Source organism: Ascaphus truei, chromosome 7 (assembly GCF_040206685.1).
Source record: "Ascaphus truei isolate aAscTru1 chromosome 7, aAscTru1.hap1, whole genome shotgun sequence".
NCBI classification, from domain to species: Eukaryota; Metazoa; Chordata; class Amphibia; order Anura; family Ascaphidae; genus Ascaphus; species Ascaphus truei.
Genome location: NC_134489.1, coordinates 99,772,190 through 99,912,493, shown reverse-complemented (window position 1 = coordinate 99,912,493; position 140,304 = coordinate 99,772,190). Strand labels below are relative to the sequence as shown.

General features: G+C 46.6%; 1 protein-coding gene across 3 annotated transcripts; it reads left to right on the top strand.

Annotated features, from left to right (window-relative positions):
- The first annotated feature begins 48,609 nt into the window (after window positions 1–48,609).
- WNT6 (Wnt family member 6) lies at window positions 48,610–118,057 on the top strand. 3 transcript variants are annotated; one of them, XM_075609642.1, is made up of 4 exons: window positions 48,811–49,529; window positions 100,527–100,742; window positions 113,092–113,396; window positions 116,615–118,052. In XM_075609642.1, exons 1-4 carry the CDS (start codon window positions 49,238–49,240, stop codon window positions 117,074–117,076), a joined length of 1,275 nt encoding a protein of 424 aa, XP_075465757.1. In that variant the 5' UTR covers window positions 48,811–49,237; the 3' UTR covers window positions 117,077–118,052. The 3 variants fall into 3 exon arrangements, with proteins under 3 accessions (XP_075465759.1, XP_075465757.1, XP_075465758.1); XM_075609643.1 differs by having other exon boundaries at window positions 49,362–49,529; window positions 100,522–100,742; XM_075609644.1 differs by lacking the exon at window positions 100,527–100,742 and having other exon boundaries at window positions 48,610–49,529; window positions 116,615–118,057.
- The last annotated feature ends 22,247 nt before the right edge of the window (window positions 118,058–140,304 follow it).

Genomic DNA, 140,304 nt, shown 5'->3' with positions numbered 1-140,304 from the left:
CCTCTCCTTCCTCCATCTCCGCTCAGGACTTTGCTGACTATTTTAAGGAAAAGGTGGAATCCATACGTCAGAACATCCCCTCTGTTTCTTCTTCCCATCCTGCACCTCTTCCTAACTCTCCTCCTGCCTTCCTTGAATCTTTTTCCACTGTCTCAGAGGAGGATGTGTCGCTGTTGATCACCTCTTCTCCCTCTACCACTTGCCCTCTTGACCCCATTCCCTCCCATCTCCTAAAACCTCTTGCTCCTACTATAATCCCTACGCTCACACACATTTTTAACTCCTCCCTCTGCTCTGGAACCTTTCCATCCTCCTTCAAACATGCAACAGTCATACCATTACTCAAAAACAGCAAGCTTGACCCTACCTGTTTTTCTAACTATCGACCTGTCTCCCTCCTGCCTTTTGCCTCTAAACTCCTTGAACGTCTTGTATTCTTTCGCTTGCTCCATTTTCTCAACACCTATTCTCTCCTAGACCCTCTACAATCTGGCTTCCGCACTGCTCACTCCACGGAAACAGCCCTCACTAAAATAACTGACGACCTCCATGCTGCCAAAGACAGAGGTCATTACACTCTGCTCATATTACTCAACCTCTCTGCAGCATTTGATACTGTGGATCACCCTCTTCTCCTTCACATTCTCCATACTCTTGGTATTCGGAACAAAGCTCTATCCTGGATCTCATCCTACCTCTCCCATCGTACTTTCAGTGTCTCTTCTGCTAACACCTCCTCCTCCTCTATTGATCTCCCTGTGGGGGTACCCCAGGGCTCTGTCCTGGGACCTCTTCTCTTTTCTCTGTACACACTCTCTCTAGGTGACCTAACAACATCTTTTGGGTTTAAATATCACCTCTATGCTGACGACACACAAATATACTTTTCAACACCCGACCTTACACCTGCTATACAGACCAAAGTTTCTGAATGTCTCTCTGCTATATCATCCTGGATGGCCCTCCATCGCCTTAAACTCAACATGGCTAAAACAGAGCTCCTCATACTTCCTCCCAAACCTGGCCCTACTACCTCCTTCCACATTACTGTTGGAACTACGATTATTCACCCAGTAGCCCAAGCACGCTGCCTAGGGGTCACACTCGACTCCTCTCTCACATTCGCCCCTCACATTCAAAACATTTCTAAAACTTGTCGCTTTTTCCTCCGCAATATAACAAAGATACGCCCTTTCCTCTGGTGCTTGACTGCTAAAACTCTGACTCAGGCCCTCATTCTCTCCCGTCTTGATTACTGTAACCTCCTGCTGTCCGGCCTTCCTGCCTCTCACCTGTCTCCCCTACAATCTATCCTAAATGCTGCTGCCAGAATCACTCTACTCTTTCCTAGATCTGTCTCAGCATCTCCCCTCCTGAAATCCCTCTCCTGGCTTCCAATCAAATCCCACATCTCACACTCCATTCTTCTCCTCACTTTTAAAGCTTTACACTCTTCTGCCCCTCCTTACATCTCAGCCCTAATTTCTCGCTATGCACCATCGTGACTCTTGCGTTCTGCTCAAGGATGTCTTCTTTCTACCCCCTTTTTATCTAAAGCCCTCTCCCGCCTTAAACCTTTTTCACTGACTGCCCCACACCTCTGGAATGCCCTTCCCCTCAGTACCCGACTAGCACCCTCTCTATCCACCTTTAAGACCCACCTTAAGACACACTTGCTTAAAGAAGCATACGAATAGCACTGTGAACATTCTGAACACATGATACATAAAGCTTGGCCCCCTGCAGACGCACTTACCAGAACTCCCTCCTACTGTCTCTGTACGTTCTCCCTACCTACCAATTAGATTGTACGCTCCTCGGGGCAGGGACTCCTCTTCCTTAATGTTATGTTTATGTCTAAAGCACTTATTCCCATGATCTGTTATTTATATTATCTGTTATTTATTCGATTACCACATGTATTACTACTGTGAAGCGCTATGTACATTAATGGTGCTATATAAATAAAGACATACAATACAATACAATACAGCATGAAATAAGCAGATATAAGCAGTCTCTTAATTATGAAAGTCTTATCTGTTTCTTGCTGTAGAGTAAGCTTCTCTGCTCTCCTGGAACCGTACCCGTGCGTGCACAGAAAATATCAGCATCCAGGTATAGAAGTCTTATTTGGTGTCTTGCAATCAGCTATGCTGGGCAGAGCTCAAGACCGGTCAGCTCCAGAGATGTGTGTTCTCTTGGTCAGTCTCTCCTGGGAGTCTCAAGAACACTCCTCTGTCTCTCCAAAGGTCAGCTCTCATTCAGAGCTAAGGAGTCACTTCCTGTCTCAACAGAAAGGCTTTTGTAAGCAATCTAAATCAGGCAGGTGGTGTTTTATTAATTGACTACCAGCAGTTAACCACCACACTGCTAGATTAAAGGCACATTACTTGAACAGGGATTACTCCCCTGTTACAGATGGTATACCTTCTTTCATTACTCAATTTAGTGGGGCACATAATAATATCATAAAAAGTGTTACTTAAACACTGGAATGTACTCAAAATTGACCCCATATTGGGACCCCATTTGACATCACAACCTGGTGTTGTATTCAAGCGTGCACCCAATTTGAAAAGCCTATTGGCTCCAAGTCAGATTGTTAGAAAGAACAAATCTTTTGGTGATATGCGAACTAGCCTAGGAATTACAGGCACATACAAGTGCGTTAAATGTAAAGCGTGTAATCATGTTACAAAAGCCAAATCTGTAACTTCATGTGTCACTAATCATGTCTATGAAATGAAAAGCTTTATAAATGGTCTCACTACGCATGTGGTCTGTGTTTTACAATGCAGCTGTAATTTACAGTACATCGGTAAGACCAGGAGACCATTTAAAATGCGTATGTTAGAACATTTGCGTAATGTTAAAAATATACCAAAACCTTTAGAAAAAGGTATGCCCCTTACTCCCTTACGTAAACATTTCAAAGAGGTGCATAATAAGGATCCTTCTTGTATTAGATTTAAGGGATGGGAATGTGTACTATCCAACGTTAGAGAAGGTGATAGAGATCTTCACCTATTAAAGCGAGAACAATATTGGATTTACACATTCCAAACTAGGTATCTGTTAGGTCCAGTCTACCTGACCAGACCTTAGAGCAGGCAACTTCTTCTACTCGACCCGGGGAGATTCATCACGCAGCTGCTATATGCTTCTGGTCTCAGATATGATAGTCGAGCTCGGAGAAGCAAAGACTCAATGCACACAAGGTAGCCGAGTCATCACCTCTGTTTAATATGTCATCAAGGCAGTTCTTTTATACCCAAGACAAGGACAATACATCGTGTGTCAATTTCATACATCTGTTACAAATTCAGTTCCCATGTATAGATCATACATCTAAAATGACATATATCATCTGGCCTAAATTAGTAGAAATATGGATCAAAGGTCAATAACTACTAATGGGGTCAGAAACAAGACTAGTGATCTTGTTTCTTATGTAATAGATATCCTGGGACATCTGGTCCACAGCTAGAATACTTTTACCATTTGGTCTCTGAGAGAACAAAGCTTGACACATATTTATTTTAACCTGTTCAGTCCCTGAAAAGAACAGAGCTGGCAGATACAGTTTTTAACCTTACATTCCCTCCTTTTGTTCTGGAAGAACAATCCAATCGACCAGTCCCATTTATTCTTCTACACACCACTCAGGAGAGGAAAAACTCCAAGGGAGAAACCTCTAAGAGACCATGGGGATGCAGAAACCTATCTCTTTTAGGTACCTCGTTTGATAATCAGAGATGAACATATGGGTGGTTGACGAGTACCAAGACTATTGGTATTTCTCGCTCTCATTGTGGGAAACATATACATAACTGTAGAGCTAGAAGCAGAAGCAGCTTTCTTTTGGCAAAAATAGAGCTGATTACACTTTTAGCCATCTGAATTAACATATACACACAAAGTAATAAACTTGCGATTGCCATGATTCCATAAAGAATTTTCAATCCCAACGCACCTAGCCAATTTCCAAGACCAAATGTCCAATCGAACCCTTTTGGTTCCTCTCGCATTCTAGATTGAATTTCTGGTAGAGTGTCCATGTCATGATGTATACTTTTTGATTGGTCATCAATATAAACACAACATTCTTTACCTACTAACTTACAAACCCCTCCTTGTGCTGCCAACAGATAATCTAGTGCCATACAATTTTGCAATACTGTTGCTCTAATTTGTTGCTATTTGCTACTGAGTCTTAAAATAGCGTCTTTAGTATCGTTAAAAACGGCATCTATATTGACTACTAAAAAATCCCCTTTTGCATATAAATCATACATTCCTAAAAAGGTATTAGACCTCCCGCAACTCTCTTAACTGAGCTACTTTTAATAATTAATGCCTTTCAATTTCGTATCCTTTGCTTAGGTAGGGGGAACATTATTTAAATTCTATTTCTGAGCATAAGTGGGGGTTGGTGTGGGTTAATATTTCCTAGGAGCGACTGCCCAACACATACATCTTACATACTACATTTACTCAGAATATCGGAACAGACAAAATGGATGCCGTAGTCAAAATGGATGACTTGTGATCCTTTCCTTGTGGTTGACACACACCCTTCCCACCTTCCTCATATCCAATCTTCTCAGCCCCCTCGTATCCTTTAGAGACAGTCTTTTTAAAGAACGGTTAACCATATCATAGTCCTGCTGGACCAAAAAAATAGTCCCATAGTGCATAACTTGATTCCTATCTGGCCATTGTATCGGCCCAGTTGATTTCTTTTTTGGTCTCTTCTTCTGGGGGACTGCTGACATTTTCATCACCAAAAAGAGACATAGCATCGGTGGGGGGGTTGCAACACACTTCTGGACCAAAGTATTGCTGTTCATAACACAGAGAGTAATGAGTAGGACAAACATACATACAAAAACATCCACTAGCTTCGCTCCCAGCGAAATAATCTAACCACCAAGTCCCAACAAATCCCAACCCTCATCTCTACCTTTAAACACTAAAATCACTTTCCCAAATAACATAACCTGGTTTAGTTGCAGGATAATACTTTATCTATCCTTCTATCACAGAGTCAATAACTTCCCTAGGGCAAAGTCGTATTTCTACTCCCTTCGTAACCAGTTTCTTTTATATATATATAGTTCTACAAATATCTTATAGCATCTTGTCTTTTTCCAAGGGGTTAAATATAACTCTCGTGTTCCTGGGGTGCAACTTATTGGGTATGGATAGTACATTGGGTTACATTGCACATAAGATGTGGGCTTTGTTTACCAGGATTCCATTATATAACAAGAAGGTGTGCATATATGCTATACACAGGACAATAAAACAAAAGACATATTATTAAACAAAATATTCCTGTTACTACCCTATCATCTTAATGTGAACACCACTTATATAAACCTAACAGCATAAACATTGTAATTAAAATAATAAAACCTGTAAAAAAGGTTATTAAAAAGTTCAAAGTTCATATATTGAGGTCCGGATTTCTGGTACGAACTTTTCTCCTTCTTTGGTTAGTGCCGGGTTTTATTGTGACCCAAAACACCAACTGAAAATAACTGTGTCTTTAGGCCTTCCCTTCTGTATTGAGGTTTAATTTTGAAGCGACTGTGGGTGCACTTGTGTAACATGGATCCAGGAAAATACTCTGACGGGGTAGCATCTGGAATGGGCCTCTCCACTTTAGATGAAAAGCGCTTTTGCGTCACCTTTATCTTCATCTAATTAGAAGGACTGCACCTGAACATGAGACACTCAAACAATTGCATTAGTTTCACACAATAGACGCTGATTAAAATCGTCTGTTTAGAGCATAATCATACAACATTAAATCTAAAATGTACCTGGGGTGACCATTGGTCTTCCCATGAGAAAAATTCTTTCTGATTGTCACGGTAGGCCAGGCCAAATACACCTTTATATTTAAGGGATCAGTCACAAGGCAAAACAGGCAGAAAAATACATTGCGGTTTATTCGGATAGGACCTTGGAAACACACAGAAACACAAGAAACAGAGAATATACTTTGGGGGACCTTATACTTATTAGGGAAATAACTTGGGGGGATTTGGGCTCAAAATCAAGGAGTTTGGGGGACACAGGGAAGCCCTAGTGTAATTCACCCTGCGCACTGTCAAATCATGCCTGCTTGCTGGGGAAAATTAAGTGACTACCAGCACTTTGGACCCCTCACTCCTGCAACCATAATAATTATATTTCCACCCAAATATCCCCCTAAAACTGACACACAAGAAATTTCACAGTTCAAGGGCTAATGGAACATGACATAGGATATAACAGGGTCAGTTCACTTTCAAGCACTCCATATCTGAGCTGGGGCATTGGAATGCTTATTCACATGCTAATTCACCAACCTGGGTTTAAATCACAGGACAAACACAATGCATTGTAGGTTTAAAACACATACAACCAACATGTAGACACAAGAGCTTGCACTCCACCATTTGCACCTATCATGTGGGGTTCTAAAACCTTCTCTTCTCTAAGACACCTTGTTCATTTATGTAACTGTATTTGTAACCATGTATTATTTGTTTTACTCTGTGCCCAGGACATACTTGAAAACGAGAGGTAACTCTCAATGTATTACTTCCTGGTAAAATATTTTATAAATAAATAAATAAGAATACCTTGCTGACAGGCCAAAATATCCCCTCCGTTTTCTATCATGTGCCAGGAGACTGCTCTGCAGCTATTTCTCATAAGGGGCCACCCATACAAGGCAATCCACTTATAAAATCGCACAGACAGCTACAGTCCCATGAGGCAAAGGGAATACACAGAGAATGCATTAACTAGCCCACTGGTCTTACACAGTTAATCCCACATACACAGTTCCTAGCTTATACCCCTATGGGGGACAGTATCAAAGGGAAAAATTATAGGCAACACAGTAAGGTACAATATTAGACCCAAGAGCTGACAATCTCAGCCCTTGCCATTCGGTTTCAGGGGCAGCCAGCAATAATAACAGCAATAACACCCTCCTTTTGTTCACTTTTATTACATGTGAACAATATTACACAAAGGATAACAGCATTTAAAGCATAACCTTAATGGAATTGGCTGATGTATAGCAAAACTAACCTGAAACCTTTGGGTATAAAATTGACATTAAAAATCCTACTGAATATAAAAATAATCTGCTATAGTCTTCTGACAGAAACTTTTAGAACACCAAATAACATCTGGTTTGCTGAAAGAACAACCTGTAGCATAAAAACCTCATAGACACAGATTTAAAGGTGGGACACATTTGAGAGAAAAAGATGGTTAAAAAATGATAAAATATTAAATATTTGATCAACTTTGCAGAAAAATAATTCCACATAGAACCCTCTAGTATACTGGCAGACCTGGCTATGGTCAGTTTTCCTTGTCCATTGCTTTACTGCTATTTCAGGGTCTGCACACTTATAAGAACCTCAGCACTAGAGTATTTTTTGCTGATTACATTGGACTAGTGGTTACTTTATCCACTTCACTGTTCACACTGCAATACACTAGTTTAGTGATTCTATGCAGTTAATCAGTGATGCAGAACATTACATTGTGCTCATACTATAGGTTCTGAGCATTTAATATCTGTTTTAATTCCCATCATTTTACACGGATATTAAAGATTTAAGTTTTAACCACTTTATTACCCACCCACCAGGTGTTTAGAGTGCTCATTCTAGGTTACTGTCCTCTGTTCATTTGAACTCTATATTAATCAATTTACAACTGTTTCCATTTCAAGCCATATACCAAGCTCAAAATAACTCTCTGGGCTTCCTGCCAGAACCTTGTAACAAAAAAAAAAGGTTCATTACTGGTTACTGCAATACAATTTAGGACAGCTTGAAATATGCAGCTCGTCACAGAGCCCGATAATGTTACTGGTATTCAAAAATTAAAACTGGATCTTTGTTAAACAGAAAATTATAGGCTTAATATATACTTTAGACAGTTTTAGTTACTGGTTATACACAAAAAGAGCACAGAGTGCAGACACAAAACAAACAGAATTTTACGCTTCTTTCACACATTCAACCAGTTTTTACAAAAATAACAGACACATATTTTCTCACCTATTCTAATAAATAGGAAAACAAAACAATTTGATCCTGCAGACTAAATTTATAAAGATATCCTTTTTTTTTTAATATCATAATTAACTTTTTTAACTAATTTTAAAATGCTGAGCTTCTAGTTAGCTTTGTGTCTAGAATATATTTCGCCTGTTATTTCTATATAACATATTCACCTGATTTTATCTGTGGAGATTTAGAGGAAAAGAATTGTAATTCTGTTTAAGGAAATAAATCGCCTGGCCAGTACGATAAACATCCTTATTATTCCAGTGACAGAACTGTATACAAAAATAATTAATCCTTTCTTTATTCTTTTTTCTCCACAGATACCCAAAACTTTCCCCTTTCCAGTATTAATTAGTTTATATTATAATGGGGGTGTACTCCTTTTAAAAATTAAATTTCAACATGAGCAATTAATTATATTCTTATTTTAGAAGCACTTGCCCTGAATAGTAATTTTGTACATACAATAAACCGTTTTTCTTATTATTCAATGCAAATAACACTTTCATATGGATAGAATTCACTCAGATTCTTACAAGCACACACACAGGGATTACATACAATCAACCTTTTTATCATATTCATGCCTGAAAATGTAATAAAAACATTCTAATGGAAAAAGAAACCTATACCTGTTATACTCTTGTTTTCCACTTTTCAATTCAGACGGGAAAATATTATTAATTCAACTTAAAATACACTCATACTTGGTTAATGTGGCACAAATAATTTGGGTTTGCATGTCTTAAAATTAAATTGGAAAAATTATATTTTTCTGTCTTTCTCTCTCCTAAGAGCTCTGCTGACTTGCTAACAACATTTCAACAAAAAGAAAACCATCTCTGTAACTTGTCCTATAAAACAAAATTCTTATTATTTCAACTTTCTAATTCTTGTCTCTCTCTTTTTTTCTTTCTATCTGTCTACACATTCCTGTGCCTTTTCTGTGTAACAAATCATTGGGGGAAAAAAGGTGGGGGCTAGAGCAGCTTATACATGCAGGCAACTTGAGAGGGAGACAGACAAAAAAAAAAATCTTTTATCTTCCCAGCTTTGTTGCTGTGCTTGAGAGTTAATTGAGGCACCTATGCCACACTGCATTCATCCATAAGGGTTATTTTAACTCATCCTACAGTACATTTCTTCATACAGTATACCTATAATCCCATAAACAACTTATAAAGGAATTTTATCTTAACAAGCATACAATAAGGTTAGTCTTATCATTCTTAATATCTTAACCTAAACAATTATTAGCTTATCCTAAATTACCATCATATCTGAGACACCATATCAGTACAGCCCGTTTCAATTAAACAAATGGGACTCCAACCCTTTGTTATATAAATCGGAGACTCAAACTCTCGATTCTTCTGCCCTATAAAATTTAGGTTCTTTAGATTCGCAGAGAAACGGTGAGAAACAATAAAATATGTTTTTCTCACCTTTTTTCTGTGCAAATCCCACTTTTTTCTGACACCATTTGTTAGGTCCAGTCTACCTGACCAGACCTTAGAGCAGGCAACTTCTTCTACTCGACCCGGGGAGATTCATCACGCAGCTGCTATATGCTTCTGGTCTCAGATATGATAGTCGAGCTCGGAGAAGCAAAGACTCAATGCACACAAGGTAGCCGAGTCATCACCTCTGTTTAATATGTCATCAAGGCAGTTCTTTTATACCCAAGACAAGGACAATACATCGTGTGTCAATTTCATACATCTGTTACAAATTCAGTTCCCATGTATAGATCATACATCTAAAATGACATATATCATCTGGCCTAAATTAGTAGAAATATGGATCAAAGGTCAATAACTACTAATGGGGTCAGAAACAAGACTAGTGATCTTGTTTCTTATGTAATAGATATCCTGGGACATCTGGTCCACAGCTAGAATACTTTTACCATTTGGTCTCTGAGAGAACAAAGCTTGACACATATTTATTTTAACCTGTTCAGTCCCTGAAAAGAACAGAGCTGGCAGATACAGTTTTTAACCTTACAGTATCCTATTGGATTTAACGAGTTAATTGAACTTACACCGTTCCTTAAATAAAATATGTATGAAACGGTATGTAGTAACCTTAGTAAGTTTATTAAATACGTTATTCCATGTTTTGATTGCTAATACAATTAGATATACTGTGTAGCATGCTTTACATCTGCGTTTAACATTGCACCTATTAGTTTTGGATGTGATGTTGGGATGTACTGTGTATAAATGTGTTGTTTTTCACTTTTCATTCTTCTGTTCTATGGTCTAGTTTGGGTATATTTGTTGCCTTTATGAAATTATAGATAGCTTTCGGGAGGACACTTACGTCTGGTATCCTATCTGTTCAAATTCACAGTCTGACATTTGATTGGCTGTTGTTCTATGTAAATACACGTACGTGACCTTGTGCGTGACCTCCTGACGAAGCACGTAGTGCGAAACGCGTAGAGGTCACGACAGGTCACTCTGCGCGTGTTCTGACAGGCTGAGACGGCGTTTGCAGGAAGCTCCGGCGGTGTTCAGATCTCTGCGGCGACGTGATCCGGATCCCTATACGTTCGCCGCGGCACCCGTCCTGAGCTTTAGTGTAAGTCTCCGTCTCCCCCTGTCACTTATAGACAGTCGTTTAACCATACTATAGTCTATTCAGATTTAGTTAATATTAACACTGTCTTTTTATTATTTTTATTGCTTATTGTGTGTTATGCTTTTGACGAACTCAGTTTTACTAGGTAGTAGTAATTAACCATAGGGTTTGGGTTCTCTGCAATCGAACTTAGTTCTGCTATGCATATGTACTGAGGTGGGGTTGGATTCCCTTGGTTATTTTTTATTAATAAATAATTTACTATACTAATCCCTGGTGCGCACTGTGTGCATATTTTTATCTGGTCTGTAACTGTTACATACGCCTATAATATATATTATCTCTAACTGTGCATGCAATGTCTTTCATCTTTCATGTAATGTATAACCCTGCTCACTTATGTAACTGTATTTGTAACCATGTATTATTTGTCATCATAACTCTGTGCCCAGGACATACCTGAAAACGAGCGGTAACTCTCAATGTATTACTTCCTGGTAACACATTTTATAAATAAATAGAATTCCAGGGACACTCTGGGACATTCTGTGTTATAACCGCACACGTTGTGTTATCCAACTGAGCAATGTCAAATGCTACAGGGTTCTCAGGATTAGGACGCGTCCATGGTGTGAGTGCGCACTACCGTTCGCATGACGTGACTTGCGCCTTTACCTGCAGCCATCTGTGGCCTGGGTAGAAATGATGGGGGGGACGTGTCGGGGGGCGTGGCCGTGACGTCACAGAGCTGGTTCACCCTCATTGGGCGAACTGCTCACGTGACCTGGCCGTGGCGCGAGAAAACACATTTATTTGTTTCCTCGCGTATCGTGAGCGTCTGCGCTTCTGGTTGCGCGTGCGGCACCGCGCGCTCTAAAGACAACCTCATAGAGGCACATCAATTTGATCGTGCTGTGAGCGCGCTCGCACTTGCGATAACCATGGACTATCACACAGCTCCAAAGTCTGCTCCTTAAAGCAGCAATATGGTTAATTAAAATAATAATAATATATACAGTATATATTTACACTTTTAAAGCAGGGTGTCTCCGGAGCTGAACCCTATTGATCTCAGCTCTGGGGACCCCCTACTTGCAGAGATACTTACCCCTCTAGCGGTGTCGGTATCCCTGTAAGCAGAGAAACTAGGATCCTTCATCTATTGGTGGCGTTTAAATGTCCCGTGTCATTTGGGCCAATTGGAAGCTGTGATATCATTTGACGCGGCTTCATATTGGACCACATCACCTGGACCTTTCAACTCCATAGAGAAGTATCTCTACAAAAGCAGGGGGTCCTCTGAGCTGAAATGAATGGGGATCAGCTGCGGAGACCCCCTGCTTCAACCCTGTAGTAATTGTTTTGTGTATGTGTTTATTTGTAAAAGTTAACCCGTATTGCTGCTTTACCCACTTCACACGGGGACCAGCACACGCTGCAAATCAGAGGGGTTCATGGGACTGCACTAGTAAGTTACTCCTTAGCAATACGTTGTGTTGCCCTTCCACTGCCAAGTATCTGAGAGATGGAAATGTGGGTACCGGGGTTGCCACCTCTCCGGGTTTCACCCGGAGACTCCGGGTTTGGCATCCCCTTCTCCGGGCTCCGGGTTTGTCCCTGAAATCTCCGGGTAGGCGGGTTGTTGCAGACAGGGCAGCACAGTAAGTGAGTTCGCATTGCTACATCACTCACACATCCTCTGCATTTCTCACGGGACTATCTGTGTGCACTTCACTGACTACTACATCCGGGTCACAGCCCTATGCTCTACTGCACATGCTCACACGCAGGGGATCATGGGAGTTGTAGTTTTTATTAGACAAGATCGATTGGCACATAAGCAACACAGTAACATTCTTAGAAACCCTGCTAGAGAACACACACCACCCCCATGTATCTTATCTCCTCTCTCCCTTCTCCCCCCTCTCCCTTCTCCCCCCCTCTCTCCCCCTCTCCCTTCTCCCCCCCCCTCTCCCCCCCCTCTCCCTTCTCCCCCCCTCTCCCTTCCCCCCCCTCTCCCTTCCCCCCCCTCTCCCTTCTCCCCCCCCTCTCCCTTCTCCCCCCCCTCTCCCTTCTCCCCCCCTCTCCCTTCTCCCTCCCCCCCTCTCCCTTCTCCCTCCCCCTCTCCCTTCTCCCTCCCCTCTCCCTTCTCCCCCCTCTCCCTTCTCCCCCCTCTCCCTTCTCCCCCCCTCTCCCTTCTCCCCCCCTCTCCCTTCTCCCCCCCTCTCCCTTCTCCCCCCCTCTCCCTTCTCCCCCCCCCTCTCCCTTCTCCCCCCCCTCTCCCTTCTCCCCCCCCCTCTCCCTTCTCCCCTCCCCCCTCTCCCCTCTCCCTTCTCCCCCCTCTCCCTTCTCTCTCTCTTCTTCTCCCCCTCTCTCTCTCTTCTTCTCCCCCCTCTCTCTCTCTTCTCCTCCCCCCTCTCTCTCTCTTCTCCTCCCCCTCTCTCTTCTCCTCCCCCCTCTCTCTCTCTTCTCCCCTCTCTCTCTCTTCTCCTCCCCCCTCTCTCTCTCTTCTCCTCCCCCCCTCTCTCTTCTCCTCCCCCCTCTCTCTCTCTTCTCCTCCCCCCTCTCTCTCTCTTCTCCTCCCCCCCCTCTCTCTTCTCCTCCCCCCTCTCTCTCTCTTCTCCTCCCCCCTCTCTCTCTCTTCTCCTCCCCCCTCTCTCTCTCTTCTCCTCCCCCCTCTCTCTCTTCTCCTCCCCCCTCTCTCTCTTCTCCTCCCCCCTCTCTCTCTTCTCCTCCCCCCTCTCTCTCTTCTCCTCCCCCCTCTCTCTCTTCTCCTCCCCCCTCTCTCTCTCTTCTCCTCCCCCCTCTCTCTCTCTTCTCCTCCCCCCCTCTCTCTCTTCTCCTCCCCCTCTCTCTCTCTTCTCCTCCCCCCTCTCTCTCTCTTCTCCTCCCCCCCCTCTCTCTTCTCCTCCCCCCTCTCTCTCTTCTCCTCCCCCCTCTCTCTCTCTTCTCCTCCCCCCTCTCTCTCTCTTCTCCTCCCCCCTCTCTCTCTTCTCCTCCCCCCTCTCTCTCTTCTCCTCCCCCCCTCTCTCTCTTCTCCTCCCCCCTCTCTCTCTCTTCTCCTCCCCCCTCTCTCTCTCTTCTCCTCCCCCCCCTCTCTCTTCTCCTCCCCCCTCTCTCTCTTCTCCTCCCCCCTCTCTCTCTCTTCTCCTCCCCCCTCTCTCTCTCTTCTCCTCCCCCCTCTCTCTCTTCTCCTCCCCCTCTCTCTCTTCTCCTCCCCCCCTCTCTCTCTTCTCCTCCCCCCTCTCTCTCTTCTCCTCCCCCCCTCTCTCTCTTCTCCTCCCCCCTCTCTCTCTTCTCCTCCCCCCTCTCTCTCTCTCCTCCTCCCCCTCTCTCTCTCTCCTCCTCCCCCCCTCTCTCTCTTCTCCCCCTCTCTCTCTTTACAGTAAAGCTGCTTCAGTTCCTCCCTTTTGATAGCAATGAGGTAACCTTGTCTTTGTTAAATTAACTCAAGTAAAGTTAACTGAGGTAAACATTGTAATAAATTAATATTGATCAGTGACGACTCTGTTTGCAACAATTGTCATCAGCGTTAGTTATAAATAATAGAAATGATGTAAGGTATAATTCCATATACCATTAACGCAGCAATAGTGCCCGCAATAGCAGTCTCCCGCCATCTCCCCCTGCAACTACTCTCATTATGGCTCCGCGGCGTCAAATGGCGCTGCGTTGCCATGCCAACGGAATGTCACGTGACGTAACAGCATCACGTGATGCTCGTTGCCATGACAATGAGACGCCACATGATGTCACGACGTCATGCGGTGCCACGTTGTCATGGCGACTTGACGCCGCATGACGTTACATAGCATCCCGTTGTCATGGCAACACAGTGTCATTTTAAAAAAAAAAAATCTCCGGGTTGACCGTCAGTCGAAGGTGGCAACCCTGGCTCCACCCCAGTGACAGGTAGGGTGAAGAATGGGGAGGAGGGGGGAGAGAAAAGACACACACACACACACACACACACTCTCTCTATCGGAAGACAGACAGAATGGGGGGAGAGAGAGATACAGCATGGGGAGAAACACACAGCATGTGGAGAGACGCACAGCATGTGGAGAGACACACAGCATGGGGAGAGACGCACAGCATGGGGAGAGAGACACAGAATGGGGAGAGAGACACACAAAGAATGGGGAGAGAGACAGAGAATGGAGAGAGAGACACAGAGAATGGGAAGGGGGGGAAGAGAGAATGGAGGGATGGGGGGAGAGAATTGAGGGATGGGGGGAGAGAATGGAGGGATGGGGGAGAGAATGGAGAGATGGGGAGAGAGAATGGAGGGATTGGGGGGAAGAGAGAATGGAGGGATGGGGGAGAGAATTGAGGGATGGGGGGAGAGAATGGAGGGATGGGGGCGAGAATGGAGGGATGGGGGAGAGAGAATGGAGGGATTGGGGGAGAGAGAATGGAGGGATTGGGGGGGGAGAGAATGGAGGGATGGGGGGGGGGAGAAAATGGAGGGATGGGGGGGAGAGAGAGAATGGAGGGATGGGGGGTGGGGAGAATGGAGGGATGGGGGGAAGAGACAGAATGGAGGGATGGTGGGAAGAGAGAATGAAAGGGTGGGGAGAGAGAGAATGGAGGGATGGGGGGAAGAGACAGAATGGAGGGATGGGGGGAAGAGAGAATGAAGGGATGGGGGGGGGGAAGAGAGAATGGAGGGATGGGGAAAAAGAATGGAGGGATGGGGGAGAGAGAATGGAGGGATGGGGGGAGAGAAAATGGAGGGATGGGGGAGACAATGGAGGGATGGTGGGGAGAGAGAATGGAGGGATGGGGGAGAGAATGGAGGGATGGGGAGAGAGAATAGAGGGATGGGGGAGGGTGGGGTGATGGAGGGGGGGGGGTGAGATAGGGAGGGTGGGAGAGGGGGGGGGTGAGAAAAAGTTGGAGGGTGGGGAAGGAGGTCCGGCAGGCCAAACCTGCACGTCAGAACCTGACCTCTCCGGCCCCTTATGTCTTCTTGGCCCGAGACGTCCCCGGGGAATCTATTTGTGTAGATTATTGTGGGTTCTAATTGTGTTTGTGGTGAATTGTGTAGTTATAAAGTGTGTGTAGTTTTGCAGTGAGAACAGAGCCCCCGGGGCCCTGTTCTCTCCCCTTTTTTAGGCGAGCCTGTTGTGCAGGGTTTGGAGAAGCCAAAGATTTTTTTGTGAGAGGAAATAAAACCCCCTCCCGAGCGTCCGCTCCCCGCGTTTACAAACGGAATGAAAAAGATATTTTTAAAATACTTGTGGGCTTTTGACATGGTATAAAACAGGCACCGGTCCCGCTGCGCCCACCTCTTCACCCCTTGGATGAGTTACATCTCTATGTAGCCGGGATTCATGATCACCTAGATTGGATAACAATTCAGTTTATCTTCTGCTAGCAACACAAGCTCCGGGAGATTAGCCGCGGTTGAGTAATGGCTTTTCTCTTAATGAAACGGTTCCTTTTTGGCTCTGATTGAGGCCAGCGTTAACCTCTTTGTTGCTGGAACCGGCCAGCAGTGCACTGAAACGGGGTTAGGTTTCAGCAGCCCGAAGCCACCACCTCCTCAGAGGTCTTAGATGATTAAAGTAGGATTAGAACGATCCGCTAATCCTTTTACAAAGGTACAAATTGTAACCAGGTATTCGGCTGTCCAAGGCCTGTGTTACACTGACTCCTAAGAGGTACTGATAGCGGCGTTTCCTACAGTGACACGGTGAGCGGTCCATCAAGATCTTGTGTATCTTAGTGGCAAAAAGGCCATTAAATAAAAAGTAGAACAGGTAGTCCTCGTTATCGAACGTTTCACTTTACAACGAATGGCATATCCAACGCTTTACAATGCAACCCTAAGGGCCGTTTTTCGACGCCTGAATGCGTTATCCAACGCTCACCACCACTGATTAACATGGGACTCACTTTACAATGGTTTCACTATCCAACGCTACTTCCAGAACGGAAGTACTGCCTGTAGCACTGTTTTAAATGCAGCAACCACCCCCCTCTCACCCCAATTGAGCGGCAGTTATTGGGTATCCTGCCAGGTTAACAGAGGAGTCTCGATGCTCTGACTGTCTCAGCCAGTGAGTGCAATGCTGCGCTTCACAGTCACGTTCCCTTCACTGATTGGCTTGATGGTAAGATATCTGGCAGCCATTTTAATTTCCCGTAGGACCAGTAAATTGGCACCTGTGGATACCCGACTATTAGAATACAGCAGTTTCACTTCAAGGGGGGCCCTCATTCAGGTAAAGAAAATGTAGGGGCAGGGCCCTCTTTAAAAAATAGGCCTAAGCTCTTTACGCGCCGTGTTTTAATTTATGTTGTAACACTATAGTTATGCATTAAGGAGAGCCAAGAGAGAGCCCACCCCTACATGTGTTCCATGAACCTCCCGAACCTGCTTCCTTCATCCCATTACCACAGCATACAGTACTTAAGCAGAAGTCTGCGCTGCTGGGTGATACACATACACACCCTGAACAGGGGCCCCTTGGAGATGATCCATGGTTCCTACGACATCCTGGGGAATTCCGGTTCCTGAGATATAAGCGGTTTTATCCACTAGGCACAAAATGCTGGCGGCATCAGCCTAACTCCAGCTGCCAATAGAAACTAAAACATGATCGGGATTGACAAAAGTGCAACACTCTGTCGGTGACCCTGTGACCATATTGGTGTTTTTGGGGGGTCTCACGCCGGCAACAACAAGAAATTACATATCTGGTGAACCAGGGGGTCCCAACGAGGTCAGGAATCCCAGATTAACTCTGAGGGACCCCACAGATTAGGTACATGGGGAAAAAAAATTAGGGACTGTTGCTTAAAGATAGACAGGAGATCTGGGTAGTGACATGCAAATTAGCTCAATAGGCATGTCATTTTTAGCTTTACCGACTGTAGGAGATGTGCGCAGAGGGTAACAGCCCGGAGATGGTTTTAGGGGAAGATAAACGCTGGCTTTGTTAGCCAGCAGCTTTAAACAGAAACCAGCTTTATATCAGAAAAACCAAAACTAGACCAGAAAATAACAACCAGGCCAAACCCCATGAAGGGGACTTGCTAACAATCAGCAGTCCCTATCTGAGGGCTGGAAGGCTAGGTCTCTTACCAACCTATTGACACAGTCCAAAGAGAGGGACCTGTAGGCAGGGTGCTCTGCATGCCAGTCCAGGGTCGGTGTTCCCTCTGGCGGGTTCCAGGGACCGGTGTTCCTTGGAACAGAGTCTCTCTTCCCCTGGGATCTCTCTGGCAGCACAGACCCTCCATGTGCTAGAGATTCTCCCTGCCGCCAATGCTGCAGGCTTTGTAAAGGAGCCAACAAGCCAGCTGAGCAGGTTAATACGAACAGTGTCCTCTGAATTAACCTGCTCAGTGCTGGGTTCAAGCTCTCAGGGAAGTTACCCTGTTACCCCGACCATCATTTCATTGTGTCTGATTTGCATTAACAACAAAATAGGAAAGTAGTTTTTTTTTTAAATACTTCCCATTTCTTAAAAGAAAGGAAAGTTTAGGTTTGCCAACAGTTGAATGTAGTGTTGGGTGTGTTATAAGAGGTCGTTCACTTTATTGCACCGCTATCAAAATGCTGCTTAGTAAAACTGTGTCTGTAATATGCACGATGCCAACGTCGGAGGCGCCTCCTAGTGGTCGAGTATTCATCCTTCTTCGTTGCTGTCACTTGTTAATCGGACAAACCCACCCCCTGTCCGGTGTGATGACCTAATGCAGTGTATAAAACATTGATTACTTTTTGTACACCCCACTTTATTAAAAATAGACTATTTTCTTTATTCTGAAATTCTGTTTTCTCATCTCTAGATTGGTGAGAACTAGCGGGGGATGTGTGAGGCACACAGGCCAGGTTTTTTGGTTTACACTTTCCTTCACATCCTTTTTAACCTCTATTCTGCCGGAGGGAACAGCAACTGTTCTTACAAGCCTATATACTTGTGGCCTCTACCAGCCTCACATTGCATAGCCAGTATAACCAACTGGCCACTGATGTGACCCAAAAAGTCTAAAGCAGCTGCCTGAGTAGGTTTTCTGGCTATGCACTTCTTGAACCCAGGCAGTTCTGCAAAAGCTGTGAAATGCGTCAGGCATACTCTTAAATCCATGTATGTATGCATGTCTTTATTTATATAGCGCTATTAAAGTACATAGTGCTTCACAGGAGTAATACACGTGACAATCATATAAATAACCATATAAATAACACATAAAGGGGAGAAATGCTTCAGACATAAAAGTAACATTTAGGAAAAAGGAGTCCCTGCTCCGAAGAGCTTACAATCTAATTTGTTGGTGGTACAGAGACAGTAGGAGGGTGTTCTGGTAAGTGCGTCTGCAAGGGGCTAAGGTTAATGTATGAGGTGTTAATTATCAGCCACTGTGCTGCTCATGCTTCCTTAAGCAGGTGTGTTTTAAGGTGAATAGAGGGGGTGCTAGTCGGATATTGAGGGGAAGGGCATTCCAGAGGTGTGGGGCAGTCGGTGAGAACAGTGTAATGGCGGGAGAGGGCTTTAGACACAAAAGGGGGTAGAGAGAGGACATCCTTGAGCAGAACGCAAGGGTCGGGGTGGTGTATAGCGAGAATTTAGGGCTAAGAGGGGCAGAGTGTAAAGCTTTAAAAGTGAGGAGAATGGAGTGTATGATACGGGATTTGATAGGAAGCCAGGAGAGGGATTTTGAGCAGGGGAGACGCTGAGACAGATTTAGGAAAGAGTAGAGGAGGCCTGCACATCTTGTAAAGAGAGACGGGCCAAACTGCTGCAAGGAAAACAGATTCGGGCCGCACTTTAATTCAAATTATCTAATTTCCGGGGTTATAAAAAAAAACCTCCCCCCCTCCCCCCACGACTCTTACCTGCAGCAGGGTGCGGCAGGGTGGTGTGGCGATATCCATCTTCTCCCCTGCAAATTCTACTCTTTCCCCTACAGGTTCTGAAAAAATGGCCGCGCAGTGTAAAGCGACGCCGCGTTGCCATGGCGTCACGCAGCGTGCCGTATGTTGTGCAGGCCTGGGGTAGAGCGATTCTGGCAGCCGCATGTTAAAATAGATAAGAAGCAAAGAGTGACACATTGTGAGCGCTCATGTGCATGTCATTACCCAGAATCCCTGGCTGCAGTGGAAGCACAGTTTGCTAAGAGATAATGGGGAAAGGCAGGTTTTTGGACCCGTCTGAGACATGAACTGTATTTTCTGTACAGTGGAGGGTTTTGCCACTATTTACTCAGCACAATTTTCTTTGTGTCTGGTTAAAAGCATATATAGAACATTCCGTATGTGTCTTATATTGGGTTCTAGGTTTCTTCTTCAAAATGTTTCGAATGATCTGTGCACTATAATGTCATCTATAAAGGATCCTTAATGTTTGTCCCCAACCTACAATGAAGCTACATTTCTCCATGACCGATAGGGCCACCCAAACTTAGAACTACATTTCTAGGGGGTCCAAAGCCCATTTCCCCCGTGATAACTGAACCGGACTTTTCTGACCACAGATTCTTCCGATGCATATGACCACCCGGTGACTCCTCAGAGAACAGGGATTATTACTCAGTCTTTGTACAGTGCTGATGTTGTGCCAACGTCTCACAGGTAACACATACCAAGATGTCCCTTACTAATCTTCTCTCAGCTCTGCTTGGGAATTATTAGAAGATGCAATTATTTACAGTTATCAGATTTTTTTTTTTTAAAGATAGACATCCATGGCCAGGATTTAACCCATTATGCATGTCCCTGCCAGTAATCCCCTGTGATCCTATTTGGGACTGCAGCTTTTTTGGGCAGCTTCACTTTTGCTACCATAAACGAAAAGGGGCACGATACCATCTACACAAGTATCGCAGGGTAATAATGATTGGAACCCACCAAGGTTGGATATATGGTGGTCTGCAGGTGTCGCTTATTGATCACTGGCGGCCAACTCCAGTCCTCAAGGGCCACCAACAGGTCAGATGTTAAGGATATCCCTGCTTTGGCACAGGTGGGTCAATCAGTCGAAGACTGAGCCACTGATTGAACCACCTGTGCTGAAGCAGAAATATCCTTAACACCTGACCGGTAGGTGGCCCTTGAGGACTGGATTTGGCCACCCCTCCCATACACCCTCCCTAAACCAGTGACTAATGCGTTAAACATGTTTGGAAGTCCTGATCACAGCAAGGGAGGCCATGGGAAGACACAATCCTCACCCCCCCGCCGCCTTCCACCTAAGCCCGCTCCTTCTCTCCGTGTGCTCCAAGGTCATACAGATACGCCTCGGAATTGCACTGATGAGGAGGATCTGTATTCCAAAGGCCTCTCTGTTACACGGAACACTATGCCCGTGAAAACAAGTGCTCAGACTCCCAGCGTGATACCGGTTACCAAAACACAGCGCGTCAAAGAAAATCTTTTTGCTCACTCCTATTGTGTTCCCATGCTTTGCAGATTGTGGCGAGAGAAATATTTCCCCTTTGCAAGAACAGCTTTTGAGAGCCCAAACAGCCCTCTTATGGGAGGAATTCATGTTATTAAAACATGTCACAGTCATAGCCTAAAATCCCTCCCTATAAGATGCCCTTGGACAGAACATCACTTTTCAGCATTATTGTGTCTTTTATCGATCGGCTGAAGGAAAGTAGTGGTACTGTGCTAGATGTCTGCAGAGCTCAGTTCTATAACATAAATGTGTAAATAACCCATTTTCCCAATGGTTTCTGCTATAAGAAAAGAGAGGTGGTAACCCTTGTATGTATGTATGTATGTATGTATGACTGTATGTATACATGTATATATATATTTATTCATATAGCACCCACAGTGTTCTCAGAGCTTTACAACAGAGACAATACAGTACATGACATTATCATACATACAATAAGTGCAACAAACAAAATGAGAGAGTATGAAAGGAAATCCCTGCCCCGGAGAGCTTACAATCTAAGTGGTTTGCTGGGAGACAGCAGGTGAGGGATTAAGTGCAGGAGATGGCAGTGCTTGGTTAGTTGGAGTGAGCGTGGGTGTGGGACAGTAGCCACGAGCCTAGGCTATTGAAATGCTTCATTGAAGAGGTGAGTGTTAAGGTTTGACTTACAGGCAGGGAGAGAGGGTGCTTGGTCAAATGGCGCCACGTTGCCATGCCAACGTATCCACGTCACGTGACGCCCATTGGCATGACAACAAGACGCTACGTGACGTCCTGATGCAACGCGTCGTAAGGCGTCCCGTTGCCATGGCAACTTGATGCCGCGTGACGTCACATAGCGTCCTCGTTGTCACGGCAACGCAGCGCCATGTGACCCCGCGCAGCCATATTGAGAAGAGTTTCAGGGGGAAGATGCCGGGAGACGCCGCCGAAGGTAAGCGCGGCATTTAAAAACATTTTTCTCCGGGTTGGCCTTCAGTAGAAGGTGGCAACCCTGTGTATAGTGAGGGTGAGGGCGCGCCACAGGTACGGTCGGAAGAGCAGATTTGTAAAGCAGAAATCCGTGATACTGCATTGGTGTCATTACACTTATATCATGTTACTTTAAGGACTTTGTAATAAATAGCCATGGAACTGCTGAAGTAAATGGGATATATTTGCAGGTGTTGAGACATGTTATTGAGTTCTGTTTAATGTGGTGAGTGGAGTGGTCCATTAGTGGGTATCTCTACCACCAAATGAAGCCCTTTAAACCCCTTCAGAGTACTGTCTATACACAGAAGATATCGATGTGGTTATACAATGTCTGTACTGTATGCTCTCGGTCCCTGCATTTGTATGTATGTATTGTATGTCTTTATTTATATAGCGCCATTAATGTACACAGCGCTTCCCATTAGTAATACACGTGACAATCATATAAATGACAAATAATACAAATAACACAATGGGAATAAGTGCTTCAGACATAAAAGTAACATTTCGGAAGAGGAGTCCCTGCTCCGAGGAGCTTACAATCTAATTGATGGTGAAAACGTACAGAGACAGTTGGAGGGCATTCAGGTAAGTGCATCTGCAGGGGCCCAAGCTTTATGTATCGTGTATGGTATTATCCAAGGTGCTAATCCTATTACTTCCAGCAGCAGTTAACATTTGAGAGGAATACGGTATTTGCCTCACCCCTGCTAGACTGTTAAATGATAACGAGTATCTTTATACCCTTCATGCCCTTCTCCTTGAAGATACATAGTCAATATAGACCAGGAGTGGCCAACTCTAGTCCTCAAGGGCCACCAACAGGTCAGGTTTTCAGGATATCCCTGCTTCAGCACAGTTTGTGCAGTCGTTGACTGAGCCACTGAGCGACCTTTGCTGAAGCTGGGATAACCTGAAAGTTTGGACAGTTGGTGGCCCTTGAGGACTGGAGTTGGCCCTCCTGATATACACAGTGATAATGTGGCTGACTTTCATACAGTAAGATCCGCGGTTATTCAACATCAGGGCAACGCTTCTTGGACTGTATTTTAGAAAGATTTAAATCAGCAAAGCATGTGAAATCGTGTAAATATATATATAGTTATACAGGAGGGCCCCGGGCATGCGGCGGGTTCTGTTCTTGCCGGAAAGCGGAACCGACGATTTTTGGCTTGTGCGCATGTGCAGACCTGAAATTCCCCAGTGTCCGCTTGCGCAGCCTCCGTTGTGCGCATGCGCGACCTCCATTGTGCCCATGCGCGTCCTCTGACTTACTCGTTCTGCGCATGCGCGACCTCTGACTTACCCGTTCTGCGCATGCGTAGACAAGACGGCCCCCTTCTCGGTATCGGCTGATCGCTGAATAGCGGGACGCTGAGAAGCAGGGCCCTGCTGTAATTATAGTTATAGTTGTATTTAAAAATAAATCAGTTCTGTAGTACTGGATAATAGTTGCCAATGTTCCCCGCAGTTTGAGCTGTAAACTGTAAAAATAGATAATGTTACCTTAGTAATATCCGAATACATTGTAGCTGCTGAGTGACACTGACTGAAGGATTGATTGGAACTGAAAGGCAGCCATTTAGTTAGGCACACAATCAGGATTTTTACAGATTTATAACAGGAACACCAAACGATCGCCCGCTTAGGTGAGAATGTAGAATGATACATTGTCACATGTTTTACATATATATATAAAAAAAGGGGGGGGCATGTAAAGAAACATTTATGTTGTAAAAATAAGAAGGATTTCTAAAATATATACAATTTTCTTTGAAAAGGAAGTGGATTAGTAAGTTTGTAAATAAAAAAAAGTACTGCTGCTAGGCTCATAAATAAACCCCAGTGCTACTCTTTAACTCCTGATTCTATCGTATGTCGACTACGAGATATTGGAGTTTATTTATCCTGGTCTCCTGCCTGCAAAACAGGTGCTAAATCTGGTGCAGTTTCTTTGCTGTGTTTTGCATCTGGTTTTCGCCAACACACGTTCCCTTTGCCAGGTTCTCCAGAAGCCAGGAAAAATGTGTATGGTTTTCCAATGACACTTTTATTGAGGCCTGTTTAGGGCTACAAGACACGTGTGTGTGTGTGTGTGTGTGTGTGGTGTGTGTGTTCAGCTCTCAGGCTTCGATACATAACCTCCCTTGATACAAAGCCCCATGGAGTAACCTTAACCAGATATCACTCACAGACCTTTTCCAGGGAGTTTGTGAAGTAGCCACAGCCACTTGCCTTGAACCCATGTTGATAGCAAATAGGAATAGTCCATTGCTGCTTACGGGTGTTTAGAAGTGGTCATAGTGAATGCACAGTGGTGATCCCAAACTATAATAGCTGCTGCTATAAAAGGGGCCATAGAATTAAAGAACAATAACTGGTTCACCTTCAGAGGTCTTTTGATGCCAAATGGATTGTGATGGGATTTCATTAGCAGTCACATAACACCAGCAGACAATCCATGTTTCGAAGGTTAGCGCCACTTTAATAATGTAACCAATAAGTGCAAGCATTTAGCCATGTAACCTCTTCTCCACTACTTTTAACAACTACTCTATAATTCATATGTGTAACAGCTTTGGACATTTAGGATTTAAAGCCTAACTGAAAAACCCAGTAACTCATTTACCCCCTGGTATGAGCGAGCAGGTATTAGCAATCATAATAAGGATGGCATGGTAAGCATGCTCCTGCAAGGGGCGATAACTATGATACACAGAGGTGAGTGGGTTAAAGGGTTGCTTCCCGAGCAGCAGAGATTAGGGGCTAGGGGCAGATCAGGCCACACATGTTGCTGGCTGGTTCAGCAATGAGATGCTACTGATTCACTGGCATCAAGTGCTGATAAAGTTCCTCCGCGAATAACATCCGCGTTCAGACTCTGAAACACATTGAAGATCCGGACGGAGGGATTTCGCTTAGTGGCGAGAGGAGGGTCTGTGTCGGTTCCCACATTCACACCTCTCGTGATCCTTTCCGAAGAGACAAGCTGGTGACAGGCTAACAGGGGAATGTATCAAGGCACACGTGCAGCAATTAGGATCATTTGCATTCTGCATAAAGGTGTTCAGGTGCCGGGCTCCAATTTTATCCCGTGTGGGACAGTCTGCATGTTCTTGGTACTTTCTTTATGCTGATACATGACCCCATTAATGTGTCCACACTTATCATTTACTGAGAGTATAAATACTGTGTGTTTATGTATATAGGTTTGTGTGTGTGTGTGTGTGTATATATATATATATATATATATATATATATACACACACACACAAACCTATATACATAGGTTATACAATATATATATTGTTTTTCTCAAGAAAGTGGTCTGCATTTGTTCTGCCTGCGACATGCTGATTATTAGGAGTATTTGTACTGTTGTAGAATTTGGGCATTTTGCTTAAAAGAGGCTTACGCCATCTTTAAGGTCACAGATGAAACCGACGCACAGACCTCCGCCCTAACTCCTGCCACTTGTTGCAGACCGCCACGGATATACCTGAAAATGACAAAAATGATTACATAGATGCAGCTTACTGCAGCAATATTCCAGCGTGAGGGATGTGCAAACCTCTGACGGGCTGAATATTCGCACGCATTGTCTCTCATACGCAAACATGCTTTCTAGGACAGTACTGCAATGCAATGGGTAATATATATATGTAGCCAATCCCCCCAACCCTCTGGGCAGAGCCGTCTTAACAGCATTCTAGGCCCCCGGGCAAAGCAGTGCACTGGGCCCCGCCAACTCTCCGCTACAAGTCGTAATTTTTCTCCTACCGAGTTAGCGGGAGATTTGAATGTTGAGGCGGGTGATTGGAAAATTAGTGTTAAATTCTGGTCTGTGCATAGATTAGCATGGGGCCCCTAAGCTCGTGGGGCCCCCGGGCACCTGCCCAGTGTGCCCATGCGTTAAGACAGCACTGCCTCTGGGAGATTACACTGCTGCTACATGGTGTGTGGTGCATACCTGCTGGCTTACAGTTGTCCTGAGTCTCCCGCATGATGGTAGGGATATCAGAACAGGCTTCTGGGGTATAACTGATTCGTACTCACGGTGACAGCGCCTCCATCTCGTGCAGACCCCAGGTGATGATAGGGTGAAATCCCTGCAAGGTAACTTTTTGCTCTCCCCCCTGATAGATTTCAGTCTCAGGCAAGGAGGTATATTGAATAACTGGAACACTTTATTCTCACTGTACACTTCACAGCATACACAGGAACAGCACACAGAGCTTAGGCCTTCACCCTCAAGATGTCCCTGGACCTTCACTCCCAGCCTAGGGCACCAGGAGCAGTCCTAGCTCTTCCCTTCCCTGAGGAAGACATTTATGTGGAAACGCGCGTTGGGTGAATCATTTGACTACAGAGTGGCACTTTGTTGGTGACATCCAGAGTGGAGGACAACTACATCAGCCCAGTGTATGCTGTGACGGCCGCGGAGCAGATGCTGTTGCTGTGAGTAACAATTGTCTGTCCATATGACCCAGGGTGGTCTGAATGCTCACCACAAAGGCACTTATGTAAGTGGAATACTTTGTGTTTTTAATATTAAGAGCAGTATTATACTATTTTGCTTTTTCCTTTTTTGTATACGGATATCCCTTCCTTCTCTATGGATCTGGAGTACCTATCTGGAAACTAAAGTTGGTAACTTCTAATAACTACAACGCCTTACTATCACGTGGTACACGTGAGTGCAAATTTTATAGAGCCTTCAGCATTGATTTCATTGTTGGGGTTGACAATATTGCACTATTTGGTATTTTACTTCTCTTCCATGTCCTGATGTTATAGTACCAGAAATGCCTGTTACATTATAATACCTACAAAATGTCTTTAAAATTGTGTTTTTTAATTTTTTTTAAAATGCTACAAGGATTTTATCATAGTACAGAACTGATTTATTAAAACAATGCACATGTAGGATATTGCTTGAACTGCAGCTTTAAGGGGCTTTAACCTGTGAGGGCCCACGCAGAGTAACGCTCCTCTCCCATCACATGGTATAGAGTGATGTAGCAGGAAAGAAGCCCCTCCTCCCACTCTATGCATGACCAGTGATGTCACTATCAGGGTATAGATACTGAGACTGATGTTTCTTGAACTTAAGTTCCTGGGAGTGACAGTTGGAGGAGCCTCACAGTTGGTAATTTATACAGTATGTATAAGTTCCTGTGTATAGGTAATGTATATAGTGGTGATGTCCTGTCCCTGTTTGTTGTTTTATAGTTGGGGAAAGTGTCTTATCCATATCCATGGAAGTACAGAAGCGGACAGGTTCCTACAGAGGAAGCCTATGTCTTATAGGGGTTTTCAGAAAAGTAGCCCAGGGATCTAATCGGCGCGGCCCTGCTGGGAGTCCCCCCGTTGTCTCTGAATCAGAGAGCTTAAGAGAAGCACGAAGTACATTGCACCAGGATAGTGCTCCCACCATTCATGGTGGCGAGGGTAACCTAAGATGAGGTCCTATTGAGATAAAGAGTTACGGACGCTACGCAGAAGGTGGTCACTTAAGATGACAGTAACAGAAACAAGCCCAAGCACCTCCCTGGCATGGGAGAGTAAGGATTGCCCAGGGAAGAATTAAAGAGAACAAACATGGTTGCTCACCAGTTAAAGTGTATATAGTACCGAATGTCTTTATGTGAAGAGCATTATCAACGGCTTTTAATAAAGCGCAAGTTTGTACTATAAATATTCCTGGTACCCTCATTATTCCATCAGCATATCTACTCCAAGCCCGTACGGACCCATCACCCTGACCAGGTCTGAGAGATTGCGCCCAGCCTGCACGGACCCAGTACCCAAGGTATGAGAGACTGGGACAAGCCTGCACGGACCCAGCACCCTGACCAGGTCTGAGAGACTGAGCCCAGCCTGCACGGACCCAGCACCCTGACCAGGTCTGAGAGATTGAGCCCAGCCTGCATGGACCCAGCACCCTGACCAGGTCTGAGAGATTGAGCCCAGCCTGCACGGACCCAGCACCCGAGGTCTGAGAGACTGAGACAAGTCTGCACGGACCCAGCACCCTGACCAGGTCTGAGAGACTGAGCCCAGCCTGCACGGACCCAGCACCCTGACCAGGTCTGAGAGACTGAGCCCAGCCTGCACGGACCCAGCACCCTGACCAGGTCTGAGAGACTGAGCCCAGCCTGCACGGACCCAGCACCCGAGGTATGAGAGACTGAGCCCAGCCTGAACGGACCCAGCACCCGAGGTATGAGAGATTGAGCCCAGCCTGAACGGACCCAGCACCCGAGGTATGAGAGACTGAGCCCAGCCTGCACGGACCCAGCACCCAAGGTATGAGAGAGTGAGCCCAGCCTGCACGGACCCAGCACCCGAGGTATGAGAGACTGAGCCCAGCCTGCACGGACCCAGCACCCGAGGTATGAGAGACTGAGCCCAGCCTGCACGGACCCAGCACCCTGACCAGGTCTGAGAGACTGAGCCCAGCCTGCACGGACCCAGCACCCTGACCAGGTCTGAGAGACTGAGCCCAGCCTGCACGGACCCAGCACCCGAGGTATGAGAGACTGAGCCCAGCCATGTACATCACCTGATGCAAACTCCTTAAGAACCGCGTAGGGAGGATTACAGGTGCATTTATTAAGTGCAAATAAGAGCGGGCAAGGGCACCTGGAATCAGCAGTCACTGAATATTAGGAGGAAGAGTTCGGTGGGTGCGCAGAAATGAGCAAAGACGGTGTAAGATGTGAGAGGTCTGTACGGGTAGAATGTGCACCGAGGAGACGGTAATAAATCATGATTAAACAGGTGTTATGTGAACATAGCGCACCAAAGATTCATTGCAAAGGTAGAGGTTTCAGCTTAGCTAAAGCATGTGTGGGAACCATGCATTACCCATCCAGCTGTGAAGGGGTTAATATTCTCTCAGGCTAAGAGCCCCTGGCACAATGTGCTGGGGGTAGCTGGAGGTTATCAGGAGACCGGGGATCACACTCTGGGAGACGGTGTTAGGCGAGTGTCACACTGTGAGCAGGAAGAGCCAGTAACCCAGCACTCTTCACAAGAGACCCCAAATTATCAGACACACAGCTCAGTAAGTATGTAGATGTCTGGTGTCTGCCCAGCTGAGCGGATACAGTGTGTGTTACCTCTAAGGGTGCACAGCTAAAGGTGGGGCGGGGTGTGTGTGCAGGGAGACAGTGTGTGTTACCTCTAAGGGCGCACAGCTAAAGGGGGGGGGGGGTGCAGGGATACAGTGTGTGTTACCTCTAAGGGTGAACAGCTAAAGGTGGGGGGGGGGGGGGGTGCAGGGATAAAGTGTGTGTTTCCTCTAAGGGTGCACAGCTAAAGGTGGGGGGGGGGAGGGGGGTGCAGGGATACAGTGTGTGTTACCTCTAAGGGTGCACAGCTAAAGGTGGGGCGGGGGTGTGTGTGCAGGGAGACAGTGTGTGTTACCTCTAAGGGCGCACAGCTAAAGGGGGGGGGGTGCAGGGATACAGTGTGTGTTACCTCTAAGGGTGAACAGCTAAAGGTGGGGGGGGGGGTGCAGGGATAAAGTGTGTGTTACCTCTAAGGGTGCACAGCTAAAGGTGGGGGGGGGGGAGGGGGGTGCAGGGATACAGTGTGTGTTACCTATAAGGGTGCACAGCTAAAGGTGGGGCGGGGGTGTGTGTGCAGGGATACAGTGTGTGTTACCTCTAAGGGCGCACAGCTAAAGGGGGGTGTGTGTGCAGGGATACAGTGTGTGTTACCTCTAAGGGTGCACAGCTAAAGGGGGGGGGTGTGTGCAGGGATATAGTGTGTGTTACCTCTAAGGGTGCACAGCTAAAGGTGGGGGGGGGGTGCAGGGATACAGTGTGTGTTACCTCTAAGGGTGCACAGCTAAAGGTGGGGGGAGGAGGGGGGTGCAGGGATACAGTGTGTGTTACCTCTAAGGGTGCACAGCTAAAGGGGGGGGAGGGGTGCAGGGATATAGTGTGTGTTACCTCTAAGGGTGCACAGCTAAAGGTGGGGGGGGGGGGGTGTGCAGGGAGACAGTGTGTGTTACCTCTAAGGGTGCACAGCTAAAGGTGGGAGGGGTGTGTGTGCAGGGATATAGTGTGTGTTACCTCTAAGGGTGCACAGCTAAAGGTGGGGAGGGGGTGTGTGCAGGGAGACAGTGTGTGTTACCTCTAAGGGTGCACAGCTAAAGGGGTGTGTGTGTGCAGGGATACAGTGTGTGTTACCTCTAAGGGTGCACAGCTAAAGGTGGGGGGGGGGGTGTGTGTGTGTGTGTGTGCAGGGATATAGTGTGTGTTACCTCTAAGGGTGCACAGCTAAAGGGGGTGTGTGTGTGCAGGGATATAGTGTGTGTTACCTCTAAGGGTGCACAGCTAAAGGTGGGGGGGGGGGTGCAGGGATACAGTGTGTGTTACCTCTAAGGGTGCACAGCTAAAGGTGGGGGAGGGGTGCAGGGATACAGAGTGAGTTACCTCTAAGGGTGCACAGCTAAAGTGGGGGAGGGGGGTGCAGGGATACAGAGTGAGTTACCTCTAAGGGTGCACAGCTAAAGTGGGGGAGGGGGGTGCAGAGATACAGAGTTTGTCACCCCTAGCGATGAAGAGTAATGAGCACCTGAGAGGATGGTCACTGTAATACAGGTCTTGTTACCTCTGGAGATTGACAGCTAATGGGGAAAGTGTTGGGATAGACAGGGGGTGGGCAGCCATGGGGCGATGCCCAAGACCCAGAGACTGCTGCCTCCTCAGCTGACGGATGTTAGTTCTGGGGTCGGCTGGCTCCGAGCACAGGCACCAGGTCCCCTCCTTGCTTGGAAAGCTCAAGCAATGGTTACAGGGAGGCACAAAAACATGCTGTGACCTTGATTTAGACCAGGCCGGGTGGGAATAGTTTACTGGCTGCTGAGCAGGAGCAATACCTGTATTATTATATAATTACTGGGAGACGTAGCCTTTTACCTCTAGACATGGAGTAAGTAATAGTGGGACTTGCTGAAGGAGGGAAGGGTGACATGGGTGGGACTGGTTGACTTCGGGTTTCCCGCAGGGATGCAGAGACTGACGTCATTTCACAGTCACTGTTTGCAGGACTGGACTCTTATGAACTCCCCATGCCCACTCGTGGAAAGACACATGCATTGCTGTTCTTTGTCTTGCCAGTAGGTGTCGCTGTCAGTGCAGAACAAGGATGGCAAGAAGCTGGTGGGCATTTAGTGCTAACACCAGGACTCTGCAGTCACAACAACAGCAATATTAATTACTATTAGCCTAGGGGTGGGATCAGAAGTGCAGACAGGACTCACTGGGTTTAGATCAGTCAGGGTCCCTATGATAACACACTGCAGGTCCACAAGAGCCAATAGCCCGTTCTGATTTTATTTAACTCCCTGTCTTGTGCCCAAAGTTTCTCCCTCCCATCCAAAGAACAGTAATAATCTCTATCTGACCCTTTCATCCCGCGCAGATCCATCGCTTACGTTCCCTTGTTAACTCCTTCAAGGCAAAGCATTCCAGGGCGCCGTGAGAAGAACGCGTTATAGACACAGTTGTACTGTTAACGCCTGCATTGGGGTGTCCTCCCTGAGTTCCGACACGCGCCCTAGTAATTCGTTTTCTGGGTGAGTAGCGCTTTAGAAAAAGTAATTAAAAAAAAAATAAGTTTAGGTTTTACGCACAAGAAGAAGCAATGCGTCAAAACAAGCTTCTTTTTTTACATGGATACATATCTTCCCATAGAGGTATATGCGTGGAGGTAATAGAGGTGCAATTCTTGGTGCATTTCTAATGGACAGCTTCAGACAATGTCATTTCACCCCCCCCCCCCCTATTAGAACAAGAGCTGTAAAACGATGCCTTGGCAAATACTTCTCATTTAATATGTGACTGGCTCCATAAGCACATCCATCTGGCTGATGCTTTACATCTTCCATCCCTACTTACAATACCCATTTCGTTGGATCTGTACTTTTCATTTGGCTCCGTCTGCAAATTCTACTACCTTCACTTTGACCTATAGTACTATACCCAGCAGAAAGGTCCTTCACTCAATTCTCACATTTACTATTGGATAGATGTCAAAAAGAGGTGCAGTGAGGTTCAGCAGCTGTAGTTAATAGAGGTATGCTTTGGGGGTCTCTGTCCCCCAAGCAGAATAAACTGGGAGCCCACACAGTCATACTCTGAATACGCTCTGCAATGAGTTACTGGACCCCCTCAGCCACGGAAGAGGTCAAGAGCAGTCTCCTACCATGGCCCATTGATACTGAAGTTGGGATCTAGGGAATGTTGAGGATGAGCAGCGCTCGTCTGCCTCTCAGGGGCTTAACATCAAAAGGCCTCGCACCTCCTGATAAAGTTCCAGCTTTTAAAGCCCCGAGGTGATTGCACACAATCGTCTGCCTTTGGAAAGGAATTCTGCAGCTGGCTTCTGATTGTGCACATAGGTTCGTGCACAGCAACACAGGAATTTGCTCTGCCCGTGACCGTGACAGGTGTTCCAAAAATGGTTGTTTCCAGGCAGCACTGAAAGGGCATTTTCTGCAAATCCTCCATGCGACCTCTCTCATCTCTGTATGTGTCTCTGCTCCCTCTGCCACTGTCCAGGCTGCATGGAACCATGCTGGGGTCCCTTTATCTGAGTTGTCAGGGTCAACTTAATTCCTGGGTATATACACAGCTCATGCCAATTTTCTGTAGGGGGAATTGCATTTTACAGTCTATATGGGAAAATGGCTTACTAAAGCAGGGCTAGGCCTGTCCTGGGTAATAATCAGATTCAAAAAGTGCAAGTGTGGACAGTGTTCCGGGAGACAGTATCAATGATTCTGAACAATTTCATGGATTAAAGCAGCCTCATAGATCCCCTAAAGTTAAATCTGTACATTAAGTTGACATGATCTCTCTTATCAATAGTTTTTAGCAGCTCAAGCTACAGGATGTGGGTGACCCACCTGCGCATGCTACAGGACTTGGGAGACTCTCCCGCGCATGCTACAGGACTTGGGTGTCCCACCTGCGCATGCTACAGGACGTGCGTGACCCTCCTGCTCAAGCTACAGGACTTGGGTGACTCTCCCGCGCATGCTACATTACTTGGGTGACCCTCCTGCTCATGCTACAGGACTTGCGTGACCCTCCTGCTCATGCTACAGGACTTGGGTGACCCTCCTGCTCATGCTACAGGACTTGGATGACCCTCTTGCTCATGCTACAGGACTTGGGTGACCCTCCTGCTCATGCTACAGGACTTGGGTGTCCCTCCCGCTCATGCTACAGGACTTGGGTGTCCCACCCGCGCATGCTACAGGACTTGGGTGTCCCACCTGCGCATGCTACAGGACTTGGGTGTCCCACCTGCGCATGCTACAGGACTTGGGTGTCCCACCTGCGCATGCTACAGGACTTGGGTGTCCCACCTGCGCATGCTACAGGACTTGGGTGACCCACCTGCACATGCTACAGGACGTGGGTGACCCACTTGCACATGCTACAGGACTTGGGTGACCCACCTGCACATGCTACAGGACTTGGGTGTTCCACCTGCACATGCTACAGGACTTGGGTGACCCACCTGCACATGCTACAGGACTTGGGTGTTCCACCTGCACATGCTACAGGACGTGCGTGACCCTCCTGCTCAAGCTACAGGACTTGGGTGACCCTCCTGCTCATGCTACATGACTTGGGTGACCCTCCTACGCATGCTACAGGACTTGGGTGTCCCACCTGCACATGCTACAGGACTTGGGTGACCCACCTGCGTATGCTACATTACTTGGGTGACCATCCTGCTCAGGCTACAGGACTTGGGTGTCCCTCCCGCTCATGCTACAGGACTTGGGTGTCCCTCCTGCGCATGCTACAGGACAGGACTTGGGTGTCCCTCCCGCTCATGCTACAGGACTTGGGTGTCCCTCCCGCGCATGCTACAGGACTTGGGTGTCCCTCCTGCGCATGCTACAGGACAGGACTTGGCTGTCCCACCTGCTCATGCTACAGGACTTGGGTGACCCTCCTGCTCATGCTACAGGACTTGATTGTCCCTCCCGCACATGCTACAGGACTTGGGTGACCCTCCTGCTCATGCTACAGGACTTGGGTGTCCCTCCTGCGCATGCTACAGGACAGGACTTGGGTGTCCCACCTGCTCATGCTACAGGACTTGGGTGACCCTCCTGCTCATGCTACAGGACTTGGGTGTCCCTCCCGCTCATGCTACAGGACTTGGGTGACCCTCCTGCTCATGCTACAGGACTTGGGTGTCCCACCTGCTCATGCTACAGGACTTGGGTGACCCTCCTGCTCATGCTACAGGACTTGGGTGTCCCTCCCGCTCATGCTACAGGACTTGGGTGACTCTCCTGCACATGCTACAGGACTTGGGTGACCCACCTGCGCATGCTACAGGACTTGGGTGTCCCACCTGCGCATGCTACAGGACATGGGTGTCCCACCTGCGCATGCTACAGGACTTGGGTGTCCCACCTGCGCATGCTACAGGACATGGGTGTCCCACCTGCTCATGCTACAGGACTTGGGTGACCCTCCTGCACATGCTACAGGACTTGGGTGACCCACCTGCGCATGCTACAGGACTTGGGTGTCCCACCTGCACATGCTACAGGACTTGGGTGTCCCACCTGCGCATTCTACAGAACTTCGGTGTCCCACCTGCGCATGCTACAGGACTTGGTTGACCCACCTGTGCATGATACAGGACTTGGGTGTCTCTCCTGCGCATGCTACAGGACTTGGGTGACTCTCCTGCGCATGCTACAGGACTTGGGTGACCCACCCACGCATGCTACAGGACTTGGGTGACCCACTTGCACATGCTACAGGACTTGGGTGACCCACCCACGCATGCTACAGGACTTGGGTGACCCTCCTGCGCATGCTACAGGACCTGGGTGTCCCACCTGCTCATGCTACAGGACTTGGGTGACTCTCCTGCACATGCTACAGGACTTGGGTGACCCTCCCGCGCATGCTACAGGACTTGGGTGTCCCACCTGCGCATGCTACAGGACTTGATTGACTCTCCTGCGCATGCTACAGGACTTGGGTGACCCTCCTGTGCATGCTACAGGACTTGGGTGTCCCACCTGCGCATGCTACAGGACTTGGGTGACCCTCCTGTGCATGCTACAGGACTTGGGTGTCCCACCCACGCATGCTACAGGACTTGATTGACTCTCCTGCGCATGCTACAGGACTTGGGTGACCCTCCTGTGCATGCTACAGGACTTGTGTCCCACCTGCTCACCCTGCAGTCCTAAAAAATAAATACATTAAAATTCTTCTGCTGGGCCAAAGAATGCAGCGAGGAAGGGAAATAATGGCTTTATAATTTATAATAACATTGTAACATTGAGGGGAGAGGAGGAGTAAGGTTATGGAAGCAAAGGAGTAACCCGAGACGCTGCTTTCCTGAGGGGTCATCCTCATATGGCTGACCTGGCTTCCATTAATTACCAGGGTGGATCCCGAGGTTCAGGTGGATCAATGTCACCAGGATAAAATACTCCTGCAAAACAGCACCAGGATAAAATACTCCTGCAAAACAGCACCAGGATAAAATACTCCTGCAAAACAGCATCAGGATAAAATACTTCTGCAAAACAGCACCAGGATAAAATACTCCTGCAAAACAGCACCAGGATAAAATACTCCTGCAAAACAGCATCAGGATAAAATACTTCTGCAAAACAGCACCAGGATAAAATACTCCTGCAAAACAGCATCAGGATAAAATACTCCTGCAAAACAGCACCAGGATAAAATACTCCTGCAAAACAGCATCAGGATAAAATACTCCTGCAACACAGCATCAGGATAAAATACTCCTGCAAAACAGCACCAAGTTTCTCCGATACATTAAAGCTCCATTGTTTTAATTGGGATTTCTTCTTTGACAAACGTGGTTCTATTTTTTGCAGCAGGTTGTCCCCAGATCCACACCCCGCTGACCCCTTTGGGACACCCGGAAATAGGGAAATGGGAAATAGGGAGCTCTTCAGGTCAAAAAGTACGTCCTAGAACATTTGGTCGGGGCCGTTTCTCCGCGACCAAATAACCGCCGGTGTTTAGCTGCTGCTCACCTCGCCGCCGAGACTTTTATCCGCCGCCCACTACGCCACTAAGGTAAGTCACTAACCTTAGCACTTACCCTAAACCCCCATAATATTAACCCCTAATACTAACCCTACAGCCTACCCATAAAATCTTAACCCATTATCCCCTACCCTAACCACTAAAACCCCTAAAGTTAACCCCCTACCCTAACCACTAAAACCCCTAATGGTAACCCCCTACCCTAACCACTAAAACTCCTAAAGTTATCCCTCTACCCTAACCGCTAAAACCCCTAAAGTTATCCCCCTACTCTAACCACTAAAACCCCTAAAGTTATCCCCCTACTCTAACCACTAAAACCCCTAAAGTTACCCCCCTACCCTAACCGCTAAAACCCCTAAAGTTATCCCCCTACCCTAACCACTAAACCCCTAAAGTTATCCCCCTACCCTAACCACTAAACCCCTAAAGTTATCCCCCTACCCTAACTACTAAAACCCCTTAAGTTACCCCCCTACCCTAACCACTAAACCCCTAAAGTTAACCCCCTACCCTAACCACTAAAACCCCTAAAGTTATCCCCCTACCCTAACCACTAAAACCCCTAAAGTTATCCCCCTACCATAACCACGAAAACTGCTTAACGTAACCCCCTACCCTAACTACCAAAACCCCTTAAGTTAACCCCCCTACCCTAACTAATGAAACCCCTAAAGTTAACCCCCTACCCTAACTAATAAACCCCTAAAGTTAACCCCCTACCCTAATCACTAAACCCCTAAAGTTAACTTTTGAAAAGGGAATCTCATGCATTTGTACGGAGGTGAGTGATCACTGAAAGAATGGATTCTGGATCCTGATTTGGAGAACTGTGGCTCTTCTTACTGATTTGAATTCCCTCTCTTAACCCTATTTGGTTTCAATGAATCTTTTCATCTAAATGTTTGGAAATGTTTCACAAATTTAAGATTAGAGCAGAGGTGCTCAACTCCTGTCCTCAAGCCCCCCCCCACCCCCCAACACCTCCCCCCCCACCCCCCAACACCTCCCCCCCCCCAACAGGTCAGGTTTTCAGGATATACCGGCTTCAGAATAGACAGCTCAATCAGGGGCTCAGTCAGAGACGTAGCCTCTGATTGAGCCACCTGCACCTGTGCTGAAGCAGGGACTGATTGAGCCACCTGTGCTGAGGCAGGGATATCCTAAAAACCTGACCTGTTGGGGGGTGGGGGCTTGAGGACTGGAGTAAACCCCCCCCCCTGGATTAGAAGATCAATGCGTTTTAATAAAGGAAACTGTCAAAACAAATCAGACAACCCGACTGCAAATTTGATTTTAGATGGTGATTAATATGTTCTTATCTATAAAAACGTACCATTTAAAAAATTGAATTTAGTAGTAGATATTAGAAGATAATTGTATTTTTTCAATACTGGCTCGTATCCTTCGATCCCGCCTGCAAACCCAGACCCCCCCCCCCCCCTGCCCTCCCAGGATATATGCAGTTTGTTACATCTGGTGCAGATTGTTAGACGATGTACACCCCCTTAAACTTGGTGGATTTGTTTATTTTACGCAAAATGAAAAGAAAATACATTTCCCACAGAGACTCCACATTGTCTACATCTCGTTACACAATGTGCACAATGTAACTCCTTCGACGCTCCCCGTGTAGCTAGGTGCACGCGGGGCAAAATTGGAGCAAAATCCTTTGATATACTGACGCTCAGTACAAATGCCCTGAGTGGGCTCCAAAATTGCCTGGGTACAAAGACCCCATCATGACTATTAGTCTCTCCACTAATTCCCAGACTAGGTGGTGAATCATACGGCACTCATCCGGCTGCTACCTACTCCTGCCCTGTGCTGCCGAAATTATACATGGCTGCACCTGTATATAGCAGGTTCTATGTTTCTTGTGGTTTCCCATGCTGGATGAATGGAACACAGCATTGTAACAGCTAGGGTCTCCTTTTCTGCTATTTCACTTATGTTGGTTGCTTCTTCCATAGACTGGCAATCCCTTTTACCCTCGGTGTCCTGTTTAATTCTTGGGTCACACACATAGAGATACTGTGCAGGCACAACATGTAGGAGAACCTTGTTCATACCCAAAGGAGGACGGGGTGGCAAGAATGAGATAATGTATGCAGCACTGCATGTGTTGTAAGGAATTGGCAGGTCCTCTTGTTTTCTCTTGCCTGTTTAGCTTGGACTACTTGGTTTTCTCCCAGTTATTGATATTAGCGGATGAATCTTTCTTAACCCCTTCTTCCCCCCTGAGTCTGATCTCCCACCCCAGATATCAGATGCTTGACTAGTGAAGACGAGCTATGGACTCCAGCTGGGCCATGCAGGGAAATCAAGAACGTTGGCCCCTAATCAGAATGTTGGGAAGCTGTCTTCTCCATTTTGATCAATTTATTCAAATAGGGTTAAAAGGTTCCTTAGCAAGGAGAAGAAGGCTCATTGTTGAATTGGGGCCAATCATTAAGGAATTTGGTCTATGTTTTGGTGATATGCTTACACTTTATTCTATACACTGTGAGTGCTCATGCGCATGTCATTACCCAGAATCCCTTGCTGCAGTGGAAGCACTGTATGCTAAGAGATAATGGGGAAGGGCAGGGTTTGCAGACCTGTCTGAGATATCTGAATGTGCTCACAAGTAGTATTTGTATTTGCTGTACACTTTATTCTATAGAAACATACCCACGTTTGTGCTCTCTTTCGCCATCCAGTGGGATGAGCATAAAAGTGCAGTTCAGGACTCCTTGTAAAATGATACAATGCACACCACCATTATATATGTACAGTAGCGACATATCTTATTGCACTAAATACCGGCGGCATGCCGGGATCTGCCCCAGCTGCCGCCAGTAATGCACGCGCGCCGCCGCGTTCCCCCACTCACCCCCCCTCCTCCATCGCGCGCAATTTACACACGCTTCCGGACCCCTGTACCCCTTCTGCTCTGCCACTCTGCTTCCCCGAACCCCCGCTTACCTTAATGTCATCTCCAGGGGTGTCGGGGAAGCCTGGGGAAGCCGGGGAAGACGGGGAAGCCGGGCGCGCATGTGACTGTGACGTCACAGTGCGCCGCCACGCGCCGCGGCTACCCGCTTCCCAGCCACATACAGCCAGCGGCTTTTGCTCGAATAAGAGCTGCCGCTGCTGTATATGTATAGCAATTGGAAATATTACTGTGTGCTCATTTGCATGTCTTAGACAGGTCTGCAACCCTGCCTTTCACTATTATCACCCAGCACACAGTGCTTCCACTGCAGCAAGGGATTTTGGGAAATGACATGCAAATGAGCACAAAAACCCTCCATAACTTAACTAAGTGTGGTGAAACCTATCCTAAGATTAATTTTGCACAGCCAGTATAACCAACCCCACACTGATGAGCCCCATTAAGTTCAAAACGGCCGTCTGTGGGTGGGTTTACTGGCTATGCATCTTAATTTATGCTGTGCTCAAAGCTGTGAAATGCAGCAAGCATAAGCTTACAGGGGACCATGTTATATTTTTTTTAAGCAAAAGGTGGCACTGTGTGATCATTTGCATGTCATTTCCCAGAATCCCTTGCTGCAGTGGAAGTGCTGTGTGCTCGGTGATAATGGTGAAAGGCGGGGGTGCAGACCTGTCTAAGACATGCACATGAGCACACAGTAATATTTCCATTTGCTATATGCTTTACTGTGGAGGGTTTTTGTCACTTTTTTTACCCACCATAACTTAAGTAAGTGTGGTATACATACATACATACATACATACATACATACATACATACATACATACATACATACATACATACATACATACATACATACATACATACATGCACACACACATACACACATACACGTCATGTATTTCAGTGGATTTATTTGGATTGATTCTCAGGCTTTAGATTAGAAATTTGAGATTGAGAAATTGACAATCTTCCCCACTCCCCGTTTAGCTTGCTATGTTTTTGGTCCTGTCTGTGCTAATAAAAACATCTGTTTTGCATCATGTAGACTTCCATCCCTCCCCGTTTGTCTCTTTGCTTAATGTAGATTTATTAGGAGGAATGATTAAAAAGTCACAGGGGGATAATGTTTTGTTGCAGAGATATGCGTTATCACCTTTTAATATTGTGAAATGCATTATACAACTAAGAAATAAACCGACAAGACACACATTTCCCTCTCTGCTGCATGTTTTCAACCAAAATAACTGTATGGGGCTTTGATCTTTTAATTAAGGATGGGCACTTTTACTGGTCTTGCGGTTCTGGTTCTGATTTTGCTAGAATTCTTTTAGCTTCGGTTTGGATTTGTCAAAAATTATGGGAAAAATGTCAAAATAAGGTGGATTTTGTATTTTCATTTTCAAAATTCAAACTTTTATGCAAAAGATTCTGTGTTTTCTGTTTTCAAACCCCAAATAATAGCACGAATCCGGGGATGAGCCCGCCTCAGGTTTTGTCTCAACTCCAGCTGAGATTGGAAAATTATCTTATCATCCCAACGAGCTCAGAAGTTGACCAAAGTTCGGATTTCAAACCTGGGACCTTACCCATCCTTACTTTAATTGGCACCATTGGTGTCTTTGTATAAAGTCCGGGTTTCTGGTCTTTAAAATGACTTGAAACATTTTTTTTGGGTGGAGTACAGTATGTAGCATATATGCATCTATTAACCACTTGGCTGCCAGAGGGGACAGTAACATATTGTGAAGCAGGTAAAGATAGAAATTGGAATTATTAGCCACACAATATTGGTGGACCAAGACTCCCTCATATGTGCAACACACTGTGACACCCACATTATCCACTGAGACCCTGGCTAGCACGTGGTTGGCAGTTAGTAGGTTATAAAAGGGGTTCAGCAGCAGTTAGGGGGTGTTATTTGAATGTTACCTTTAGCCCCCCTCGTGTTTTGTTTAATGGTATATGTTAACTTGAAGGTGGTTATTTGTGGGGTTTCCTTTTCTAAGTATAGTAACATTGTGTTAAATCCTGTTATAGTTTCCTTGTTTTTGCTGCATTCATATTTATTTATGTAGAAATGTAAATATATATATAGGCATCATTTATTTTGCATGGTTGTCATAGCTTTTTGACGTGGCGGTTAAGTGATGGTTGCTGGGATGTAAGCTCTTGACTTGGACGCAGAGTTTAGTGAGATGTCTATACAGTATCACGATGTATCGCGTACGGCCGGATGGCTAAGGTTGGTTATGATTCAATATGAAATGTTGAATTTAATTTAAAAAGCTGTGGTATTTACCACCATATTCTATTGTCTTGTCTAATTTTTTTATTATTAAGTTTAAGGGGCATATGTATTCCGGGCAGGACATTGTAAGGCAGATAAAGCTAAAAATAGGAATTATTAGCCATATGATTATTGGTGGACCAAGATTCCTTCCTAACGTGCGCCAGGCACATTGTACCTAGAGACGGGCAAATCCACCCAAATCCGTTTCCCGGATTTTCTCGCAATTCCCCCCCCCCCCAAAAAAAATCCGTTTCGTGGTGTAAATTCCACGGACGGATTTGGTTGGTTTTAATCCACGTGAATTCATCCAAATCCACCATTGGATACAATCTGTGGATGGATCTGTAGAATCCAATCCATGGATTGAGCTATCGATTCACGGATTCTTACAAATCCGCCAACCGATTGTTGAATCCGCGGAATGGTATTCTGCAAATCCGTCCACGAATTGCGGAATCCACGGAGCGTATTGGTAATAATATTTTTTTTTAAATCCGCAAACCGCGAATCGCCCTTTTTGAGACCGATCCACGGAAATCCATGGGTCAAAGGAACCGGACGATCCGCTGCGGATCCAATTCAGATTAAAAAAATGCGCCCATCTCCAACTGTGACACCGACATTATCCACTGAGAACCTTTCTAATGTTGGGTGCCGAGAGGTGACAGTGCTGGCAGTGAAAGTAATATGGTGTTTCGATTACTATTTTGTTTCTACCCGGGTGAAACCCATTGTTTTGTCCTTAACAGAAGCTAACCATTTTCTACCTGGTAACAGTTATTTTGAACAGAGAGATACCATCAATGTACCTGACACCATTCCCTGGGGGATAAGGCTAAACTATCATCACAGTGACGTGAAGTGCCTCCCCAGAGACATACAAGGCTTGGGATCCTATAAACCAGGAGTGGCCAACTCCAGTCCTCAAGGTCTTCTAACAGGTCAGGTTTTCAGGATATCCAAGCTGCAGCACAGATGGCTTAATCAGTCGCTGCTTCAGCACAAGTGGCACAGAGGCTGAGTCTTCAACTGAGCCACTGATTGAGCAACCTGTGCTGAAGCAGGGATATCCTGAAAACCTGACCTCTTGGTGGCCCTTGAGGTCAGGAGTTACCCACCCCTGCTCTAAGCTGATTAGAACGAATGCTAACCTCCCAGGGTCTCCTACACCTGCAATGATTTTTGGCTCTGCACTTTTGTCTTGGTTCTTCTGCCCGCCATCCCTCCCCTCCCCCCAAAACTGTACAAAAACCTCTCTGGAGAAAATCAAAGGGATTATTTCATGTCACCCCACTGCTCGCCTGTAGATCTGATAAACGTTTACACCTGCTCCTCTGTCTCTACCGCTGCCGCGCAGTGAGAAGAAAACCTTCACCAGAGATCCCGGGATTTCAGCACTCGCAGCCCCCACACCGTGCCAGGGTTATCTGACAGCTGCGGATGGATTGTAGCTCAGGTGCACAAAGCCGATTCAGGAGGAGGAGAAGGGAGACTGGCCCACCCGCAACCCTTCAATCATTTATTGTTGGGTAGCTCCGCCAGTGTAACCAGCGCTGTGCGGTGTAAAACTTACAGGCACCAGTGGGGGTCATTTGTCAATAGGGAAAAGGGGCCCAAGGAGGAGGGGAATGTGGCTGAAATGTAGCTTGATTTTGACAAATGTAAATTACTGATGGTATTCCCTTCATTGTTTAGTTACATTCATTATGATCTACTGCGGGGTGCTCAACTCCAGTTCTCAAGGCCCCCCCCCCCCCCAACAGGTCAGATTTTCAGGATATCCCTGCTTCAGCACAGGTTGCTCAATCAGTCCCTGCTTCAGCACAGGTGGCTCAATCAGAGGCTCAGTCTTTGACTGAGCCTCTGATTGAGCCACCTGTGCTGAAGCTGGGATATCCTGAAAACCTGACCTGTTTGGGGGGCTTGAGGACTGGAGATGAGCACCTCTGACCTACTGTATCCAGAGGTCAGTGCTAGTGATAAAGCAGGGGAATGTAGTCCCTGTATTTCACCATTATTATATTAAATAAAGTCTCTGGTGTGGCACATTCTGCATGTGGTCAGCTGAATGGACACAGAGTGACAGAAATGACCTGTGGCCACAGCGCTGGACCTTCTGCTGAAGATTAGCAGACAGGAAAGCCAGGTGTAGCTTTGCCTATGTGCTGTGTTGCCAAAACACACACGCACCAGTACAAAGAATTCCCCTTCTGCATAACTCTGCCACAGAATATCCCAGCAGGAGATACATTGTTACCTGCTACACCTTGATATTATAGCATATTAACTCAGTCATTGCTGGAGCAGCCCAAAAGCATTGCTCTCCAATGTACTGTACTGTATTCTTTGTGAAGCGCTGAGTACACTTTTGGCGCTATATAAATAAAATACATACATACATACACACTGTAGAACACTCACTCTCACCTTGTGTTGTAGTCTACGTTTGCAGTGTTGGGGTTACACCATGAGATCCCGTCCCTGCCATGCACTGAGCTGTAACCTGGAGACAAGATCATGGTCCCTGGGGACACCGCAGTGACTCTAATCCCATAATCATGGGAACTTGGGCACCTCACTTCTTTTCTGTCTTTTTGTTGTTGCTGTTTATGCAAATGGACCATGACATGTGTTGGTGCTGCGGTTAGTGGGATCTATGCATCAAATGTCCCCATCTACTGAACCAAAGTAAAAACAGCATTTAATAACGAAATAAATCTGGTGTTTTATGCAGTGAATTGTCTTTTATATTGGTGCTTAATACAAATGCAAATTTCCACATGATAATCCCCACAGTTCCTTGTAGTCACTGGCTGTTTGGTGCAGACTGTAGTACCAAATAATACACAGATATGTATCTCCTAGATTGTAAGCTCTTGGTATCAGTGCCGCATTACCTTCTGTACCTGTTTGCGCTTGTTTGTCCTTACTTGTATGTCATTCAGTTTTCATAACTGATGTCACTCTGTACCCCCTTTGTACTGCGCTGTGGAATATGTTGGTGCTTTACAAAGAGCACTTCAATGAGAACCCCTAAAGTGTCACTGTGTGGAACGGTGCATGTGAAATTACAGACCTTTTTTTAATTAACCCCTTATCTTCCAGAGAGGCGGGTAACAACACGCTTTGCAATGCGGCGCAGGCAGCAATGGGTTAAGTAAGGCCCTTCCTTGGGCATAACTTGTATTTTACGTATGTCATCTTGTTAAATAACCATTTTGCAAACTGGCAGAGACGATATCACATTGTTGAGTGACCTCACTTTATTACAAAGCTATTACATCCCTCCAAAAACATGTTTACGTATTTAATTTTTCATTATAAATATTCTGGGCCTTGTATGTACGGTATATCTTTATTTATATAGCGCCATTAATGTACATAGCGCATCACAGCCGTAATACACATGACATAATCATATAAATAACAAATAATACAAATAACACAATGGGAAGAAGTCCTTCAGACATAAAAGTTACACACAGCCGCCACCAGCCTAAGTTCTTTCAAAACTAAAGCTGTCTCACATTTTAACCTGGTCAGTAACTGTTACATACGCCTATAATATATATTACCTCTAACTGTGCATGCTATGTCTTGTATTGTATATAATGTATAACCCTGGTCACTTATGTAACTATGTATTTGTAACCATGTATCTGTCATCATAACTCTGTGCCCAGGACATACTTGAAAACGAGTGGTAACTCTCAATGTATTACTTCCTGGTAACACATTGTATAAATAAATAAAATAAACTTAGGAAAAGGAGTCCTTGCTCCGAAGAGCTTACAATCTTGACAAATTCTCTTTAAAAATCATACAAAACAAATGCAATCCTTAGGCACTCTTCCCCCATCACAGCCTATTATACATTCCTCGAAGCCTAAAGACAAAAGCAGATATATCCAGTGTGTTAGAACCTTAAAAAAGGGGGAGATTCAATGAGGAAAGCATAAAAAGCCCATGCAGCAGCCAAGGGGTTAAACTGTATTTCTCCATTAGGCACTGATCGCTGAAGAGTAGAATAAGATTGGACCGGCCCCTTTATCTCTTTGCATTACAAATTCGATTGTAAGCTCTGCGGGAAAGTACATGTAACTCATACCACTGAGATATTGTTAAGTTGGAAGAAATACGTACAGACTCCTCCAGCTGCCAAGGGGTTAAAAAAAAAAGAAATCACAAGAGATTATAAAACATATTCTGACTGTGAACATGGCCAAGAGGCATAAACAATTCATATTAATATTTCGTAATCTTCAGCTGTGGGCAATAAATCCTGAACTCAGGAAATATTGATGCCCTGTGGGCAGGCGCTCACTCCTCTCTCGCTCACTGCGCCTCCCTGTTTGTATTAGAGAGACGCATCGGATCCTATTCGCTAAACGGGTCCAAACAACTAGAAACTGGAATCTGTGCAGGCTGTGATTGCGAAAGTCGGTATTGTATGTGTGTGCTGTGTGTATGTATATCTTTATTTATATAGCGCCATTAATGTACATAGCACTTCAGTGAAGTAATACACGTGACATAATAATATAAATGACAACAAGTAACACATAATGGGAAGAGGCGGTTCAAAATTAAAAGTAACAATAGGAGAAGGAATCCCTGCGCTCAAGAGTTTACCAATTAGATTGTAGGTGGGAAGAACGTACAGAGACAGCAGGAAGGTGTTCCCGTAAGTGCTTCTGCAAGGGGCCACGGTCAGTGTATTGTATCATCCATGGACCTGCCATGTGCTTCGCTAAGGAGGTGGGCTTTAAGATGGGTGGATAGAGAGGGTACTAGTCGGATATTGAAGGGCATTCCAGAGGTTGTATCCATTCCGTTATATCAATATAGTACTGAGGGATTGTATTGTATTGTATTGTATGTCTTTATTTATATAGCGCCATTAATGTACATAGCGCTTCACAGCAGTAATACATGTGGTAATCCAATAAATAACAGATAATATAAATAACAGATCATGGGAATAAGTGCTTTAGACATTAAGGAAGAGGAGTCCCTGCTCCGAGGAGCTTACAGTCTAATTGGTAGGTAGGGAGAACGTACAGAGACAGTAGGAGGGATCTGCAGTGGTATGAGTAATGGTACTAAGAAGTGCTGAGTACCAGCGCTTTTTTCATTTACAAGCAGTGTTAAAAAATAAATAAATAAATAAAGATCTCTTTCTATAGGTTCCTATAGTCTTTGCATAGCAGAAAACTTTTGAATATGAGGTTCACCGAACTGCACGCTCTGAGATACTGTAGCATTAACTTTATGGGTTAATGTGCATCTTCAAAATAAAGGGAGATTCATAAAAGTCTGGGGCAAAAAAAGAGAAACATTGGGGCATATTCTATAAGCTCCGAAAAGCGCAGAACAGCGCGGTCTGCACGGAAAGCCCCATTCAGTTCAATGCGCAGACCGCATGGATTGTTGGTTTTCGGAGCTTATAGAATATGCCCCATACAATTTGATGGCAGATAAACACGTGGGCCCACAAAGTCCAGTCATTGTCCTATCTGCTGTAATACCCCAGAACCTATGTCAGGGGCGCTGAACTCCAGTCCTCAAGCCCCCCAAACAGGTCAGATTTTCAGGATATCCCTGCTTCAGCACAGGTGGCTCAATCAGTCTGAGCCTCTGCTCAGTCTTCATCGGATTGAACGTCCTGTGCTGAAGCTGGGATATCCTGAAAACCTGACCTGTTGAGGGGGGGAGGGGGAGCTTGAGACTGGAGTTGAGCCCTCATGTCTTATTCGATCCTTGGCTTTCTTTGCTATTTTCTATTTAGGTTTATCCCAAGCATTTTCGAATGACCATTCAGCACTATCTTTTACCAGCACGGTAGGGAGGCTGTTCCATGCCTCCACCTCCCTTTCAGTGAAGAAGTACTTCCTCACAAGGAACAGAACCATACCGAGCAAGGGAATGGGAGCCCATTCAAACGAATTGGGTCTGGTTCTCCTGCACTAGGTTTGTCCCAGGTTTGCAGCCGGGAGACTTCAGCGCATGATCTCCCAAATCTATTCACAGGAATGATACAGTTGTTCTCTGGGAAGCTGGAGCTGCTAAGCGCTTGGTGTTTTGGGGGCTGCCATTCAGCACAGTTTTGCTCCACTTTTCAACCAGGGAAGAACTCAGATTATACTTTATGCTTCCTCTGCCCCAAATGTAAGAAATAGTCCAATGGAGGTTTTATTTTAATTTGACGCTGATCATTAGCCAAAGGGGATTATGTAACATTACAAGTGGTGGACTTGGCTCTTAATGTTAAGAAATAGGAAACAAATCTGCATTCATTCATATGTGTGTGTAACTAAACTCCTTCCATTAAAATGGGTCACTGATGGGGGCAGGCCAGTCCCGCAAAATAATTTGATACTTTGACCATAAGGGCCCTTTCCACACGGAATGGGTTAAAGTGACATACTTACACCAAGTTGGAGAAATGGCAAACCGCATTTCTAGTACCTTGAAACATAACCAATAAATTGCTATTTGTATGACACTCCCATTCACTCTCATTCTCCTTGCATTTTCTTAATAACCCTGAGCCTCCCTGTCACCCTTCTTTATTATAGCATGCTGTCCCCTCCCCGCACGCGTTGTATTCTCTTACATCTGGTCTCTGAAGGTTTGCTTGTGGTGTCTCCCATCCCCTGGTTAGGTCCCACGTTCTGCCTGCTATCTCCCATTCTCTCCTATCAGCTGATAACCTCTGCCCAGAGGCTGTCACCTGCAGGAACCTCATGTCTCAGAAATGTCCTCTCGTTACAATAAACAAGTATCTTCCTCAGCTATCTCACGGTCCAACCCCTTCCAGACCTCCATTCCTCTGTGCTTCAGTTCTCTCTATTATTTCCTTCTTCCTTCAACTTCCTATCAGTGACCTATTCTTGACATTTTTCTAGCCACCCAACTTCCCTCTCCTTCTTTTTTTTTTCTCTCCCTCCACCTGGCTCCCTTTCTGTTTGTCTTTCTCCTTCTCCCTCTCCTCTTCCCTTTCAACGTCTCTCTATTTCCACTTTGATTTCTTCTCTTTTTCTTTCCCGATCCTCCTTTCCATCCCCCAGTCATGACACTGCCAAGTCTATCCTACATTCTTCTGCATACTTTTGAATGACAGGAGAGATTCTGGCCCAGAGGGAGTGGATGATAGAGGGGGGGGGGGGGGGAGGCATTTTACCTGACATGTGTGTGCACAGTCTTATTCAGAGACCCTTCCCCAGACTCCCATGCTTGCCTGTTGTCAGGGCATCAAGGGCACTGAGTGAACAAGTGTACTGTGACTTACCCAATGGGGAGAGTGCGCAATAACCCTGTCCCTTCCTACACCACCACACACCTGCACTGCTCCCTCCTTTCTAATCCCCCCATCCCCAATGTATTCTTTTCCCTTCTGTATTGTACCCACTGGTCTTGGGCTCTCAGACGTTCTTACAAAGGGGGCGCTTGTTCACCATCCATTCAGAATACATATTGCCCTACATGCCAACACATCCCCAATTCAGGATTATTACAATGTATGCAATATAACAACCCATCCCAAAAAGTTCTGGTCACAGATCTAAAATCCATATGTAGTGACCCCCTTTGGTTTAATCTGCAGGGGTACCCCTTACACCAACACTTCTCTCACCTCTCTTCTTTATCCATCTCCTCCTCCCTTGTGCTTCTTTTTCACCCCCCTCTATCTCTTCTTCCACTCCTCTCTTTCTCTCCTCCCTGTCTCTCCCTCTCTTCACCTCCTTCACTCCTCCCCCGGCCCCTCTGTGTCCCTCCCAGCCGGGCTCCCCCTTCCTTGCTCTCGGCTTGCCCATGCCCGCTGACTGCGCTCTGGAGCCGGTGAGAGCAGATGCCCTGTCTCACACATGCTAAAAGTTGCCACTACCTGCCCACTTCTCCTCCATCCCCATAGATGGGGGGGAGAAACTGAACGACCCTGGCATCCCTGGAGATCCCTACCTGTTGATCTTGCTCCTTGTGTGGTTTTTTTTTTGGCTCCCTCCCTTGATTGCATTGAAGAACCAGGAGGGAAGGGTCACCTACCTAGCTATTTCCCTCACTCACCTTTCCCAGAGCAAGCATGCTGCCCCTGTCCAGGACTCAACTGGGGCTATTCTTTATCCTCCTGTGTCCAGCAAACATCATTGGACTGTGGTGGTGAGTAGCCCAAGAGACTGTGATCTTAGAGGATAACCCTTGGCTGACTTGTCCCACAAGCTCTCACTTGCCTCACTCTACATGCACAAGATATTTTGTGCACATTGCACACAGCAAGCAGAGATCTGCTTAGGGTTAGCCTTGTCCTGAATGTTTTGTCAGTAGCAGGGTGAGTGTTCTATGTGCCTGTCAACCCAACTTAACTCATTTGCTGCTGCAGATGTTTTCTTTAGCAGCAAAGCGGTTAAATATAATTGCAAAGGAACAAGACAGAGGGGCTGTTGACAGACTGGGGAGAAATGCTCTGTTGGTCTCTGACAGCTATGGGATTAAATATGATTGCCGATTTTTTTTTTATAATCTACTATGCAGTTGATGGGCTGCGGAGCAATGATCTGCAGTTCCCTGCAGGTAATGATCTGCAGATCTCTGATTCTGATGGTGTAAATCATGATTGCAATGTGCCCTGTTTGAAGTGCAAAGATTGCTTGTCCCCAGGCAATGAGGAGTTAAATAAATTTACAGAAACATACCTTGAAATGATATATAGCAATAGAGAACGTACATTTAATTGCAAAAGGGGGGAGAAAAAAAACTTTGCTAATAAACTGGGTATCAGTGCTGATCCATATCTCTGTCTGTAAAGGGTTCATTTTAATTATAGAGGAACAACGTTAACTACTCAGTCAGACGGGGGGGGGGGGGGGGGGGATCTGCAGATCTCTGGCACTACAGGGGTTAAATATGGTTGTAAAAACAGCGTTGCTTTTGATACAAGAGTTAGTAATGACCTTGGGCGGCTAATGGATCATTACAAAGAAAGTATGATATCGTTTTGGGGGCAGACTAAGGTAACCATGCTCTATGTATCCGGCAGTGAACGGGTTAAACATTAATTGTAGCAAAAGAGAGATCCGCTTTCCTTCTGTTACTTTGCGCAGAACTGCTCTGGCAGCGAGTGGGTTAAAAACCATAGCAAAGAGCAAAGAAAACAACGTTGCCTCTGACATAGTATTTAATACGGGACCCGACCGAAGACTCTTCCACAATCAGCAAGTCTTCATTTGGGACCCAATGGGGGTGAAACCAGGGGGCAGCGAAACCCAAACTGTAAAGGGCGTGGGGTTATTGAGGTTGTGTTAGGAGCAGCACATGAAGCCAGACTGGCTGCACTCTGTATCACACACTGAGCATTTGGGGGTAGGGGGTTTGGATATAGTTCTTCTAATGTGGGGAGAACTGATCTGCAGACTTTCCATTAACCCCCCAGGGGCTCTCAACTCCAGTCCTCAAGACCCCCCAACAGGTCAGGTTTTGAGGATATCCCCGAGCCACTGATTGAGCCACCTGTGCTGAAGCAGGGATATCCTCAAAACCTAACCTGTCTAGGGGTCTTGAGGATGGGAGTTGAGAGCCCCTGCATTAACTCTGTCACTGCTGGATACGTAGGGGGCTATTTACTGAGATGGAGTTTTAGCGTTCACGGTTAGCGGAGACTTGTTTCGGAGTAAATAGGTAAATGCCCTGCGCTTGTATCACATTTACACGGAGTGCTAAGTGCAGACTTTATTGTATTGTGTGACGTATAATGATAATGAAAGTAGTGAGAGCACAAAGCATATTATTCAATAGGTAGTGATGTCAATGTTAGTCTATCACAGAATATATATAGGTGTGTGTGTGTGTGTTCTTTCCTTCAATAATATACCATCATCAACATGTTATATATTATATAAACTGTATGTGAACATGTGTATGTAACTGACCCGTTTAGTATTAATACCCAACCACATTGGAGAAAGAAGACTCAACTTTGCAATGATGGGAGTCAAAAAGATTGTATTGGAAGAACCATAAACATCCAATGTTTCGATCCACAGTGGGATCTTCCTCAAGGTAGTGTGTGTCCCACTGTGGGACCTTCCTCAGTGTATGTGTGCCCCACAGTTGGACCTTCCTCAGGGTAGTGTGTGTCCCACTGTGGGACCTTCCTCAGTGTGTGTGTGCCCCACAGTTGGACCTTCCTCAGGGTGGTGTGTGCCCCACAGTTGGACCTTCCTCAGGGTGGTGTGTGTCCCACAGTGGGATCTTCCTCAGGGTGGTGTGTGTCCCACCGTGGGACCTTCCTCAGGGTAGTGTGTGTCCCACCGTGGGACCTTCCTCAGTGTAGTGTGTGTCCCACTGTGGGACCTTCCTCAGGGTGGAGTGTGTCCCACCATGGGACCTTCCACAGGGTGGTGTGTCCCACCGTGGGACCTTCCTCAGGGTGGTGTGTGTCCCACTGTGGGACCTTCCTCAGGGTGGAGTGTGTCCCACCGTGGGACCTTCCACAGGGTGGTGTGTCCCCCACCGTGGGACCTTCCTCAGGGTGGAGTGTGTCCCACCGTGGGACCTTCCACAGGGTGGTGTGTGTCCCACAGTGGGATCTTCCTCAGGGTGGTGTGTGTCCCACAGTGGGACCTTCCTCGGGGTGGTGTGTGTCCCACAGTGGGACCTTCCTCAGGGTGGAGTGTGTCCCACCATGGGACCTTCCACAGGGTGGTGTGTGTCCCACAGTGGGGGATCTTCCTCAGGGTGGAGTATGTCCCACCATGGGACCTTCCTCAGGGTGGTGTGTGTCCCACCGTGAGACCTTCCTCAGGGTGGTATGTGTCCCACAGTGGGACCTTCCTCAGGGTGTGTGTGGGACTGGAACGTTGGATGTCTATCTTTTTGACTCCCATCATTGCAGAGTCTTCTTTTTCCAATGTGGTTTGGGTGAAGTATTTTTATATTTTATTGTTATGATTCTTGCCCTGGTTTTCAAGAATTTTGTCCGATTCTCACTTTCATAAATAGCCCCCCCTTGGGTGTCTCGCCCCATTAACTATCTCTGTGCTGGAGCCTTGCGATGCTTTTCCGCAGTAACCCCTTCCCTGCTCGGAGCTTCTCCCGGGCATTACTACCACAGTCACGTCTTATATACACCCTTTCAGTGCCTTGCACCTCCAACTCGTACCCTGCTTTAGGCTGCGCTTATACTGCCGGCGACGCGACCGATGGCGTCACCCGTCGCCGTCCCGATAGTTGTAATTTAAGTTTTGGCGACGTCGCTGGCTACAAGGCCAGTGACGTCAGAAAGGGGGAAGGCAGAGGGGCGGAGAAGCTCTCTGATTGGCCGCAAGGGGAGACCGTCGCTGAAAAAAATCAGTGAGTACCAGATTTTTGGTAGCGCTGTCACTTGGTCGCGCCGTCGCGTGCACTATAAGCGCCGACGACGGCGACAATGCATTTGTTTTGACGCGCCATCACCGACACTATAAGCGTAGCCTTAGAAACCGGCAGCGCACCTCTCTACAACACGTTTCACTGCTGTATGAACACACAGCATTGGGCTCAGCAGATCCAGCAGGTAGATCTGTATGTACAGTATTAAGCATGCAAACCATGATAGGCAAGTTGTGATTTTTTGGTGTAATATACCTTAAGTAAAGTTGGTTCCCCATGCACCATTCATCAAGTGACTGCAAAACTCAGGCAAAACCAGTTCAAAGAGCAGCACTGATCTTACAGCGACACATTAACAGCAATGCCATGTGTTACTTTGTAACATTTGGCGCAGTTTTTTAACTGGGTTTATTCCAGTTGCTGTGTATCAAAGGGGCTAATGTCATTAAGCAGGGGTGGGCTACTCAAGTCCTCAAGGGCCACCAACAGGTCAGATTTTCAGGAGATCCCTGCGTCAGCACAGTTAGCTCAATCAGTGGCTCAGTCAAAGACTGAACCACTGATTGAGCCACCTGTGCTGAAGCAGGGATCTCCTGAAAATCTGAACTTTTGGTAGCCCAATCCTGTCATTGACTGAGCCACTGATTGAGCCACCTGTGCTCAGCAGGGATATCCTGACCTGTTGGTGGCCCTTGAGGACTGGAGTTGCCCACCCCTGTCATAAAGTCTACTCCGACAGCGCCAAAACTAGGACTAAACTGAAGCGGAAATACTGCACCAGATTTCTCACAGAAAAGCAATCTGACAAATACTGTAGACCCCAGTTTGCCATTTCTATCTGGAGACAAGTTTACATTCATATATTCAGCCGGGCAAGTGGCGATATACTATGGTGTTATTTACTTAACCGCCTAATTCCTGTGATCGCACCGCTGGTTATTGGGTACTTTAAAAAAAAACTTGCAGAGGGAGCTTATACAGAATAACATTATCTGCTAAACAGTGATTTAATTGTTTGACAGAGTTGGAGGGGGATTTTTACCCAATCTACTCTGCAAATGAACATACTGCAATGTATAGTAATAATAATAATAATAATAATAATAATAATGTTACTGGTAATAATAATAATGTTACTGGTTGTCATAGACTGTAGCACCTTACAATGTCTAAGCCAGTGTTTATCAACAGCGGTTCCTAGGAAGCCCAGAGTTCCGCAGAGATCCACAAAGGGTTCTCTGCAATTTCAGGTCATTCGAAAATTGTACCAAATACGGAAGAATTTACAATGTATCTGATCCCAGACGCACTATTAGAGAGGGTTGGGGTTCCTTACAATGCATCTGATCTCAGACTCGCTATTAGAGAGGATTGGGGTTCCTTACAATGCATCTGATCTCAGACGTGCTATTAGAGAGGGTTGGGGATCCTTACAATGCATCTGATCTCAGACGCGCTATTAGAGAGGGTTGGGGTTCCTTACAATGCATCTGATCTCAGACATGCTATTAGAGAGGGTTGGGGTTCCTTACAATGCATCTGATCTCAGACGCACTATTATAGAGAGTTGGGGTTCCTTAGGGCTGGGACCTGCTGCGCCCGGCGGCGCGGGCGGCCGCGTGAGCGTTCCCCACCAGCAGGGGAATCCTCCCGAGCCGGTCCCAGTCCCCCCTCGCTGCTGGCTCACTACGCACGTGTCAGCCGCCAGGGGATGCAAGAAAATTGTGATCCCGAGCGGTGACGCGTCACATGGTGCGCTGATGAGCCAATCAGCGGCGGGGCGGGAGCGGGAGCTATCAGACAGCTTCCTACACAAGGTAGGGGTGTGTGTGTGTCAGCGTGTGAGTGTCAGCATGTGAGTGTCAGCGTGTGAGTGTCAGCGTGTGAGTGTCAGCGTGTGAGGAGGGCATTTGTGGGGGAAGGGGGAGGGAGCTGCTTACCTTCCGGCAGCCCTCAGCAGCTCCCTCCTGCAGCCCGGGAGCCTGAGCCCGTGGAGGGAGGGGGGGGGGGGTGAGTAGCGGGTCCCTCCGCTCAAACCACGCCCCCACCCACTCCCGCCCCCCTCCTCCCACTCCCGCCCCCCTCCCGCTCCGGCTCCCTACAGACCGCATATCACGGTCTGTGTCTGTCAGCGCGCCGCCTGTCTGCAGTGCGGGCGCGCTGACTGAGGGAACGGGGCCTTAACCTTATTATGCATCTGATCTCAGACGCGCTATTAGAGAGGATTGGGGTTCTTTACAATGCATCTGATCTCAGACGCGCTATTAGAGAGGGTTGGGGTTCTTTACAATGCATCTGATCTCAGACGCGCTATTAGAGAGGGTTGGGGTTCCTTACAATGCATCTGATCTCAGACGCACTATTAGAGAGGGTGGGATTCAGCACAATTTCACAACATAATTATAGGGATCCTTTACCAAAAAAAGGTTGAATACCAGTGGTCTAAGATGCTGAATTTGTTCGTCCCTGCTGTGTATTAGCGCCCAATATTAACCAACAGAAGTCCTTCCTCACAGATGCCTGTACATTGTGTGTCTGGCGATGCAAAATTGTAACAGACATAGACAGTGAGCGTCAGTTTATGTATTATTTATTTATAAAATGTGTTACCAGGAAGTAATACATTGAGAGTTAGCGCTCGTTTTCAAGTATGTCCTGGGCATAATTAAGATGACAAATAGTACATGGTTACAAATACAGTTACATAAGTGAACAGGGTATAGATTATATACTAGACATTGCATGCACAGTTAGAGATAATATATATTATAGGCATATGTAACAGTTACAGACCAGATTAAAATGTGAGACAGCCTTAGTTTTGAAAGAATTTAGACTGGTGGTGGCTGTGAGAGTCTCCGGTAGATTGTTCCAGTTTTGGGGTACACGGTAAGAGAAGGAGGAGCGGCCGGAAACTTTGCTGAACCTTGGGACCATGAACAGTCTTTTGGAGTCAGATCTCAGATGATAGGTGCTGCATGTGGTAGGGGTGAGGAGCTTGTTCAGATAGCTGGGTAGCTTGCCCAGAAAGTATTTGAAGGCAAGACAGGAAAGATGAACTTGGCGCCTAGACTCGAGTGATGACCAATCTAGTTCTTTGAGCATTTCGCAGTGATGTGTGTTGTAGTTGCATTGGAGAACAAAATGGCATATTGAATTGTAGAGGGTATCAAGTTTGCTAAGGTGCCGAGCCGTATACTACGTCCCCATAGTCGATGATTGGCATTAGCATATGCTGTGCGATACGCTTTCTGACCAGCAGACTTAGGCGTGTAATATAGTCCTTGCTGCTGTACATGCGGGCACGCGCCCGGCGTTGCACGTGGTGTGCGCGTTTAGTTGCTAGGGTGTAAGCGGTGACGTGCATGGTTAGGGGGCGTGACTCTGACATCACAGCGCATAGGTCGCACTGTGATTGGTTCGCGAACATACCATTTTATTGTATTTTCCCTGGTCTGCCGCGCCAACGCTCACGGCCGTGCGCGCGTCTGAAGTATAGCAACTGCAGGCTCATACCCTGTAATTATAATTGACGCGCGCGCGCACGGTAGAGCATGCGCGAAGACAATATTACACGCCTTAGGGAGGATTTGTTCCTGTATAGTACACCTAGTGTGGCATAGGTTTTGGTTGTCAGGGTATCAATGTGCATCCCGAATGTTAAATGGGAGTCAAACCATATGCCCAAGTATTTAAAACTAGTAACAGGAGTTAGGGTGGTATTAGCGTTGGTTCTGATCTGAAGCTCAGTCATAGGAAGCTTTAAAAATTTAGTCTTGGTCCCAAATACCATTGTTACAGTCTTGTCAGTGTTTAAAAACAGTTTGTTTTGGGAAATCCAATTTTCAAGTCTAAAAAAGTCAGATTGATGTACAGTACATCTCTACCCCCTTATAACGCTGTGCTTGGGGTCCAAAGAATCCCATCACGTTATAAGCGGATCGCGTTAGAAATAATGTACAATTGAATGCATTGTACAATAAAGTATTTAAGATACCAATAATCGTGTTGTAAAGTATTCATAAATATGAAAATTGGGAGCCGCGCTGGCATCGCGTTATAAGCGGATTCGCGTTGTAACGGATCGCGTTATAACGGGGTTGAGCTGTATGTGTTGAAGGTCGTTCTCTTTAGAGAGGTACACTTTTAAGATCCACAACTCCAGGGATAGTACTGTATAATATGTGTATATAACCACACCTTGAGAAACCTATTCACGCATTGTGCAACTAGAATACATTAATAATCTAACCTTGACGGGCAAGAAAAAGAAAGTACCCTCTGTGTGTGCTCTGCGGGGTGAAAATAAAACCAAACTTTTATTTACACATTAAAAAAAAAGAATAACATTTACATTCCCTATATATACTGCTGATCCTATATATATACACTGCCGATTCCCTTATATATATATATATATATATATATATATATATATATATATATATATATTTTAGTTGTGCTACAAACTCTCACATTTCCACACCCACCCACACCATTTATATCCACTCCCACTCCACACACACCTTGTGTAAAGCACTGTATATACTGTGGGCTCTCCATTCATTTTTATTCACACTGATACACATACACACTCTTTCTTTCAGGTTTCAGTAACCTTTTGACACCTCTAGCCATAAAACACATCCACACCGGGGGAAGGAACAGCACAGATAACATTCCAAGAGACACTGGTTTTAAGTTTACCTTTTGCTTATTCATTGTAACATCGCCGGAAGAAGAGATCAGTGTATCTCGAAAGCTCGCACAAATAAAAGCATTTCGTTAGCCACAGAACGGTATCGTTTATTTATTTTTTGATTATTGAAGCTCGGCTAACACGGTACTGATACCTCTACATATATATATATATATATATATATATATATATATATATATATATATATATACAAGCACAGAAAAAAGAGGAAAAATGGCGCCAACCTAAACAATAAATGATGAGAAAAAACCTATACTAAACAAAATGGAAAAAATAAAAGATAGACAGTGCATAAAATAAAAATAGTAATATTAAGAGATAAAAGTCCAGAAAAGATATAAAAAAAACAGGCGCACTCATAGCGTAAAAAGGTATAACAATAAATTTATGGAGTCAAGGATTTAAAAATACACACTCACAAACATAGCAGAATAAAAAGCATTTTTGAGTAATTTCACTGTCCAACGCAAATTCCAGAACGGGTCCCGTTGGATAACCGAGGACTGCCTGTACTAATAAACTGACTTCTATAGCCTAGGAATATCAATGAAATCACTCTTTATTCCACGTCATTCATGGGATTGGAGTTCTAGCTCAGACATATCATGGAATAGTGTTAGTCGCAAGCTAATGATGTCAGATATTTCTCTTTTTGCTGCCTCAAGGCTACATTTTTCTCTCTCTAAAGCAGGGGTGAGCAAACTTTTTATGCCGAGCCCCCCTTTTCATCCATAAAATTTCTCGGGCCCCCCCTGCCTGATGTAATCAAAATCACATGAAAAAAAAAGCCCTTTATTAAACGGTATACAATATAAATCCAAATATGTCTAAATACTTACATATTTCAACAGCTCGCGCTTGTAAAATTAGGCTGCGTCCACACTGCCGCTGAGAGCGGTGACATCACCAACTCTCCAAGCATGAGCACAGGGTGTCCTGCATAATTTTGCAAGCGTGGATCGGGGCTATTTGTGTGTGTGTGTGTGTGTCTGTGTGTGTGTGTATTGACTGCTGCTGAGCGCACTTCAAAGTCAATTTTGTTTGTCTCCCCAAGCGCCAAGCTTAGGAGAGCGTACGTGCACAAAGGCAATCCTTTGGGGGGGGCATTCATCCACCTCTTTGCTACCTCCCTTCCCTCCCACCCCCTTTTTTTCTTCCTTCCCTCCCTGCTCTTTGTCTTGCTATCCCCAGTGTCATCCACACTCCTACCTACAGTATTATTTTTTTTCTTTCCGTTTTCAATGTTGTGTGTTCACTTTGTTTTTAAATTATTTCTGTACATTCATAGTGCGATTGATATAGGGGCAGCCGACCCTTTCACTTGCAGAGGATCACAGTGAAGCAGGTTGCCAGCGGAGGAGAGCAGGAACACAGCGCTATTGCAGGGCAGACACCGGGAGGGGCGTTTGACTTCACCGTGCTCGGACGTGCTCCTCCCCGTACCTCCGAAGCCCCTGCGCGTGCGCACACACACACCATCACGTTGCCGCCACATGCACTATCCTGTTCAGCCACCCGCACACATCTTCGGCTGCCCGCCCGTGCACATCTTCTTGGCCGCCCCTCGCGCACAGCTTTTTCGTCCTCCCGCGCACAGCGTCTGCCGGCTCGCACACCCAGTTTTTGCCGCACACCGCCTGCGCCCCCCTAATCTTGCGCCTCATTGCCCCCCCCAGTTTGCGCACCACTGCATTACAACACACACTCTCTCTCAATCAATCCCCACACACACACTCAATCCCCACACACACACACTCAATCCCCCCACACACACACTCAATCCCCCCCCACACACACACACACTCAATCCCCCCCCACACACACACACACTCAATCCCCACACACACACTCAATCCCCCTCCCACACACACACACACTCAATCCCCCCCCCCCCACACACACACAATCCCCACACACACACTCAATCCCCACACACACACTCAATCCCCACATACACACACACTCAATCCCCACATACACACACACTTAATCCCCCCCCACACACACACTCAATCCCCACACACACTCAAATCACCACACACACTCAATCCCCCCACACACACTCAATCATCCCCACACACACACTCAATCCCCCCCACACACACACACACTCAATCCCCACACACACACTCAATCCCCCCCACACACAAATCCCCCCCCCACACACACACAAATCACCACACACACACTCAATCCCCACATACACACACACTCAACCCCTCCCCCCCACACACACTCAAACCCTCCCCCCCCACACACACTCAATCCCCCCACACACACTCAATCCCCCCACACACACTCAATCACCACACACACACACTCAATCACCACACACACACACTCAATCACCACACACACACAAATCACCACACACACACTCAATCCCCACATACACACACACTCAACCCCTCCCCCCCACACACAATCAACCCCTCCCCCCCACACACACTCAATCCCCCCACACACACTCAATCCCCCCACACACACTCAATCACCACACACACACACTCAATCACCACACACACACACTCAATCACCACACACACACAAATCACCACACACACACAAATCACCACACACACACTCAATCCCCACACACACAATCAGTCACAAAATTTCACCTGCGGGGGCGATATGCTCCGATCCCCCAACCCCCCATGCTGCTGAAAACTGGTGCGGGAAGCAGACAGGAAGAGAAGGAGGGGCTGTCTGTGTGCAGAGAGAAGCCCCACCCCCTCTGCAAGACACAGACACATAGAGAAGCAGCACAGAGCTTCTGGCCGCCCGTGCACAGCTCTGCCCGCCCCCAGGTTTCCCCGCACGCAGCCCGCGCCCCCCCCTACATAATCTTGCACCCCCCCAAGGGGGCGCGCCCCACAGTTTGCGCACCGCTGCTCTAAAGGAAGGTTTAGATGAGGTGTGGCCAACTCCAGTCCTCAAGGGCCACCAACACGTCAGGTTGTCCTGACACCCCTGCTTCAGCATAGGTAGCTCAATCAGCGGCTCAGTCATAATGACTGAGCCACTGATTGAACCACCTGTGCTGAAGCAGGGATATCCTGAAGTCATTGAATGTTGACAGGTTCTGTACTGAGTGGCCAGCAGCAGACAAGTGCAGCTTCTCAGAGCTTCCTGTGATTGGACACTTTACAACAGGGGTAGCCAACTCCAGCCCTCAAAGATCACCAACAGGCCAGGTTTTCAGGATATCCTGATATCAAAGACCGAGCCACTGATTGAACCACCTGTGCTGAAGCAGGGATATCCTTAAAAACTGACTTGTTGGTGGGCCTTGAGGACTGGAGTAGACCACCCCTGGTTTAGACTATTAGATAGATACTGCGTGCTGTCATACTCAGTATTACTGTATATTGTCATCATTATAGAATAGGGAGTGATTAACAAATGATGAACTATTTTCATGGTAACCCTGCTCCTGCAGTTCTTTGTACCCTCCTATTTTAAAGACTGGAAATCTTATTGTTCAACATCACATAGAGATAACATTACTGACATATCGTAAGGGGTCAGTGGGCGCCAATGATCGCAGGTTATTATTATAAGGCACGTAAGGGCTACAGTATGATGTGCTTTAAAAAACAAATACATCTTTGGGGTTTTCCCATTTTTTGAATCCATAAATCAGTGGAGTTGATCATATTTCGGTGTTTCGGAAACAAGATGAACTACGGTATTAATAATAGTAAATAAAAGATAATAATAACACGGTAAAGTATTAATAACGGAAAAAAAAGTCCTATATAGCACTGATAGTGTTGCACATAGAATTTTGCAGACATAATGGGTCTGTGTTCCAAACAGCTTACAATCTAATGTTGGCATCTGAGCCACAGAGAGATGAATAAAGTGACTTATCCAGGGAAATGCAGTGTTCTTCCACCAAGCTACAGTACAGGGGTGCTCAACTCCAGTCCTCAAGCCCCCCTCCCCCCCAACAGGTCAGGTTTTCAGGATATCCCTGCGTCAGCACAGGTGTCTCAATCAGTCCCTGCTTCAGCACAGGTGACTCAATCAGGGGCTCAGTCTTTGACTGAGCCCCTGATTGAGCCACCTGTGCTGAAGCTGGGATAAACTTAAAACCTGACCTGTTTGGGGGAGAAAGGGCTTGAGGATTGTAGTTAAGCCCCCCCCCCCCCCTGTACTGTAGCTTGGTAAGAACACTGGAGTTTAGCATCACTGCTAGAGTTTACCTTCAGTTTTGCCCAGGACATTACACTTATCAATAGCACCTGACATCCTGACAATGCTTTGCAACGCATATTGCAGCTTAGAAACAGAATGTGGGAACGTTAATGCTCCTGGTACCATTATCTGTTTTATTTTACTGGAGAGACGTTGATAAATATTTGATTACCTATCATACTCTGCAGAGAAAGAGTCATCAGACTGTCAAGGTCATCCAGCTGCTTTTTTGCTCCAGGTTTACTGCCTGGAGTCCTTGACCATTAACTCCTTTACTGGCAGTGATACCCATTAACCCAGGGGTGGGCAACTCCAGTCCGCAAGGACTGCCAACAGGTCAGGTTTTCAGGATATGCTTCAGAACAGGTAGCTCAATCAGTGGCTCAGTCTTCGGCTGAAGTCAAAGACAGCCACTGATTGAGCCACCTGTGCTGACGCAGGGATATCCTGAAAACCTGACCAGTTGGTGGCCCTTGAGGACTGGAGTTGGCCACCCCTGCATTAACCCATTCATTGCTGGATAGACTTACCTGGCCTAACTCCACTAGCACATGCAGTTAATTCCTCAGCCATTTCACTGCAGGAAAGGGTAAAGGGTTAAGGTTAGGCGTTTTTTTAGGGTAAGGGGTTAAGGTAATGGGCTTTAGGGTAAGGAGTTAAGGTTAGGGGTTTTTTAGGGTAAGGGGTTAAGGTAATGGGCTTTAGGGTAAGGGGTTAACGTTAGGGTTTTTTTTAGGGTAAGGGGTTAAGGTAATGGGCTTTAGGGTAAGGAGTTAAGGTTAGGGGTTTTTAGGGTAAGGGGTTAAGGTTAGAGGGTTACCTTGGTGGCAAAACGTCCAACAGCTAAATGTCACAGCGGCGGCGGTGAAACGTCCTAGGCGGCAAGATAAAGTACTGCTACCCCTGTAAAGTTGGTGAGTTCATATAACATTCTCCCAGTGCGCAGTAAGTTGTAGCAGCAAATACAGCTATGGAACTGAAACATGTATTAAATTCATACAGTGCATAGAGCAGGAACCCCAACCCTCTCTAATAGCGCGCCTGAAATCAGAGGAATTGTAAGGAACCCCAACCCTCTCTAATAGCGTGTCTGAGATCAGATGCACTGTAAGGGACCCCAACCCTCTCTAATAGCGCGTCTGAGATCAGATGCATTGTAAGGAACCCCAACCCTCTCTAATAGCGCGCCTGAGATCAGAGGAATTGTAAGGAACCCCAACCCTCTCTAATAGAGCGCCTGAGATCAGATGCATTGTAAGGAACCCCGACCCTCTCTAATAGCGCGTCTGAGATCAGATGCACTGTAAGGGACCCCAACCCTCTCTAATTGCGCGTCTGAGATCAGATGCATTGTAAGGAACCCCAACCCTCTCTAATAGTGCGTCTGAATTCAGAGGAATTGTAAGGAACCCCAACCCTCTCTAATAGCGCGTCTGAGATCAGATGCATTGCAAGGAACCCCAACCCTCTCTAATAGCGCGTCTGAAATCAGAGGAATTGTAAGGAACCCCAACCCTCTCTAATAGCGTGTCTGAGATCAGATGCACTGTAAGGAACCCCAACCCTCTCTAATAGCGCGTCTGAGATCAGATGCATAGAGCAGGAACCCAAACCCTCTCTAATAGCGCGTCTGAGATCCGCTGCATTATAAGGAACCCCAACCCACTCTAATAGGGCGTTTGAGATCAGATGCATTGTAAGGAACCCCAACCCTCTCTAATAGTGCGTCTGAGATCAGATGCATTGTAAGGAACCCCAACCCTCTCTAATAGCGCGTCTGAATTCAGAGGAATTGTAAGGAACCCCAACCCTCTCTAATAGCGCGTCTGAGATCAGATGCATTGTTAGGAACCCCAACCCTACCTAATAGCGTCTGAGATCAGATGCATTGTAAGGAACCCCAACCCTCTCTAATAGCACGTCTGAGATCAGATGCATTGTAAGGAACCCCAACCCTCTCTAATAGCGCGCCTGAGATCAGAGGAATTGTAAGGACCCCCGACCCTCTCTAATAGCGCGTCTGAATTCAGAGGAATTGTAAGGAACCCCAACCCTCTCTAATAGCGCGTCTGAGATCAGATGCATTGCAAGGAACCCCAACCCTCTCTAATAGCGCGTCTGAAATCAGAGGAATTGTAAGGAACCCCAACCCTCTCTAATAGCGTGTCTGAGATCAGATGCACTGTAAGGAACCCCAACCCTCTCTAATAGCGCGTCTAGCAGGAACCCAAACCCTCTCTAATAGCGCGTCTGAGATCCGCTGCATTATAAGGAACCCCAACCCACTCTAATAGGGCGTTTGAGATCAGATGCATTGTAAGGAACCCCAACCCTCTCTAATAGTGCGTCTGAGATCAGATGCATTGTAAGGAACCCCAACCCTCTCTAATAGCGCGTCTGAATTCAGAGGAATTGTAAGGAACCCCAACCCTCTCTAATAGCGCGTCTGAGATCAGATGCATTGTAAGGAACCCCAACCCTATCTAATAGCGTCTGAGATCAGATGCATTGTAAGGAACCCCAACCCTCTCTAATAGCACGTCTGAGATCAGATGCATTGTAAGGAACCCCAACCCTCTCTAATATCGCGTCTGAGATCAGATGCACTGTAAGGAACTCCAACCCACTCTAATAGCCGTTTGAGATCAGATGCATTGTAAGGAAACCCAACCCTCTCTAATAGCGCTTCTGAGATCAGATGCATTGTAAGGAACCCCAACCCTCTCTAATAGCACGTCTGAGATCAGATGCATTGTAAGAGAACCCCAACCCTCTCTAAAAGTGTATCTGAGATCAGATGCATTGTAAGGAACCCCAACCCTCTCTAATAGCGTGTCTGAGATCAGATGCACTGTAAGGGACCCCAACCCTCTCTAATAGCGCGTCTGAGATCAGATGCATTGTAAGGAACCCCAACCCTCTCTAATAGCGCGCCTGAGATCAGAGGAATTGTAAGGAACCCCAACCCTCTCTAATAGCGCGCCTGAGATCAGATGCATTGTAAGGAACCCCGACCCTCTCTAATAGCGCGTCTGAGATCAGATGCATTGTAAGGAATCCCAACCCTCTCTAATAGCGCGCCTGAGATCAGATGCATTGTAAGTAACCCCAACCCTCTCTAATAGCGCGTCTGAAATCAGAGGAATTGTAAAGAACCCCAACCCTCTCTAATAGCGTGTCTGGGATCAGATGCACTGTAAGGAACCCCAACCCTCTCTAATAGCGCGTCTGAGATCAGATGCATAGAGCAGGAACCCAAACCCTCTCTAATAGCGCGTCTGAGATCCGCTGCATTATAAGGAACCCCAACCCACTCTAATAGTGCGTCTGAGATCAGATGCATTGTAAGGAACCCCAACCCTCTCTAATAGTGCGTCTGAGATCAGATGCATTGTAAGGAACCCCAACCCACTGTAATAGCGCGTCTGAGATCAGAAGCATTTTAAGAAACCCCAACACTCTCTAATAGCGTGTCTGAGATCAGATGTATTGTAAGGAACCCCAACCCTCTCTAATAACGTCTGAGATCAGATGCATTGTAAGGAACCGCAACCCTCTCTAATAGCGCGTCTGAGATCAGATGCATTAGAAGAAACCGCAACCCTCTCTAAGGCTGAGGCCCCAGTACCTCCGCTGCACGTGCGCCCGCGAGACTGGCGGCGCGTGCAGCCGATTCTCCGGTCTGCAGTGAGCTGCAGACCAAAAGACCGGGGGTGGGGCGTGGCAGGGGAGTGACGGGGGCACGGCCATGACGTCACCCGGAAGGTTCGCCCTCATTGGCTGAACCGCCAGGGGGCGTGGCTTAGCGCTCCGTAGCGAGTCCTCTCTCAATTCTATTGAGAGCAGGAGCAACTCACGCCACAGCGCTGCGGCCCCCCCTCGCAGCGGGCCCGGCGCCATTGAGGGGAGGGCTCTCATCCCTGCAGCGTCCACCACAGCGGGCGCTGCAGTAGCCAGCGGGGACCAGGCCTAATAGCGCGTCTAAGATCAGATGCATTGTAAGGAACCCCAACCCTCTCTAATAGCGTGTCTGAGATCAGATGCATTATAAGGAACCCCAACCCTCTCTAATAGCGCGTCTGAGATCAGATGCATTATAAGGAACCCCAACCCTCTCTAATAGCGTGTCTGAGATCAGATGCATTATAAGGAACCCCAAACCCCCTCTAATAGCGCGTCTGAGATCAGATGCATTGTAAGGAACCCCAACTCTCTCTAATAGTGTGTCTGAGATCAGATGCATTATAAGGATCCCCAACCCTCTCTAATAGCGTGTCTGAGATCAGATGCATTGTAAGGAACCCCAACCCTCTCTAATAGCGTGTCTGAGATCAGATGCATTATAAGGAACCCCAACCCTCTCTAATAGCGCGTCTGAGATCAGATGCATTATAAGGAACCCCAACCCTCTCTAATAGCGTGTCTGAGATCAGATGCATTATAAGGAACCCCAAACCCCCTCTAATAGCGCGTCTGAGATCAGATGCATTGTAAGGAACCCCAACTCTCTCTAATAGTGTGTCTGAGATCAGATGCATTATAAGGATCCCCAACCCCCTCTAATAGCGCGTCTGAGATCAGATGCATTGTAAGGAACCCCAACTCTCTCTAATAGTGTGTCTGAGATCAGATGCATTATAAGGAACCCCAACCCTCTCTAATAGCGTGTCTGAGATCAGATGCATTATAAGGAACCCCAAACCCTCTCTAATAGTGCGTCTAAGATCAGATGCATTGTAAGGAACCCCAACTCTCTCTAATAGTGTGTCTGAGATCAGATGCATTATAAGGAACCCCAACCCTCTCTAATAGCGTGTCTGAGATCAGATGCATTATAAGGAACCCCAACTCTCTCTAATATTGTGTCTGAGACCAGATGCATTGTAAGGAACCCCACAATCTGCTTCATGCATTCGCCCGTCTCCTCGCTGTAAGACGGGTGCAGCGCTGCTGGTGAAACATGGTCGTTCTGTGATGAATTTGCTGATAAACCCTTACCCTTGTATTGCGCTAGTTTTGGAGATTTTGATAAATAATCCTGTGCATTTGTTTATAAAACTTTCACTAAGTTTAAATGTGAACCCCCTTTGTGGCTCGGGTGTCAGCCTAGCATCCCAGGGCACTGTGTTTCAGACGCCTCTGGCAGCAGACAGGTTAAAAAATAAATTAATTAATTAAAAAAAAGGTATGTTTTATTTTTTTTAAATATTTGTTGGGCACTGAAAAAATCTCATCCATTCTGTGGCATAGCGAAGAATCATGAAAGAAATATAAAGGGTTACTGCATATTGGGGGTTAATGTATATTGGGAGTTACTGTATATTGGGGTTAGTGTATATTGGGGTTTACTGTATATTGGGGGTTAGTGTATATTGGGGTTCACTGTATATTGGGGGTTACTGCATTTTGGAGCATACTGTATTTTGGGGTTACTGTATATTGGGGGTTAGTGTATGTTGGGGTTTACTATATATTGGGGGTTAGTGTATATTGGGGTTCACTGTATATTGGGATTACTGTATAATGGGGGTTAGTGTATATCGATGTTTACTGTATATTGGGGTTTATTGTATATTGGGGCTACTGTATATTGGGGTTTATTGGGGGTTAGTGTATATGGGGGTTTACTGTATTTTAGAGGTTACTGAATATTGGGGTTTACTGTATATTGGGGGATACTTTATATTGGGGGTTAATTGTATTTTGGAGGTTACTGTATATTGGAGTTTATTGTATATTGGGGGTTACTGAATATTGGGGGTACTGTATATTGGAGTTTACTGAATATTGGGGTTAGTGTACATATTGGGGGTTACTTTATATTGAGGGTTAGTGTATATTGGGGGTTAGTGTATATTGAGGGTTAGTGTATATTGGGGGTTAGTGTATATTGAGGGTTAGTGTATATTGGGGGTTAGTGTATATTGGGGGTTAGTGTATATTGGGGGTTAGTGTATATTGGGGGTTAGTGTATATTGAGGGTTAGTGTATAATGGGGGTTACTGTATATTGAGGGTTAGTGTATATTGGGGGTTAGTGTATATTGGGGGTTAATGTATATTGAGGGTTAGTGTATATTGGGGGTTATTGTATATTGGGGGTTAGTGTATATTGGGGGTTAGTGTATATTGGGGGTTAGTGTATATTGGGGGTTAGTGTATATTGAGGGTTAGTGTATATTGGGGGTTAGTGTATATTGAGGGTTAGTGTATATTGGGGGTTAGTGTATATTGGGGGTTAGTGTATATTGGGGGTTAGTGTATATTGAGGGTTAGTGTATATTGGGGGTTAGTGTATATTGAGGGTTACTGTATATTGAGGCTTAGTGTACATTGGGGTTTATTGTATATTGGTGGTTACTGTATATTGGAGGTTACTGAATATTGGGGGTTTCTTTATATTGGGGGTTACTGTATATTGAGGGTTAGTGAATATTGGGGGTTAGTGTATATTGAGGGTTAGTGTATAATGGGGGTTAGTGTATATTGGGGGTTAGTGTATATTGGGGGTTAGTGTATATTGAGGGTTAGTGTATATTGGGGGTTAGTGTATATTGGGGGTTAGTGTATATTGGGGGTTAGTGTATATTGGGGGTTAGTGTATATTGAGGGTTAGTGTATATTGGGGGTTAGTGTATATTGAGGCTTAGTGTACATTGGGGTTTATTGTATATTGGTGGTTACTGTATATTGGAGGTTACTGAATATTGGGGGTTACTTTATATTGGGGGTTAGTGTATATTGGGGGTTAGTGTATATTGGGGGTTAGTGTATATTGGGGGTTAGTGTATATTGAGGGTTAGTGTATATTGGGGGTTAGTGTATATTGAGGCTTAGTGTACATTGGGGTTTATTGTATATTGGTGGTTACTGTATATTGGAGGTTACTGAATATTGGGGGTTACTTTATATTGGGGGTTAGTGTATATTGGGGGTTAGTGTATATTGGGGGTTAGTGTATATTGGGGGTTAGTGTATATTGGGGGTTAGTGTATATTGGGGGTTAGTGTATATTGAGGGTTAGTGTATATTGGGGGTTACTGTATATTGAGGCTTAGTGTACATTGGGGTTTATTGTATATTGGTGGTTACTGTATATTGGAGTTTACTGAATATTGGGGGTTACTTTATATTGGGGTTACTGTATATTGAGGGTTAGTGAATATTGGGGGTTAATGTATATTGAGGGTTAGTGTATAATGGGGGTTACTGTATATTGAGGGTTAGTGTATATTGGGGGTTAGTGTATATTGGGGGTTAGTGTATATTGAGGGTTAGTGTATATTGGGGGTTAGTGTATATTGGGGGTTAGTGTATATTGGGGGTTAGTGTATATTGGGGGTTAGTGTATATTGAGGGTTAGTGTATATTGGGGGTTAGTGTATATTGAGGCTTAGTGTACATTGGGGTTTATTGTATATTGGTGGTTACTGTATATTGGAGGTTACTGAATATTGGGGGTTACTTTATATTGGGGGTTAGTGTATATTGGGGGTTAGTGTATATTGGGGGTTAGTGTATATTGGGGGTTAGTGTATATTGAGGGTTAGTGTATATTGGGGGTTAGTGTATATTGAGGCTTAGTGTACATTGGGGTTTATTGTATATTGGTTGTTACTGTATATTGGAGGTTACTGAATATTGGGGGTTACTTTATATTGGGGGTTAGTGTATATTGGGGGTTAGTGTATATTGGGGGTTAGTGTATATTGGGGGTTAGTGTATATTGGGGGTTAGTGTATATTGAGGGTTAGTGAATATTGGGGGTTACTGTATATTGAGGCTTAGTGTACATTGGGGTTTATTGTATATTGGTGGTTACTGTATATTGGAGGTTACTGAATATTGGGGGTTACTTTATATTGGGGGTTAGTGTATATTGGGGGTTAGTGTATATTGGGGGTTAGTGTATATTGGGGGTTAGTGTATATTGGGGGTTAGTGTATATTGAGGGTTAGTGTATATTGGGGGTTACTGTATATTGAGGCTTAGTGTACATTGGGGTTTATTGTATATTGGTGGTTACTGTATATTGGAGGTTACTGAATATTGGGGGTTACTTTATATTGGGGTTACTGTATATTGAGGGTTAGTGAATATTGGGGGTTACTGTATATTGGGGGTTACTGAATATTGGGGGTTACTGTATATTGGGGGTTACTGTATATTGGGGGTTAGTGTATATTGGGGGTTACTGTATATTGGGGGTTAGTGTATATTGGGGGTTAGTGTATATTGGGGTTACTGTATATTGGGGGTTACTGTATACTGGGGGTTACTGTATATTGGGGGTTAGTGTATATTGGGGGTTAGTGTATATTGGGGGTTAGTGTATATTGGGGGTTACTGTATATTGGGGGTTACTGTATATTGGGGGTTACTGTATATTGGGGGTTACTGTATATTGGGGCTTACTTTATATTGGGGGTTACTTTATATTGGGGGGTTACTGTATATTGAGGGTTACTGTATATTGGGGTTACTGTATATTGGGGGTTACTTTATATTGGGGGTTACTGTATATTGGGGGTTACTGTATATTGGGGGTTACTGTATATTGGGGGTTACTGTATATTGGGGGTTACTGTATATTGGGGGTTACTTTATATTGGGGGTTACTGTATATTGAGGGTTAGTGTATATTGAGGGTTAGTGTATATTGAGGGTTAGTGTATATTGGGGGTTAGTGTATATTGAGGGTTAGTGTATATTGGGGGTTAGTGTATATTGGGGGTTACTGTATATTGGGGGTTACTGTATATTGGGGGTTACTGTATATTGGGGGTTACTGTATATGTCAAATTTGCACAGCGACAAAAGTGAGCCACGCAATATTTACTTTAGAAAACAACTTTGCTTTCGGGGGGATTAGCCCCATCTGTGTATCTAGGAGACATTTACACACAGCTCTCTGGGAAGCTTGTGGAATGGAGTGAGATAGAAAGAGAGGCGCAGAAGCCCAGCATTATATATTTTCTGCAGGTCACGGGGTCACCGCACCAAACATACATCAGAAAGGACCAAACGTAAACCACAGACACTAAACTCATTTGGGATACCCATCATCAGACACACCTCACACCGATCCTTAAACATCTGATCCTGCAGCAAACAGGTAGCTGACCTGTCTTACGCTGAGCATTAAGGTCTCAATGGCCGTTCCCAATAAAAGGATTACCTGACAGTCCCCCAAATCTTGCAGTGCATCAAAGACTCCCTCTGCACCCTTAGCCCATACCTCCCACCCAGCGGCCAATGAGGCAATGGAACCAAGACAACGACTCCATTTATTTAAACAGTGATGGAAAGTCTTAGCAGAAGTTGGTTCCTTGAGCAGCTCATCGGGAGGCAGTGGGGAGACTGTGGAAAAAAAGCAGGGTTGTATTAAATGGGTCATAAAAGGTATCCAGGCATGGTAACCAGGTATGTGTCGAAACTTGAACTCTTTAAATCTATTAAGAATTTAAGCCAACCTTTCTAAGTACTGCTATTCTAGCTAGAACCTGCAATTGTACACAATTTATTATCTAAGGTGATCTATCTACATATCCTGGCTCCATCTCCCGTCTCCCCCCTTCCCCCTGCCAAATAAAGCCTCATCTAAACCTTTTAAATGGCTTTTATCCCGAAATGATTTATTTAATGCCACATCGACTGGTGTTTTTGCCAGAGGCAGAGTCATGGAAACACAAATATGAGGAGAGCAAATGAAATGATACGTTAAAAGTCATTGGAGAGAAGCGAGAAACAAGGTGGTAAGGGAAAGAGAAGCAAGTTACTGTCTATTCCCCCCTTAATACAGGAGGAATAAAGGACGTTCTGTTTGCTTTTGAATCAGATTATGTTTAGTGCCCAAGGTTTTGGACATCTCAATTCTCCATAACCCCCTTGGCAGGCACAAATGAGAGGGTTAAATCCAACGAATGGCCAATGTGTTATGTTCAAAATGCCCTTGTATGTTCTTAGACAGTTCTCCCTCCATTAGAGAGATTAGGAGAGCTTCTGCAGGTAGTGTTAGGACCTGTAAAAGGGGCATATCGTGACGTGGTTAAAGGCTTATAATGCTTTGGCCAAAGAATGTAACTAAATGACCCTTACTTATGAAAAGGAAAGCAGATAAGTATTTAACTACTGTATATCATTTGTCACATTGGATGTAGCACTGAGGCTTTTTGTCTTTTGTTATATTAGATAAGAGTATCGGGCATGGATATTAAAGGTGGGCAGGTTCGTGCGTTCAGAGACACCGAACTTTGCTCGAAAGTTGAAGTCGAACTTTGGACCCCATTTTTCTGTATGCGCCAAAAACCTTTAGAAAGGCTCATCCCTTAGTTTTTTTTTTATATAAGCTGCGAGATCTTTTGAGTTTGCAAACACAAAAAAAGTTGGAAAAGTTCGCCCAAATTTCAAACAAAATGTCCTAAAACCGATCAGTTTCCGGCAAATCCAAAACACAAGCAATTTGTAGAACCAGAGCACCGGTGAAAGTTGCTCGCCCTTAATAAATCATGGTAGTTAGAGCAGGAAATCCTAGCTCTTTGTGATCCTCTGGCATGGCAGCTTCTGAAGGGTTAGTAGAGAAAGGGGCAATTTTATTGTTATTACCCATTAAATATGGGCAAAGTGAGGGGGGAGATTAAGTTAGTTGGCTAATAGTACACAAACTAAATGTAAGAGTTGAGGCTGGAATCTAGCCCAGAAACGTGGGTATTCGAGATCAACACCTTAATCTCTATACTCATTCTTGGTGTATACCTTTTTTTTTTATCAAATGACCCCTAGAAAATCCAGGGGCATAACATGAAAAGGGTATCATATAGCTAAGGCATTAGCAGGATGAAGACATGGGTTCAAGGCTACACAATGGCACACATTTACTAAGCAGTGCTATGCCATACTTCACCTTCAGGGGCCAGAAGACATCTTACAGCCTATTAAGATGAATAAGCTGCAAGGTGTATAATGACGCCACAAGGTGCCTCATTTCATAGCAATGTTTAGCATCTGTATGTATTGGGTCAAGTCACCTTTGGACAAATGTACTAAGCCATGCTACTTCATAAGACATCTTCCAGATGATTCATGGGACTGTAAGGTGTCTTCCAGCTTCATGAGGTTCCCATGTAGAAGCAACACGTAGTAGACTTGACCCATTAAAATGATGCTCCATTTTGCATCATGTTTCAAACTTAAGACTGTGCACTCTCTTCATGAGAGTTGTATTTATAATGCATGTATTCTTTGTTCTACCTACTGTATATGACAGTGTTGTATGCAACCAACCAACTGAAAACTGGTAAAACAATAAGAAATGATTGGACCAAGTCCAATATTTTACCCCTATCTTCCAGCTGTAAAGCCATGTTGTTGGTTTTATAGCTATCATTCTACTGTTCTGCTATGTTGCTTTCCGACTGGGAAGGCAAATCCATGCACACTCAAAACCAGTTATGTATTTCAAAGTTCTAGTAACCTTATCGTTCGTGGAGAAAAGAAGATTCGAGGCAGTTTGTGATACTTTGTAGCGGACCAGCATTGGCGTTCTTCACAGATAAAATGATAGTGTGCAGAGCGTTCCAAACATTATAGGTGTTTTCTTCAGGTGTACTGTATGTTGAAGAAAAAATATATCATTTTTTGATTTATTCTTCATCCAAACAAAAAGGTAAAACGATTTTGTAGAGTAACCCAGAGAGATCCACAAAGTAGCACAACAACAGCGTTAGTAAGCACACACATTCACTTAGTTCCAGTGGGCTGTTATAGAGCAGAGTGGGTGCTCACATACCCTGTACCCATGTCAGCATGGTAAGTATCTCTTGTAACATTTCAGGTCCAGAGACTCTTCACCGGACTGGTTCAGAGCAGCCAGTTCTCTTGCTGCAAAACCCCACAACAAATCTGAAAACAGCACCTGAAATCTGACCAGTTTTCTTGCACCTGTTTTGCAGAATAGACACACTGACAAGTAGTCTCTTATGTGTCAACAAATTGGATTATCATCTGGTCGCAACATCCAGATGGTATCTGAAGACCTGAGTGTTATGGGTTCTAAAGCGAACAAAGTACAGATCGAGCGCATGTTTTTGGATGAGAAATGGGCTTCCTGCTCTTATTCAAATCATTGGAGCTAAAATATTCCCTAGCAAGGGGAAGGCAACTCCATGGTATATTGATTTGAGCTCTATCTCACAGACAGCAAAAGCATAGGGCACCATGGGTGTGACACTGGGCTGATTTTGTCACCAAAGGGCTGTGACACTCACCTGGCTCTCTCACTGGGGCAGGTGCCCATGGCACTGACCTAATTCCCTCTGTCAACTGGGATTTTAACCCAATTCTTTCATTCAGCAGGTGGCCTATGTCGCAGGTACGGACTGGCCTGCTGGAAGGCAGCCATTTTTTAATTTAAATTAAAGCTATTTAAAAAAAGTAAACACACAGAAAAACTCTTTCAGTGCTAGAGAAGACCTAAAGCAATAGCAAATGTATTGCGTAACGCCTTGCAGCTCCCTCTGGTGCTAAGGGGGTTAAAATAAACCCACTGTGACTGTGGAGCTAAGTATAACCATGTGGACGATCCCATGCAGCACGCTGATCCTCACACACCTGTCAGAGGGAAGGGGTTAATATCTGATTACAGGGGTGGAAAGGCTCAGGGAGGGAGGCGTTGAGACAGGCTTTTCATGATAATTATAGATTTTGGATGGTTCCTAAAATTGTGGCAGAGAGAACAAGCTTAGACAGACCCTGAGCTACTGGTAGGAAGGTGGAAGTTGGCAGCTGTTCTGTCTCCCCCTCCATACACACAAATACGCTAATACACACTGCTCACACATACACACAAACATTTAGATGCACACACAATCAGTGATAAACACACACTTACTCAGAAAACAACATTGACTTGTCCATATCTATAAAACACCCACATTTATGTTCGTGTAGCACATACACACACACAAAGCACACACATAGGTATAGATACACACAGACATGCTCAGATATACACAGACATACATATATTCACTCAGCATACTAACACACGTCTGGTCATGAATGAACACACTCTACACACGTACTCACACAGACACAGACAGATACACACAAACACACACACACACGTACTCACACAGACACAGACAGATACACACAAACAAACACACACACACGTACTCACGCAGACACAGACAGATACACACAAACACACACATGTACTCACACAGACACAGACAGATACACACAAACAAACACACACGTACTCACGCAGACACAGACAGATACACACAAACAAACTCACACACACGTACTCACGCAGACAGATACACACAAACAAACACACACACACACACACACGTACTCACACAGACACAGACAGATACACACAAACATAAACACACACACGTACTCACGTAGACAGAGAAACATAAACACACATACACACATTTCCTAACATTTATACAAAAACGAAACAAACAAAAATACACACACATTACATCCAAGAAACACTCACACAAATATAGATAGATAAATATAGACAAAAAGCCCTCATCCTCTCCCTTTTGTGAGCTGTCATTGCGCTAACTATCCTTCAGAAGCCAGAACTTTAGGCAGTACTAGGGAACTTGATCCAATCACATGGAAGGCGCTTGTCTTTTTTACAGTCTGAACCCAAAAGTGCTTACAGTATGTACTAAGTGTCGTAAACGACATTTTTGTTAGCACAAAACTGGAACGTGTCCATGTCTACAGGTATGTAACAGTACTAATCTCAAATGACTATCTGTGGTCAAAAAATATTTTTGAATCATTTATTTCCGCACAGGTATAGGCTGCTATGAGCATACAGATGTAACTGGTAGGTGCTAAAAAAGAATGTTTCTGTGCACCAAAAAAAGGAGAAAGTCTGCCAAGTTCAAACTGGTGTAAACCTTAAAAAAAAAGACTTAGGGGCCTATGCACTAAGCGTTCATAAGCCACTTAATGAGCACTTAACGGCCAAAATGCCAACAACGATTCTGTAAGCGTTGATAAGTGGGCTATAAAAGACTGAATCACCAACATTTTTATCCTTCAAAAAAAAAAATCGCCAGGTGAGCGGCGATAAGATAAGCCACTTATTGGCAGGTTCTGAAACTCGTGCAATTCTAGTAGCCGCGATTAGGTTATCGAGGCTTATCATGGCTCTAGGATGGCGAGTTTCTCCCAAATCCTCATGCCAGGAAAAGTTGGCGCAAAGGTGGGGAGAACCTGCTTAGCAGCGACGAGACAGGACTTAGAAAAAAAATGCTTTTTTCCTGCATCGTAATTGATGCCGGGAGTCTCCAGAGCCGATACCCATTAATATCAGCATCGGAGTCCCCCAACATGAGTCCCATGCAATAAAAATGCATTTACAGTCAACTTCATTACCTTAGCGGCAAACCGCTAAGGCAATGAAGGGGTTAACCCCTCCTGGTACCCACCAAAGGCCAATTACCCCCTTCACCCACCCCCGCTACCCACAATAAACACTAATACCCACCTCCTCTACCCCCACATGACTGATACCAGAGGCTGCGGGTGTCCGGGGGCCCTTAGGTTGTCCCCGCGGGTGTCAGGTGGTCCCTGCAGGTGTCCTGGAGGTATTAGAGCCAATGGTATTGAAGACAATCCCATTGGTTGCTGTACCATGTGATAGGTTACATTAGTTCAAAAGGATGTGATTTTTAAAATGACCTTTTGAACTAAAGTGACCTATCACATGGTACAGCAACCAATGGGATTGTCTTCAATCCCATTGGATCTAATACCATGGGATATAGCCATGTGGTTTGAAGGATGTGACGTACCTGCCTTGGAGATGACGTCACATCAGATTGGAGCTGTACCATCACACAGAAAATGTGACGTCACAGGTCATATATAAGGCCTTGACATCTCATTTTACCACAAGAAGCCGACGAGACAACATCGTGTTGTGGATATAGCATTGGGTTTTGGATTGACAGATGAAGATAGAAGATTACAGAAAATAAATAAATAATGACAGATGAAGAAAGAAGACGGTGATAGAAGATAAAAGAAAAAATAATTTTGTTACCTGTTCAAGATCTTCAAGGTGGATGGCGTTAGATTGACTTTGATGTCGCGGTGCGAGACCTTGCAGATTTGCCGGGATTCAGAGGCCCAACACTTCTAAAGGTAAGAAAAATATTGAATGTATGTAATTGTATTTTTACAAGTTTTTTTTATTGTATTTTTGTATTTTTATGTTTTTCATTGCCCATGGACTGATAATGTATTAATCTGTGCCTGTTTAGGGTACAGATCAATACAGTGATAGCCAATGCATTTTTTGGTAAATGCTTTTTTTCTATTGATTGTTTTATTTTAGTTTTCTGTTTATTGTTTGGCTAAAATAGTTTGTGATTTGGATGGCTTGTTTTAATTTGATTTTCCGATTGTTTAGCGCTTTTATTTAATGATTTTTTTTGTTGGCTACTGGTTTTAATTGATATGTTGCCTAGTGGTTTTTATTAATTATTGATTTCTTGGCTAGTGTTTAAAATTAATTAATTGATTGGTTGGCCGGTGCTTTTATTTATTTAATTGGTTGGTTGGCTTGTGCTTTTATTTATTTCATTGGTTGGTTGACTAGTGCTTTTTTAAAATTATTATTTAATTGTGGTGTTTAGGTACTTGTGTTTATGTTTTATTATTGTGTAATTTTGACCTTGAGGCTTTTTTTTATTAGGGTGACCATTGACTGCTATAGTGGCTTATCATGCCCATATTATATGGTATGATGTACCACGATGCCAATCAATGGGTACAGGGTGGGTATAGTAGGCAAGGGGTGGGTGGTTAGGCCTCCCGGGTGGGTAGCGGGGCAGGGTGGGTTAACCCCTTAATCACCTTAGCTATAGTAATTAAGGGGTTAAGGGCCAATAGATTGTATGTTTTATGTATTCTTGCTGGCATCGGAGGACATGGACCTGGAGTATGCTGACGAGGATGCCCTTCATGATGGCTGGAGTAAGTAGAAAGGTTTATTTACTTTATTTATGCTGACTAGCTAATGTTTGATGTAATATTGGGAAAATTAGCTATTATCCATATCTGGATAATAGTTATTTTGCCCATTACAGTACTGTATGTGTTGGGGAGGAGGGGGTTATTTAAATTTATTAGTAAAATATTTGGGACACAGGATTGGTACCGCAGGGCCCCCAGACAACCACGGGACCACCCGAGGGCCCACAGACACCCGCGGCCTCTGGTAACAATCATGTGGGGGTAGAGGAGGTGAGTATTAGTGTGTTGTGTTTTGAATGTTTTTTTCTGGTGTCGATGAGCAGGGGGTCCCTATAGCAGAACTGCATTGATGTGAGGTTCGGGGACCCTTGCTTCCCGAGATACAGACCTCGTTATGGGGTGCCGGTATCTCCTATGCATTTAAAAGTCCCGCATCACGTGACTGCTCATCTAACACTAGTTATAAATAAAAAAATACATAAATTCTGTATCAATTTAAATTGTATCACTCAGGTATTTCAAACAAGTTATGCATCATATGCAGGGCCGCAGACAGATTTCCCGGGGCCCAGGACTAGAGTTATGTCTGCCCCCCACTGCCCCGGCGGTATTGCGAGACCCCCCCCCCCCATTTCACATCTCACGAGTCTCCTCTATTTCCCACCCTCTTCCCATGTATTTCTCCCCCCTCTGTCTCACTCTTACTCCCTCTTTTCCTCACTCACTCCCTCCCTCTCCCCCTCTCTCCTCTCACTCAACACCTCCCCCCCACAAAATACATATAACCCCAATCCCCCTAATGCATTTTAAAAAGCTCTCCACTCCCCCCAATACATATTACAAACCCCCACTCCCCCAATATATATTAAAAAGCCCCCCACTCCCCCAATACATTATAAAAAGCCCCCCAACTACCCGAATACATTTTAACCCCCCCCCCACTCTCTCAATACATTTTAAAAAGCCCCCCTCTCCCCCAATACATTTTTAAAAGACCCCCACTCCCCCAATACATATAAATAAGACTCCCACTCCCCCAATACATATTGAAAGAAAACAGACTTACCTTGTGGATGGTCTGCCGGAGAACCCCAACCCTCTCTAATAGTGCGTCTGAGATCAGATGCATTGTAAGGAACTCCAACCCTTTCTAATAGCGTATCTGAGATCAGATGCATTGTAAGGAACCCCAACCCCCTCTAATAGCGTGTCTGAGATCAGATGCATTATAAGGAACCCCAACCCTCTCTAATAGCGTATCTGAGATCAGATGCATTGTAAGGAACCCCAACCCCCTCTAATAGCGTGTCTGAGATCAGATGCATTATAAGGAACCCCAACCCTCTCTAATAGCGCGTCTGAGATCAGATGCATTGTAAATCTTTTGTACATTTTTTAAATAACCTAAACAATTCAGGGAATCCTTTAGGGATTCCCATGGAGCCCAGTTGAAAAACACTGATATAAACAATGATCAAGTGTCAGTAAGGTAAGTGATGCATGTGTTACAATGGAATATAAATCTTTCTGGCTAAAATGATATGTAAAATACATAAGTAACAAGTAAATTACATGTGACAGTGCTGCAAGAAGAAAATAAAGTATAAGACAATGCAGTGTAGCTATCCTTGGTTTGCAATACAGGTGGTCCTCGCTATCCAACGTTTCACTTTACAACGAATGGCATATCCAACGCTTTACAATGCAACCGTATGGGCCGTTTTCTGACGCCGGAAATGGGTTATCCGACGCTCACCGCCACTGATTAACATAAGGCTCACTTTACAACGGTTTCACTATCCAACACTACTTCCAAAATGAGTTCCGTTGGATAACCGAGGACTGCCTGTATAAAGTTTTATGTCATGTCTAGCCAGGTACCCCCCTGGGCTACTAATTTCCCTGCCTAATACATAAGTCCTGGTATCAGCGCAGGCAGTGTTAGGGTTAATCTATACCCTTGCTGCAGTAAACAGCTCCCTAGATTGACAGGGGGTGGGCCCAAGCCTAGGTACTGCCCACTACCGGGGCTAAGACCTGGGACCCTCCCCTGGTAATAAATAGGGTCTGCAGCCAAAAGTTAGTTGTTCTCTTCCCTCTCCCCTCAGGGGAGTGGGGTGTGTGAGTTCTGTGCTGAGTCAGCGACCTGGTTTCAGGCCTTCCCTCCCACAGGGGAGTGGAAGCACCTACCCCATACTCCACCAGGGAGTGTGGGAGATGAGGAGAGACTCCTGGGGCTTCAGGCTTCTGGAGTTTGGCTCCAGGGACCACAGATGAAGATGTGCTGTATTATGTCAGTGTGCTGTTGATGTATGCTGTGAGACAGAGTAAAGACCACCAGTTATGTTTGACTCCTGCCTGAGGATGCAGTCGTTCAGGAGGGGGAAGGGGGAAGCGGTTTCCTGCAGGGACTGCACCTATCCCTGATAGGCCCTGTTGGATGGAGGCGCTGCACCAAAGAGAAATAGAATCAGTTCCGAAAACCTGTCCTGTTAGTCCCCACTAACACCCGTGGAATCTCAGACTCCTGAGAGCCTACCAGGTGAGCAGCACTACACCCAGTAACCAGAACCAAATCTCCCTGGGGGGAAAGGTGTTACCCATGTAGAGTAACATTCACCTTACCGATTGGCAGCTGCACCCACTTTTATCCTCATGTTACATAGTAGACAAGGTTGAAAAAAGACATACTGTATGTCCATCAAGTTCAACCTATGCTAATTTTAGATGACAGATACTTATCCTATATTTGTATCAGATTTCTCCCTGGATAAACATCCTTCCCATGTTAACTTATTTGGTATATCTCTGTATACCTTCCCTTTCGAGAAAGATGTTCAACCTTTTTTTTGAACATCTCTATTGTATCTGCCATCACAGTCTCCATGGGTAATGAATTCCAAATGTTAACTTCCCTTACTGTAAAGAAACCATTCCTTTGTTGCTAGTGAAATCTCCTTTCCTCCAACCTTAAGGGATGGCCCTGTGTCCTTTGTACTGCCCTTGGGATGAATAGTTCTTTTGAAAGCTCCTTGTATTGACCCTAAACATATTTGTATATAGTTATCATATCCCCTCTTAGACGCCTCTTTTCTAGTGAAAACAAATCTAAATTAGCTAGCCTCTCCTCATAAGTCAGATTTTCCATCCCCTTTATTCTGTGTTATTGGAATACCTGTTGAATGGGGAGGGGTGAGGTTTCATGGCTTTGCTCTGGGTGTGCCAAAGTTCATGTAAGAACACACAGCAGAGATAGGGGGATGTCTGCTTTGTTGTCATTACTATTTCATTGCCCTCTTGTAGTGGAAGGGTTAATGGCAGCAATGGCGTGAAAGCCAAGTGAGTCTTCGAACTGCGCAGCGCCACCGCTCCTGGTCTTATGGGAAATCAGATGCATTTATAATTACTGTATGCAGCTGGTAATGTGCCCTGCAGCAAGCAGGGTTCCATGGGCACACATAAGTGTAGACAGATACCCGTAGCCATTATTACTCACTAGTTGTGACATTGGTTGCTTCAATGTAAGAACATTTCATACATTGTTACATCAGTAAGGCGGATAAACCTCATGCTTGGACCACTCGCAATGTGAATGACACACACAACTTCTGTCCCATCACATTTAAAAACTGGGACTATGTGGGAAGTGAAGACCAATATGGTAGAATGGCTGGTACTGCATTGAGGTGCGGGCAGGGCTGGCTGTGGGCTTTGTGGGGGGCCCCCTGTGAAAAAAGTTAAGGGGACCTTGAAGAGCGGCTCTTCTCCGAGAGCATTGCGGCGTCACGACAGCATGTGATATCACGTTGCCATGGCAACACATCGCCATATGTCATCGGTCACCACCATGGCAACGCAGTGTTACAGGAGGCAGCCCGCTCTGGAGAAGGTAAGACCCGTGAAGTGTGCCAAGTACTCTCCTGTGCTCAGTGCACCATGGAGGACCCTCCAACTCAAATCCCCGGCGGGACGGGGAACCAAAGCTGAATAGAGCTCTCTCCACCGGGGTCTTTCGCCCTTGTTCCCAAGAAATACCCGCCTCCAGATGGTATCTGGGCGGGTGACAAGGGCGAGGTAGTGCACTATATGGAGCACCAGAGAATACAGGACTTTCCTCGGCATGCCGCGGAAACATGCCGGGGACATATCCCCCAACCTGCTGAGGTTGGGGGAGATAGGAGCCCGAGGGGGTTGCCGTGGTTTGGGTTCTACGCAAAGATCCGGAGAGCTGAAGTTGATAGGTTGACAATGCTCTCCGGTCTGCAAAACCCCCTCGATGAAGGTGCGTGAGTCGGGGTGGATTGCATCTTTAATCTCCCGGATCAAACGACGAGGGACACGGGCAGTAAGCATACCCATACGGGGCGCAAGCACCTCTGCGCTTACCCAGTCTCGCCGCTCATAGTCCAGGAGATCCCCGACTCTGGTCACTTGCGCCAGGACTAGCCGGCGGCAAATAGAGGGTGAATCCAACATCCGAGCCCCCACTGCCGGATTATACAGCAGGGGCTCGGCGAGGAAATCAACCCCCACCACCTGTTCCTTCCTGGTCACGGAGACCAGTTTCCAGGCCTTTAATAAGTCCCGGTAGTATGCCGGCAGCTCCGAGAGGTTTCTTCCTAAACCCTCGGGCCTGATGAAAAACAGTTGCCGGTCATACCTCATACTGCACAGCTGGCGAAAGAAACTGGTCGCCAGCTGGCACCACTGCGGAGATGGATCCGCGAATAGGTATCTCTGCAGGTATTGGAGGCGGAAAGTGTGTAACTGGGAGCAGACACACACCACTCCCTGTCCACCCTCCTCCAAAGGAAGGCACACAACCCCCGCAGAGACCCAATGCTTCCCCATCCAGAGAAAATCCATCAATCTCCCCTGGATCTTGTTGATAAATTCGGGGGGCGGACCCATGGCTATCAGCCGGTGCCAAAGCTGACTGGCCACCAGCTGGTTGATCACCAGGGTTCTTCCCCTAAGGGAAAGCATTCTCAACAGATACACCCATGACCCCAGACGAGCAATGACTCGTTCTTCAAGCTCACTGAAGTATTCTGGGGCTGGGTCCTCCGCAGCAGACAGGTAGACTCCCAGATATTTGAGAGTATCGCTCCCCCACGAGATATTACGAGGGGGCAAAGAGTCCACCTGTAAGGGACCCACCAAAATGCTGGAGCACTTGGACCAGTTGATCCGAGCAGAAGAGGCCGTGGTGTAGACCTCTTGGCACGCTTGTGCCCGCTCCAGATCATCTAGGTCCTGGGCCACGAGGAGCACGTCATCGGCATAAGCCGACAGGACTACCCGCATGCTGGGCTCCCGCAGCACCAGCCCGGTGAGCCTCCTCCTCAGTAGGCAGGGGAAGGGCTCGATGGCCAGCGCGTAGAGTTGCCCAGACAGGGGACACCCCTGACGTACTCCGCGACCAAACACAAAACGTGCCGTCAGGGACCAATTAATTTTTACCAGACACTCTGCAGAGGCGTACAGCATCCGGAGAAAGCCTACAAATTGTGGGCCAAAGCCAAACTCCCGCAGGGTCTGCATGAGGTAACGGTGATCCACCCTGTCAAACGCCTTCTCCTGATCTAGGGACAGGAGGGCGAGTGACATACCAGTCCTCTGCGCGTGGTGTAGCAGGTCCCGGACCAGAAAAATGTTGTCATGAATGCTCCGGCCCGGGACAGTATAGGACTGGTCGGGGTGAATCACCTCTGCCAGCACGGACTTGAGCCTCAGCGAGAGCGCTTTGGCTACGATCTTATAATCCGTGCTGAGCAGTGAGACCGGTCGCCAGTTAGAGATCTGGCGGTGATCCCCCTTCTCCGGCAGCAGAGACAGTATTGCCCGCCGACATGAAAGGGGCATCTCACCAGTCTCCAGGGCTTCGGCCTGGACCTCGGTGAAATCAGGTCCCAGCATCTCCCAAAAAAACCGGAAGAACTCCACAGTCAGCCCGTCTAGCCCCGGCGCTTTTCCGTGGGACATGAGATTAAGAGCTTCAGAGAGCTCGGCCAGAGTCAAAGGTAACTCAAGCCGCTCTCTTCCACCCTCGCCGACCGTGGGAAGCCCCTCCCATAAGACCCTGCACGCATCCGGCTGGATGGACTCCGGAGAGAAAAGATCTACGTAAAACCTCCGGGTTCTGTCCCTGATGCTCTCCGGGTCAGTCAGAGGGGTAACGTCCTCTGCTAGCAAGCAGGTGATATATTTACAGTTTCCCCTCTTTTTCTCCAGCGCATAGAAGAGGCGCGACCCGCGACCCTCTTCCCGAAGGAAGTGGATGCGGGATCGCACATACGCCCCACGAGCTCTCTGATCTTCCAAGTCCCGGAGAGCGCACTTCCCCTCCATGTACGCACACTGCAGGAATTGGTCTCCTGCCACAGACAGCCGCCTCTCGAGATCGAGCACCTCTTCCCTAAGGGTCTCGATCTCAGCATCGCGCCGCCTGCTGGCACCTTTAGTGTGCTTTTGACAAACAAGGTGCAGATGAACCTTGCCCACGTCCCACCACTGCTCTAACGTGGCAAAGTCTGACCTGCAACCTCTCCAGGCCATCCAAAAGTCTCGGACCGACGTCGCAAACCCCTTGTCCTCCAACAACGTATTGTTGAAATGCCAATAGGCGGCCGAGGGCGCTGCTGGTATTAGCGCCACCGTCACGGACACACAATTGTGGTCCGAAAACGGCGCTAGCCTAATGGTACTGGTCTGAGCCCGCGACAGGCTGTGGCTGGAAATGTACAGCCTATCGATCCGGGACCAGAATATCCGTCCACCTCTAAACACTCTAACATAGGTGAACTCAGTGGATACCCCGGGATGTTGTTCTCGCCAGACGTCTACCAAGGAGTAGCGGGTGATGACCTCCCGCAAGGCCGACGCAGAACTCGGGTGTGGCTCCTCTTGGCTGGAGAGTTCCATCCGCGGGAGGGCTCTCACCACCCGCGGGAGGGCCCTCACCATCCGCGGGAGGGCACTCAACATCCGCAGGAAGGCCCTCACCATCCGCGGGAGGGCCCTCCCCAACTGTGTTAGGGCACTCACTAGCAAGGACCTCAAATGGAGGGTCTATCCCAGCATTCACTCCCAATAAAGTGCCTGCCCAAAACTTCGCACTAAGAGGGTTCAGGTCAGACAACTCCCAGATGTAATCGGAAGTGCTCACCAAAACACCCTCCAAACCCCCACCCACAGGGGTCAGCCCTAACCCATCTCCTTCCTCTGGTGACGCAAACCGGGGCCTTTTATCCCTATGTACGTCACCCGAAGGCGGTCCAACCAGAAGGGGATCCCGGTCGACCCCCGGGTCCCCGAAGACAGGTATCTTTTTTGTGTCCGGTGGGGTAAATTCACTGAAACACAAGTCTCCGGGGGATGCTCTCCAACCCAGAGGGGCGTTGGGAGGCTCCCCAACGTCTATCTCTAGGGGTAAGGCCTCATGCTGTTGAGCACTTTGGCCTTCCACCCCAGAGACGTCGGGTACCTCCTCTTGCATTCCCTCCAGATCTTCGAGGGGGGGGGGGCTGTTCATTTATGGGATCCGGCTCACACTGATTAATCTCAACCAGTGGGCCGGATGGAGCCACCTCGTGCGGAAACGATGTTGCGTTCCCTTTTGAAGACATCTGCGGGTGAACGTAATCCGTTTCACCCTTCTCAACCTCCTCAAACGCCCTCTTGTTTTTATTTTTAAATTTGCTCTTCCTGGGGGTTGATTCCCCAGGAGAGGGTGCCGCTGCCTCCCGAGCAGGAGCTTCCTCCTGCTCCCCCGCACCCTGTACGGTGTTTACTATGGGGGTAAGCTGTTCTTGGGGGGGACAGCGACAACAGAGGGTGACTGTTGTGGGGTGGCTTTTACATTCTCTCTCTGATCTTTAGGGAGAGGTGCAGATGTCGCCGCCCGAGATGGGGCAGCGACATCTTCTGTGGTTCCAGGGGGGACCTGGGCCCTCGAGGGCTTTACCTTCTCCCTCTGTTCTTTTGGGAGAGGTGCAGACGTCACCGCCCGAGATGGGGCAGCGACATCTCCTACGGTCCCAGGGGGGACCTGGGCTCTCGAGGGCCCCGCTGTGGTAGGCACAGCGGTACCGGGTGTCTTGGCAGAGGGAGGGGCGGGTGCCGGAGCTGAGGTGGGATTCCTGTTCCCTTTGGGGCAACTCCTACGAGTGTGCCCCAGCTCCTTGCACAGATAACACCTAACCCCCTCCGTGCCATAGAAAAAAATATATTGAATGCCCTCGTAGGGCACCCTAAAGGAACCCTCCACAGATTCTGTGCTCCCCGGCAGCAGCAGTTGTACCTGCCGCCTAAATGAGAGCACATGCCTCAGCAACCTATCCCTGCAGCCCAAAGGCAATTTTGTTATAGGAGACTTAATGTCTCCCAGGGTTTGCAGGTGCGGCAGCAAGAGGCTGTCTGGGATGAAGGGGGGCACATTTGAAAGGATGACCTTTGTGCCTAACCCCTCCATGGCTTCTATAGGGATGTAGATCCCCCCTACATTGATGCCTTTCTGCACCAGGGTGTGGGTGGCAGCCAGCGTACGGAGGAAGAAAATGCCCCTCCCATACATCTTGCTGGCCGCCACCAAAGCAGAGGGACCCACAACGTCTGCCACAGCCCTTACATAGATCTCCATGTTCAGGCCAGGTGACATTGGGCATCTCACCCCAAGCTTCCTGCTCACACCGGGCGTTGCCCCAGAATTGTTGTTGCTGGGGTCGACACCTGCAGCTGTTATCTGCGCCCATGTTTGAACTGGGGCCGCAGGGGCCACGCTGCTAACAGGCGCTGGGGGAGGTGTGGCCAAGGCACTGGAAGGACCAGGCCTAGGGCTGTGACTAAGAGTGTTTCTCCTAGGGGCCACAGTTTTTGGTGTCCTGTATCCGGGTGTGGTCCCCGTTGCCACACTACTCCTACCTCCTTTAGGCATGATAATATTAAGCCTTTTAGTCAGGGGAGGAGGTAATGTTTAGAGAGAAAGGTGCAAAGAGGAACTGTCCTTTTAAGAACCAATTAACCTCTCTGCAAAGGGAGGGGGAAAAAAGACAGCTTTTAAAACCTGCTGTAGTTTCCTCTTTTTTCCCCTTATTACTCTCTCTCTGTTGCAATAAGCCACACAATTTATAAGTCTTTAAAGAAATGACACAGAGCTCTTAATTGCAGGTGAGAAAAGAGGAATCAGGCTTAAGAAATAAAGTGAAAATAGAAGTAAAACAACCAGGGGTGTGGGAGGGGAGAGGGGTTGAAAGCTACAGTACCAGCCAGCCAAAATGCAGCTTTTGCTGGGTTGAAATACACTGCAGTCCCTGGGTGAAAAACCAAAAAACGGTTTTTAAACCCAAAAAAAACAACCTTTAAACCTCTACAAAACACACAGTCCCCCACAGTTTCACTCCAAAATATAACAAATAGGAAATCAAGTAAAATTGGAAGTAAAACAGCCAGTTAAACAACCAGGGGTGGGGAAGGAGAGAGGGGTTGAAAGCTGCAGTTTCCAGCCAGCCAAAGTGCAGCTTGTGCTGGGTAGAAAAACCACTGCAGTCCCTGGGTGAAAAACCAAAACGGTTTTTAAACCCCAAAAACAAGCTCTAAACCTCTACAAAACACACAATCCCCCACAGTTTCACTCCAAAATAACACAAATGAAAAGAAGAATACGACCTGATTCCACAATGCCTAGGAGCTCTGTACATACACTTCTGAGTGAAGCAGCCTATTTTGATCTGGTTCAATACTGATTGGCCGGCGAAGCCGGCCAATTCAGTTAAACAGCAATTCTACTTGTTGCCAAGTAGAACAAAGAAAAACCAGTCAAACAAATATATAAGGGAATCAACAAGTGCACTGTAAAAAATGCACTTAAAAAAGAAGGGTTAACTCAGAAGAGCCCATGATGGGGGATACCGAGCAGAGCACCCCGCCTAACGCCCACTGGGAGGCAAACTCCGAAACCGTCCCAGCGGACTCGGCGTACGTGAACTCTGCCCGAATACGGGAGTGTACCAGCGCCCGGAACACTGCCACGATGTTCTGAGTGAAGCAGCAGCAGGTGCGAGTGCTGAGGTGAGTGACGCAGCAGCAGGTGATAGTGCTGAGGTGAGTGACGCAGCAGGTGGTGATATTGCTAAGGTGAGGGAAGAAGACGAACAGTGTGTGTTTTAAATGTTCGAGTGAGCAACCTAATTTCTCAATTTTTAAATGGTGTGGCATTTTCACTTCTCATTCGCCACACCTCTGGCTACATTGAAAAATAGGATGCCCACCTATGAATGAAGATACAATGTCTGAGTAATAACATACTTTGGGCCTCATGCACTAAACTCCAATAAAAAAAAATCGCCATTGTTTTTAAATCACCATTTTTGACAGCGTTGCTATCACGGTCTGCAGAAAGCACAGAATACCAGTGATAGCAGCATTTGCAAACATGGCGAGTAGCCGGCGATGAGAAGATCGCCCCTCTGAAAAGGGTTCACCCGGCGAGTTCTACCTGCTGCAGAGAGAGAGAGAGAGAGAGAGAGAGAGAGAGAGAGAGAGAGAGAGAGAGAGAGAGAGAGAGAGAGAGAGAGAGAGAGACGCCTCTCCCTGCGCAAATCTCGGCCAAAATAATTTTTCAATTTTTTAAATTGTATTACTAGTGTAGATGAGCAGGGGGTCTCCGGAGCAGAACTGCGTTGATTTGAGGTCTGGGGACCCCCTGTTTCCCGAGACTCAGGCCCCGTTATGGGGTGACGGTATCTCCTATGCTTTTGATTCCCACAGTCACGTGACGTGGGACATTTCAATGTATAGGAGATACAGGCACCCCATAACAGGTCCTGTATCTCAGGAAGCAGGGTATCCCCGGAAATCAAATAAACGCGGTTCTGCTCCGGAGACCCCCTGCTACAATACACTAGTAATAAAACCATAATAAAAATAATTAATTAACATATTTGTTACCGTAGCGGCTATCTGCTATGGTAATGAAACTCCTTTAATGTAATTTTTATTAATAGTGTGCGGGAGCAGGGCGTCCCCTGAGATGAAGCGCTTTGATTTCAGCCTCAGCGACCCCCTGCTTCCCGAGTTACAGGCCCTGGTATGGGGCATAGGGTGCCAGTATCGCCGCCATTTTTAAATCGTCCACATCACGTGAAGCGGGACATTTAAATAATGAAGAAGATACCGGCACCCCATATCTGGGCCTGTTACTTAGGGGGTCCCCGAGCCTGAAATCAATGCGGTTCTGCTCATGAGATCCTCTGCTCCCGCACAGTATGAATAAAAATTACATTAAAGCAGCTTTATTACCCTAGCGGTTAGCCAATAAGGCAATGAAGGGGTTAAGGCACAATAGCTGCTTTATTGAGGGCAGAGGTGTTGATTGAAGTGGGTACTTGGCCCTTTATTCACCCCCTCTGAACCCAGTAAACATTACAATATGTATTAAGTACCAATACATAACCCACCCCCTGTACCCCCACATAAAACCATTTTTATTTAATTTCACACAGGATTGAGAACATAGGCCATTGGGTGTCTCCGGGTAGTCCCCACGGATGTCCGGGGGTCCTCAGGTTGTACCCGTGGGTGTCTGTGGGCCCTCAGGTGGTCCCCGCGAGTGTCCGTGGCCTCCAGGTGGTCCCCGCGGGTGTCTGGGTGTCACCGGATCGGCCCCACGGGTGTCAGGGGTCCCTCGGGTGGTTCCCACAGGTGTCTGGGGGCCCTCGGTTGGCTCCCACGGCTGTTGGGTGGTCCCTGTGGGAGTCTGGGGGTCCTCGGGTGGTTCCCGCGGGTCCGCGCTGGCTTGCAGTAACGACCCTGTTGTAAAATAAATAAATATGGCATACATTGCAATAAATACATCTCCCCCCCACCCCCCACCAAACACATACAGTACAGTAATGTGCAAAATAACTATAATCCAGATATTGATAATAACTAATTTGCCCATTATTAAATCAAACATTAGCCAAGCAGCATAAATAAAGTAAATAAAACCATTCTACTTACCCCTGCCATCATTAACAGCGTCCTCGTCAGCATACTGAAGGGCCATGTCCTCCGATGCCAGCAACAATACATAAAAAATACAATCTAATGGCCCTTAAGACCTTAATCCCCGTAGTGGTAAATAACCGCTATAGTAATTAAGGGGTTAACCCCTGTCCACCACTACCCACCATGGAGGCCTAACCACCCATCCGGACCCACAATACCCACCCTGTACCCATTGATTGGTATAGTGGTACATCATACCCATATAATATGGGCGTGATAAACCACTATAGCACTCAATGGTAACCCTAATCCAAAAGCAGGAAGGCCAAAATTCAACAACACAAGCACCTACAAAACACTATTCAATAATTAAAAACAGTAGCCAACCAATTAAATACAAAGAAGCAGTAATCAACTAATCAATAAATTATTTTCAAACAGTAGCCAACAAATCAATTAATTATAAAATCCACTATCCAACACCATCACTTAAAAGCAAGGAGCCAACACAAGAAATCATTAATTAAAACCGCTAATCAATCCAAAACAAAAATACAACACAAGCCAGCAAAATGACATAGAAACACATGCACAGAATAATCACAAATAGAAAAAAGAACACTCAATACAAAGCAAGCATTTGCCCCAAAAATGCATTGGCTAATAATGCATTTATCTGTACCATTAAACCTAGATTAATACATTAGGAGTCAATGTGCAATGTAAAACATAAACAAAAACATATCCAATCGAAAAATCTGAAAAACAAATACATTTACATAGATTCAATATTTAACTTACCTTTAGACTCGTTGGCCATCCGAATCCAGGGGTATCAGGACTTAAATATGGCCTATGACGTCCCATTTTTGGGTCAGATGGTACAGCTACAATCTAATTGGACGCTGTATCATGTGCCCGCCATTTTTTTTTAAAGGATGTGACATCATCTCCAAGGGAGATACGTCACATCCTTCAACCACATGGCTGTATCACCACCCAAGGGCCCCTAGACACCCGTGGGAACCACCCGAGGACCACCAAATACCCATCGGAACCGGGGCCGACCCAAGGACATCCAGACACCCACGGGGACCACCCGGGGAACCCTTGTGGTACCCCCGGACACCCGCGGGGACCACCTGGAGGTCCACGGACACTCGCGGGGACCACCCGAGGGCCCACAGACACCCACGGGGACCACCTGAGGACACCCCGGGGACACCCGCCGGCCTATGTTATCAATCCTGTGTGAAATTAAATAAAAATGGTTGTATGTGGGGGTATATGGGGTGGGTTATGTATTGGTGCTTAATACATATTGTAATGTTTATTGGGGGTAGAGGGGGTGAGTGAAAGGCCAAGTACCCTCTTCACTCACCCCCTCTGCCCCCAATGAAGCTGCTGTTGCCCCTTAACCCCTTCATTGCCTTAGCGGTTAGCCGCTAAGGTCATGAAGTTGACTGTAAAGGCATTTTTATTGCACGGGATTGATACCGGGGGTTGCTGGTGCTGATATTAATGGATATCCGCTCCGGAGACTCCCGGCATCAATCCGATGCAGAAAAAAATGCATTTTGTTTTCTAAGTGCCGTCTCACCGCTTATCGGCAGCTTCTCACCACCTTCTTGCCAAATTTCCTGGCGAGGCGATTTGGTGTAGAAATCGCAATTCTATAGCGGCGATCATCCTCGATAAGCTGAGCGGGCTACTAGAATAGCACGAGTTTGACAAGCTGGCGTTTGGCGATTTTTTTTTTCTCGGCTAAAGAATTTGCCGAAAAGCTCTCTTATCGCCGACTTATCTGGGCTTACTGAATCACTGTAGGCTTTTTTGGCGATAAGTGGCTTACCGCTGCTTACTGCATGAGGCCCTTTGTTGGGAAGCGGCATTGAGGTGCAGTGGTAGAGCTGTGGAGTCCACGAAACATTGCACTTATCGATAGCAGGCAGTTGACCAGGGAAGAATAAAGGCGCATTGACAACGTATGTTTCTGTGCTACAATAAAAGGGTTTGTGGCACAGCAGGACTGATGTTTCTTGGAAGAGCTGGGTAATAGGAAGGAGGTCGCGATAAGAACACCAGAAAACAGTGCAGACTAGGAACAAGCAGGAATCAGCTCACCCTAATCACCAAGCTCACTTCATTCAGCTATTACTAACGCTGGACTCCGAAACAGACTATTTGCTCCTTATTGAAGTCGCAAGCTCCACTGCATCCTAATGTGGGGGTTTTTGAGCCCTAGTCTATTTCTGTGATATGAACCCCTGGTAAACATGGTCCCAGTAATGGATAAAAAATCCCTGGGACTGCTATGGAAACCAGAATAGCCAAACAAATACACCTATAAACCTTCATATTTAGGACATCTGGAAAAAAAGGGTTACACTTGAGACCTTTATTTACATTAAGTAACTTGCTGAAGGAGCCAACATTGGGATTTGAACAAGGCTTCCCCTGCTCCAAATTCAGTGTGATGTTTTCAGTCAGTGCCTTTGCTCACAATCCTAACACACATCATAGTGTGAACTCATCTCTAAGTGCATTTGGAGCAATAGTTTTGTACGCCAGAGCTGAGACTTTCCACTTTGACTCTCTCCGTTACTGTAAGGGGTTAACCACGCAGACACTTTTTAGCTCATATGCAGAACAAAGGAAGAGTTCAGATAAAGGGGAATCAACTCCGGGAAATAAATTGTTTTTAATATACTGGGCGCACTTTATCTCTGGCACGAGAACCCTCCCAGCTTTTATTTTCTTTGCTGCTGCAGGTTTTTGTCCAGTGTTATTAACCTCATGTCTGCCGCAGTGACCTGCTCAGGAGCATTGTAGGTCTTTCCTCCCAGGAAACCAAAGGCCAACCGTCAGCGTAACCCAGGGGCGGGCAACTCCAGTCCTCAAGGGCCACCAACAGGTCAGGTGTTCAGGATATCCTTGCTTCAGCACGGGTGGCTCAATCAGTGGCTCAGTCTTTGACTTTGACTGAGCCACTGATTGAGCCAGCTGTGCTGATCAGTGATATCTTGAAAACCTAACCTGTTGGTGGCCTTTGAGGACTGGAGTTGGCCACCCCTGGTGTAACCCCTCCAGTAACAGAGGGTCTGCAACCCTTGGATTAGTAGAAAGAAAAACAGTGCACTAGAGATCAACGAACTTTAGGATGTGTAGGCCTGGATGGGGATTAGTATCACACAGCCTACATTAACAGCATGCATAGAAGCAATCAGTTTGTATGGGTTGTGCGGTGTGTGCATCAACCTTTTTTTTTTTACAAAGAAAGAAATGACGCTAGGGGTGGAGATGGAGGCGGAGTTTGGATGCACATACATAAATTATATCTGATGGTAAACTTTTCATCGTGCGCTCATTTTGTGCACCATAAATGCGTCATTCTGAGTATATTCATGTGTGTGAACTTGACGCGCTCAATGCAAAGAATAAGGGAAGGTGCGCCAAGCGGGAGGGCGTGAATAATGACTTAGACATATGTCATTAATCATTTTCAATGAGAATTGTATATTTTTATGCAATGTTCTGTTTCATATACATACTGCTGCCCCCATAGAAGGTAATATTTCCCATGCTGTACTCTCCTCACTCTGCATTCACCTACTCCAAGAATTGTTGGGAGAGTCAACACATCAATGGCAACCGTCTGGAAGGTCATATTTGAATGTTCTGTTCATGTGATACCTCTGTAGTTTAGAGCAGATTTTCTATATTGCGCTAAGTACAGTATAACATACCTTCCAGCCGATTCATATTGCAGCAAGGATTCCCTATGTTGGCACCAATTTTTTTTTGGGGGGGGGGGTATCTGAATCATGGAGTCTCTTAGGGTAAAAAATCAGCAGTGGCTCTAAGCTCCAGGACTTCCTGGGTACAGTGAATATTCTATTATTTAAGAAGAGGGTTTTTGCATTCGTTCAAGACTCACATACTCTGCCTCAATACAAAAACGACATTTTCTTTACCAAACACTTTTAATTTGATGTGAAATAAAACTTTGAATACCATTGAAAATTATAACAGAACATGTTTAGAACTTTTCTTCCTTTGAACCCCCCCTGGATCAATATTAATTTTCTTCGTCCTATGTACAGAAGAGAGTAAGGTAAATTGCAGATAGATGTAGAACTCTTCGAAGTGCTCCTTTCTATTTATTTATTTATTTATAAAATGTTTTACCAGGAAGTAATACTTTGAGAGTTACCTCTCGTTTTCAAGTATGTCCTGGGCACAGAGTTAAGATGACAAATAATACATGGTTACATTAAGTGAGCAAGGTTATACATTATACAGGTAGTCCTCATTATCCAACGTTTCACTTTACAAAGAATGGCATATCCAACGCTTTACAATCCAACCCTATGGGCCGTTTTTCGACGTCAGAATGCATTATCCGACGCCTGAATGCGTTATCTGACGCTCACCACCACTGATTAACATGGGACTCACTTTACAACGGTTTCACTATCCAACGCTACTTCCAGAACGGATTCCGTTGGATAACCGAGGACTGCCTGTATACAAGACATAGCATGCACAGTTAGAGATAATATATATTATAGGCGTATGTAACAGTTACAGACCAGATTTAAATGTGAGACAGCTTTAGTTTTGAAAGAACTTAGACTAATGGTGGCTGTGAGAGTCTCCGGTAGATTGTTCCAGTTTTGGGGTGCACGGTAAGAGAAGGAGGAGCAGCCGGATACTTTGCTGAACCTTGGGACCATGAACAGTCTTTTGGAGTCAGATCTCAGACGATAAGTGCTGCGTGTGGTAGGGGTGAGGACCTTGTTCAGATATACGGGTAGTTTGCCCAGAAAGTATTTGAAGGCAAGACAGGAAAGATGAACTTTACGCCTAGACTCAAGTGATGACCAATCTAGTTCTTTGAGCATTTCACAGTGATGTGTGTTGTAGTTGCATTGGAGAACAAAGCAGCATAGTGAGTTGTAGAGGGTATCAAGTTTGCCAAGGTGCGTGTGGATCTTAAACCAAATGATTACATTTTTTGGGTCAAATGAAGAAAAACGGAGGCAGCATTGTGTGTGATGGCGAGCTGCCCTATCACGTGGGGGCAGGCGTATCATGCTACGTTATTGTCTGTAAAAACATAATCAAGTGTTTCCACTAGAATCTCCTGACCTGGACATCTGTGGGTATTTACAAAACGGATACAGGATTTATGCAAACGCCTACATTCTCTGCAGAGTCGATACGGACTTCACCCCATGTCAGGTTAGGGAATAAATCAATAAACTGGATTAAAAAAAAAATGTCTTTCAATAAAGTCTGCATCAGGTTTTTCATAAAAAAAACAGTGAAGCCGCAGCACGTGTCACGGGCAACTTTCACGGGCTTGGCGTAAACTTTGCATACGTTTTGGAAGACCCGCGGCTTGCAGGTAAATGTCGGGCACCGACATTGCACCAGCCTGCAACATTGTAGCACAGGAATGTAGCAAATAATGCAGCACTCATCTGTACAATCTACAGCTATGGTGAGCACCTGGAAGCACCACCAACAACTCGAGGGCAACTCTGTATCTACCAAAGTGGCCGTCCTGTCAATGCTTAACCAAAAATCGCTGGAGACTCCCATGGGGATTTTCTGCTGAAAACAGCCTTGTGAGAGTATATGGAATTTACCTCTGAAATTCTATAGGGTGCAGACCCAGAAACCGTTATTGGGTCACTCCCCATATCTACAGCTGCTGCTGTGTCCTCCAAACACTAGGAAATGACTCTTATTAACATGGATAAGGGAGAAGAAACACCACACAAATGTACAAAGACGAAGTCTAGAAGATGTATGTGAGGTGGAAATGATCTAAGCGGGCAACCTTTTTTTTTCAAGCGTGCCAATAAATGGCACAATATTTTTGGTGGGCCACTGTCCTACTGCCCTCCTACATCCACTCACCCCCTTTAGCACACTCACTCTCCCCCCTCCATCTCTCACTCAATCCCCCTCCTCCTTCGGTCTCACTCAATCTCCACCCCCCACCCCGTCTACTAATTTGACCTTGCGAGTGGGGGGAGGCCTCCGGTGTCGCGGAGGAGGGGAGCTGGGGCCTCGCGGGTAGATGCGCAAGTTGGGCACAACTTCCAGTGCAGGAGATGGTGGGATATGGGTTGGCCATCCCTGATATAAGTAATATTTCTTATTTAGCTACAAACACAAAATGACCATTATACAGTAAGCTTACACTAATGTAAATACAATCTAATCTATGAAAAGGGGGATGTGAGGGTGTAGAGATAGTCAGTATTCATTTGATACTCCACACTTATTTTCATGGGGATTCTCTCGTACTGTACCTACAGTATAATGCTGCTTTACAAATAACACAGAAGGTGTTGGTTAAGTAACTGTGTTCACTTTAATGCATCTTCAATGAACCTGACTCGGGGTGACTGGCTCAGGGTGACTATCTCAGGGTGCCTTGCTCAGTGTGCCTGCCTCAGTGTGCCTGACTCAGGGTGCCTGCCTCAGTGTGCCTTGCTCAGTATACATGTCTCAGTGTGCCTGACTCAGGGTGCCTGGCTCAGTGTGCCTGCCTCAGTGTGCCTTGCTCAGTGTGCCTGCCTCGGTGTGCCTGTCTCAGTATACCTGTCTCAGTGTGCCTGACTCAGGGTGCCTGCCTCAGTGTGCCTGTCTCTGTGTGCCTGCCTCAGTGTGCCTTGCTCAGTATACCTGGCTCAGTGTGCCTGCCTCAGTGTGCCTTGCTCAGTATACCTGTCTCAGTGTGCCTGGCTCAGGGTGCCTGGCTCAGTGTGCCTGCCTCAGTGTGCCTGCCTCAGTGTGCCTTGCTCAGTATACCTGTCTCAGTGTGCCTGTCTCAGTGGGCCTGCCTCAGTGTGCCTTGCTCAGTATACCTGTCTCAGTGTGCCTGTCTCAGTGGGCCTACCTCAGTGTGCCTGCCTCACTGTGCCTTGCTCATTATACCTGTCTCAGTGTGCCTGCCTCAGTGTGCCTGCCTCAGTGTGCCTTGCTCAGTATACCTGGCTCAGTGTGCCTTGCTCAGTATACCTGCCTCAGTGTGCCTTGCTCAGTATACCTGTCTCAGTGTGCCTGGCTCAGGGTGACTGGTGCCTTAGCTGCAAACATCCCGAAGGTGGGATTACTTTCTAACAGGAGGTCTCTGGAGAAGGGATGGTGCCTGCAGGACAATAGCTGCAATCCTTTCAAATTGCTTTTTTAAAAATCTCAAACATTTTCGGCTGTTTATTTAACCCTTTACAGCCAGAGGGACCAACGGTGCATTTCTGAGCATCGCATTCCAGCCTCTCTCAAAGGGATGGTGGTAACTGGGGGGGTAGAAATCCCAAATATTCTTATGTTGCTCATCAGTGCTTTTTTTGGCAACTATTTTTCTGTCTGCACAACTAACATATTTGCGTGCTAAACCCATAGAGCAGGTTCTGCAGCTGGCGCCCATTGAGGGGCCGAGATGTGGCCCTTGGCTCTCTGCTCCCGCTAACTAGATGCTTTAAGCAGCTACGTGCAGGTTTTCACACCGAAACTCATTGGTAACTTAAAGTGGCATTGGCTCGAGCCATTGTTTTGTTTTAATGCCTGCAACAGTTGCTGAGATTGAAGGCAAAGTAATTATCGACGCGGCTAATCAATCTCTTCTCCCGTGATTGATCGGCAAAGTTCCTGTTTCCCAGGGACCCCAATATTTCAAAAAGGAAGTGCTGTGGCTTCCTAAATGGTTGCAATAGAAACCCAAGGAAGTTTCATACATTAAAAAAATGGCGTAAAGAGTGAAAAAAAGACGTAAAAAAAACGCAGTAAGTATTATCTAAGACTACACAGCTAATTTGTTACACAAAGCTGCTATAAGGGAATGTAAATATATACGTACTGATATTGTACATGCTGAAATATAGTCATTTAAAATCTTTGAACGTATATAAAAATACATTACGATGAGCGCGTGGCTCTTTCACGCCTGTTTTCCGATCTGACCCCCTCTGGAGAACAAGGTGAAGGGCCCTCCCATGGGGTGTTATTTATCCAAGTCCCCCCAAAAAGTACACCACCAGATTACATTTCAAACCCCATTGCTGTCAATAAGATTGTTTCCAGTGATTAATCTGGTGCTGTTTTTTTGCAGTATTTTCTGCACTGGTTTTCTAGGTGGGAGACTGTGATAACCAGTCTCAAAATCTCCCTGGTGCAGTCACAGAGGCAAAACAACGTCGGTTTTTTCGTTGACAAATCTTCTGCTATTCGGATAAAGCAGGGGTGCTCAACTCTAGTCTTCAAGACCCCCCAACAGGTAAGGCTTTCAGGATATCCCTGCATCAGCACAGGGGGCTTAATCAGCGGTTCAGTCGAAGACTGAGCCGCTGATTGAGCTCCCTGTGCTGAAGCAGGGCCTAATTGAGCCACCAATGCTGAAGCAGGGACTAATTGAGCCACCCGTGCTGAAGCTGGGATATCCTTAAAACCTGACCTGTTGGGGGGTCTTGAGGACTGGAGTTGAGTTGAGGTCTCTTTCCCCCCTGCATAATAACTCACATTTGCATTTCTTTCAAGCAACAACGGGGTTAAACACAGCCTGCTGCATATAAGTGCAGGTCAAGATCGTATCTCCTTAACCCTTTACTCCTCTTTCTGCTGATCTGTCAGCTGCACTCAGCATCAGAAGTCGCCCCGGGGAAGCAGACAATTTGTTCACATTTTTTTTTTATATATATAGCAGAAAATGTGACAAGCAGCAAAGACGGGAGAGGCGGGGGGAGATGGGGAGAGGTAGGGGGAGGCGGGGGGAGACGGGGAGAGGTAGGGGGAGATGGGAGAGACATGGGGAGACACGGGGAGAGGTGGGGAGAGGTAGGGGGAGACGGGGGGAGACGGGGAGAGATGTGGGGAGGCGGGGGGAGACGGGGAGAGATGTGGGGAGACGGGAGAGACATGGGGAGACGTGAGGAGACGGGGAGAGGTGGGGGGAGATGGGGAGAGGCGGGAGGAGACGGGGAGAGACGGGGGGAGACGTGGGGAGGCGGGGGAGATGGGGAGAGGTGGGGGGGAGATGGGGAGAGGTGGGGGGAGATGGGGAGAGGCGGGAGGAGGCGGGAGGAGACGGGGGGAGACGGGGATAGACGGGGGGAGACGGGGGGAGATGCGGGGAGGCGGGGGGAGACGGGGAGGTGGGGGGAGACGGGGAGAGGTGGGGGGAAATGGGAGAGACACAGGAGATGTGAGGAGACAGGGGAGGCGGGGGGAGACGGGGAGAGGTGGGGGGAGACGGGAGAGACATGGGGAGACATGGGGAGACGTGAGGAGATGTGGGGAGACGGGGGGAGACATGGGAGAGACGGAGGGGCGGGGGGAGACATGGGGAGAGACGGAGAGGCGGGGGGAGACAGGGAGAGGGGGGAGAGATGGGGGGAGACGGGGAGAGACAGCGGGTGAGGCGGGGGGAGACATGGGGAGACGTGAGGAGATGGGGGAGATGGGGAGAGACGGCGGGAGAGGCGGGAGAGACGGCGGGAGACATGGGCAGAGACGGGGGGAATTTATCAGACCAAAGAATGGGTTATTGGGAAACCTTGTGTACTCATTTAGTAAAGTCTCCCGGCTGCAAAACGGGTGCAAAAAATAGCAGCATATTTATCAAAGCAAAAAAATCCCATTAAAGCCGTGCAAATGTACTTTGATAGATCTGGTGCTATCTTTTTTTGCTCATGTTTTGCAGTCTAGATACTGTACTTTGATACCAACGCCCCTAAGTGTAGATCAGGGGGTGGCCATCTCTAGCCCTCAAGGGCCACCAACAGGTCCGGTTTTCAGGATATCCCTGGTTCAGCACAGGTGGTGCAGTCGAAGATTGAGTCACTGATTTAGCCACCTGTGCTGAAGCAGGGATATCCTGAAAACCTGACCTGTTGGTGGCTCAGGAGGCTACAGAATGGAGGCTACCAGATAGTCATGCGGAAGTCATCAAATAATTGCTGGACAAATGGGTCAAAACAGCAGAGTTGAAAAAAAAAAAAAAATATATATATATATATATCACTAACTAACACAAACAAAGAGTATCGCTGATGAGTGTGAATGTGAATAAATGGTGAGATTATTGTGCTAAAATCTAAATATTATAATAAAAATAAGTGATAAAAGTGAAATATCTAATCAACAATAATACTTATAAATCAAACATATCATGTGATAAAACAGATGAATAGTCCAGTTCAGAGAACAGTCTGTATGGAGGAGGTCTATCTTCTTTTCGTGATCCTGCCTGATCACAAATACCTACAAAAAACTATATATAGGGACTCCTCTTCCTTAATGTTACTTTTATGTCTAAAGCACTTATTCCCATGATCTGTTACTTATATTATCTGTTATTTATTTGATTACCACATGTATTACTACTGTGAAGCGCTATGTACATTAATGGCGCTATATAAATAAAGACATACAATACAATATATATATATATATATATATATATATATATATATACATATATACATACATACATACATACATACATACATACATACATACATACATACATACATACATACATACATACACGGTATGTTTAACACTTAACATCACGAAGAGGTAAATAGACAGGAGATTCAGGTGGTGGAGGGGAGCGATGTGGAGGGGGGGGTGGGGGGGAGAACTGCATTTCTGGCTGTAGAGAGCCGAGCTTCCTTGGCAGGTAACATGATAGTAAAACCCAGGGCAGCTTGTAAATGACATTGTGTGGGACAGTGTAACAAGCATTGCTTTGTGTAACTGCGGGAGCACCGCATGCCGCAGGATTCTCCTACACTCCCTCCAAACACTGCACTTTCTTTTCTCTCTTTTGCGGATCTGGCAGGGCAGTTGGCAGCCCGTTGGTGATGGACCCCAACAGCATCTGCAGGAAAACCAAACGCTTGGCTGGCAAGCAGGCTGAGCTGTGCCAGACGGAGCCAGAGATCGTCAGCGAGGTGGCCAAGGGTGCCAAGCTGGGAGTACGCGAGTGTCAGCACCAGTTCAGGTCAAGGAGGTGGAACTGCACAAGTCACAACAAGTACTTCGGAAAGATCCTGCATCAAGGTAACGGAGTGCAGGGATTCTGGGAGGTGCCAGTAATACCCAGTAGAGTTTGAGCATTAGTACAGTATGTACTGCAGGGCTACCCCACCTTATTACTGCTGAGTGCTAACAGTCAGACTTATTTTACCGTGACTTCCACGAGATTGACTTTAAGAGGATGTATACTGCTCCCTGCAAGAAGAGGTTTAATGGTGCTTCTAACTCACCAATTTAAACATAACCATTGGTAGAGATAGGCAAATGGTGTCGGCGGATTTGGATCTGCCGCGGATCGTCTCGTTCTTTTGGTCGGCGGATTTCTGTGGATCCATCTCAAACATGGCGATCCATCCGCGGGTTTCGCAATCCGCTGGCGGATTTTAAGAATCCGCGCGTGGATTGCGGAATCCACGGTTGGATTGTTAAAATCCACCAGTGGGATTGTAGCCAATGGCAGTTTTTGATTCATCCACGCGGATTGAAACTAACAATCTGTTAATGGATCTTATGCCGCAGAATGGATTTTGAATGGAAAACTCGGGAAAATCCGGGGAAACAGATTTGGACTGGTTCTACATCTCTAATTATTGGTACAGAATGCTTATATTATTTACCATGCCTACGAACATCCGAAAAGATCAGGGATTGACACAAGCTGGCCTATTCCACTGGCTGCGAGAAGTGTATATCTGTGAGGAAAGCGCTCTTTTCGACGTATTCTAAAACCTGTTCTGGCGCGTCCAAACCCTACCAGACAGGCTTTTTTAGAAGCGATTTCATTAACGCTCTGCAGACCCGCGCGTTATGGTCAAAATGTCTCAATCTCGCATGTGTTTTCCAATTCGCTGGTATTCTAGTCCCTCCGTTAAAACCAAAATGCAAAATGGGGTGGAAATACTCGCAAATGTGATCTCGCCAGATTACCCCAATAAATGCAGAATTAGCTGTTCAAGTGGGGGCTGGGAATCCCTAACTCAAGTAGTTGAATTACCTTTTTTTCATGCCCTTTTCTATCTTTTTCTTATACTGTCTACACCAGGGGTGCGCACACTTTTCAATCTGCGCCCCCCCTGCCTGCTCTCACCCCCTGCTCGTGCCCCCCTCTTTACCTTGTCTTCGGCGTCAAATGACCCCACAGCGTCATTTGACGCTGCATTGCCACGGCGACAAGTCGCCGAAGACAAGGTAAGGGAAGTTGCAGAGGCCTCACACGATCCCCCCGGCATTTAATTTGAATGCCTTGGGGAAGAGCGTGGGACCTCAGCCACCACTGCACCCCCCCCAGTTTGCGCACCCCTGTTCTACCTAATTATGTACATTGCTGCAGACATTACTAGGCAATCATGCCGGGCTGGAGGAGTTGAACGGCCAATGTAACGCTGAGGGCCTTTAACCCAGCCAGGGCATTAGAGGCCAGTAATGCCCTTCGCTATGTGGATTATTAATATAACAATTTCAATGTATGTGATGTATAACACACACACACACACACACACACCATCAACATTTCACAATTGAATAAAGGGTTCCTTTTACCCCCTTCAGTAACAGTAACATGCCCAGTTTATACAATGTGTACAGGCATATCCCGGTTTAAGGGCACTCACTTTAAGTACACTCGCGAGTAAGGACATATCGCCCAATAGGCAAACGGCAGCTCACGCATGCGCCTGTCAGCACGTCCGGAACAGCAATACTGGCGCCCTACCTGTACCGAAGCTGTGCGCAAGCGGGGAGACTATAGAGCCTATTACACATGCGTTATTTACATCAGTTATGCACGTATATAACGATTGCAGTACAGTACATGCATCGATAAGTGGGAAAAAGGTAGTGCTTCACTTTAAGTACATTTTCGCTTTACATACATGCTCCGGTCCCCTTGCGTACGTTAATGCGGGGTATGCCTGTACTGTTTCTTTATTCGCTCTGAATGTTCGATTTAAAAAGATGGGATAGTTCAAAAAAGGAGAATCCTATGGAATACGGCGAGATCACGCCATGTTTTCCGCTACCTACTGGTTTGTCAAACCGTGCAATTTGTCATGTACAATACCGCAGCTAATAGAATAGTCCCCAAAGTTTCTTAATGAGAAGGAGCAGCTCAGTGAGTAAAGACACTGACTGGTTCAATTCCCGGTGTCGGCTCCATGTGACCTCGGGCAAGTCACTTTATCTCCCTGTGCTTCAGGCACCAAAAAATAGATTGTAAACTCCACGGGGCAGGGACCTGTGCCTGCAAAATGTCTCTGTAAAGCGCTACGTAAAACTAGCAGCGCTATACAAGAACATGCTATTATTATTATATTATTATTAAACAGGATTTTTTTTTAGCATAGGATGAATACCATTATTTCAGCTTGGGGACCCCCTGCTCCCCGAGATACCTCCGTAGGGGGCGCCGGTAGCCGCTCGGCTAGCATGGTTCATGTAATTGGCACCCGCGCCCTGCGGGCCAACAGTTATCCCTGACGTCCTCCGGTTCGGCTTCCAATTGTGGCGCGGGAGCTTTAAACTTCACTGAGCTACCGACACCCCCTTTGTAGGTCTGTATCTCGGGAAGCAGGGGGTCCCCGGAGCGGAGATTAATAGGGTTCAGCTTCAGAGACCCCCTGCTTCAAATCTATGTTATAAAAATAATAATCATTTTTTTAAAAAAAAGTATGAATTGCTCCTTTAATACAGTAAAAAGGTTTGAGATAAACAAATATTGTATCATAGGTATGAAAAATAGTCATGGATGAAATTAGGTCGCCGTTTTAAAACCAGTAGAGAATAATGGGGGCGGTGTACGTGGGGGCGGTGTACGTGGGGGCGGTGTACGTGGGGTCGGTGTACGTGGGGGCGGTGCACGTGGGGGCGGTGCACGTGGCGGCGGTGTACGTGGGGGCGGTATATGTGTGCCTTGTAGTTCTTATCTGTCCTCAATTTCTGTGTGTTTTTTTTACATGCCATCCGTTTGTTATATTGTATCCAATTTTCACTGGGCACTGTTGATAGAGTAAGGCCTCGGGCATGGTGCCTCGGGCCATGCTGAGTCGTGCTCCTGCTCTGCCTCGCCTGCTCAAACTGGAGCTTTTTTGTGCCCTGGCAGGCGAGGCAGTGAGCGTGCTTTGGGGGCGGGGCGAAGGCGGAGGCGTGGCAGGAGGCGGGGCTGGTCCCTCGCTCCCACTGGATGTGAGCGGTCACGTGACCGCTCCTCCGCTCTCCTGAGCGGCAAATTTTAAACTCGCCTGTCTCCTCAGAATTTCTCAGCCTCCGCACGCATGCGGAAGCAGCTGCTAAAGCCACGCTGATCACAGATGAAGGGGGTAAGCTCATCTGCTCAGCACGGCTCAGCGGGGTCTGTGGGACTTATTAGGGGTGATATGCAGGCCTTATTAGGGGTGATATGCATCGAAGCCTCATGGTTCCTAAACTGGCACACAGTTTGTCAAAGAAAAAAAGTCCCATCCAAAAACCACAAAACTGTTTTCTTTCATTGATTATCATGATTATTCTGTAATGTTATAAATTGCTCAATATGTACAAAAATGAAATACATATTGGTTGAACAACATAATATATAAAAACAGTAGAATAGCAAGTACTGCAGATATAAATGAAGCACAGAGTTGGGACTAAATTGACTAACATTGGGGAAAATATTATTTAAAGGATTCCTGTACTGTATTGGTATTATTTTGATTGCTAAAAGGCAGTATAAGGCCCGAGCTGGCTGAGTCCTCTTTGGCCCATGTCAGATTTAAACAATTCAGAAGTTTCATCATTTATTCCACTAAGATCTATTCATGTCAAATTTGTTCTGTTCCCCTAATTTTGTTTAGACTTGTTCTTCCTTCCATGGTGATATCAATAATGCCTTTAAATGGCCGTATAGGAAATTCAAAGCCTATTTGGCCTGGTTCAGGAGACTGGAAGAATGATACCTGGAGAAGCCGTTGAAGGTTATCAATAGCGATAAAGTAGGTGGTTATTCCAAAAAACAGCCAGGCAAAAACTCCACAAATATAAGGTCTTCACTACAAGATAAGCGGAGAAACTTCCAACGACCGAAAACACTGGGATTTGGGCGCTAAAAAATGGCATTTTAATGGAAAAGTGATGTTTTTTTTATCAGTGACACTCCACTGAAATCTATGAGATTTGGATGCTAAGGATCAGTGAGGCTGGCTCCGAATTAGTGAGATTTACAGATAATCAGCAAGAGTTGACAAGTCCGCCAAAGTAAAAAGTGGATGTGAAGAGGCCAGCATCGGCTCAGTCCATAATTATGTAGACGTATTTTCAAGGAAAAATGTTATGGCCCAAAAGATTGGAATTTTGATGAAATAAATAAGCAGATCTCTGGAGCCATTATTCTATCACACATTTTGCACGTGACCTGGTTCAGGCCAATTTTTAACTTGTTTATTTTGTGGTTGTAATAATAACTTAATTTCATATAACTCTTTTCTGTGACTCAAAGCGCTTCACAATCACAGTATAGTGAGCAATACAGAGCACATACTTATTTTTACAGACACAGTCCCTGCACAGGTGAGTTTACAATCTATGATTCTTAGTGCCTGAGGGACAGGGAGATAAAGTGACTTGCCCACGGTCACAAGGAGTTAACACTGGCAATTGAACCAGGTCCCCCTGCTTCAAACTCAGTGCCATTCTCAGAGTTAGGCTGGGGCCATAGAGGGTTGAGCAGAGCTGAGGTGCGCTGACGCTGAAATTGCGCGATTTCATGCCCATGCAGGCGAGCCAGCGGGCGCGATCGGAGGCGGGGGGAGACTGAGGGAGGCGGGGCAGTGACGTCGCTGGGCCAATCGCCCGCGACGCACCGACGTCAACGTCACGACGCCGACGTCACGGCGCCGTGATGTTGACGCTGCTCCGCGCTGATTGGATGTTTTCAGCCGACAGCGCTCTGAAAAACAGCTTGGCTGTCGGCTGAAAAATCCAGCGCCTCAGCACGCCTGCGGACGCTCGCGTGAGCCCACTCTCAAGGCACCCTCATTGAGGATGCAGGGGCTCAGCGCGGAGCGTCCGCATGGCTCAGCGCGGCCTGTCCTTCTATGGACCCGGCCTTAGTGTCTTTACTCACTGAGCCACTACTTCTCCAGGTACCTATAGTATGTGACATTGTATATCTTCACAAGTAAACAGATAATGTCTTCCATGGAGCTTGCAGGGCTGCATACAGTAAAACCTGCTCCAGCTCCGAGTTTGTTGTTGAAGTAGCAGAAGTTATTTTTGTCGTACAGTAGCACGTCGTTCTCTTTCTCCCCTGCAGGCAAGAATCACATTATTGCTACATTTTACACAAGTCCTCAGCTTTACTGCTTAAACACGTTCCCCTCGTGTTGTAATGAAGTAATTACAAATGCTCCGAGACAATGTGTGGGTTTAATAAAAGAAAAAGAATGTTTCCCTGTCTGCAACATGAGTTACTGTGCCCCTGAGGATCTGCTCCAGGTTTGTCTCTGTACAGACAGTGAGGTGCTTCACTCGTGTGGTTGTCTCCATCTTTCTCTGTCCCACATCTATATGGCGATGTCCGCGTTGAGTGGAGGAGGTATTCATTATGGCTGTCCTTTACCAAACCTAATGGATTTAAAACAGCACCCCAACTGCCATTAATGCGTCAGAATCACTTATTTTGGATTTATGACTGTCTGAGTCGTAAATTCAGGTGAAAGTCCAAACTGTTGACTTTTTGAACTCGATGAATTTAAAGCATTTTGGAAAAAAAAACAAAAAAAAACGTGCAATCCTGTCTATGTGGGATTTGTTTGTACATATTTGGAGACCACCATGAAATTCAGGGTAATATTCCTCACCCCCTTGAGTGCCCGAGACAATCAAGGTAATTACAAATAGGACAATACACACCAAAAGGAGTGCCCGAAAAGTGTGTTTTGCCAGTGTAGAAAAATGTGAAAAACGCAAGATACTGTGATGAAGAAATACACTAAACTGTTGTCATGCTGAGAAAAAAAGAAATAGAGTCCAGAAAACCCATCATAGTCCAATGATATAAAAGTCCATAATTCTGCTTAGAATGGGAGACTTTATATGAAGGGCGGGCCCAATGCAGCTCTGATATAAGGAGGTCTCAAAGTCATCAGTAGTAATCTCACTGAAGAGCACAAAACAGGCTTCTTCAATGGAATAATAATATTTAATATGGAAGACCACAGCCCCGCAGCAAGGGCAGGAAAGACATATCATCGGCGCAGCCCCAGGACGCCAGTGCTTTGTGGAGAATGCTGCGGGAAAATGATTTCCGGAACTGAACCCACCAAACGCTTTGAGGAGAATAGCCCCGGCTCCAGGCGTCTGGAGGGAAGCCTCACAGGCGAGGGCTTCTGGGACAGAGATGGAATCCGTTGACATCAGCGGAAACAGAAGTCAATCCCGAAGCATCGGCAGCCCTGGGCTGCACGGATTCGACATGTCTCCTGTTCTTGTGAGTGCATTAGTGTTCTATTTTTATTTCCCTTATTAAACACTATTATACCATTGAGGGACCCTATCTTTTTTTCAGTGGGCTTTACGAAAATGGAGGTAGGAATCCCTGAAGTTACCAGCGACATACATGAAAATGTCACAAGACTACATTTCACTGTGCAGGGTTTTCTCCATAGACTTGTTTCTGATAAAGAATATTCCTTCCGGACCTCAATGTGATCTGCTTTATCAATATGCAAAAGAAGACGATGATCATAAGATTAGGGGCAAGAAAACAGCTTTTAAAACGTGTGAACTCTGGTTCAAATACCAGTGTCTGCTCTTCTTGTGACCTTGGGCAAGTCACTTTATCTTCCTGTGACTTGGGCAGCAAAATGTGATTGTAAGCTCTTTGGTACAGGGACTGATTGTGCCTGGAAAACCCTACTGTATTTACAGCAATGCATACATTGTCAGCCCTATTTAAGACAATGGTCGTATCATATTAGATGATGCAAACTACTATATTACAGCCCCCGTGTCAAATATGGGGGCATCTTGTGTCAGGGATCAGCGGGGAAATTCACGGGGAGAGTCTGTAGTACAGTTTCACTTGGGGTTCTTGTAGGTAGCTGGAACCACTTGTCCGGATCCGTGGTGCGATCCTGGCGGTCAGCTGGGAGTTCCGCGAGGAGCAGGCAGATGGGGTAGTCAGGCGATCAAAGGTCGGGGCAGGCGGCAAACAGCCGAATGGTCGATCAAAGCAAAGGTCGGAGCAGGGAGCAGGCCACACAGTATGAGGACTTGTCGGAGTCGGTATGAGGTATTGGCAATAGCCAGCAGCAAGTCTGGGAGCTTCCAAGCAGCAATGAAAGCAAGACAACCTGCCTCCGGGGTAGCAAGCTTGTTGTGAAGCACTGGAGGACAGGGCAGGTGCCTTCTTATAGGCCGTGGAAAGTCAGGTGGTGTAGTCAGCATAGCTGCCTACCGAGGGCCTGTACAGAATGATGCCTGGGTCCTTATATCTTGTTCCTACTTCACTCCTCAAATAGTAGTTCAGATACTCGAAGATCCGAAGTCAGAGTTTTCCTCTGAATACACATGGATGCCCGTGTGTGTGTGGCACCTCAGCTTCAACCTAGGTTGAACTTGATGGACGTACGTCTTTTTTCAACCTCATCTACTATGTAACTATGTAACCTCATCACACGATCTCTCTGGCTGTTTGAGCATAAAAAAGGGTTGGCAGATTCCCAGATCCAATCCTGTCATAAAAGAAAAGAATGTTATTAAAATAACATGCACTCAGGATTTCTGCTTTAGGCCGCGTCCATAAGGAACGCGAGCGTGCGCACCGGCGTTCACTGGGTGTCCCCGCTCGCCTGCAGCAGGAGAGATCCTGTCCTGCATGCAGAGGCGATGGGGGGGCATGTTGGGTGGGGGGGGGGGGGGCACGGCCGTGATGTCACAGCGCTGCTTCGCCCTTATTGGGCGAAACGCTCACGTGACCCGGCCATTGCGTGGCAAAGACAGAAATATTTTGTCTCGCCGTGCATCGTTGGCCTCACCGCTCACGTGCGCGCACTATGCATATTGGCCTCCAGTGCTTTGCTTTTGGCGCGAGCGACATCGCTTGTGCCGTAGTAACCACTGTGGACGCAGCCTCAATCGTCAAAGTCCTGCAGGCCGTCGTGGTTATCGCAGCTCGGGACTATTAAAAGTAATATTTGATTTGGATGACAAAGTTAAGGTAAACTGTAAAAAAGAAAAAAGTTAATGTATTTTAAAGCAGCAATACAGGTTTCATTTGTATTTTTATTGCATGTTTGAAGCAGGGAGACTCCGGAGCGGATCTGTGTTAATTTCAGCTCCGCAGACCCCTTGCTTCCAGAGATGCGTACCTCTGCTGGGGCTGCCGGTATCTCTGCAGCCAGGGAACTGTGTGCCTAATGAATTGGCGGCGTTTAAATGTCCCGCGTCCTGCGAACCAATAGGAAGCTGTGACATCATCCGGTGTGGCTTCCTATTGGCCCGCGCGACCGGAGGCTTTAAACTGCACAGAGATACCAGCACCCTCCTACGGATGGTAAGCATCTCTGGAAGCAGGGAGCTGAAATGAACACGGATCAGCTCCGGAGACCCCCTGCTTCAATCCTGTCACAAAAATAAATAACCTGTATTGCTCCTTTAAGAGCAGATATGTGGGGCCGCTGAATTAAAGGAGCATTTTAATTGACACACATGACTGGTGATGCAGCGCTGTGTCCTAATGCTACACGTAAAGCAAGTGACCTATCAACTCAGCTACAAGTGGTTTATCCACTCCCGCCAGCCAGCGCACTACGGCCCCCACAGCTCTGCTAACCTATGGAAAATGAGAACAAGGCGTTCAACGACCAGCAGCGTTGCATGAAGGTGCCAGAGCAGAGGTGTGTGCAGTGCAAGGATCAACATGCAGGGCTGGTTTCATATTTTAAGAAGGTCTCAGCCAAACGTTGCAGCCGTCTCACACCTGTCCTAAACCTAATTTAACCTCTTCTATGTCGCGGACGTAGGTGAGTGCCGCGAAGGCCAGCGGCATAAATAACTCCTTCCATGCTGGAGAAAGCCATCTTCTCCACAGCACTTGGGTTATCTGTATTTGTGTTAATAATAACTCAGGATGGGACGACAGCCGAGTAAAGACAAACCGAGGCAGCCTATGTATTTAAGGATTTGGGCTTCTCGTTCCCCAATGTTTAAAATGCTCAGTAGAGCCTTTTTTTCACTAACTGAGATGCAGCTTGTGATGGAGCAGGGAGGCCCCAACGTGATCCCGTTGTGAATGGAATCTCACCGGCGCCTTCCTACATGTCTGATTCGTGAGTTATATCATTGCCTCGGGGTTACCTGCGGAAGGATCTCTGCAAGACTGCAATCCTTTCAGTGGGCCTTTTGAAAAAAAAAAAAAACAATATATGGCTAAGGCCACTTCTGAAGGGCTGGATTTAAGAGGCTGCATTCGGGGTTTGCTGAAATAAGGGACCAGGTTGAAGATTTAGGTTCAGAAATAGGGCAGATTTGGAAGAGAGGCTTGGGAAATCGGATGAAACAAGAGACTGACTAGATCTAGGAACTGCATGGTCACGGGATATAGGGTGTACTTATATGGTCTGGGATTAGGGTTGCTAGGTGGCTTCCCCAAAAACACCGGACACAATGATGGAAGTTTTGATGAGCTCGAGACACACACCCCTCTCATGTTTCTCTGCTCCATGCTGTTTACTCCTCACCTTGGCCCCACCCCAGGCTCCTGACACCTCCTCCTGATTGGCTGCATTACCCAGCAGCAGCCAATCAGGGAGGAGTAAGCTGCCCAGCTCCCTAGCAACAGCCCTGCTCGGGAAAATCCCGCGGCCCCCCAAGCCAGTGAGGTCACTTTGTCCAGAGAGGTAATACTGGACACATACATGTCCAGTATTACCTCTAATATTTTACTGGACAGAGTTTCCAAATACAGGACAGTCCGGTTCAATACTGGACACCTGCCAACCGTAGCTGAGATGTAGTCGAATGTTTGGGATTTTCGCAGTGCAGGACATATCATTGAATTGAGGGGGATGGGGTGCACGAAATACATTTTAAGCCACTCTGACATTGAAGAGGTTCATATAAATGTACACAAAACAAACACACAGCTATACACACGCACACAGCACCTATACACACACGCACACAGCACCTATACACACACGCACACAGCACCTATACACACAAATATACAGAGATATCAATAGCCGTAAAACGTCACGTAATTCCAAAAATGATGTATACCTATCCTAAAGATCCAGCCAGAGGCACAACGGGGGCTGGGTGAGGGGGGCAGCTACCTCAGGCACAGCCTGATGGGGGGGCACAAAATTCCAATTATTAAAGCATTTTTGGGGTATATTCTCAAATCTCAGAGATCGTTGTTCCTTGCAATCTGACCCAGAAGCCCCATTCACTTCAATGGGACTTCTGGCTCATATCGTATTAAACGGCGATCTCCGAGCTTTGAGAATATGCCCCTGAATTTCAACCATCCGTTGCGGTCGAGCGAGGGAGGTGAGGGAGGGGGCAGTTGGTGAAACTTGCCCCTGATGCAAAAATACCTGGTTCCGACTGTGTGCAGCCAACCTTATTACGTCCGTTGACCCAATGCATTGCGTTACCGCTACAGCGTTATTGCCACAAGTTTTAGTACGAGCTCCACTGAGAACAACGGTAATGCGCACGCTATCGCCTTAGCGCATGCAATATTTACTGCGTTATGCATTATTCCGTGTCAGTTGGGTAATTACGTTGGATACACCTGTGTGGGGTTAAAGGTTCTTGATATTCTATGAAGAAGCACATTTTCACTCGGGCCCCTTTTCAAGATGCTGTGAAGTCATGTTCTCCAACTCAAATGAATGGAGCTTCAATGTGCCCAAGCAAGAGAAAGACGGTTATACTTTATATTAAATAGATGCCCTAGATCCAGGGAGGGACTGCCTCTTTAGCAGTTTGGGCACATACAGTAGCTACTTTAGTTCTCTACTGTATATAACAAGGCACACGTGGTGCAATAATGAGGCACAATATGGCACTAGATATATAACAAAACCCATTCAAATCAATGATGTTTTCCTTTGATATACACTATCTAGTGCAATTTGTTTGCCACAGAATTGCCCAATCTTGCCTTGACACATAAGGGTCCATGTATCAAGGCACAAGTTGTGTTAATTCTAGGACTATATATATATATATATATATATATATATATAAAATCAAAAAATAAATAGATGATACCATTCTGTGGCTAACGAAATGCTTTTATTTGTGCGAGCTTTCGAGATACACTGATCTCTTCTTCCGGCGATGTTACAATGAATGAAGCAAGGATAACTTAAAAACAGTGTCTCTTGGAATGTTATCTGTGCTTGTCCTTCCCCCGGTGTGGATGTGTTTTATGGCTAGAGGTTACCCTTTGACACCTCTAGCCATAAAACACATCCACACCGGGGGAAGGACAAGCACAAATAACATTCCAAGAGACACTGTTTTTAAGTTATCCTTGCTTCATTCATTGTAACATCGCCGGAAGAAGAGATCAGTGTATCTCGAAAGCTCGCACAAATAAAAGCATTTCGTTAGCCACAGAACGGTATCATCTATTTATTTTTTGATTATTGAAGCTCGGCTAACACGGTACTGATACCTCTACATATATATATATATATATATATATATATATATATATATATATATATATGACCATGCAGCAAGCTTAAGCCTATACGGAACCATGTTAAAATGGTTTTTGAAGCAAAAGGTGGCACTGTGTGCTCATTTGCATGTAATTTCCCAGAATCCCTTGCTGCAGTGGAAGTGCTGTGTGCTGGGTGATAATGGTGAAAGGCGGGGTTGCAGACCTGCCTAAGACATGCCGATAAGCATACAGTTGTATTTACATTTGCATATTTGCATTGCTGTGGAGGGTTTTTGTCACTTTTTTTACTCACCATAACTTAACTCAATATATATATATATATATATATATATATATATATATATATATATATATATATATATATAATAGATAAATAGATATCTATATATATAATAGATATCTATCTATCTATATCTATATATATCTATCAATGGAAAAGATCCAATTGGAAGCAATTGTATTTTCTCTCTTTGCTATATCTCCACTTTTGCCTTTATATATAACCCCAAGAAAGTACAAATAGAGGTTTGTTTTGCCCCAATTTTGCCTTGATTGGTGGGTCGAAGATTTTTCTCTGATCTGATGTAATGACATTGCGCTGGTTTTGGCCCCGTTTTGCTGCTGGCAGACTTTATTACATAGTGCCCTGTGTTCCTGTGAGTGACATGTCAGCGTGCTCTCCTCTTCCTGCAGATATCCGCGAGACGGCGTTCGTGTACGCGATCACGGCGGCCGGGGTGATTCACGCGGTGACGCAGGCCTGCAGCATGGGAGAGTTGCTGCAGTGCGGCTGTGAGGTCACGCGCAGCTGGGGACCGCCGCCCCCGCTCGCCATCGGCCCCGGTGCCGAGGGGTCCGCCTGGGAGTGGGGGGGCTGCGGAGACGACGTGGAATTCGGCTACGAGAAGTCCCGGCAGTTCATGGACGCCAAGCGGAAAAAGGGCAAGAGCGACATACGGACGCTGATAGATCTCCACAACAACGAAGCTGGGAGGCTGGTAAGTCGCAGTAGCCTCTCACGCTGCCTTCCTCCAGGGGGTGCTCAACTCCAGTCCTCAAGACCCCCCAACATGTCATGTTTGAAGGATATCCCAGCTTCAGCACAGGTGGCTCAATCTGTGGTTCAGTCACAGACGGAGCCACTGACTGAGCCACCTGTGCTGAAGCAGGAATATACTGAAAACCTGACCTGTTGGTGGGTCTTGAGGACTGGAGCAGAGAACCTCTGCCTTAAGCACTTATCTGCTACTGAGACCCAGATCCCCATGACAGTGATGGGGTTAATGGTCCTTCTTGGGCCGTAAAGAAGCAATCAAAGCAGCATAAAAAAAAATATATATATTTTTTTAATTTGTTTTAATACATGAAGCCTTTGATTACTTTTATTGAAAACAAATTACCTAAGCTGCTGATCAATTAGTTCTCCCGTGATCGATCAGCAAAATCCTCTTTCCCAGGGTTCATTAAATGGCCGCCTTTCAGTTTAAAATCAATCCTTCAGCGAGTGCAACTCAGCAGCTACAATGTATTCTTATATTACTAAGGTAGCATATATTGTTACAGTTTACAGCTGAGAACAGTGGCAACAAATGATCCCAAACGAAAGTGTTGCAATCATTTTGCACTGCTGGGGAAGTGGGCTAAAGCCTGCTATAGAAATCCAAGGATGATCAGTATATTAAAAATAATTAAAATGCAATTAAGAGTTGAATTTTAAAATAAAAAAAGTTAGTAAGTATTATCTAATACTACAGAACTGATTGCTCCTATAAAACAGTAATCTCCTAGTGTAGCATGTCACATGTCCGGGGACACCCCCTTAAGTAAACATGGTCATCATTTAATATGCAGTGAAGCCACTTCCCAGCACAGGAAAAGAGATAAGTTCCATGGAAATTAACAGGAGTTAAAAGGGTCAGATTTTCAGGATATCCCAGCTTCAGCGCAGGTGGCTCAATCCGTCCCTGCTTCAGCACAGGTGGCTCAATCAGTGGCTCAGTAAAAGATGGAGCCTCTGATTGAGCTGCCTACGCTGAAGCTGGGATATCCTGAAAACCTGACCTGTAGGGGGGGTGTAGGAGGGGCGGGGGAACTTGAGGACTGGACCTCTGCTCTATAAAGTGTGATAGCGCAGAACGGAATAAGGGCCTATTTCTAAAGCGCTGACTGCGCAGGACGTACAGTGCATATGGTTTTGCAGTGAGGATGGCTGACATTTACAATGGCACGAGGGTGCTGGGAGATTTCACAGTGACATACAGTGTATGTGATTAGGTTGAAACAGGGAGAGACAAATGCTGCTCATATAATGTCTACATTATAGGATGACATGTTTTGGGACCAGGTGAGTGGGACTCCCTCTTTACAGCAACAGCGCTATCTCTGCTGCAAGTTGGAAGACAGAGACTGCACAATATGCAGTGCGGAGGGCATTCTGTAGGCATGTCCAGTACGGCAGGACGGATTGGCCTAGTAGCAGCAGCTTACCTTTGAAGTGGGATAACTAGTTCACTGCAGCTCTCCGAGTTCACCATCACACCCAGCACAGTGCCCTCACCTACACTCCGCCTGTGCGGTCACTCACACGTACAGGGCATCTCGGCTCTCTTAAATGTGGTCATAGAAAAGTATTTTAATGAAAGAGCCGAGGAGGCCAGGAGCCTCGCATGAATCAGGAATTAATGAGCAGCGTGCGGTGGATCGGAGAGGCAGCCGTGTGGCCGTGCAGCATTCCTGGGGAATGGCGGGTTTTGCCTGCAGGGGAATGAAGGTGCATTCCTTGGGAGAAGCAGCTAGTTTTATCTCACCAGTCTATCTCTGCACCTCCTCCCCTGGCTCTCTCTCCTATCTCTCACTCCCTCTGTCTCTCTCCAATCCTGTCTTGCTCCGTTTCCTAGCTTCTGTCTCCGTATTCATGCTATTATTCCTTTCGGTCCCTTTGCGCTCTCGCTTCTTTTCCAACACAAAGCAATAGTAATTTTATTTCATATAGTGCTTTTCTCCCAATGGGACTCAAAGCGCGTCACAATTATAGTGTAGCGCGCGGTACGCAGCACACAGGATTGTTAAAGGCTCGGTCCCTGTCCAGATGAGCTCACAATCTATTATTTTGGTGCCTGAGGCGCAATCAGAACTTCTGATTGGGCAGTGCAGTTTTTATGTTGCTGCGTCACTTCATGGCAACGCATCAGCATGTGACAGTGACGTCACAACATCAGTAAGGACGACTGCTCTCTGACAGAGGCTCTGCTCTCTCCCCATATTTCATAGCATGCGGGCTCTGTAACGCGATACCAATTTTTTGGGGTACAAAAGCACCCCCTCAAGTGGTTGCAGTACTGCCTGAGGCATGGGGCGATAAAGTGACTTGCCCAAGGCTAAAAGGAACCGACACCAGGAATTGAACCAGAATTGTCCCTTGATTCAAACTCAGTGTCATTGTTATCAGTCAGTGTCTTCACTCACTGAGCCGCTCCTTCAGCCTGGTTCATGTAGCAACCCCCCAGAGGACAATATGAGTTTAACTCCTATGTTACTATCTTGTCCCCTGAGCAATTCTTTAGACGGCAATGAACCCAAAGTGCAGAATTTCAATATAAACTCCCAGACACTTAATGTGTCTAACGCTTAGATCTCCTGAACCATGTATATTTAAAGAATGAAAACAATATTGGAAAGGGCAAGAGGAGATGTCTTAAAGCGAGGTAAAAACAAAACAAGGTTGTGTAAACTTGGCCCGGTTAATAATCTGGTACAAATATAAGGAAGTTCATTTATCTGCATGTTTAGCAAATTACATAATCCCGAAAAGTGTATTTTAAAAGGAAGTATGGGGGATAAACGCTTTAAATACATTTTTACGATAAAAAATGCAAATGTCTGCACTCCAAGCCACTGAGTGTCCCATCATGTCCACTTAGTATGTACTAGATCAGGGGGGGGGGCAACTCCAGTCCTCAAGGGCCACCAAGAGGTCAGTTTTTCAGGATATCCCTGCTCCAGCACAGGCGCCACCCATGAACTAGGGCCATATTGATTAATTAGTCCTTTACGGATTAGTAAATGTGGCCCATACCCATTTACTGCCAGTGTCAGTGATGCATTGATGAACCCTCTGGCAGTGAACGAGTTCATCTTTACCCAGTAAAGTATGCCATCCCGAGTCCCATTCTTCCTTCCTTATCCAATCTTGTACCCTTTGCTTTGTTGTCTCCAGGCTGTGAAGAACTACATGAGGACAGAGTGTAAATGCCACGGTCTGTCCGGCTCCTGTAGTCTTCGGACTTGCTGGAAAAAGATGCCGCACTTCAGGGAGGTGGGTGACCGGCTGCTGGAGAGATTCAACGGAGCTTTCAAGGTCATGGGGGGCAACGACGGGAAGACCATCATCCCTGTGGGACACAACATCAAACCCCCCGACAAACAGGACCTCATCTACTCTGCCGACTCCCCAGATTTCTGCCAGGCCAACCGTAAAACGGGCTCGCCAGGGACTCGGGGGCGCGTGTGTAATAGCACCGCTCTGGACGTGGGGGGATGTGACCTGCTGTGCTGTGGGAGGGGACACCAGGAGGAGACGGTGGTGGTGGAGGAGAACTGCCTGTGTCGCTTCCATTGGTGCTGTGTGGTCCAGTGCAAGAAGTGCGCCGCCCGAAAAGAGCTCAGCCTGTGCTTATGAGACGAAGCCAATAAACAGGAGCACGGATACTACCCCCAACTCATTCATCAACTTAGTGTGAGTCCATCAGGCACCCAGGGATGGGCCATAAACTAAAGATGCAGACGTGGTGACCCTGGCAGAGACGTGATTTGGCTGAGTGGAATCAAAAGAAGCTTTAGCACTATAGACTGGGGTCCTATGTCATGACATCCTGCTCTTCGCAGTGATTGTGTTGGGGTAATAAGTGTACGGACAGGACTGGAGCTCCTGAGAAAAAGACATGTAAAGCAAGTGATGGAGAGGATGGGCCAAGAAGACCCTTCTGTGTAAACTCCAGATGGATTTTCCTATTTGAGAGGGGAACGTTTTTGTCTCATTTGAAAGACACACTAAAGCTGCCCCAAAGCACAATGTAAAGAGACAGGGAGGACAAAGTACTGCAGGCAATTGCCCTGTGCCTCACACAGCTTGTGTACATCACTGTGGTTCAATCGGTTGAGGGGTCATCACGTTATCAACACTGTTGCAAATAACTATGGAGCTGGTCTGTCCAGCACAGAAGGGATTAAAGGACTGGTGTGACCGTACATGGTCAATTGCCCAGTGCCTCATAAATTCTGAAAGCAGCCTTGCTGCCATAAAAGAACAAACGGCACAATAAATACTCAGCAACTCACAATCATCTAACTTCCACGCTTCAACCCTCACACCGGTCAATTCTTCCTTGTCCTTGATCCTCCTAGGTGTTAGGAAGTGGTTGTAAGCTGTGTGTTGCACTTGGGTGAAGTCCCAGAGTAAAATAGGGATTGGGGTGGTTATACGAGAGACAACGTGAGATTTTCATACACAATAATGTTGTTGATCTAGATGCTTTCATGTGGTCAGGCCTCACTATGTTTCTGCAGAATAAAGAGTGGATAAGGCAAAAAAAAAATCCACGAATACCCACACTGTGAAACATATTATAGTCAGAAGTGTCTGGGCATTTCCACAACATAGACGTAGGCATGGACGTAGGCATGGACGTAGGCAAGGGTGCAGGCATGGATTCAGGCATGGACATAGGCATGGACGTAAGCATGGACGCAGGCATGGGCACAGGCATGGACGTAGGCATGGACGTAGGCATGGATGCAGGCATGGACGTAGGCATGGGCGCAGGCATGGACGTAAGCATGGACGCAGGCATGGGCACAGGCATGGACGTAGGCATGGATGTAGGCAAGGGTGCAGGCATGGATGCAGGCATGGACATAGGCATGGACGTAGGCATGGATGCAGGCATGGACGTAGGCATGGGCGCAAGCATGGACGTAGGCATGGATGTAGGCATGGACATAGGCAAAGGCATAGGCATGGACGTAGGCATGGGCACAAGCATGGACGTAGGCATGGGCGTAGGCAAGGGCGTAAGCATGGGCATAGGCATGGATGCAGGCATGGACGTAGGCATGGGCGTAAGCATGGACGCAGGCATGGGCACAGGCATGGACGTAGGCATGGATGCAGGCATGGACGTAGGCATGGGCGCAGGCATGGACGTAGGCATGGATGTAGGCATGGACATAGGCAAAGGCATAGGCATGGACGTAGGCATGGGCACAAGCATGGACGTAGGCATGGGCGTAGGCAAGGGCGTAAGCATGGGCATAGGCATGGATGCAGGCATGGACGTAGGCATGGGCGCAGGCATGGATGGTCCTCTCTTCCCACATACTGCAGAAAAATTGTTAACAATAACTTGCCAGAAAGCGCATGTATCATAGTCATGCTAATAACAGACATTGGGAATGTTCTTTGTGATAAGATACAAGCCACATCCTCTCTCTAGTGTTATCTCTTCCAACCTCAAACCCACACATACACCGAGTCAAAAACTGACATCTGATACGTCACCTTCATGTCACCCTCTTTCCCCTTCTATACAGTATACCCTCCTGCATTCATTTCTCCCCAATAAAGGGGAGGAGTAAGGTGCTGACTGCTGCGACACACTTTATTCGAGCAAATACCCAGTATGTACCTGGCAGATACCTGGAATGCGCCGCTCCTCACCTCTGACAAGCCCCGTTGTGTTTGCCTTCCCAGCCTGGGTTCATGCCTGGCTGACGGGCGGCTGATCTGTTAAATGATAATGATTAGGATTTAATAGGCTGCAATGCTTCGCGTGTCTACCAGATGGCATAAATTCATGAATTGTAATGCAGTATACAGTATATATATATATATATATACTGCGCAGTATTGCAGCCAGCAGGAATAAAATGCTTCAATCCCTGCCTGGAAAATAACTCAATGCACTCGGGCAGAAAACAGTCACAAACCTCAATACACCCGGGTATACCCGAATTCGTGGGACTAGCCGAGCTCGAATAAAGTGTGTCGCCAGTGTGACTTCTCACAATGGGAGATGGGCAACGTTTTTGCTAAAGTTTGTGAACCAGGAACCTTTTTCAAAGACATTTGCACCACGGGGGTCATGTGACCTGTGTTCACGTGACCCCTCGCCCCTTATACTATCACTCTGGTGCATTTGCGCACATTTTCGTACTAGTATTAACTTTTGCTACAGTTTGGAGAAAGCACAAAATGAACAGGAGAAAAATGCAAATCATTCAGCAAATTTGAAGACATTTGCACATCTCTTCTCACACTGGACCCTTCTCAGCACTTACAATGGGGTGCCTGGGATAGGTATAGGCGAGTGGTAGTAACCTGGGGGTCAAGAGTTGCATGTGTCCTCCTGAGGTCAGCTTGTAATACCTTTCATTCACATTTATCACGTGGGCTTTCGACTGTGAAAATGGCGCACAGGGTCACTGGAAGTGAATGCAGACAATGCCTGTGGCCTTATGATGGGTATAGGTTGCCCACAGCTACATTCGATGAAACATGCAGCCGGAGAAGAAGTAGCAGGTAGGCTGTGGGTTTGGATTGTACACAGCACAAGGGGATTGATCTCAATATTGGTGTTATTCCCCCCCTCCCCCCGTACCAAAAACACCCCCCAGAAAAAACACAAACAGAAATAACTGTACAGATTCACACAGCATGGGATGGTGGAAATACGCCCGTGTGTTGGATATTATTTTATTTTTTACTAATAAAGTTATTTAAAGTGTTACTTTTACGATTATTCTGGATCAATGTTTGCATACATATTATGAAGTAAGAAAATGAAGACCCCCAAGGCGTATTTACTTATGATACAATCGCAGCGTCAGCAGGCCGAGTTCTGGACTCACAATGGCTCATGGCGTCTATAGAAATGATTAGAGTCCCATTTTGGGTTTTATTTATTTATTTATAAAATATTTTACCAGGAAGTGATACATTGAGAGTTACCTCTCGTTTTCAAGTTTGTCCTGGGCACAGAGTTAAGACAAATAATACATGTTTACAAATACAGTTAGATAATGAACAGGGTATACATTATATACAAGACATTGCATGCACAGTTAAAGAAAATATATATTATGGGCGTATGTAACAGTTACAGACCAGATTAAAATGTGAGACAGCCTTAGTTTTGAATGAACTGGCTGTGAGAGTCTCCGGTAGGTTGTTCCAGTTTTGAGGTACACGGTAAGAGAAGGAGGAGCGGCCGGATACTTTGTTGAGCCTTGGGACCATGATCAGTCTTTTGGAGTCTGATCTCAGGTGATAGGTGCTGCATGTGGTAGGGGTGAGGAGCTTGTTCAGATAGCTGGGTAGCTTGCCAATAAAGAATTTAAAGGCAAGACCGGAAAGGTGAACTTTGCGCCTAGACTCGAGTGATGACCAATCTAGTTCTTTGAGCATTTCGCAGTGATGTGTGTTGTAGTTGCATTGGAGAACAAAACGACAAATTGAATTTTAGAGGGTGTCAAGTTTGCTAAGGTGGGTTTGAGGTGCCGAGCTATATACTATGTCTCCATAGTCAATAATCGGCATTAGCATCTGCTGTGCGATTCGCTTTCTGACCAGGAGACTTTGGGAGGATTTGTTCCTGTAAAGAACCCCTAGTTTGGCGTAGGTCTTAGTTGTCAGGGTATCAATGTGCACCCCGAATGTTAAGTGGGAGTCAAACCATATGCCCAGGTATTTAAAACTAGTGAGTCGTGAAAACACAGAAAGTGAAAATACTGACCAACCAGAGGACTGGATTTCCAGTAAGTGTAACTTTGATTAATGTTTTAATTTATGTGGCCTTATAAGATTGTGTCTTTTAATAGGATGTGACCCAAGTGGGCTCATTGTATATTCGCCCAAGTGACTGACAGTGGTTTGTGGCCGAAATTAGAGAATTGGACGAAAACAGCCCGCTCGGACGCTTTGTGGGTTATAGGATAAGCCCTTACTGTATGTCTCAGCATCTAACTTCAGTGACAAGAGAAGTGTGTGTTCACCTATAGACATTAGGACGTTAGTTCTCAGCATCTGGTAGTATAGGAGGCAGACGCTGTATAACTAATGTATGTAGTCCTAGAGATGTTGCCGTTATCTATTACCATGAGTCAACCAGTCCCAGATGTATTTTTCCTTGGTAACCCATTCCCTGAGCCATACAACCATCTGGTGAATTGGAAGAGACTTGGTAGACGTGGAAAACCTTTGATTTCTGCAGTTTTCAGGACAGAACCTGCTCGGATATTATACATTTTCTTCTACATATAAAACAAGGAGCTTTGCAACTTTGCCTTAAAGGGCAGTTTTACAGTCATTTAATATGCCCTAGCTCAGGCCATTAAAACAATGTTTTGTGCTTAATATACAGAAGTTCCAGGGTACGTGAATATTTATGAGGGACAAACGGGCACTCGTAATAAATATCTGATGATCTGCTCAATCTATGTAACAATCTATTCTGGAACGTCAGGCACAGGGAGATAGTTCACACAGAGACAGTTTGAGAACCAATAAAGTCCTTGGAGCCCGGCCATTTCCCAATACAAGTTTCCACTGCACACAGCATTCCCTTGTGCTGGATTGATCAGTGAGTATGCCGCACAAGCACAAGCAAGGACGGGTTCCTTAGCACAATCCCGCATCCATATGAGAAACCATTCAGTGGGATCATTGTCTAACCTCAGATGTAGAAGAAGAATAAAGGAGTCCGCTCTTGGGGAAGAATTCCCAGGGTAATATTTCCCAGATAGGCTTGTTAGCGTTGTATATGGAGTGTGAAGATAAGGGGCAGTAAGTGAGTGTTAGCCACAGATGCCAGCAGATTGTAAGTGCCAAACAAGTATTTACACCTCTGGAACAGGGTGCGCAAACCTTTCCCCTGTGCCCCACTGCCGACTCTCCCCCCTCCTTATCTTGTCTAAGGCGTTGTGACGTCACGATGCCATGGCAACGTGATATCACGTGACCCAGCTGGGTCATTTGATGCCACGTTGTCATGGCGATGTGCCACCAGAAGCCGCCGGAGCCAAGGTAAGTGAAGGTACACAGGACTTCAACCACCACCAACCCCTGCCCCCCCCCCCCCGGCATTTAACTTAAATGCCTTCGGGTAGAGCATGGGGCCTCTGTAACCGCTGCCCCCCCAGAAAATCTCACCCCCCCCCAGTTTGCGCACCCCTGCTCTAGAGTATGCATCTAGTGTAGGGGTGCCCAACTTCTGTCCTCAAGGGCCCCCAACAGGTCAGGTTTTAAGGATATCCCTGCGTCAGCACAGGTGCTCAATCAGTGGCTCAATCAGACTGAGTCACCTGTGCTGAAGCAGGGATTCCATAAAACCTGAACTGTTGGTGGCTCAGGACTGGAGTCAGCCACCCAAGCTATAGTTTTATAGCCATGCCTTCAGGAAGTTGATGCCATACTGGTCTTGAAACCTCCTGAACCCCATCATCATCATCATCATCGTCGTCGTCGTCATGGATCAATGAACAATCTGTCAAAGCCTGGAAACAAAGTGGGAGATACATGGCGAGCTGAGCTTCTATCACGGGTCATTACAGGAACCCAACAAGTAGTAACATATCCTGTATTTACCTACAGTAGATGGGTAGTAGTCCCCCATCCCTTTAAACCTGGTCCTCCCCGAAAGCTATTGTTTTGCCTATGGGACCCCCATACTGTGCTCGGTGCACAAAGTATGATGCTCCAGGGTTTAAGGGGCTGGGTGCCCTGAAAAATGTAATTGAAAAGAATAAGGCTTACACGCTGGGTAATACTGTATATCCGCTGGGTTATTGATACAGAATTCTCTTTGGGACTGTCTGTGTTCCTCTTTTTTCCAATCCATACCCCACTCTTGTATTTATTACTTTCTGTATCTCACGGCATGTAGGTCTCCCCCTATGTGTCCGAGACCCCATTATAAACCTTTGTCCCAATTAGGGGACCTACCCCGCAGGGTGGGAAACCTTGGTTATAGGGGACTTCAAAAGCACTAGCAAGTCACAGGGAAGGGAGATAAACTGCCTTTTAAGTACATTTTGGGTGTCAACGATACCACAAAAATATGACATTGTGGTACTGATGTAATTGGTTACGTGGCGAGCTACTGAAAAATTTAAGGTTAAAGTGAACAAGCTGACAAATTAGGACAGGGGCGGCCAACTCCCGTTCTCAAGGGCCGCCAACAGCTCAGGTTTTCAGGATATCCCTGTGTCCAGTACAGTTGGTTCAGTCATAATAACTGAGCCATGTGCTGAAGCAGGGATATCCTGAAAACCTGACCTGTTGGTGACCCTTGAGGAATGGAGTTGGCCGCCCCTGTATTAGGGTCTAACAATCAAAACTGCAAAATTGCTGCCGCTCTTCCCCCCAAACTGCGCGCCCAGGAGTATCACAGGGAAATCACTATTGCTTTTGATGGGATTCTTTGTCTGATAAATATGGGGCTGTGTTTTGCAGCATTTTGTTAGACTAGATCTGATACACAGCAAGATTTTTAATGTATTTACTTTCAAGGTAGATAACCCCTCTTAACGCCAGTCCTCAAGACTCCCCAACAGGACAGGTTTTCAGGATATCCCTGCTTCAGTATAGGTGGCTCAATCAGAGGCTCAGTCGAACAGCCTGCCTCAGAACAGGTAGCTGAGCCACTGATTGACCCACCTTTGCTGAAGCAGGGATATCCTGAAAACCTAACTTGTTGGGGGGGGGGGGGTCTTGTGGACTGGAGTTGAGAACCCTGCCCTAAGGGTTACTGGAGAGAGTAGACAAGTCACTGGGATGGCTACAGAGTTGCTAATAAGAAGGGAACAGTTGAGCATTGTTTATTAAAATCTCCCTGCTGAAAACTCCAGAAAAAAACAAACTGTATTAAAGAATATGTGATTATCCAAACGATCTAATTAAGAGGGTTTTTTTTTTTTTTTTAAGCACTTGGTACAGATACAAACCCCCAAAATAAATGATTTTTAATGTGAATTTAAACATATTTCCATAAGGGGTTATTAATTAAAGTACAATAGTGCCGATCGGAGCACTATCACACGGAAAGTCCCACTAAATTCAATGGAAGTATCCATGTGACTGCACTATCGCAGTTTAATGAATAACCCTGTGATCCCCGAGGCGCCAACTGAATTGACATCAAAAACTGTGTTAACCCTGATACTGCCACAGGGACAGAGATAAATAAAACCCTTAATTTAGGTCTTCATAGGTGAGATAAGCAAGATAAATAAAGTCGTGTCTACAATCCTGCACTTCCAACTCTGACCACTAGAGGGAGCGTCAGACCTGCTTATAAAGCACCATTTCCCCATAATGCTGTTAGTTTAATTCATATAATGTTAGTATCTTGCCCCTAAGCATGCCCTACTCCTTTTGTCTTAATGTTATCTTACTGTTAAAAAATCCTGATTTTCTTCATCTCAAATTCTCTGAGATTATTATGGTAATCGCTAGACTGCCCTGGGCTGCGAGGAGAGCTCCATTTTAACCACCCGGCACTCATCGTTTGAAACGCTTCTATCTCCAGAACGGAGCCTCAATCTGAGGATCCCCTGCAGGATAACCAAGCTGCAGTAATAACCTGCTAAATGTGGCCCTTTTACTTCCACTGAACAAGGGGCGTGCAAGACCTTCACCCATTTGGCAGCCAGGAGACTCTAATAAATAGTCCCCAAATGACCCAACATTGTGTAGAGTTGACGAAAAAAAGCGGAGAAAGTGCACGGAGATGCAGAATATAAATTTATATGATTAAATAGACCCTCACCAGGACTAAACAATACAGGATCTAATACAATAATACAATTGTGAACTTACAACTAGCTTGGAGGTGTGAGTAGGGTAACCGGGAGATCCAGACGTGTAGCTGTAGGAGCAGATGAACCAGGTCCGGACTCGTGAAGCTCTGTTGGGTATGCTTTCCTCTCTTCTACCGGTTTGAGTTTCCACCAATGGAAGCTCTTGTCGCAGCCCCTCATGACCACTACGCGTTTCGCACTGCGTGCTTCGTCAGGTATAATTGTGTAGAGTTGTTTAATCAATTCTTGCTTTGGGCCAGTGATACTGAATCTTGGGGTTGGAAGCCTAGCAGAGCCCCGGCTCACCACAGAATGTTCTACTCCCCTGAAATTGGTGGGGGATAGAAAAGCTCTGGGCTGTTACTCCCGCAAGAAGTATGTTAAAAATTACTTCAAGGAGAAGTTACTTCTACACCTCACCCCCCTGTGTTTTGACAGGGTGGGAACAGGAGCGGAATCAGACTTGTGGTCGCAGCCATCTTGCCGCGACTCAGTTGGCGCCGGCGTTTGGAGGGACTCTTTCCGTTGCCGTTCCAAAGCTAGACTCAGCTGCCGGCCATTTTCGAATAAGGTCAGTTAACTTAAGGGCTTTTAGCGGTTAGGATAAGGGGTTAAGGATATAGGTTTTAGGTTAAAGGGGTTAGATATTTGAGTAGGGAATTTGGGTAAGGGGTTTAGATTTTAGGGTAGTGGTAGCTTATTTGGAATTCCCCTTGTCCACCTCTCAACTCCAATCCATCCAAAATGCTGCTGCTAGATTCGCCTAGCTCACTGATCGCCCCACTTCTGCTGACCGCCCCACTTCTGCTGCTCCACTACACCTATCCTTACACTGGCTTCCCATAGCCTCTAGAATTACATTTAGTACGCTAGTAATGACTTACAAAAGTCTCAACGACACCCCCCCCCTTACATCTCAGCCCTCACCCCCAAATACATACCTACACGCCCCCTATGTTCTGCCCACGACATCCGCCTTCCCTCCCACGTCCTCTCACTCCCCCTGCAAGACTTCTCCCGTGCGGCCCCCTCTCTCTGGAATTCCCTACCACGCACCATCAGACTCTCCCCCGGCTTCCAGATGTTTAAAAACTCCCTGAAAACTCACTTTTACAAGGAAGCCTGCTCGCCCTCCCTCTAACATCTAACTTCCCTCCCACTCCAACCACATCAGTACCAGCTGTGGGACTGGACCAATCTCCCCCCTATGTAACACCCCCCCCCCCCCCAACCTTAATGGCTTCAGCTGTCACACTGGGCCATATTCCAACCTGATCTACACTCTACCCTACAATGAGCAGCACCTCGCCTTCTTGTTTCCACACCGTCCCTCATTCCCTGTATGGTGTGAGCTCTAACGAGCAGGGCCCTCACTACCTCTTTGCATCTGTTTGTGCGTGTTTGTCCGCACTTGTATGTAACTGTGCGCTGCAGAATATGTTGGCGCTTCCTAAATAAACCATCATTTCAATAATAGCGTTAGTATTAGGGATATGATTAGGAGTTTTTAGGGTAGGCGGCAAGTGTAGGGGCTTACCTTGGCGGCGAAATAGCTGACGGCGAGATGTCCCTGCGGCAAGGTAACTGGCGGCTAAATGCCTGCAGTGATTTGGTCGCTGCAAAACGACCACGACCAATAGTCCTGGACTGGAACCGTGGTGGGTGAGGGGGGTTAAGCGAGACAAACACCCCTATTTTGAGTTCCGTGGTTCCCCAGTTACTTACTGCTCAATTTCCCGGGTTTAAATCTCCCTCAGTGGAAATAAAATGGCGGCCAAATCGCAGTCCAACAGGAAGCTGCAACATCATCATCATCATCATCATCATTTTAAATCACCAAACCAGGAAATAATACCAGTAAATTCACCAGTAATTATTAAGGGGGATGGAGAGGTCCCCAGAGCTGAAAATGGCGCAATCCCCCCCGGCTGCAATCCGGTTAAAAAACAAGTAATGGTTACTGAAGGTGGATTGCTCCTTTTTAAAAAAACAAAACATAATATTTGTTAAAGTTTTTCACAAATTTTGTTGGGAAAGAAAAAGGGGATACAATTGTAGCCAAGTGCCCCTGGCTATAGCCTTCCACTGGCCTCAACACTATAAATCCTGATAGGAACAGGCAGTGTTGGGGTTAAACTCCTGTGCAGGGCCTAGGAAGCAGTTGCAGCCTGGATTGGTACTATGTTGCCTTATCATGGGGCAGGCCTAAACCGGCAGTTTGAGTGCCATACCTGGGGAGGGTACTGACTGGGACACATGTATGATGTAATGCCTGTCAGTACCTGGTCCTGCCCTGTTATGGAGCGGGGTTACAAGCCCTTCCCCCGGGTATAAAAGCTGACACTCCACCAAATTGAATAGGACTGAGCTGTGTGGTATGGTGTGATATCGTTTTCCCAGCAAGAGGGTAAAGGAGCTGAGGAGGGGCTCTTGGAGCCTCAAGCCCCTGGGGTCTGCTTCAGGGAATGGAGATGATGCCATGCTGTCGTCTACCCAATAAAGAAGCCGTTGTACCAGCTATAATGTATGGTCATTGTGAAGGAGAATTGCCTGTGGGGACCACCCTACTTCCAGCAGGATCCTCAAGGGATGGAGGCGCTGCACCATGAGAAGGAAAAGCCTGCCCTGTTGCTGCTCCCACACAATATCCGCGGAGCAACTCAGACCTCCTGTAACAAGCAGGTGAGCTCCAGCACCAGGGAAACACCCATGTAGTGGCCAGATCTCCCATGGCAGGGGGCGGGGGGGGGGGGGACAGGTGCTACACAATTATTAAACAAAAAGATAAAAATAACATTCCATATAAAATAAATAATAAGTACATAATAATGAACAAAATTGCTATTAAATGAATGGGGAGAGGGGCGATTTTGGCGTAGGCGTCTGAGAAATGCGTCTAGGTGATGACGCTTATTTTCTCTTTCTTATTCATAGTGATAACTATAACTCGAGATCCGGTATCCAAGTAGAGATAGATAACACTTGACTCATTTCTAAACCGTAGCTTCATTAGAAGATTTCTCTAGCCAGAGATTCCGTATCCCCAGAAACTGCGCACTTATTGTTGGTTACATCCAGGGCCGGTGCAACCATGGTACGAGATAGGCAGTCACCTAGGGCGGCACATTTAGAAGCGGGAGAGGAGGAGGAAAATGGACGACGGGTGGTGGGCACGGAGAAGGGTGGCATCAGAGGCGGTCGGCGGTAGAGACAGGCGGTGGCGGAAGACGGAGGACCGCGGGAGTGGTGCAGGTCGGCAGAGGAGGAGGACGGCCAGGAGGAGCACGCCCCAGCCATCCAACCCGGAAGTCTTCACTGACTTCCGGTGTCTGCCACTGGTACAGTGCAGGTCCTCCCAGCTGTCCTCCTCCTCTGCAGCCCTGCTCCCGCGGTCCGCCGTCTTCCGCTCCCGCCGCCGTCTGTCTCTACTGCCGACCTCCTCTAATGCCGACATCCATCTCTGCCACCCTGCTCCGTGCCCACCACCCGTCTCTACCGCCGCTCCGGCCGGCCTAAGTCCTCCGCTGACCACTGGTAGGCATTAATTGGGTGAGAAGAGGGGATGAGAGAAGAAGAGGAGGATTGAAGGGGAGAGGGTGAGAGAAGAGGAGGAGGAGGTATGAGAGAAGAGGAGGAGGGGTGAGAGAAGAGGAGGGGTAAGAGAAGAGGAGGAGGGGTGGTGAGAAAGGAGGCAGGGGGTGCGAAAGAGAGGGGCTACTGTGTGATATTTTAAAAAATAAATCCAAAAGTGGAATGGAGGGCTAAAGGTTCCATCAATAACACATCCCAAGCGTATGGTTGTGAGGTTCAGACTGTTTCCAAGCTCTTGCTATAGATCAGGGGTTGGCAACTCCAGTCCTCAAGGGCCATCAACAGGTCAGGTTTCCAGGATATCGCTGCAGTCTTTGCCTGAGCCACCTGTGCTGAAGCAGGGATGTCCTGAAAACCTGACCTGCTGGTGGCCCTTGAGGACAGGAGATGCTCTCCCCTGATATAGAGGATCCTTTAGCTCTATAGCCAGACATGTTCCCAAACTTCCATCTCCAAGGTTGTCCCCAACGCTTCTTCCCATTTCATCATATATTATAATTTCATTCCTGCAGAGGGTTGTGATAAGATATAAATGAAAGAAAGCAAGATGAACAAATGACTTCCTACAGTATGTTTTAAGCTCCCTACATGTTCCCGGAGCGTTACCCTGAGACGGTAAGACGCGTTTGATTGGCATACACTTCCCAGGCGTTATTTGGGGGCAGGATATTTCTCGTGTGTCGTTTCGAATGTTTGTATTTTTCCATTATAGGATCAATCTTTTAATCTGACTAATCCATTCGTCTCCCAGAAGTGCCGAACGAGATCTTGTCATCCTAGAGAAAGACCTTTAACGTGGTTTTCAAGGATATAACAGAACGTCATGGGCGGCGTCTTGTCAAGCGAAAATTATAATAAAAACTCAAATCACTTTCTGATATCAAAGTCTGAGGCCACTGACACAGAGCAGGTCCTGGTAAGTGAGGCACATTCAATGAGAGCCTGGCTTAACTTTATTTCATACAGCGCTTTTCTCCCAACGGGACTCGAGGCGCGTCACAAAGACAGTACAGCGCGCGCGGTACGCAGCACATAGAAATGTTACAGACACAGGTCCCTGCACAGATGAGCTTACAATCTATGTTTTTGGTGTCGGAGGCACAGGGAGATAAAGCGAGTTGCCCAAGGTCACAAGGAGCCGACACCGGGAATTGAACCAGGTTCCCCTGCCTTTACTCACTGAGCCGCTCCTTCAGGTCAGTCTAGAACATTGTTTCTGTTTCCTGGCCAAAAATCCCCGGCCAAAAACTTGGTAAGAAGGAAATGATGAGCTGAAGAAACAAGAGGTTTACCTTAAAGGTGGGCACACACACACACACACACGCACGCACGCACGCACACACACCTGAGGACATATGGAAGGCGGTGTCGGTGAGGTGACTTCCCCTTTGGTCAGTAGTTATGGTGACGGTGCGCCGGTGGCGATTTGGTGAAAGGGTCCATTCCGAAATGACTGTGGAGAACATACTGTGTTACTACCTGTGGTAAGTGTGAGCCGCACCTCATATATAATATATCGCACACTCACATTTAATGTGTTGAGTGCACGTAGCATCATTTACACAAGAAAATGAAATATTTTAATTTGGAGTACTGACTTTTATTTAAAAAAAAAAAAAAAAAAAAAAAGGAACAGAAAAAACTGCACAGAGACCCTTGTACAGCACCAAACATGTACAGCACCAAACATGTACAGCACCAAACATGTACAGCACCAAACATGTACAGCACCAAACATGTACAGCACCAAACATGTACAGCACCAAACATGTACAGCACCAAACATGTACAGCACCAAACATGTACAGCACCAAACATGTACAGCACCAAACATGTACAGCACCAAACATGTACAGCACCAAACATGTACAGCACCAAACATGTACAGCACCAAACATGTATATCACCAAACATGTATATCACCAAACATGTACAGCACCAAACATGTATATCACCAAACATGTACATCACCAAACATGTACATCACCAAACATGTACATCACCAAACATGTACATCACCAAACATGTACATCACCAAACATGTACATCACCAAACATGTACAGCACCAAACATGTACAGCATCAAACATGTACAGCACCAAACATGTATCTCACCAAACATGTACAGCACCAAACATGTACAGCACCAAACATGTACAGCACCAAACATGTACATCACCAAACATGTACATCACCAAACATGTACATCACCAAACATGTACAGCACCAAACATGTATATCACCAAACTTGTACAGCACCAAACATGTACATCACCAAACATGTACATCACCAAACATGTACATCACCAAACATGTACATCACCAAACATGTACAGCACCAAACATGTACAGCACCAAACATGTACAGCACCAAACATGTACATCACCAAACATGTACATCACCAAACATGTACATCACCAAACATGTATCTCACCAAACATGTACAGCACCAAACATGTACAGCACCAAACATGTACAGCACCAAACATGTACAGCACCAAACATGTACATCACCAAACATGTACAGCACCAAACATGTTCAGTACAGCACCAAACATGTACAGCACCAAACATGTATATCACCAAACATGTATATCACCAAACATGTATATCACCAAACATGTTCAGTACAGCACCAAACATGTACAGCACCAAACATGTACAGCACCAAACATGTATATCACCAAACATGTACAGCACCAAACATGTACAGCACCAAACATGTATATCACCAAACATGTACAGCACCAAACATGTACAGCACCAAACATGTACAGCACCAAACATGTACAGCACCAAACATGTACAGCACCAAACATGTATATCACCAAACATGTATATCACCAAACATGTACAGCACCAAACATGTACATCACCAAACATGTACAGCACCAAACATGTATATCACCAAACATGTATATCACCAAACATGTACAGCACCAAACATGTACAGCACCAAACATGTACAGCACCAAACATGTACAGCACCAAACATGTACAGCACCAAACATGTACAGCACCAAACATGTACAGCACCAAACATGTACAGCACCAAACATGTACAGCACCAAACATGTACATCACCAAACATGTACAGCACCAAACATGTACAGCACCAAACATGTATATCACCAAACATGTACAGCACCAAACATGTATATCACCAAACATGTACATCACCAAACATGTACATCACCAAACATGTACATCACCAAACATGTACATCACCAAACATGTACATCACCAAACATGTACAGCACCAAACATGTATATCACCAAACATGTACAGCATCAAACATGTACAGCACCAAACATGTATCTCACCAAACATGTACAGCACCAAACATGTACAGCACCAAACATGTACAGCACCAAACATGTACATCACCAAACATGTACATCACCAAACATGTACATCACCAAACATGTACATCACCAAACATGTATATCACCAAACATGTACAGCACCAAACATGTATATCACCAAACATGTACAGCACCAAACATGTACAGCACCAAACATGTACAGCACCAAACATGTACAGCACCAAACATGTACAGCACCAAACATGTATATCACCAAACATGTATATCACCAAACATGTACATCACCAAACATGTACATCACCAAACATGTACAGCACCAAACATGTATATCACCAAACATGTATATCACCAAACATGTTCAGTACAGCACCAAACATGTACAGCACCAAACATGTATATCACCAAACATGTACTGTATATCACCAAACATGTATATCACCAAACATGTACAGCACCAAACATGTACAGCACCAAACATGTACATCACATCACCAAACATGTATATCACCAAACATGTGTAACCCTGCTTTCCCTCCCCCCCCCCCAGACTCTACGGGAGTGTAAGGGATGCATGGGGGCTGATTACATGCGGTGTGGTGAGTACCTGTGAGGAACAGGAGGGCCTGAGCTTCCCGCGATGTTGTGGGGGAGCCAGGACCGGGCTTCTGGGGTGATAGCCTCCATGATCTCTTAGGGGTGCAGCGCCTCCATCTTCTATACTCCCAGGGTAATGGGACAGGACCGGTATAGAAGAACCCCTCAGGTCCCAGGGTTATACTCTCCAAATCACACACAGTCTTTACGGGTGAAGAATAGTCTCTTTATTTGAAAGAGCAATGATATCCCAATGATAAGGCTTTTAGCAGCCGCAACACAATCGCCAGGACGGGGTATACACCGCTCACCTCCGCCCAAAGGCTTCCTCCTCTCCTTCCCTCCAAGTCACTCTTCCGACAGGATGGTCTGAGCTAGGGCTTCAATACCCCGTGGCCCACCCCCAAGGTTAGCCTCGAGGCGGCTCTTGAATTCTCCCCCCATCACCCCTGGCAGTGGGGTGAGGGCATTGGTCCACCAGTCTATGATTCTATCAGCTCTACTTATAGACGCTGATCGGTTCAGTTCCTCTCGCTCTCTTCCGGCACGCTGCGCCGGGGAGCCCGCAGCCTCCTGATACTCCTCGGACCGTTCCGCAGGATTCGTGGCTCACGGTATAATAATCAGCAGCTCTAGACTCTCGATATCACTGTTCACTCGAACTCTTCCTAAGCTACTCTCTAATCATTTATATCCTCAAAATACTGTACATGGGGTGGTCTGGGTGTAATACTGGAATTAATATTAAGGATAGTGCAAGGTCTTATTGGAATATTTGTAAATGCAATATAGCAAAATCCCTTAAAGAATGCATACTGTACATTTGTCTCTCTCTCTCTCTCTCTCTCTCTCTCTCTCTCTCTCTCTCTCTCTCTCTCTCTCTCTATATATATATATAATGTGTAACCCTGCTCCCCCCCCCCCCCCCCCCCAGACTCTTCGGTGGTGTCTAGGGTACATGGGGCTGATTACATGCGGTGTTGTGCGTACCTGTGAGGAACAGGAGGGCCTGAGCTTCCCGCGATGTTGTGGGGGAGCCAGGACCGGGCTTCTGGGGTGATAGCCTCCATGATCTCTTAGGGGTGCAGCGCCTCCATCTTCTATACTCCCAGGGTAATGGGACAGGACCGGTATAGAAGAACCCCTCAGGTCCCAGGGTTATACTCTCCAAATCACACAAAGTCTTTACGGGTGAAGAACAGTCTCTTTATTTGACAGAGCAACAATATCCCAACGATAAGGCTTTTAGCAGACGCAATACAATCGCCAGGACGGGGTACCCAACGCTCACCTCCTCTCCTTCCCTCCAAGTCACTCTTCCGACAGGATGGTCTGAGCTAGGGCTTCAATACCCCGTGGCCCACCTCCGAGACTAGCCTCGAGGTGGGTCTCGAATTCTCCCCCATCACCCCTGGCAGTGGGGTGAGGGCATTGGTCCACCAGTCTGTAATTCTATCAGCTCTACATATAGACGCTGATTGTTTCAGTTCCTCTCGCTCTCTTCTGGCACGCTGCGCCGGGGAGCCTGCAGCCTCCTGATACTCCTCGGACCGTTCCGCAGGATTCGTGGCTCACGGCATAATAATCAGCAACTCTAGACTCTCGATATCACTGTTCACTCGAACTCTTCCTAAGCTACTCTCTCTTCCGACAGGATCATCAAAAGAGAGGAACACGGCACGCAGCAAAGACCAAGAACAACTCAACTCACCGGAGTGGGCTGCTAAATATAGAGCTAGCCCCTCCCCTCATGGTGTCAGCAGAGCCTCCCCTCTTGCTCACGCCTGCAGCAGAGTCCAGACCTGCGTCTACCACTCAGGTTAGGGCTATGAAGGGGGAAAACCCATAATGATTACTGGCGCCTGATCTTAACAGGACTTACCACAGTAGAAGGAAGATAGGTATACACTGGCGACACACTTTATTCGAGCTTGGCTAGTCCCACGAATTCGGGTATACCCGGGTGTATTGAGGTTTGTGACTGTTTTCTGCCCGAGTGCATTGAGGTATTTTCCAAGCAGGGATTGAAGCATTTTATTCCCGCTGGCTGCAATACTGCACAGTATATATATATATACTGCATTACAATTCATGAATTTATGCCATCTGGTAGACACGCGAAGCATTGCAGCCTATTAAATTCTAATCATTATCATTTAACAGATCAGCCGCCCATCAGCCAGGCATGAACCCAGGCTGGGAAGGCAAACGCAACGGGGCTTGTCAGAGGTGAGGAGCGGCGCATTCCAGGTATCTGCCAGGTACATACCGGGTATTTGCTCGAATAAAGTGTGTCGGTGCAGTAGCCTGAGCTGTTCACAGGGGGCTACACTCTCCCTATGGTGGAATCCAATGGTCCCCACTTGGACCTATCGTTAGCAGTACCATCCTGCGGCGAACCACCTGGGAAACAGCAAACATAACAATCATAATACATGCATAATGAGGTAGTAATTGTAAGTACATCCGGGTACTCCCAACATGGAGAACCCTACAGATAGTGCCTTGGATCAGGCTTCCTTACACGTCGTCCATTATGGTCAGTGACAGTCACAGAGAACGACTGAACTGGCCCATGCTCAGGCCTGTATGTGACACCGTGCATGTGAATACACCTCCCGATGCTCCATATACGCACCAGCTCACTAATCTCATCTTCATTGTGATACCCCGCCCGACCATACTTGGTCCGCAGGTACTCCTGAACTGCCTCCCTAAGCCAACTGTCTCGGTTATCTTCAACCTCTCTCATGATGGGCTCCGGCACGTAGGGATATTCATAACTGTGCGACTGACGGCATCTAGTGGCTCGACTTAGCTTGATAAGCGTACGATGCCCTGCCCTGCTTGGCAGTACCCAAAACAATGGCTCCTCGGAGGCTCATCAGGACTTGGTAGTATCCAGACCGTAGGTCCAGCACGCTGAACCACTGGCTCCCGTGTAGGGCATCCAGGATCTCTTCTATACGAGGGAGGTTATATTGATCCGTTACCGTCCGATTGTTCAGCGTCCGGTAGTCTACACACAGCCTCACAGTTCCATTTTTTTTCTCACTACCACAATGGGAGAGGCGTAGGGGCTTCGAGACTCAGTGACTATCCCAGCGGCCTCCATGTCATGGATAGCGGCTCTCACATCCTCCACATCCCAGGGCGCGAGTCGGCACGAACGTTCTCTGAAGGGCCGCTTATTCATCATGCGGATGGTATGCTGGGCGTTGTGGCTACACCCCACATCCATTTCCTCGGTAGAGAATACGGACTGTCGTTTTTCTAGTTGCGCCCGTAACCGGTTCTTCCAGGTCCCCGGCAATTCGGCCGAGCCGAAATCGAAGTCCAGGGCTGTCCCTGTTTCTTTCACTCGGGTCGTATTTGCTTGCACTGCCTCTTCCACTGAACTAACCAAATAGATTCTTCCTATCTGCTGGCCCACTTCAATGACCAGGGAGAAGGGTGACAGATTCTGCACCATCACATCAATCCGTCTAGGGATGGCACCCCGCCAATAGCGAAATTCAGATACGAGCCAATACCCTCGCCTCACATCTTCTCCAGGAGTACTTTCAAGCGAGAATTGTTGGTCTTCGGCTAGACGCTCTGCATAAGCACACCAGACAGAAATTCTTTGCGTTTCTACGGGAAACAGCTTTGTACACCCCTTTCGCCCACAGAACAGCAGTCCGTAGTCATCTGGAGGAGGGGAAGGCTGGACGGGATCGGATTGAACCAATTGCAGCTGCAGACTGGACATGGGGAGCTCTTTAGTTTCGTGTAGGTAAGCCCAGATGACTGCTTGTACAATATCGGCATTGGTGCCGAGGATAATAGGGTACTTGGGGGTGTCCCGGGGTTCCGGACACACCAAGGCATCCACCTTCATTGGGTGAGACTTTCCCGTGTTGAGCTGTTGGATTTCCAGGTCCACGGTCACTAACCCATCGATGGGATAGTCGTCGTTGCTCAAACCGCGCACCTTGATGTGATCCGCCAGTCGCAGCGGACGCTTATGAAGATGACGATCATAGAACCCTTGGTATATGATGGTGACTTGGGATCTGGTGTCTAATAGAGCAGAAGAATAGATTCCATCCACTAAAACTCGGATCAGCGCTACCGGTCCCACTCGATTCCCATCTTCTATTGATTCGGCCCCTCCGGACGGGGTGGCGTCGGTATCAGCATCTGCTGCATATACCCCGCATACCATGGTCTGGGACGGGAACTTCGGGGTGACGGGCTCCGGGGTCGAGAAGCGCCCAGGCGGCAATCGTAGGATAAATGCCCCCTCTTCCCGCACTTGTAACAGGACATATCTCTGGGGATGGCCCGGCGATCAGGCGGAGGGGACGACCATCCCGCGGAAGGCGATTTCTCGGGACCAGGCTGGTCCGATTGCTCCTCTTTCTTCTCTGTACTTCCTCTGGATTTAGCGCCGCCGCTAATTTTGTCTCTGAGGAGAATGTAGCATCAGATGCGTTTCGTGTTCCTTCACCTGTTGCAGTAGCTGGATGAACGAAGGGGGGGGGGGCCCGAGTGAGGTGATCACAAATCATAGTGGCTATTGGGTGAGAAGGACTGGATCCGCGAAGGTTTTGCTTCTGGAGATACTCATTCATCTGGGAGGGTAGTACATATTTATAATGCAGCAGCAGGCCGAGAGATATTTGCACCCGGTGTATATAGGCGGATAGTTCTTCCCCATCCTTCTGGTTTACGGCATAATACTTGGCCCACAAGGCCCCGTCATCCTCCTTTGCAATATAGGCTTCGGCCAGGAATTCTATCATCAAGCGAGAGGTTAGATCGGGGTACTGTTCGCGTTGAATTCCGATCAGCGTGGCCGCCGGGGGTCGCAGACCCTCCATGAGCCGCTGGCGTTTTACTACATCTGTGCATGACCACTCTTCCATCACTCCCCGCGTGTGCTCCTTCCACGTCTCTACCCCACCTTCACCGGTAGGCACCGGGAAGGTCCCAGAGAAGGCTTTTAGCTTCCGGTAGTTCTGCGCGTGGGTGGCTAAGGTAAGAGCTTCGACTAGCGGCTGCAAACTGGGGGGGCTAGATAGCAGATCTATTTTGTCACTCAGTTTCTTTAGCAGGTTACTACTCACTCCCGCTTCCATAGATGCGCTGGATTCTGGGTTACTGGACACGGAGCGGTAGCCACCGACCTCACTCTCGGCATAGTGGATCAACGGGAGGGTGGGGTCGTCCTCCCCCAACGGGCATACGAAGGGGTTTCGAAGGGGGTATACGAAAGGACTACCGCCGGGAGGTGCATCGGGCAAGACCAGGGATTGTGGAACGGCAGTTTCTACGAGTAAAGTATACCACTTGGAGTCGTGATCTATCATCACATCTACCAGGTGAGTTTTGGCAAAACCCGGGAGTTGTCGCAAGGCCGTCTGTAAAGTCTCTAGCGGCAAGGCCATGGGCACTCGGGCCAGCGCTACGAGTGGGAGTGCGTACTTGATGGGCCCAATCTCGTATCACTTGACGGGTGGGCAAAGCCATGATTATCACAATTTAAGTTCGAGGGGCACCCCAGGTCTAAACTCTCAGCAGCGCCTCCAAATGTAACCCTGCTTCCCCCCCACCCCAGACTCTACGGGAGTGTAAGGGGTGCATGGGGGCTGATTACATGCGGTGTGGTGCGTACCTGTGAGGAACAGGAGGCCCTGAGCTTCCCGCGATGTTGTGGGGGAGCCAGGATCGGGCTTCTGGGGTGATAGCCTCCATGATCTCTTAGTGGTGCAGCGCCTCCATCTTCTATACTCCCAGAGTAATGGGACAGGACCGGTATAGAAGAACCCCTCAGGTCCCAGGGTTATACTCTCCAAATCACACAAAGTCTTTACGGATGCAGAACAGTCTCTTTATCCGACAGAGCAACGATATCCCAACGATAAGGCTTTTAGTAACCGCAATACAATCGCCAGGACGAGGTACCAAACGCTCACCTCCTCTCCTTCCCTCCAAGTCACTCTTCCGACAGGATGGTCTGAGCTAGGGCTTCAATACCCCATGGCCCACCTCCGAGGTTAGCCTCGAGGTGGGTCTGGAATTCTCTCCCCATCACCCCTGGCAGTGGGGTGAGGGCATTGGTCCACCAGTCTATGATTCTATCAGCTCTACCTATAGACGCTGATCGTTTCAGTTCCTCTCGCTCTCTTCCAGCACGCTGCGCCGGGGAGCCCGAAGCCTCCTGATACTCCTCGGACCGTTCCGCAGGATTCGTGGCCTACGGCATAATACTCAGCAACTCTAGACTCTCGATATCACTGTTCGCTCGAACTCTTCCTAAGCTACTCTCTCTTCCGAAGGACCATCAAAAGAGAGGAACACGGCACACAGCAAAGACGAAGAACAACTCAACTCACCGGAGTGGGCTGCTAAATATAAAGCTAGCCCCTCCCTTCATGGTGTCAGCAGAACCTCCCCTCTTGCTCACGCCTGCAGCAGAGTCCAGGCCTGCTTCTACCACTCAGGTTAGGGCTATGAAGGGGGAAAACCCATAATGATTACTGGCGCCTGATATTAACAGGACTTACCACAGTAGAAGGAAGATAGGTATAGCCTGAGCTGTTTACAGGGGGCTACACATGTATATCACCAAACATGTATATCATCAAACATGTAAATCACCAAACATGTAGAGAACCAAACATGTACAGAACCAAACATGTACAGCACCAAACATGTACAGCACCAAACATGTATATCACCAAACATGTAGATGTAGAGTATGCAATGACTGACATTGGCTCCAGACTCTGACACACACAAATCATGTATAAATATTACACAGGGCGGCATTTTATCCCCTTCTAGGAACCAGTGTAAATTAAGTGCATAACAGATCCAGATTAGAAACAAGTGCCCAAATTAGTAATTCGTTCTCAGGTATTATTACTCAAAATTCCCCGTCTGCACGGTTCTTTTGCCCCCAGTATGTCTACATTATACATGCATACTGTGTATATACTGTATCTAGGCATCGAAGGACAACGTGAACACCAATAAACACTATCAGTATATGAAGATCTGGGAGTGCATATCGTTCCTCTGTGCCTGTGCACCCCATGCATACATCGGAGAACCCAGACAGCTGCTGTGAACATTACCACCAGTGCCCTTTATTTGCGGCAATAAAAAAAGAATAATAATTAAAAAAAAAAAATATATATATATAATCACTTTTTGAAGATTTATCTTTTTTAGAAGATCATTGGGGAGATCTTTATCCGCCAGTGGATCCACAAGGGCAGAAGAAGAGGATGAGATATAATATGGTACATGCATACATACAGATGTAGTAAGGCGTACTTTCCCCAGCGCCGCTGACAAACAAGCGTCCGCAGCGCTGGGGACAGTGCCTGCAGGGATCGATGTTTCTGAATGGGACCCCACTGTGTTAATCCCCTATGGTATTGGACAAGCTAAGCTGTGCGGAGGAGCTGTGCGGAGTCCCAGAGCACTCAAGGTAAGAAGCAGCCTCCATGCAAAGGGCTAAGGACATTTAATCCCCCTTAATGATGTAG

Excerpts from the sequence above, each read along its gene's own strand:
- WNT6 (XM_075609642.1), top strand. The coding sequence starts at position 49,238 with ATGCTAAAAGTTGCCACTACCTGCCCACTTCTCCTCCATCCCCATAGA. Across the intron at positions 49,530-100,526 it reads AACATCATTGGACTGTGGTG|TTGGCAGCCCGTTGGTGATG; the intron begins GTGAGTAGCCCA and ends CTGGCAGGGCAG. Across the intron at positions 113,397-116,614 it reads ACAACGAAGCTGGGAGGCTG|GCTGTGAAGAACTACATGAG; the intron begins GTAAGTCGCAGT and ends TGTTGTCTCCAG.